This window comes from Podospora pseudoanserina, chromosome 4 (genome assembly GCF_035222485.1).
Source record: "Podospora pseudoanserina strain CBS 124.78 chromosome 4, whole genome shotgun sequence".
NCBI lineage: Eukaryota > Fungi > Ascomycota > Sordariomycetes > Sordariales > Podosporaceae > Podospora > Podospora pseudoanserina.
In genome coordinates, this window is record NC_085923.1 from 3,211,301 (window position 1) to 3,326,738 (window position 115,438).

The 115,438-nt window shown below is 51.7% G+C and overlaps 31 protein-coding genes and 3 non-coding genes across 34 annotated transcripts; 16 read left to right on the forward strand and 18 right to left on the reverse strand.

Moving 5' to 3' along the window:
• Nucleotides 1–5,414: 5,414 nt before the first annotated feature.
• On the reverse strand, nucleotides 5,415–6,620 carry PCL1 (PHO85 cyclin-1; the record flags this gene model as incomplete). Its single annotated transcript, XM_062946897.1, has 1 exon — nucleotides 5,415–6,620. The coding sequence occupies one exon, from the start codon at nucleotides 6,618–6,620 to the stop codon at nucleotides 5,415–5,417; it is 1,206 nt and encodes a 401-aa protein (XP_062800828.1).
• Nucleotides 6,621–15,073: 8,453 nt separating this feature from the next.
• CDC28 (Cyclin-dependent kinase catalytic subunit) lies at nucleotides 15,074–17,537 on the reverse strand. Its single transcript, XM_062946896.1, has 3 exons — nucleotides 16,749–17,537; nucleotides 16,009–16,684; nucleotides 15,074–15,954 (listed from the first exon to the last, which is right to left on the reverse strand). Exons 1-3 carry the CDS (start codon nucleotides 16,783–16,785, stop codon nucleotides 15,711–15,713), a joined length of 957 nt encoding a protein of 318 aa, XP_062800829.1. The 5' UTR covers nucleotides 16,786–17,537; the 3' UTR covers nucleotides 15,074–15,710.
• On the forward strand, nucleotides 17,079–20,034 carry QC764_406060 (uncharacterized protein). The gene is made up of 2 exons (XM_062946895.1): nucleotides 17,079–17,931; nucleotides 17,987–20,034. Exons 1-2 carry the CDS (start codon nucleotides 17,655–17,657, stop codon nucleotides 18,778–18,780), a joined length of 1,071 nt encoding a protein of 356 aa, XP_062800830.1. The 5' UTR covers nucleotides 17,079–17,654; the 3' UTR covers nucleotides 18,781–20,034.
• Nucleotides 20,035–22,837: 2,803 nt separating this feature from the next.
• Nucleotides 22,838–22,930, forward strand: QC764_0069990. Its single transcript has one exon. It is a non-coding gene; the product is annotated as a tRNA-Thr (tRNA).
• Nucleotides 22,931–24,871: 1,941 nt separating this feature from the next.
• On the reverse strand, nucleotides 24,872–27,509 carry QC764_406040 (uncharacterized protein). The gene is made up of 3 exons (XM_062946894.1): nucleotides 26,130–27,509; nucleotides 25,512–26,070; nucleotides 24,872–25,451 (listed from the first exon to the last, which is right to left on the reverse strand). Exons 1-3 carry the CDS (start codon nucleotides 26,427–26,429, stop codon nucleotides 25,420–25,422), a joined length of 891 nt encoding a protein of 296 aa, XP_062800831.1. The 5' UTR covers nucleotides 26,430–27,509; the 3' UTR covers nucleotides 24,872–25,419.
• QC764_406030 (uncharacterized protein) lies at nucleotides 26,803–28,116 on the forward strand (the record flags this gene model as incomplete). Its single annotated transcript, XM_062946893.1, has 2 exons — nucleotides 26,803–27,451; nucleotides 27,556–28,116. Exons 1-2 carry the CDS (start codon nucleotides 26,870–26,872, stop codon nucleotides 28,114–28,116), a joined length of 1,143 nt encoding a protein of 380 aa, XP_062800832.1. The 5' UTR covers nucleotides 26,803–26,869.
• Nucleotides 28,117–29,006: 890 nt separating this feature from the next.
• On the forward strand, nucleotides 29,007–30,051 carry QC764_406020 (uncharacterized protein; the record flags this gene model as incomplete). Its single annotated transcript, XM_062946892.1, has 3 exons — nucleotides 29,007–29,443; nucleotides 29,517–29,740; nucleotides 29,805–30,051. 3 exons carry the CDS (start codon nucleotides 29,007–29,009, stop codon nucleotides 29,882–29,884), a joined length of 741 nt encoding a protein of 246 aa, XP_062800833.1. The 3' UTR covers nucleotides 29,885–30,051.
• On the reverse strand, nucleotides 29,970–30,723 carry QC764_0070030 (uncharacterized protein; the record flags this gene model as incomplete). The annotated part of the gene is made up of 2 exons (XM_062940631.1): nucleotides 29,970–30,202; nucleotides 30,262–30,723. 2 exons carry the CDS (start codon nucleotides 30,721–30,723, stop codon nucleotides 30,200–30,202), a joined length of 465 nt encoding a protein of 154 aa, XP_062800834.1. The 3' UTR covers nucleotides 29,970–30,199.
• Nucleotides 30,724–31,059: 336 nt separating this feature from the next.
• QC764_406010 (uncharacterized protein) lies at nucleotides 31,060–31,926 on the reverse strand (the record flags this gene model as incomplete). The annotated part of the gene is made up of 1 exon (XM_062946891.1): nucleotides 31,060–31,926. The coding sequence occupies one exon, from the start codon at nucleotides 31,924–31,926 to the stop codon at nucleotides 31,060–31,062; it is 867 nt and encodes a 288-aa protein (XP_062800835.1).
• Nucleotides 31,927–33,031: 1,105 nt separating this feature from the next.
• QC764_406000 (uncharacterized protein) lies at nucleotides 33,032–33,671 on the forward strand. The gene is made up of 2 exons (XM_062946890.1): nucleotides 33,032–33,282; nucleotides 33,347–33,671. Exons 1-2 carry the CDS (start codon nucleotides 33,225–33,227, stop codon nucleotides 33,538–33,540), a joined length of 252 nt encoding a protein of 83 aa, XP_062800836.1. The 5' UTR covers nucleotides 33,032–33,224; the 3' UTR covers nucleotides 33,541–33,671.
• A 1,832-nt stretch (nucleotides 33,672–35,503) lies between these two features.
• Nucleotides 35,504–36,065, forward strand: QC764_0070060 (uncharacterized protein; the record flags this gene model as incomplete). Its single annotated transcript, XM_062940632.1, has 2 exons — nucleotides 35,504–35,593; nucleotides 35,973–36,065. The coding sequence occupies 2 exons, from the start codon at nucleotides 35,504–35,506 to the stop codon at nucleotides 36,063–36,065; spliced, it is 183 nt and encodes a 60-aa protein (XP_062800837.1).
• A 109-nt stretch (nucleotides 36,066–36,174) lies between these two features.
• BLM3 (Proteasome activator BLM10) lies at nucleotides 36,175–42,712 on the forward strand (the record flags this gene model as incomplete). The annotated part of the gene is made up of 3 exons (XM_062946889.1): nucleotides 36,175–36,641; nucleotides 36,701–42,041; nucleotides 42,113–42,712. 3 exons carry the CDS (start codon nucleotides 36,175–36,177, stop codon nucleotides 42,173–42,175), a joined length of 5,871 nt encoding a protein of 1,956 aa, XP_062800838.1. The 3' UTR covers nucleotides 42,176–42,712.
• On the forward strand, nucleotides 42,705–42,777 carry QC764_0070080. Its single transcript has one exon. It is a non-coding gene; the product is annotated as a tRNA-Val (tRNA).
• A 183-nt stretch (nucleotides 42,778–42,960) lies between these two features.
• On the reverse strand, nucleotides 42,961–45,254 carry QC764_405980 (uncharacterized protein; the record flags this gene model as incomplete). The annotated part of the gene is made up of 2 exons (XM_062946888.1): nucleotides 42,961–43,788; nucleotides 43,847–45,254. The coding sequence occupies 2 exons, from the start codon at nucleotides 45,252–45,254 to the stop codon at nucleotides 43,256–43,258; spliced, it is 1,941 nt and encodes a 646-aa protein (XP_062800839.1). The 3' UTR covers nucleotides 42,961–43,255.
• An 804-nt stretch (nucleotides 45,255–46,058) lies between these two features.
• On the reverse strand, nucleotides 46,059–47,497 carry QC764_405970 (uncharacterized protein; the record flags this gene model as incomplete). Its single annotated transcript, XM_062946887.1, has 2 exons — nucleotides 46,187–47,497; nucleotides 46,059–46,128 (listed from the first exon to the last, which is right to left on the reverse strand). Exons 1-2 carry the CDS (start codon nucleotides 47,461–47,463, stop codon nucleotides 46,059–46,061), a joined length of 1,347 nt encoding a protein of 448 aa, XP_062800840.1. The 5' UTR covers nucleotides 47,464–47,497.
• Nucleotides 47,498–47,691: 194 nt separating this feature from the next.
• Nucleotides 47,692–50,993, reverse strand: QC764_405960 (uncharacterized protein). Its single transcript, XM_062946886.1, has 2 exons — nucleotides 50,148–50,993; nucleotides 47,692–50,075 (listed from the first exon to the last, which is right to left on the reverse strand). The coding sequence occupies exons 1-2, from the start codon at nucleotides 50,297–50,299 to the stop codon at nucleotides 47,792–47,794; spliced, it is 2,436 nt and encodes an 811-aa protein (XP_062800841.1). The 5' UTR covers nucleotides 50,300–50,993; the 3' UTR covers nucleotides 47,692–47,791.
• QC764_405950 (uncharacterized protein) lies at nucleotides 50,729–53,903 on the forward strand. The gene is made up of 3 exons (XM_062946885.1): nucleotides 50,729–52,061; nucleotides 52,115–53,642; nucleotides 53,705–53,903. The coding sequence occupies exons 1-3, from the start codon at nucleotides 51,777–51,779 to the stop codon at nucleotides 53,794–53,796; spliced, it is 1,905 nt and encodes a 634-aa protein (XP_062800842.1). The 5' UTR covers nucleotides 50,729–51,776; the 3' UTR covers nucleotides 53,797–53,903.
• Nucleotides 53,904–53,914: 11 nt separating this feature from the next.
• QC764_405940 (uncharacterized protein) lies at nucleotides 53,915–55,113 on the reverse strand (the record flags this gene model as incomplete). The annotated part of the gene is made up of 2 exons (XM_062946884.1): nucleotides 53,915–55,008; nucleotides 55,065–55,113. 2 exons carry the CDS (start codon nucleotides 55,111–55,113, stop codon nucleotides 53,915–53,917), a joined length of 1,143 nt encoding a protein of 380 aa, XP_062800843.1.
• A 420-nt stretch (nucleotides 55,114–55,533) lies between these two features.
• MMS2 (E2 ubiquitin-conjugating protein mms2) lies at nucleotides 55,534–56,434 on the reverse strand (the record flags this gene model as incomplete). Its single annotated transcript, XM_062946883.1, has 4 exons — nucleotides 56,131–56,434; nucleotides 55,986–56,065; nucleotides 55,668–55,915; nucleotides 55,534–55,600 (listed from the first exon to the last, which is right to left on the reverse strand). The coding sequence occupies exons 1-4, from the start codon at nucleotides 56,204–56,206 to the stop codon at nucleotides 55,534–55,536; spliced, it is 471 nt and encodes a 156-aa protein (XP_062800844.1). The 5' UTR covers nucleotides 56,207–56,434.
• An 89-nt stretch (nucleotides 56,435–56,523) lies between these two features.
• Nucleotides 56,524–62,536, forward strand: MON2 (Endocytosis and vacuole integrity protein). The gene is made up of 7 exons (XM_062946882.1): nucleotides 56,524–56,771; nucleotides 56,828–56,894; nucleotides 56,964–57,344; nucleotides 57,399–57,490; nucleotides 57,538–60,018; nucleotides 60,070–62,186; nucleotides 62,268–62,536. Exons 1-6 carry the CDS (start codon nucleotides 56,694–56,696, stop codon nucleotides 62,146–62,148), a joined length of 5,178 nt encoding a protein of 1,725 aa, XP_062800845.1. The 5' UTR covers nucleotides 56,524–56,693; the 3' UTR covers nucleotides 62,149–62,186; nucleotides 62,268–62,536.
• On the reverse strand, nucleotides 62,220–63,963 carry SLP2 (Synaptotagmin-like protein 2). The gene is made up of 2 exons (XM_062946881.1): nucleotides 63,328–63,963; nucleotides 62,220–63,268 (listed from the first exon to the last, which is right to left on the reverse strand). Exons 1-2 carry the CDS (start codon nucleotides 63,819–63,821, stop codon nucleotides 62,575–62,577), a joined length of 1,188 nt encoding a protein of 395 aa, XP_062800846.1. The 5' UTR covers nucleotides 63,822–63,963; the 3' UTR covers nucleotides 62,220–62,574.
• Nucleotides 63,964–69,232: 5,269 nt separating this feature from the next.
• QC764_0070170 (uncharacterized protein) lies at nucleotides 69,233–73,173 on the forward strand (the record flags this gene model as incomplete). Its single annotated transcript, XM_062940633.1, has 4 exons — nucleotides 69,233–70,321; nucleotides 70,378–71,223; nucleotides 71,272–72,116; nucleotides 72,711–73,173. 4 exons carry the CDS (start codon nucleotides 69,233–69,235, stop codon nucleotides 73,171–73,173), a joined length of 3,243 nt encoding a protein of 1,080 aa, XP_062800847.1.
• A 6,976-nt stretch (nucleotides 73,174–80,149) lies between these two features.
• Nucleotides 80,150–81,189, reverse strand: QC764_405740 (uncharacterized protein). Its single transcript, XM_062946866.1, has 2 exons — nucleotides 80,938–81,189; nucleotides 80,150–80,876 (listed from the first exon to the last, which is right to left on the reverse strand). The coding sequence occupies exons 1-2, from the start codon at nucleotides 81,102–81,104 to the stop codon at nucleotides 80,450–80,452; spliced, it is 594 nt and encodes a 197-aa protein (XP_062800848.1). The 5' UTR covers nucleotides 81,105–81,189; the 3' UTR covers nucleotides 80,150–80,449.
• A 1,412-nt stretch (nucleotides 81,190–82,601) lies between these two features.
• Nucleotides 82,602–83,714, forward strand: QC764_405735 (uncharacterized protein). The gene is made up of 2 exons (XM_062946865.1): nucleotides 82,602–83,377; nucleotides 83,441–83,714. Exons 1-2 carry the CDS (start codon nucleotides 83,050–83,052, stop codon nucleotides 83,554–83,556), a joined length of 444 nt encoding a protein of 147 aa, XP_062800849.1. The 5' UTR covers nucleotides 82,602–83,049; the 3' UTR covers nucleotides 83,557–83,714.
• Nucleotides 83,715–83,923: 209 nt separating this feature from the next.
• On the forward strand, nucleotides 83,924–87,354 carry QC764_405730 (uncharacterized protein). The gene is made up of 3 exons (XM_062946864.1): nucleotides 83,924–84,868; nucleotides 84,953–86,905; nucleotides 86,967–87,354. Exons 2-3 carry the CDS (start codon nucleotides 84,959–84,961, stop codon nucleotides 86,973–86,975), a joined length of 1,956 nt encoding a protein of 651 aa, XP_062800850.1. The 5' UTR covers nucleotides 83,924–84,868; nucleotides 84,953–84,958; the 3' UTR covers nucleotides 86,976–87,354.
• A 2,826-nt stretch (nucleotides 87,355–90,180) lies between these two features.
• On the reverse strand, nucleotides 90,181–90,828 carry QC764_405720 (uncharacterized protein; the record flags this gene model as incomplete). Its single annotated transcript, XM_062946863.1, has 1 exon — nucleotides 90,181–90,828. One exon carries the CDS (start codon nucleotides 90,826–90,828, stop codon nucleotides 90,181–90,183), a length of 648 nt encoding a protein of 215 aa, XP_062800851.1.
• A 490-nt stretch (nucleotides 90,829–91,318) lies between these two features.
• On the forward strand, nucleotides 91,319–91,411 carry QC764_0070220. The gene has a single exon. It is a non-coding gene; the product is annotated as a tRNA-Glu (tRNA).
• Nucleotides 91,412–91,505: 94 nt separating this feature from the next.
• QC764_405710 (uncharacterized protein) lies at nucleotides 91,506–94,351 on the reverse strand (the record flags this gene model as incomplete). Its single annotated transcript, XM_062946861.1, has 9 exons — nucleotides 91,506–92,408; nucleotides 92,468–92,579; nucleotides 92,636–92,671; nucleotides 92,729–92,824; nucleotides 92,881–93,303; nucleotides 93,370–93,593; nucleotides 93,650–93,968; nucleotides 94,029–94,256; nucleotides 94,313–94,351. 9 exons carry the CDS (start codon nucleotides 94,349–94,351, stop codon nucleotides 91,555–91,557), a joined length of 2,331 nt encoding a protein of 776 aa, XP_062800852.1. The 3' UTR covers nucleotides 91,506–91,554.
• A 197-nt stretch (nucleotides 94,352–94,548) lies between these two features.
• On the reverse strand, nucleotides 94,549–97,302 carry QC764_405715 (uncharacterized protein; the record flags this gene model as incomplete). Its single annotated transcript, XM_062946862.1, has 3 exons — nucleotides 97,139–97,302; nucleotides 95,520–97,088; nucleotides 94,549–95,466 (listed from the first exon to the last, which is right to left on the reverse strand). The coding sequence occupies exons 2-3, from the start codon at nucleotides 96,501–96,503 to the stop codon at nucleotides 94,549–94,551; spliced, it is 1,902 nt and encodes a 633-aa protein (XP_062800853.1). The 5' UTR covers nucleotides 96,504–97,088; nucleotides 97,139–97,302.
• Nucleotides 97,303–97,577: 275 nt separating this feature from the next.
• On the reverse strand, nucleotides 97,578–98,033 carry QC764_0070250 (uncharacterized protein; the record flags this gene model as incomplete). Its single annotated transcript, XM_062940634.1, has 2 exons — nucleotides 97,578–97,804; nucleotides 97,921–98,033. The coding sequence occupies 2 exons, from the start codon at nucleotides 98,031–98,033 to the stop codon at nucleotides 97,726–97,728; spliced, it is 192 nt and encodes a 63-aa protein (XP_062800854.1). The 3' UTR covers nucleotides 97,578–97,725.
• On the forward strand, nucleotides 97,660–98,454 carry QC764_0070260 (uncharacterized protein; the record flags this gene model as incomplete). Its single annotated transcript, XM_062940635.1, has 1 exon — nucleotides 97,660–98,454. One exon carries the CDS (start codon nucleotides 97,660–97,662, stop codon nucleotides 98,452–98,454), a length of 795 nt encoding a protein of 264 aa, XP_062800855.1.
• Nucleotides 98,455–98,863: 409 nt separating this feature from the next.
• On the reverse strand, nucleotides 98,864–99,469 carry QC764_405690 (uncharacterized protein; the record flags this gene model as incomplete). Its single annotated transcript, XM_062946860.1, has 1 exon — nucleotides 98,864–99,469. One exon carries the CDS (start codon nucleotides 99,467–99,469, stop codon nucleotides 98,864–98,866), a length of 606 nt encoding a protein of 201 aa, XP_062800856.1.
• A 629-nt stretch (nucleotides 99,470–100,098) lies between these two features.
• QC764_405680 (uncharacterized protein) lies at nucleotides 100,099–101,643 on the forward strand (the record flags this gene model as incomplete). The annotated part of the gene is made up of 1 exon (XM_062946859.1): nucleotides 100,099–101,643. The coding sequence occupies one exon, from the start codon at nucleotides 100,099–100,101 to the stop codon at nucleotides 101,641–101,643; it is 1,545 nt and encodes a 514-aa protein (XP_062800857.1).
• Nucleotides 101,644–103,811: 2,168 nt separating this feature from the next.
• Nucleotides 103,812–108,409, reverse strand: QC764_405870 (uncharacterized protein; the record flags this gene model as incomplete). The annotated part of the gene is made up of 5 exons (XM_062946880.1): nucleotides 107,199–108,409; nucleotides 107,010–107,130; nucleotides 106,763–106,931; nucleotides 104,206–106,692; nucleotides 103,812–104,153 (listed from the first exon to the last, which is right to left on the reverse strand). The coding sequence occupies exons 2-5, from the start codon at nucleotides 107,063–107,065 to the stop codon at nucleotides 103,812–103,814; spliced, it is 3,054 nt and encodes a 1,017-aa protein (XP_062800858.1). The 5' UTR covers nucleotides 107,066–107,130; nucleotides 107,199–108,409.
• Between the last annotated feature and the right edge of the window lie 7,029 nt (nucleotides 108,410–115,438).

The window sequence follows — 115,438 nt, forward strand, 5'->3', positions numbered from 1 at the left end:
TATTATATAAAAGATTATATAGTAAATTAGGGTAATAGTACTTACGTTAGTTTATAGTACTTATTTTAGGTACGGAATTTAAATATAGATCTAAGACTTTATCGCCTTACTTTTAATTATCTCTACCTATCAGTAATATACCAACTTTATTAGAATGAAGGCGCTTTTAGTAGAAAGGCCGTATAGTAAGGTTATTATGGCGATACAGAAGTGCCGGTTTTAAGTCTAGATGGATTTATTAAGGACTCGTTCCCTCTGCACATTAAAAGCCTAGGCATGCTCCCTGACCCGACTGAAGATTTTGTGGTCGATTACCGTTGGCTTCACCGTCGAAAGCTTTGGAATTTAAACAACTGAAAATAACCTTGGAAAGTCAAGAGAGCATTGGCGGTTGGAGGCGGGGGTGCCGCTTGTTCCTTAACGACCCTCCCTGTAAGCGAGTCCGAAAACGGCAAAACATTTCCCTCGACCGGAAAGAACACTCAGTCCGCGCTACGAGGTAACCGTGGTTTTAGGCGCCTTCGAGCGCGCGAGCCCGACTTTGCGGAGCAACTCGCGAGGAATATTGTGTGGACAAGGCTGATGGTGTCTTCTTATGGGTGTGTCTTGTTGTGAAATCGCTTTTGACCGGACTGAACAATGACGACCGAATCAGCGATCTCCAAGGAAGGCTGGATGCCCTGCCTCCTGACTTGGAAGATCTCTATGACGCAATCATCAAAACATGGGATACCTTTTACTTTAAACATGCCGCTCAATATTTTGAATTGAAAAAGGCACACATAGGCGTGTTAGAAGCGCGAATCCTGTTTCTCGCAGACACAGAAAATATTTCTCATGCCATCGAGATGGACAATCAACTAATCTCACAGGAGGAATATGATTCGCAGCTTTCTACAATCGGGCGGCGCCTCAACAGCCGTTGTATGGGCCTGCTCGAGGTAACCAGTACTGGAGATGCTTTGCAGCCACATCCAGTTGAATACCTTCATCGAACTGCCAAGGGCTATCTTAGGAGACACGATGTCCAAGCTCGGCTGCAGGCCGCCACGGAACTGTTCGATCCATTTCTGCAACTGTGCGCAGCATACTTGCTATCTATAAAATCAATGCCCTCCTACATCACCGGGCAAGATCGGAAGATTGATATCACGTTGCGGGCCCTCTGGGCTATGGTGTCCACCCGGTGGGTTGCGACAGGAAATACTGAAATCATGGTAGAGATTCTCGACAGGGTGGCACATCCTTTGGAGAAAGAGGGTGTTCTTCACAATCAGGAACGATCTCCTTGGTGGCCAAACGCTACCTTACCCTGGTTCAATCACTTCTTGAGCCACCAAAGTTTTCTATCTCATGTCACAAGGGAAAATGTGACAGAATACGTCAGAGTTCGCGCTGGGAGATCTCCACAAGCCCCGTCCCTTCTTCTCATCGACGCAGCCTACAGCCGCCCAGACCCCAGCGTCAACAGGTTTCAGTTGCTGTTGGATTTAGGCGCGGACATTAACTTCGAGCTCTTGTCGCAAGGCACTAATACCGGATCGGAAACTAGGTGTACAGTGTGGTCTGAAATTCTAGTAGGGTTTGTCTCGCGACAATTCCCAACCATGGAAACAATGAATGTAGAGAAGATATGTAGGGTATGGATTCCTGTTCTCCGGCTTTTGTTAGAAATGGGGGCGCCTGTTGAGGAACAAGTTCGGGATTCCTTACAATCAAGGTGTGCTCTTCTGTTTTCACCACATTACAATATGGAACGACTGTTCATAGGACTGCGACTGCTTCAGGTAGGTAACGAGGAGGACGCATTCAAGTTGCCTTGCAGGGAGCTACAGAGCATGCAGGAAGCAATTTCGTCAAACATCTCGTCAGAGGGAGAAGAAGGTGGATAATACTTAGGTTGTCTTCACACTGGCATCTTAACAACTGCGCTATCTAGTTACCAATGTATCGGCTTAATATCAGGTATCTCTAGCAACAGATCTACGTGTGTTCAATACTCGGAAGCTTCCGATAAATGTTATGAAAGCACATTACCCAAGTTTTTAGCAATACCAGTTCTGTGTTGCAACCCACCTCACACATGTGTGACTTAGGTACCCCATGTAGAGATTATTCATCTATCTGTAACTATAGATTGGGCAGCATAAATGAGGGAAATGGTAACTCTAGCCATGGCGAGTCACCGAAGACACTCGACCAAGAACAGTGCAGGATAAACCGACAGACACCTATGTTGGTTCATCTCGTTGACCACCCTGATCATAACAAAAACACCGACCCAGTTCTCAAATACCGTTGGAAATCTCCAACCTTGTCATCGACATCGATATGTTACCTCGGAACCTTGAGTAGGTACCCTAACTATTCCCTCTGGAAACCATCGCTCAATCCTTTAGTCTCTAAGTGCTGGCGAATCTCATGCTCATACGACTTTGCATGACCCGAGTAGTCAGAAACTCTTCATTGTTGGACTTGGCCACACAAACAAGCCTCATAAGCAGCCCCCAATGTCTGCAAAAAGACCTCATGTGGCGTAGAGCACAATCGAACCAATTTGTCGGACCGATGAGGCAAATTGGTTCCTCTTCCTCAACTACAGCGCGATGGAATGATGGCTGGCGGCACAAACCTTCTAGAAAAGACGCCGAACAAACAAACCTTCCGACCATATGTCGTTAGGCTGGGCCGCGGTCGTAGGATCGCAGTTGGGCAGTCTTCAAGTGCTTAACCGACCCCGAAGGACGTAGGATGGCGTGCATAACTCCAGCAAACATGTGAAAATAGTGTCTGTATGAACAAAAATAAGAATCATGAGATATTATCCATTCCTCAGGAGGAGCAACTGAAACAAACCTCGCCAGTTGTGTGACCTGTCCACTCATCATGAGCCATTTCATCTTCGTCGCATGATGTCCTCTGCTGTCGTTCGGAAGGATGACTCAGCCAGGCCTGCCAAGCCTTTAACCCCTCTGCACGAGCCACACAGTGCACGCTGTTCCACAGTGACTTCCAGCATCCAACTCTTGGCACCACTCCAGCACTCTGATGCCCCGAGCATCACGAGAACACGGAACAGCCCACGCCCGCATCAAAGACGATATCGCCTCTGTCCCCAACAAAAAAAAAAACCAGGCTCATATTGCTGCGGCATTGTTGACACATCAATTACGAAGTTATCGCCTCCACTTCGTCGTCATTATCAAATCCAAGACCCAAGCGATACGAAATCGATATCTCCGTCCATTCCGTTCCGGCTGCAAATCCAGATCTGTGGCAGTGCTTCGCCTCCCACCTGCACACTTGCGCGTTTTCCTACCAGTTCGCCCTTGTGGCTCATATCGAATTTCTTCCCCCTGATCGGATGAACAGGGTAGAAATGCAAGGCACATCAAGTTGAGGCCACCAATCGCTGTTATTCCATCCAGTCTCCCTCCCCCAAAAAAACTGCCTGTCATCCTTATCGGTATCACTATCACCCATACCCCGCGTTGATAGGCCCCTCGGTGGGTAGGTAGGTTGACAGAGTCATCGCCGTTAGCTATCAACTTGCGCAAGTGAGAAAGCCACCAAAAGCCACTTACCAACGCGATTGTTGGAGGTTATCATACCGAGATCCTGTTGTCATGTTTCCGCTAGTCTACGGCAAGGTGAAACGGCTGCACAGAGAGGAAAGTTGAAGAGAGAGAGAGAAGGGGGTTTCGGCGGTATGCATTCCCGAAACGGAAGCCCCCCCTGGTGTAAGTGGCTTCAGGGGCTCAGGGGGTGGGTGCGCAACACCACAACAAAGATGATGCCCATGGTATTGTATCCAAGCGCACTTGCGAGGGAGAGCACGCCGCATTTTCATCAGCCGTCTGATGAGTATGGGACATTCACCGGGGCAGGCATTTCTGACTCTACCCCAAAAGTGCAGATTGCCTGCCTGAAGCCCCAGGTCCAGTAGAAAATAAGATGCTGACCACCAGCAATACCACAATGTCATGCATCGCTTACATGCCCACTCGACAGTACAATGGGTGCGTAGAGCCTATCTGCCTCAGGGGCTTTTTTTTGCAAAAGTGACTGATGCCAACTACCTTGTTCAGTACGATATGCCCAGTCAGTCACGACGACAACTACTGAAGCCACTGCAGAGAACTTGAGCCTCAAATGTCCATTTCCATTGTTACTCCCCCATCCCGGAGGCTGACGTGAGGCTCTTTTCTTTCTGCACATCCCTCAGACTGGAGTTTTGACACTTCACTGTAAGACAAGCACCCCCAGCCCCCGGGCCGGGCAACAAGGCTTCTTTCATCATAGGCCCAGTCTCGCAGCCAGGGACCGAAAAAGTGTAAATGCCGGAGTTTGTGTTGTCGTGGCCAGCATGCTGGTCTGGGGGGCCCAGGCAGGCCGGCCGGCTCATCACACAATTGACTTTTTCGGATGCGCAAACGATCAATAACAAATGGTTCGGGCAAACGGGTCATTACCCGCAACAATTACGACAAATGCATCTTTGGCAAGGTAGGGATCTGAACTTTGCGGTCGCGGTGTCGTGTCGTGTGGTGTGCGGGGTAACAACATTAACAACAGCAACACCAGCGATATTCTGACGTGGCATCTCTAACTTACCTACTGACCGGATAAGTAAACAACCCAATCAATCATCCACCCACCCCCATCCATCCCTGCATTCGTTAGCACAGCTCAAGGGCAGAAAGCTTCAAGATGAATGACCCCCAACCAACCCAACCACCTGATTTCCCGACTGTCTGGCCCGGCGGTCAGCATGATAGGTCTGGAGACCTCCAACCTGATGCCCAATAGACGAAGCGGAGTTGGAGTGTGGGAGTTTATGCACAATTGCGAGGGAGGGTGACCGCCCTTCCCCAAGTGATCCATCCATCCCCTCACTTTCACTCCTCCCGAACCCGAAAACAAGCAAGTGTGTGTGAATTATCTCTTTGCCATTATTCTCTTCTTTGTATGTACCAATTCAGCAGACATGGACAAAAATTATCTTTCGTTGTGATGTAGTTCTCGGTATTAATCCCTCCCCCACCGCCCCTTGGTACCTATTTGCCCTCTTTATGCTGGAAATGCGAGAGAGAAAAAAAAAAGGCCAGGCTGTATATGTAGTTTCCGATGAGACACAACGACAAAAAGAACAAAGAAACACCCCTCCTGTACCAATGCAAAGATATAATTCCCGCCTGCCCCGTTCCCAAGTTGTGAACGCCAATGTGCTTGCTTCCTTTCCCGTTCATGCCTGCCACCCAAAATAAACACCCTCGCGTTCTTTTCTCCCAAAGCGGGGGGAAAAAAAAAAAGAAAAGGAAAGACTCCGCCTTTTAATGCTGGTTTTAAGTAGAGAAAAAAAAATGAAAAAGTCATCGCGGTCATGATTGTGTTGTGTTGGCGAGGGAAAGTGCTCATCGCACACTAACCCCATTAAACATCCTCCCAAACATCTGCTTCATCCCCCCCTTCTTCACCCTCCCCTCCCCAACCACATGATGACCCGAGCTCGGAACCTCATACGGCAACAGCTTCTTGGCAGCGACCTTGCGTGTATACTGCTGGTGCGAGTGGACAGTATACATCGCATCCTTCTCCGGCACGCAAGGCAAAACCTCCACCTCGGAACCATACAACCCATCCTGCTGTCCCGAGTAAATATACGGCTCCCCTCCCCTCGGCACACCCAAATCATGCTCCTCCTCATCATCATCACCCTCGGGCGTAGTCGCCCTCGAAGAGCTCACACTACCGGCATACGACGAGCCTGACGAGTACAACCCCGGAGGCGACGGCTCCCTCGAATACCCCCTCGACCTCGAACTCCCCCTGCTCGAAGAAGGAGTAGCAGCATAAACCTGCTCGGCAGAAACGGCAATCGACGTCTCCCTCGCAACCCGGATCCACTCCTCTTCCTCTTCCTCAATCTCCATCCTCCTCTGCCTCTCCATCTCCCTCTTCGCAGCGTGGCGCACCTCCCTCGCGTGGCGGGCCTCAATGTCATACTTGATCGGCGCAAGGAAGTGGTCTAATTCCCTGTATAAATCCTCCTCGGTGATCCTCAAATCCCAATCGAGCAAAAACAAGAGCTGCTTCTCCATCAGGTTGACCTCGGTTCTCGAAAAGCCAAAGTTGTACACCTGGGTGGTGATGTAGCTGTAGCTAGCCCAGTGCTTGTTCTTGGGGGAGCTGTCGTTGAGGTACTTGGCCGCGAGGATGAGAGCAGCAAGGAAGATGCGGTGAGTGGTGCAGCGGAGTCCCTTGGCCATGGGTTGGAGCCGGGACCGGAGCCGGTTGAGGTAGACGAGGGTGGACATGAGGGTCGGCACCTGGACGTTGGAGGTGATGACGAGCTGGGTGATGAACTCCTCCAGGGTGGGCAAGGTGCTGTCTTCGCTGCGGACCGCTCTTGGCGGTGGTGTCCTGGGTGGGGAGGGGTATCTGGTTCTGGTTTCTTGGACGGGTGGTACCATCATGGTTGGGTCGCACGTGATGACGCCGGAAGCGGCGCTGGCGAGGTACCTGATCATTTCCTTGTCGACTCTCTTGTAGATAAAGGTCTCGAGGGCGGCAGCGTTGAGCTCAGCAGTGCCGAGGTAGGTTGATGGTATCGACTCCATGGCGGTGATGTGAAGATGTGTGTGTGTGTGTGTGTGTGTGTGTGAGAGAGAGAGAGAGAGAGAGAGAGAGAGAGGTGTGACGTCGATGTGGTGTGTGTTGGCGTGTGTTGGCGACAGTTGACGAAAGAGAAACAAAGTACCCGACTGTGTCTCTCTTTGACTGTCTTGTTGTTGATGGGGATAGTGAAATGCAATGAAAGAGATAGGATGACGAAATGGAGATGTCCCTGGAGTTAAGTATAAACTCAACAGAGGCGGACCCGGAGGGAAGACTCCACACAGGGGTCTGTTTAGGGAAAAACAACAAAGTACACAAATGTTGGGGTAGCGGCCGTGGTGTTCCAGTAAAGGCCGGCTTCTACAGGGGTGCCTGTAGCTGGGGTGTGCTGGGGTGTCTCAGTGGCTTTGTTGCCCAAGTGCTCAGTGACGAGGCTGAGCTCCAGGCGGACAAGGATGGCAGGGGTTGCAGCGGCACAGGGGGGTGCGTGGGCACTCTGGGATGTTGTGGTGGCCCGCTGTATCGGTCGGGACCGGGGATGGGCGCGCGATCAGCGGCTTCTGGGCTTCTGGGGCCTCTAGGCTCGTCTGGATTGCTCTGCGATCTGATTGCTGAGGCCAAGAAAAGCCGTCGACCAATCAGGACTGCAGTGGGGGAACCCCGTTGTTGACCAAGAGTCGAGGCAGGCGGACAAGTCCGTATCGCAAGCAAAAAAATAAAATCGAAACGCCTCGGAGGCAAAAGGAAACCAGAAGAGACAAGTCTTCCTTCGGTTTTCTTAAACACGAACAAGCTGGAAATGACAAGTCGCAGCTTGACTGGCGCGGTGGCGATCCCGGAATAAGTGGGGAAAGCTGCCGAGGTTTGGGGCCGGGTCTCGGAGGCCGGCTTCTGCTGGTTTGCGTGGTAGCAGGTGCTGGAAATCCCAAGGGAATCAATCCACTAGAGAATTAGCAGAACAGGCGGTCGGGGTGCACGATCGGCAGCCGATTGAGTCAGCGGATGTTGACAGGGCCTATCCGTGCTCACGTCGTGGGGTTTTCGAGTCGAGCGTTTGCTGCGGTCTGATGTCGGGGTCGAGACTGGTCGATGATGCCGAGCAATGCCGGTGGAGTATTGATTATGTGTTAAATGAGAAATGCAAATGCAATCGATATGGATGCTCCGAGCCGGCGGATGCGTGACCAAATTGGGAAATGCACAAAAATAAGAAAAGGGCACCGGGAGGAGAGCACTGCTGCACACGTCTGGCTGGATATTCTGAACTTCGTCCTCGTGGGCTCCGAACAGGTTTTAATATCCTGTCGACGGAATTAAAGGATTGCGGGTCTGCGCGGTAAGGCGGTAGAGCGGTAAACTAGATGGCTGGCTGGACCAGGGGGTGTCAACAGTCGCGCGCCAAAAGGCTAGGTAGGTAGCTGTCCGTCTGTCTGTCTGTCTGCCTGTCTCTGCTGCCGCTTGTCGCTGCGTTCGAGCTGTCGCCCAGTACCACTTGTCAATCGGCGCTCTGGGGGCCATTGATTCGTGCTCGTCGCTCCTCTGCTCCTGTCGCAACAGTCGCAGCGGCAAGCGGGGGGCGAAGCCGGTGGGGTCTTGGCCAAACAAATACCACAGTACAGAATAAAAAAAGACAAGCGACTCACTCACCATCAATGTGCGATAGGTCCAACGGGACGGGCTGGACTGCCAAACACTCCAAGGGTTTGTTGGCAAAGGATGGGCACTCGGCGGGCTTCCTAGTGAGAGGCAGAGGAGAAATAAGCTTCTTGTTTGATCGGTAGTATGATGACAAGATAAATAGGTGGCCAAGCGGCAGCCTTGGCACTGGATTTCGGGTAGATGCACTGTTGGGGTCTGGTCGATGCAGTTTGGTGGCTGGTGGACCATATAAGATTATCGTGTTACGGCCTGGTGTTGATGATGATGCCCATGATGACGGGCGCTGTCATGGGAGTTTTTGTAGGCTGCAAAGATGGCACCATGCACGCATCCAGGCTCCAGTGTCCTCGCTCACTCAGGGAGAGGGGAAATGATGGACTGGCACAACTTACAGAAGGGAGCGTGTGATAAGGGAGTGGTGGCAAAGAGTTCCAGTTTCCCCCTTCTTTGGTCAATGGAACCGGGTTGAAGCACGAAAGGGAGGGGAAACAGCCGAGTAGGTCGTCAATATAACTCTCCAAAAGATGGACGGGACAAAAGATGGGATTGTGGATTCCAGAGCCGAAGCAAAAGGGATGACAGGTGACACTTTATTAGGCACAAGGAACATTCAACGTGGCCGTCACCGGCATCCAAGCACCCGACCCAGGGAGATGCGTGGGACCGAGTCATAGGGATAGGAGATATCTGCAGCTCAGTTGGCGAGCATTTCCCCTGTGCCCTTCCACCCTTCCGCCCTGAAAAAGGCTGGTGCCACCCAGCTTTGGCTGGCTGTAGGTGTGCATTTGATCCATGCCTATATCCACGCGATGCATAACTCCTGAGATGAATGGTTGGCCAGCTCTTGGATGCCAGACTTTCGAGTTTGCCAGCGATCCGGGTTGCGGCCGATGTGATTGGCCCGTTGCATCCTCAACGCCCGGACATGAAACAAGAGGGGTTGTGTTTCTTCTTCCACATGGGAGGCGATTTCAGGAGACGGAACTGTTCGAAGATGCTGATAGACATAGGATATTCCCTTGTAGCGATTGGGCTTGGGTTCCTGCCGTTGTGCTGATCTGCCTCTCAACTGCACTTTACATGGCGAACACTGTGTCGTGCGTTGAGGAGTCGCAGAGCATAGCTGTTCCAGCCCAATCAGACCGCATTTGCGCCGTCAACCCGAGATATTGGACCAGACTGCAGCCGCAGAATAGCCTCACCGGCCTCTGCTGGCACTGGGCATCCACGCAGGCACTCTGTGGCGATTCTTGACATGCTGCCGCTCTTGCTTGATCCATGACCGGTCTTGAACCTGTAAATTGCTCGTAACCATTCTTCCCGGCGATCGGCAGCAGGGCGGGCGGTGAGCCGATGCCGGAATGCTGTCAAGGGCTACGCACGAGATGATGAGATGATCTGTAGCACCAGCACGCCAATATTTCATCGATTTTGCTTGCATGCTCGTGTGAGGCAATGGCAAGGGGAAAGAAGCTGTTAAGACCGGGTGACGTTGATCCGGAGAAACAGGCGGGGAAAATAAGGTTTGCTAACAGTGGGGCAGGGAACAGGGGGGATTGCAACGGGTGGTGTCTTCATCGAGTCCCTCGTTTCGGCGCAGGGAGCCCCTGAAGAAAAAAAAAACCCTCAGACGGTGATGCCAAGCCGTCTCCCACTCCCCGCATCGCCGTGAAACGAAACGATGTAGGTGATGGGCAGCAAGTTAAAACATCACATCCTTCGCATCAAAACGAAGTTGGTCATCGCGTCTTTTTGCCAGGGGTCGATCTTATCGCTATCACCGTGAGATTTTTGAGGGGTATCACCAGCACCGGACGGTCAACCCCGCCTGAATCATGTGGGAGGGACAACAGTGCAGTACACGAGCACCCAAGGTCTCAGACGATGGAAACCGCGTGTCTATTTCGCCGGGGCCACATGAGCTTTGACTGGATAGTTACACGCAAAAAAGCAAAGAGATTGTGCAAGAGGGACAAAACGGGTTGGTGAGGTGCAACGACGGGAAAAGCGGTGATGACAAAAGCGACAGCATCGACCGGATCAAGGCCCAATACCCCTGAGCCTCGCATCTGATATTCTGTTGTTTGCTCCCAATGTTTTGTTTCAGCCCTTTGAAGCCGTCATTACAAGGTCGCAATTGTAGCAAGCACTCAGGGGCAGCATCCCACCCTGTCCGCTTCCCCGGAGATGCTGTGCCTCTTTGTTGCCTGAGGTATGAGCCCTTCCAATCTGATGTGCATAGAAAGTTAATAGCTCCTTTGGGCTGCCGAGCCGAGCTTTTGATGGCACCGATTGGGCTGCCGCATCGCCGTTGCTGACACACCATCAGAAAATGAAAAACAGAGCACTGCCAGCTTTCACATGAACATGCTCATCGCGGCAGTCGGTAACGGCGATGTCGACGATGTAGTCATCAGTAGACTTTTCATCCGATATCGAGATGTACCAGCCTGCCAGAACACTGTTCGTTTTGGCTCACCAGTCACCAGCCCCCCAAGATGACCAAAATCCGGGGTAAGTGTCATCCATCCGAACAGTCACTAGCTCTAGTCCGAACTCTCGTTTCAAGTGACCTGCCACCCTCAGATCACGGAAGGCAGGTATCATTTGTATCAGGAGCCACATCAGATTGTCAGTGCGCTTCTCAGATATCACTACTCACCAAAAATAAACCTTGGCTATTGTTCGTATCGGCCATCGGTGAGAAAATAGCTGGTTGCATTTCATAGGTATTGTTCCATCCACCAAAAGGAAAGTGAAAAAAAGTCTTCATGTGAAATTTGACCTCTGCGTCTCAGCAATAGGCTTTTCCCGTGGCCAACCACCGGGCACAAACGGCCGACTGGGCGACGCCTCCCGAGGTCAACCTGCCAGCTTCTGACGCCGAGCTCTCTCCAGGCCAGTGTGCCGCATACACCGCCTCCTTTCTGTTGTTTTTGACATGTTGAGGGTGTTGAGTATGGCTTCAACTCCCGAGGCGCATCTAGACCCCCAAATAACATCTTCCAAGTGCCGCATTTTCCTTGGTGTCGGTGTCTCTTCCAAGCAAGTCAACAGCGCACGCCGTGATTGGACACCCGAAGGCAGATCCAAAAGGCAGGCCAGAGAAGCCGGGGTGAGCTACTGTCCAACCAAATCGGTAGCTCCCAGCTTGCTTGACACCACCCACCACAAGCTGCCCCTCCAAAAGCTCTCGCAGCTGACAAGGAGTGGCTGTGACGGAGATGCCATCTCTTCTCGCGGCCAACTCCTGTGAGTGTAGGACAGGCCAGTCAAAGTCTTGGTCTAGACAGCTTACAACGCAAAGCTGTGTAATGCATGTCTCACGCAACGTTTTCTTGTGCTTCCCACCGGGACTGGCTACCGGGATGGTAGAGGGAAGGTGAGACTTTCAGCATGGAACCACACTGCGGTACGCCGGGGTCTAAGGCGATAGTTCAGCTGGTGGAAATTTTTGATGCTTCGTGATCATGGTCTGTGAGGGGCATCGACGGTCAGTTGGTGTTGAGGGTCCTGATGCAACATGACCACAACATTAGAATGTCCGATGGTAGCCATGCTTTGTATCACCTACTTCAGTCAGAAACCGTTCTCCTGTGTAATTTAGATCGGCATCGAAATGCCATGTCGATGTCGTTGAACAAGTTGAAGCTTGTGATAGCAACAACAAGGGTTAATCCTAGGGGTAGGGTTACGCCAGGGTTTCTCGGCTCTCCGCTGGGAGAGGTCCAGTTGACACTAAATCGTTAGCGGCAGGCCCCACCCCCACATTTCGCAAGCTGCCATGGCTGCCTCACGATCGACAGTCCATCGTGAATTTCATCATCCGGCATCAGCCACACCTCCCTCGCTGAGCTCAGTTTCCCGATGCCGGTCATGTTCGCAATGCTTTCGGCATGCAACCGCCAAGAATGCACATCTGAGCAGCTCATTTCGCGGAGAAGACCATCTCGCAATGCCCTCCCCCACCCGATCGTTAGAGGCCTACGATAATACGATGCGGTGGAGCTCTTGCGCAATTCAATCTCAGATGCTAGCGCCGGGCAATGGCAGTTGATTCCCCTTTCCGCTCCTTGACATCTTGACATGTGCTCCACCAACAACGACAACTACAACAACTGTTGTACCAACCTCCAACGATGACTGACTGAGTGACTGTCCGCTCATCGACGGCCTTGACACTAACCACCCTGCAAACCCAAACACCATGTCCAATCCCCGCCCAAGCTTCTCAACATCGCTGATGCGTCGAGTTGCTTTTGGGGTCCAGACTTCCAAAAACCCAATCCCACCAGAGACAGCTCCCATTTTCGAGGCCCATTTTCGGGTTGCCCACGAAAGCCCGAAACACCACCGGCAGCTTACCGAATAGAACTGCGGGGATGGCTTACACCCCGTCGCTTCATCCCATTTGATTCTATGGGTGGTCTGTCCAGGTCTGGAGGTCGCGCCGCGTTGCACCAGTCTAGAGGGGCAGGTTATCAAATGCCGATGAATAGGCCTGGGGTGACGTTATACCAGAGCTGCTAGGGGCGTCTGTCTAACCTGCGCACAACACAGCTCGATGCTCACTTTTGGTCCGATGATCCGATTTGATCAACCACCGACTCACCCCGTCTATCGATGGAAGTCGTATCTGATCTCCTCGGCGTTCAAACAAACACAAGCCCGCAAGGGATGAGGCTGGGGTCTCGAACGGCGTGTATCTCAAACTACGGAGTACTGCACAGCAACGTTGACTGCGCAAGCAAAGCAGTCTCAGCCGCGCGTCTGTTCATCAGCCTCGTCGCAGTTTGACTCTGACTTCTGCAACGTGCAAAGGCGAGGCGTCCCGTTTATTCCGTGTAGGTAGGTAGGTTATTTACACAAGCGCTCAGAGCACCTCTGCAATGCCATGCTATGCCAGCGGCCGACCTGTCCTCTCGTTCTCTGTTGTAGTAGTTCCCAAGCGCAAGCGCCGCCGCGGGCGGCTATTCTCATTCCGCGGTGGGACACCAGATCTCGTTGAGATCTGGTCCAGCCAATGACAATTTTTAGCACCTCAATTTTTTCTCTCCCGTCTGCCGCGGTTAGGAGAGCCAATAAGAAGCATGCGCCCGGACGGCTGCAGCGGTTGTTTGAGCTTCCGACCCGCTGTGATACCACATGTGAGCACTCTTCCAAGCGATGGGCATAGCTGGCGGTGGCTTATTCGCGGGTAAAGAGCGGGACGGGGCGGGAAAGGCGTTTGTGTCGGCTGGGTTGGCCAATGAGGCGGTTGGATTGTTTACTTTTGTGTTACACTGATTTGGGGAGTTCAAGTCGAAGGAGTTTGTTTGATGGTCTTCAGCTGGGGTGCGGGATTGGCGGTGGGAATGGATCATGGGACGTGGCATGTTGGTGTGGTTTTTGGGAGGGCCAGAATAGCTCATTGAAAGCGAGATCTTGAGAGGTTGGGTTTGAGATGGGATTAGGTGGCCAAGGAGCTGTACGCATGGCCGTTGAGAGAGAGCGGGTGAAGCGGGTTCGGGGCTGGCATAACCACTTTTGCGCGGGTTGATGTTGGCGGTTACCTTACACAAGATCCACCCCATTTGTCCCATGGCCAGAGGGGAGGAGAGGAGCACGAGAGTTTGGTGCGGTGGTGTTGAGGCTCAGGAAAGCAAACAAGTGTGCAAACTCCTCGTACTGGGCTTGAGGTGTCGGCAGTCGATCAGAGAGGTTGGTTGATACTGGAAAACAAAGAATCTCTAACCATCCGGGCTCCAAGATCGGAAATAGCCCGTGGCTTTGCCTGCCTTTGCGCCTACATTTTCTGAAGTGCATAGATGTCGTGAACCATACTCTCCGCATGCTGCGTCGCTGCCTGTCAGATACTGCCACATGCAGTACCACTTTTCAGTTCTGCAACTTCACTAAGCCAGCGACACATCTTCTTTGGCCATGATGTTGGCTTTGGGCAAGGTGAACACCAACCTGGCTCACCAACCCCCGAAGTGCACCTGCAATGGGTGCAACTCCAGCGGCCGCCCGGTATACTCTGCATCATCTCGACCTCCATCCACCACATCACAAAAAAAACCGCCGACCACCCTCGCGTTCAACCCGGTGTTTCAAGATGCTATCACACCACGACCAGATGACCATCCCCAGCCTCCCTCCCCTCCAAAAGTGAGTAAAACACCCACGCCGCCGCCGGAGCTATCCCTCCCGCATCCGCCCATCGGTGAAGACGACTCCACGCCGCCCGAACGCATGCCAGTAATATGCGGCCCGAAGCTCGACCTCCTCGGTCCACGAGGCCTTCCATGCTCACCGCTACTCATGACGCTCATGACTTTAACCTCGGACTTTCTTTGTCTGGTTGATGTGCTTTAACATACCCGCCGCAGAGGGGCATACTGATGGGGAGATGGGTTGCGGGATAAGCGGGTTAGGCGCGTCGGCGCCACATCAAAGCTGAACTGTGGTGGTGACTGGGGGACAGCGTTGATGAGTCTGGAATGTTGAGTGCTTCGGGTAGATATCTTGGCGGATTTGCACGACGGGGAAGGCCACTGGTGGTGGTGGGGAGGTGGGTTGCCTCAGTACGAGAGAAATGGGAGTATCAAAATGACAAACAAGCCCCAACAGGGGACATTAGGCAGCTCTGTGCCGCTTGGTTGCAGGTAAACAGCGCTGGCCTGGGTATTGAGGTCATCATGTTGGAGCTATCTCGAGGGCATGCAGCTACCGCCCCGAGCAAAGCTCACAACGTGGAGTCTAGAAATGCTAGACGAGGGAAGCTCCGTCGTTTCCTATCCATCCAGAACAACAAGGCACACCTTCACCACCACCGACGACAGCACAACGTGTTTCGACAGAAGCAATGCTCTGCCTACTCAGGATTCATCGCCTACTCCATACACTAGCAGTGCTGCGACAAAGGGAAAAATGATCCCATCCGTACGTCCATCTCTGATGGAAACAACAATATGTCCAGGGATACTGCCTGCTTCTCCCCCCTTGGTATCCTCTTCCATGGTGCTCTTATACTTTTTGATTAATACAAAAATCCATCACAGCCTCTCTAATCACTCCATGCCTCTCCACCAACCAGAAACCCGTGCTAATGCGCAACCCATATCATTCCGCAATCTCCTTGGGACCGCAATCTCCTCCAAACGCCGTCTAAAGCCAGACAATATGAATTCCTCAAGTATACTATCTGTATGATCGACAGGTATCCTGAAAGCAGACGTCAAATTATGCCTCGGGATCAACAAGTTATGTTGTGCACAGAAACGGCCGGGGTGTGAGGCTGACTCCAACTAGTCCCTCCATCATGCTCTTTACATGTGATAATGAGACCGCTGAACGCCACGAGCAGTGATGTTGTCGCCGGGGGCAGTGTGGGGACCAACACGGGGACAACGAAGGGTACTATTGCCCTGCAAAGTCATTGGATGGTGTTCCTAGCGGTATCCAGCACTCTGGCGGGGAAAGTCCTCGAAATAGGGGTGGTTGCAGGCTTGCTTGGCAGAGATACGACCAGCGGGATCGTACACCAGCATCATTTCCAAAAGGTCAAGACCTGTGTCGTCGAGGTTGTCGCACAGGGGCTTGCTGTAATCGCGAACCCATTTGGGGAAAGAGGCCTTAAAGTCGGGATACGAGGTCACGCCGGGCCAAACATCTTCGGTGGGGGTACCGAGCAAGCTAGGATAGTCAGTCAGTCAAGTTCCTCTTCTGTTGCTCAGCAGCATAACTTACCGGAAGATCTTGAAGATCTCGTCAATCTCCGAATCACCAGGAAACAAAGGCTTGCGCGTGCACATCTCGGCAAAGATGCAGCCTACCGACCACATGTCGACACCAGTGGAATACTGGCGGCCACCAAGCAGAATTTCTGGAGCGCGGTACCAAAGAGTGACAACCTCGTGGGTGTAGGTACGCAGAGGAACACCAAAGGCGCGGGCCAGACCGAAATCAGCAAGCTTCAGGTTACCGTCGCGGTCAATCAACAAGTTCTGCGGCTTGAGATCGCGGTGCAAGATGCGGTGACTGTGGCAGTAACGAACACCCTCGCACAACTGGCTCATGAACTTCTTGATGATCGAATCGCCCAATCCCAAACGGTGGAGCTCAGCACTTGTGCCCTCGGGCAGAGCCTTCCCCTTGCCTCCATCACTAGTGGGCAGCGACTCCATGTACTTCTTCAAGTCGAGATCGAGGAACTCAAAAACGAGGTAGAGCTTGTGGCCGTCGGCGTGCACAATGTTGAACAGGCGCACAATGTTGGGGTCGCGCATCTCCTTGAGCAGCGAGATCTCGCGGATGGCGGTCGACGGGACACCCTCATCTTCGGCTTCGAGACGGATCTTCTTCAGGGCCACTATGCGCCCGCCGTTGTTCAGGTCACGAGCCTTGTAGACGACACCGTATGTTCCTGTGTGTCAGATGGGTGTTAGTTGAAGAGCCAGCAATCAAGGGAGATGCCGACCACAACATACCCTCGCCAATCTTTTCCAGTTTCTGGTAGTTGTCCATGGTGGTTAGAAATCGTTCCTTTTTCCGGTATTATGAGGTGTTCTCCTTTCTCTTGTTCAAAACTGGTCGGGTATCGGCGGCCAAGCGGAGGCTCAAATCGAATACAAAGTGGGGGAAGTGGTCGCTTTCGTGGTGGTGGTGGTGGTGGTGGTGGTGCAACGGCTGAGAACGAGGGGCAGAGACGATGCCGAGACAAAACAGATAGCGGCCCAAACTGAGAACCGAAGACGATGTCGAAGTCAAAGTCAAAGTCGAAAGTCGAGAAAATGAAAGGGACCGTTGGAGGGGTGGGAGAAGGCGTCAGATATCCTGAGCCATCGAAGGGCTAACTTACTTGGTCGTGGGTTGTGGGTCGTGGGTTGTCGATGTCGATGTCGAGCGGTGGTGGTGGTGGTGGTGGTGGGCGTTGTTGGTTTTCTCCAAATTTCAAAGTTGATCAACAAGCTGGGGGTGGCAGCCGTGGAAACGGGAGCTCGGCGACGCGCCCAAACAAAAGATCGCGTCGAGGCTTGTCGCACAGCGAGTGGCCCGGCCCTGCGTGGCGCAAAGGGATCCACTTTTTAACCACTGCCAGCGAGCTTCTGCGCCCTGCAGGTCTGGCCACCCGCTGGGAAGAGGGGCACAAGGACCCCGCGCCGAATATTTTTGATAGGAGCCAGCTATCGATCGGGAAAAGAACAAGAGGTACTGTATTTTTGTGCAACATCCACGACCACGGGCAGCAGAAAACAGTCTGGAATATCTGAGTCTTGAGTCTTAGTCATCGACAGGCAGACCGTTGACTGCGACCATCTCCTGCGGCAAAAGCTTATCCCACACCAAGTTTAAGAGCTTGCATATAAGCTCCATTCCAATTCACATCGTTGACAATGACGGTGGACATCAAAGAGCTCGATGCTCATGAGCAGCCTTCAGATCAGCTAAGGGCAAAATGGAAGGCCTTTTCCAGAACAGAACAAAAGGATGTTCTAGAGGGAAATGATATCGACGATCTTCTATCGCCAGAAAAGGCTGCCGAGTTTGTCATTGCAAGCACCATCTCTGCAGAGACCTTGAATCAGTCCTTCAAGCACGTCTGCCCACCTGGCAGTCCCGAGATCACAGTGGATAAGGATGTGCCAGTATATTATCACCCCCTCTTGCCAGGTGCGTCGACAGTTCTGACATGTCCTGATGATACCTGACTAACCACCGCCCGCAGGTCTTCTCATTCTGCCCTCTCTCGTCCCCCCAGAAGTCCAAAAGATCCTCCTGCGGAAAATGGTACATCGAGACCTCAGCCACCCTACCCATCAGACCAACCTCCATCTCCATTATGAGCTTCCATACCCCGATCAAGGGTCAGAAGGCCCCGAGCACAAACATGCCTCGTTCTTTACTCTGCCCCAAGACTCTCCCACTACCTTTACGCCAAAAGATCCCTCAGTACACAAGCCCCTGACCATCAAACAAGTCCTCCAGCGAAGACTGTCTTGGGTGACCCTCGGCGGTCAGTATGATTGGACCAACAGAATTTACCCCGGCGAGCTGCCTCCTCAGTTCCCACCTGATATTGCCGGATTTCTGGAGACACTGTTTCCGGAGACTCTTGCCCAGGCAGCCATTGTCAACTTTTACACACCAGGAGACACAATGATGATGCACAGGGATGTATCAGAGGAGACTGACAAAGGGTTGATCTCTCTCAGCTTTGGGTGTGACTCCCTCTTCATGATCGCGCCCAACGATGTCGGGAAGATGAGCGACGAGGAGAAAAAGGCCGCAGGCTTTGGAGATGGACAAAAAGAGTATCTGCTGCTGAGACTGAGATCGGGAGATGCCATCTACATGACCAAGGACTCGAGGTTTGCGTGGCATGGTGTACCCAAGGTTCTGAAGGGGACATGCCCGGACTATTTGGAGGACTGGCCGGCAGAAGATGGAAAGTACGAAGAGTGGAGGGGGTGGATGAAGAACAAGCGGATTAACCTCAATGTGAGGCAGATGCGGGATTAACTGTTGAGCTCATCAACAGGACATTTGGTTATACAATTTGAGGTGTTTGCCAACAGAACCCGATTAATTGATGACTACTCCTCGGCTTGATAACAAGATCACTTGAGTGTCTGAGTTGCTCCGATACCTTTGACACCATCTAAACCAGCTGCATAATAGGTATTCGGGGAAATTGATGCACCGCGTTCGGCCACTTTTCCTGTGGCGCTGGTGTAGGACCGACCAACGCACGACGTTGACCACCAACACACACTTACCACCAGACCTTGGACGTACCTGCTTTGGCCAACGTTGCAGCCGGCCATCACATGACAATGTCGAGGACAGTGGAGATGTCTCGGGTTTGCCTCTGGGTCTGAGACGGATAGAAAAGGTTAATTGTCTCGAGTGGTACCAACGTTGCGGTTTGCGGATCCTGCCTTCGGAGCGCGCCACGAGGCGAGAGGTATGATGGAATGTGAAGGCGCGCCGTTGGGTCGGAGATTGGAAGCCGTGATATAAGGTTTCGGACTCACTTCTGTTGACATTTTCCAGCCGATTGACCCTTCATCTCATACCGCACGGCAAGTCCATCCCCATTCCTCCGTCTTGTGGCAATCTCAGGAACACGCAAGTCATACGCCGCATTGCGAACGCAAAAGCCAACACAACAGCGGAGACCTCAAACTTAAATCTCACCGCCGGCAACCGGCTCCCGGACATCTCTCACTTCGATCCTCTTGCAACTGTCACCTTAACCCACCGCAACAATGTGCCAACTCCAACACTACAAGCAGATCCGCTGCGGCCGCCCCCTCCCCGGGCTCCCCACCCCACCTCTCTCCAAATCCCGCCGCACCAGCGCCGAGTTTCCTCTCTCACAACCTCCCCTTATTGACAGCTCAGAGCCCCCCAAGATCTGCCTCGCAACCCTCACCCCCCCACCAACCCTCATCAAGTGCGACTGGGCCAACCTCCAGACAACGCCCCACTTCAACATCTGCTGGGAGCCCACCCCCGTCCCCGGCGGCGCAATCGAAGCACCCGATGAGATCAAGGAGCACGCTAGGGACAAGTGCCGGAGCTGTCACTACACTGCTGTGCCTACCAGGTTGAGCTTGGATGAGATGAAACGGGGGCTGTCGTGTAAGATTCCCAAGAGGGATGAGTTGAAAAGGTCAAAGAGTGGGATGGGGAGGTTGATGGAGCGGGTGAGGAGTCATAGTTATCATCATCATGGGAAGGAGAAGGAGAAGGAGAAGGAGAAGGAGAAGGGAAAGGGTAAGGAGAATGATAAAGGGAAGGCGAACGGGGGGGGGGATGGGGAGTTGGAGGGGTTTTTGGAGGTTAATGCTGGGAGGTGGTGAGGGAAGTGGTGAAGGAACGAGCTGGAGGATCGTGGGGTTGTAATGGTAATGTACAATTATGTGCATAAAGGTGACAGTACGCTAAATAGAAGGCCAGTTCGATCGTTATCAGGGTCTGTCTTTCACATACGAGTATTTTCGGCGTCAGCTTAGGTCATCCAACCGTCGGCGCCCATGAATTTCAAGAGTCTCTCCAGGCCATTCCATCGCTTAAATGGGCCTTAGAGAACCAAACCTTGCAGATTTATTTTATCTATATCCACCTCTGAGAGAGCATCAGCCTTATGGAATCGCGGATACATGGAAACCAGCTCCCCAAGTCCAGCACACTTGTTTTTATGTTGGTTGGGTGGGGTACCGCAATCCGACAATAGTTCGACAGGACAGGCCTGGTTGAGGAAGATGTAATGTCAACTGGGGAGCTCACGCTCTTGCTCTCCAACGGCCCACTTGCAAATAGTGGTGAATGGCAACCTCGACCAAAAAGACGAGTCCAGATGCTATCACGGCCAAAAGTCACAAAACCGCAAACGAAATCTCAACCAAAAAGTTCAAAACACCAAAATTCGAGATCACGACCGAGTTTCAAGGTTCGACATTTTTAAGCTTTGCAACACCCCCAAGCCCCGATCTCTCAAGGTTCAACACAGAGAATCATACTTTCAGCCACAGTTATCCTCACATGTCAAGAGCACATCATATTTTCTCTGACCAAATTCACTTGCACCAAATTCTTCACGAACTCACTACCTTACTTTAAAGGCATCACGGGTTAAAAGGTTCGACATTATTAATACTCCTTTTCCAATCCAACACTCGCATCATCCGCTAACGCACCGCCTGACCCAGCTTGCTCACCATCTCCCCGCGCGAACTTCCACCACCTCACGATAACACCTGCCCGCGCGCGGCTATAACTAAATCCCATCTGCGCCCTCGCGTGAACTACCTGTTACTTTCAGGCACTACCAACTCGCATTCACAAGCGCAAACAAAAAGGGAAAAGAAAAAAAAAATGCCCTGCACCCGCCTCTTCCACCTCCCCTACCTCTGCCCAGCCTGCAACAAAAGACCAGGTCCAGATCCCGAGCCGGATTACAACTGGGACACCGAGTCACCTTTCCAGCCTTATGTGGGATGTTGCCGGAGGATCATGACTGGGGATTGCGCGTGTGTATTTGATAAATGGGGGCCGGTGATGGTTACGAGTGTGGAGGTTGAGGAAAGGGATAGGAGGGTTTGTGGGGAGTGTGAGGAGGCGGGAAGGAAGAGGACGGAGGTTTTGAGGGGGAGTGATTGTCAGTTGGGGAAGGGGAGGGGGGCGTTGGCGGGGAGGGATCCTGTGGGGGGGAGGGCGTTTTGGGATGTGGTTGCTGATTACAGATGAGGAGAGGACCGGGGAAGGGGAGGGATGGGGGGAAATGGTAGGGGGGAAGGGAGAGGCGATGGGGTTGTCTAAGCAGGGCTGAGGAGGCGATTGCGAGGAGGGAGGGGTGGGGGGTTGGTGGGTGTTGGACATTGTGATGGCCACCTACCTAGAGAGTTGATTAAGAGCGGTTTGAGGATAAGGATGATGGCTTGGGTGCAGTCGATATGTCAGGTCATTTATTCACACACTAACGTCGGTTGAACTACTGCATCCAGGGCCCGTCGCTATCGGTTTTGAACTGGAATTTCAATATTAAATGCTAGGTTCCATACACCTCGATCTCTGGAAAAGTCCAGCTATCCTTTCCCTGTCGTGCCTATCCTTCTCCATGATTCTCCGCTTTTTTGGTGGTACTGGGAAATAACCCCCTTACGACATTGGTGTTAGCCGTCCGAAGTAAGGGTCGCGGGCGGAGTCTCCGGTTCAGGAGGGGACGTGGGGGGACGGCTGCCAGTCATGCTGGTAGAGGTGACCAAGTTGGTTTGATAAACGGCGCACAAAAGCTTTTATCGTCTGAGCAGAGCTATACATAAGGCCTGGGTCAGCTGTGTTTGACTTCATGACGACTTATGAAATCACACACCCTTTGCTGTTTATGAATCGGTAGTTGAAGCTATATCCGGTTGCTGATGATGGGTAAAGGAAGGTGTCTCTCTTTGCAAGGTAGCGGTGCTCTTATATATGGATGGGACATCGTCCAGGCAGTGAATCCGAACCTGATATTGGCAGCCCCGTCAGTCGCACAAGGCGGACAAAAAGTATCCTGTCATGGCGTTGTTCAGGAGGGTTATAAGGTGATGTTTCATAAGGGGAGATGGAAAGAGAGGAAGGCCAGAAGGGTAGGTGGGTGAGAGAACGGCGTTGTTTGGTAGGTTTGACGTGGTCGAGGCTCCGAGTCTGTAGCAGTTGATCCTCATCTGAAAAGACTGACCACCTCACTCAAGCCACGGCAGTGACAATCCTCCACGTCAGTTTCACACTGAGCGTTTGATCAAGGCAAACCAATAGATACATGAGGCCCGGGTTTCAGCTCTGGTTCTCAGAGAAAACCTCATGCTCTCATCCATCTTCAAGCATTTTTCCACACCTACACTACGATATTTTGTTGGCTAAAGATGTGCAGTTGGTATAAGCACAAGTCAAGAAACTGGGAAAGCAAAGCATAACCCAAATCACAACACCTGCCACTGGCAGAACCCACATTCGTGCCCCACCATGTCCACTCATCTCTTAAGCCCATTGACGCCATACTGGAAATAACCTCACATCACATGAGAAAACAGCCTGCTTGGCGCAGTGGTAACGCGTTCCACTTGTATGGCTCTTGCAGCCTCAGTCAATGGAAAGATCATTGGTTCGATTCCAGTAGTAGGCATTGAAGTGTTCTATCTTTTGGGCCATCATTGCTTTTTTACTTTGCATAAGTACTTTTTGGATTCGGTTCCTCTTTTGTCATTAATGATCTTCTACATCGCTTTTTCCATACTCCAGATCACGGACTGAACCCCGGCTTCGATTACGCATGATTACTTACCTACCTCCAAGCTCTTGAAGCCAAGCTACTTTGAATGCAATTTCTGTGCAGCTCCAACCGTCGTCTTGTTCGTCTTGCCAGCCTGGCGCAGGAAATACAGACTCAACGTAGTCATGACCACCATCAACGTCCAACGCTCGCCCAGCTCCCCTGTGCGACCAGCCTGTTTCAACTCCAACGTGAATGGATGTTTCCAGTTCAGCACGTTGCTAAAAACCACCTCGGCGACAGTCTGAACTTTACTCTCAGCCGCGGGCAGCCATGAGGCGGAGACTGCTGAGCGTGACGACCCCGCCTCGGATAAGGGTCGGCTAGCGTGACCAGGTGTAAGACGCTACAACGTGTACACAGTTCCCGTTCAGCGTGCTCCTCCGCTTGGCCACTCTTGTTCTGGTTGTCGTTGCTGCTAACTCTGCTAGTCTTCCGCCACTCAAACGCCTCCCTCATCATCCTCTTCACGCCGACCTCAATCTCGAACCCAAAGGCCACGCCATGCTCCTTGCTCGTGGTGGAGTGCACCACCTCGGTGATCATGTCGCGGGGATTCTTCTCCTGATCTAGCGGGGGAAGCTTTACCGCCGTCTTTTGGCCTGAAATGCTGGACGAGAAGCGGCAGCGGAAACTCATCCCCCGTGGCAGCGAGTATGGGGCTCTTGGGGCTGGTTCCGTTGCGGAGGTAGTAACCGGGTCCGAAGTGAAGGGGGCCGCGGGGAGTGAAGCCGAAGTGTGCCTCGACGAGGTAGAGAAAGCCGTCTTCGGTGGCACCGCAGAGCTTGAATGTCTTTAGCGCGTTGACTACTCCTAAGAAATTGCTGTGGAGGTTCATTATGGATGGAAAGGGGCGGTATCCGATGAAGGCGGCACCGGTAGGGAGAAACGTCTATGCCTGGTCGGAGTCAGCGCTCTCAAATGAGCGTTTTCCATTATCTGTGCTGGCCATGATGCTTGTGGCCGCCGAAGTGACCGCGTAACAAGAAATATCAGATGATTAGGTGTTTTGCCGAGTGACCGGAATGTTAGGGCACACGGTCTCGGGAAGAGGAACTTGAAGTGAGCGATATAGCAGAGAAACAGCTTACGACGCCATAGCGAGAAGAATTGTTAGGGAAGCCATTGAGCAAAAGAAGCTGCCTAGACAACGGGGGAAAGGTTGACCGAAGTGTGATAAACTAGCTTACCTAGGTAGGTAGGTATGTATTGTGCCCCTGCCTGGAATGGCCTGACCTAGGATTTAGACGAGTAATTTGCTGCAGCTGGGAAGCCAACTGCATTATAAAGTAACCATTAGGTGTTCCAACCAGGTCTGAAGAATGCGGTGAAACGGCGGGAAAGGAACGGCCTTACCCGGACATACGCACTGTGTCGGAGGCATATTGTTATGGTATAGTGTTAATTGACAAAGTGCTGCACAGGAATAAAACCACTACGGCCCTGCAGGCCCAGAATACAACCACCATGGAGCAACCAGAATGATAGCCCCACATCTCTTTAGGCACAGTATATACTGTGACACATATTACATATCAACTGGGCGATGTGACTTATGTCCAGGTAACTACCTGCCTATAATCACTCTGGGCTGGATGGGAAAAAGGTTTAGGAAAGGTCCTGTCCCCTTGTACGATTGACCGAGCCAGGTTAGGTTTCCCGAGCCCAATAGGTAGGTACCTATCCAGCTGGTACCTAGCTCTTCGATCGAGTCTTTGCTACGGTGTGCCGGACCATTGTCAGGGTGCGCGCGAAATCCAGAGCTTGCGAAATGCTACCTAGGTGACTAAGGTAGGCATATTGATCGGTAGGCCATCATGTCGACTTGACTTCAACGCTGACTGAATAACTAACCGAAGCAGAGAGGGGTGTTTAATACCAATTCATGGGTGATTTGAACTTGGCATGTAACTTAATATTGTCGTCTAGACAGAAGAGAAATACCCAAAAGAGCTTACCAGTGAGATATCACGAAGAACACATAATCCATCTGCGCCACTCACAAAAGCTTTGCCCTGGACAACCCCAACGCCACATACACCACCCACCAGTTGCCAACCCAAGCCACTCAACCATACACTCAGCCCAGCCCAACCCCACTATACGATTCCAAGTCCCAAGTTAGCATTCCGTGGGCGCGGTAGTATAGCGGTTAGTGCATTCCCGAGTTCGAGCGAAGACCCAGGTTGACTCCTGGCCCGGCCACATAACGTCTGCTTGTTCTTCCAGCGTTGCATTTTTGTATTTTTCTTTTGCCCTAACACCACCTTGTCTGACTGTAACCATCTAATCTTATCCTATTCATTTGCTCTGTTCAGCCCTGCTTCAAGAAAAAGCTCCACTTAGTCTTTGACAGCGAAGATCTTATAAGATCCTGTAAATCTTGTCAGCTACCGTGCTCTGGTCTCCTCTATACGCAAGAATGCTAACTTACCAACGAACTCATTGAGATCTGTCCTCCCCATATCACTGCTATCGGTAGTGGCAGAAGAACAAGATGGCGTCGCTTTCTTGGCCTCATCCCCACCATCGCAAGCAGAAACAGCGGCAACAGGTCCACAACAATCCCCAGACTTTTTGGTCCCATCCTCGTTGGTGTCCAAATAGACATTCAGATCGGCCTGTGTATCCGTGATGACCGAGTCTTTGAACCCCGCCTCCCTGAACCAGTTCTGATAATCGGCAACCTCGGCAGCACCGGCAATACATCCAACGTACATGGCAACATCCTTTCTCAGCTGATCCGGTAGGGGCTTCTTGGCAAGAATGTCCGACACGGCAACCCTTCCACCGGGCTTCAGAAGACGGTACATCTCCTTGAAGACAAGATTCTTCTCTTCGTATGGGACCAGGTTGATCACGCAGTTTGAGATGATGAGGTCGGCAGTAACGTCTGGGAGAGGGACAGAGGTGATATTGCCTTTGATGAAAGTGACGTTGGAGACCGAGCTGCCGCGGGAGGCCTTGATCTTTTCGGCGCGGGCGAGCATTTCCTAGCAACCTTGTCAGTGGTGTGTTCAGAGAACGCGGAAGTTGCCGGGTAAGAACGGACATCATTGATGTCTACGCCAATGGCTCTTCCACTGGAACCAATCTTTGTCGAGGCGAGGAAGATGTCGAAGCCCGCACCGCTGCCTAGGTCGATGACCGTCTCGCCCTCTTTGAGGCTGGTAATGGCAAGTGGATTGCCGCAACTGAGACCCAGGTTGGCGTCTTCGGGGATGTTGGATAACTCGTCCTCGCTGTATCCGAATGACTTGGCCACACTCTCTCCGTACTTTGGGGCCGCCGTTCGAGAGGCACTGCTGTAGTGCTCCCGGACTTGGGCGTAGATCTGCTCGGTTGAATCCATGCTTGGATGTTCAATAGAAGTTCATAAAAGGCAGGTCGTGTAGGACAATCCAACAATATAGAGGCCGCTGTGAAGGCCAGACTACCTGGTGGTTCTGAGAAGTTGTTGTGCGAAACCTAAAGCTAGGATCAAAACCGGAGTCCTAGAAAAGGGTATTTATCTTTGTTGATCCCCACTCTTTACTAAGGCTGATTCTCGTGAGGTGCATCTGATGTGCTGCGTGTTGTCGAGGTTTGAGTGGTATGTCATTGAAAGTGGACCAGATCTGGTTAGCGCGAGGTCCACTAGATGACGCGCCAGCCCAATATGGAAAAGATTTGGTTTGTCACCAGAATCTTGCCCAGTGCTCTCCCGTCCTCACCAATTCCCTTCATCTGCCTCGTCTAGATCTGTACCAGCCTGGCTTCGCTCCCGATATTTGACCCTGATTGCCTGCAAACATGCCACGCCAGCCTACGTTTCAAAGCAGTATCACCAAATTTTCAGCCAAACCTCCAGGTCACGACGCGGCGCGCCAGCGAGAGAACCAGCGACGTCATCGTGCCAGAGTCAAAGGGCGTATATGTGATTTGGAGGCCACATTGGCCAGTACCCAAAGCAAACTAGACGATGCGCTGAAGCAGATCGAGGAGCTCCATGCCGAAATCTCCCGACTACGTGCTCTCCAGCCTCCCACCCTCCAAGCCAACGAAACGTCAAGCTTGGTCACCTGGCACGCTGGCGTCGATTCATCAGACATCCAAGAGAGCCTTAATGATATCGACGATGTCCCAGAGCCGATGCCGGACAGTCCTATGCCGGCGTCACCCCAATCTACCGCCGCCATTGAAGATTCGAATAACGATGGCCCTCTTCTTCCCCCAACACATCCTGATGAATCAACCATTACCTGTCGTGACGCCTATGCTATAATAACGGACCGGAACATATCAGACTTAGACTCGGAGACGATGAACCAATGGCTTAAACCCGGATTTCGGCGAGCTGCAGTCCCTGGATCTGGCTGTCGGATCGAAACACATGTCTTGTTTGCCTTTATTGACCACATCACATCAACCTGAGACACGACTACAAAAGAATGGTGTCAGTTCGAATCTCATAATTATGCACGACAATCACATGCCAGCCTGCAATTGGCCAACGAGCAGAAGCACCTGGGGTGGGGCTCAACATCAACCTTCAGAATTTACCTCGCGTGATCTTCCCGGTTGCACCGCATACAACAACTACCAGAATGACACACTTCAACCCTCTAGGTCACATCTCTATCGGGGTGCGTGACTACGTTGTCTCCCGGGCCTTTTACACGGCGGTTCTGGCGCCTCTCGGCCTCCGACTCGTGTACGACAGCGGACCTGTTTCCGACCCATCCACCGGCAAAGTCCGAACACTTGGGTACGGCCCGGACGAAGAGCATGAGCTTCTCAACATCTTCGAGCACCGGGATGCCGCCACCCCGGGACCGGGGTTCCACATCGCCTTCAATGCGCCGACCAGACAAGCTGTCGTCGATTTTCATGCGAAAGCAATCGAGTTTGGGGGCACTGACAATGGGACACCTGGAGTGAGAGAGCACTATGGGAGGAATTATTTCGCTGCCTTTGTCGTTGATCCAGATGGTTGGAGGCTGGAAGCCGTTTGCAAGGTTCCCCGTGAGCAAGAAGAGCCTTCTGAGACAAGACGTTAGATGGGGTGGAAACACACCAGTCGTGCGATGCAGGACGGCGGATTACTAGTAGAAATGGCCATAACTGGGGCCAACACTGCTACTTGTTGTGTGTTCTACAGGTCACGTTTCTCCCACCTACCAGTCAGCCATCACGTCACCATCTGAACATTTGGTCCAGCTCTTCGCTTTCGGGCTTAATGGTATCATTCAGGGGTTCCTATAAGCGACCGTTTAACCCGGACCGCCGGTATACGATCACTCGGTAGGCTGTTCCGAATTTTGCGGGAATCTGGGGTGAAGCGGATGGATTTCATTGGGGCGGATATCTGCCATGATTGCCGGACTGAGAAACCCACGATGCTACCACCCAAGACCCTGACGACGGTCCGATTAAGCTTTTTACAATCAGCCACCAAAAGTACAATTGTTACCTTTTCCCGGTCGTTGACTTGTCATAATTGGACTCGGCAAATGGAAGCGGCTCTTGGAGCTATCACATTGGGAATGTGCGGATGATAGCAAGCGTACAAAAACGTACTGACAAGGATCAATTGGTGGAAATTCAGTTAACATCGTACTATCAAATCATATAGGACACTGGAGCACACGTTACCCGCGCTAATAGCATCATATGTGTCATATCTTGGATCTCGTAGGGCCGACTGGAATGTATCGAGCCGCAAGACCAGCATCCACAACGGCCCGGAACCATTCCGTGGCTAAGTAGATTGGGGCCGTGGTCCGAGAAAATCAACATCACGCCTCTCTCGAGGCGGGATGTTCAAAACTCTCGTCACGATGGCCCTTGTCAAGGTTATAAAACCAACGGCTTGTCTCCTAGCCCCAACACCTGTCCAGCAGGCAAGATCATCATCGCCACCGGCCCAAACCCCTCCCCAACCGCAACCATGAAGGTCTCCACCCTCCTCTTCGCCGCGGCCAGCATGGCCCAAGCCTCCAGCCTCATCCCCCGCCAGCGAGCCTCCCTCTGCGAGCTCTACGCCTACTGGTCCGGCAACGGCTACGAGCTCCTCAACAACCTCTGGGGCAAAGACGCGGCCACCTCTGGCTCCCAGTGCACCTACCTCAACGGTGCCTCCAACAACGGCATCTCGTGGTCCACAACCTGGACTTGGCAGGGCGCCCCCGACAACGTCAAGAGCTACCCTTACTCGGGCAGGCAGGTTGCCAAGGGGAGGAAGATCAGCTCCATCAACAGGATGCCGACGAGCGTCACGTGGAGGTACGACAATGAGAATGTGAGGGCGAATGTGGCATATGATGTCTTCACGGCGGCGGATCCGGATCATCCTAATTACGGGGGGGATTATGAGTTGATGATTTGGTGAGTGCTTCTTCCCTGGACAGCTAATTGTTGGTGGGATCATGCTGACAAGAGGCGGGGGGCGATTGCGTAGGTTGGCGAGATATGGGAATGTTTATCCCATTGGTACCAAGGAGCGGACCGTCACCCTTGCTGGGAGGTCTTGGGACTTGTGGGTGGGGTGGAACGGGGCTATGAGGGTGTACAGCTTTGTTGTTCCCTCGGGGACGGTCAAGAGCTTTAGCGCTGATGTGAAGGAGTTCTTCCGGTATTTGGAGAGCAATTACCAGTACCCGTCCAGTCAGCAGAACTTGATTGGTGAGTCCTGCACTATCTCCACGGCGAGGGGTGATGATTGGTTTACTGACTTTTGCTTGTGTAGTGTACCAAGTCGGCACTGAGGCCTTTACTGGTGGTCCGGCGACTTTTACTGTCGATAACTTCTCTGCTGACTTGCAGTAGCGTGACAGAGACATGTTCGGGGATTGATCGATTGCCGTAATGTCTCTTGTGGTGGTCATGTTTCTGGTTGGACAATGAAGGAATTATCATGATGCAAGGACATGTAGATATTGTATCTAGGATAACATACTGTTTTATACGCACATATGGCGGGTTTATCTTGCAAATCAGAGCAGCCCATGTCAACCCAGACATACTCATAATCGTGGCCCGGCGGTGGACCAGCGATTCTTCCCATAAACAGCAAGCAGGAGAATGCCCAACAGGACCCAGATCCACCAAGGCCTTGACTTCTTTTCCTCTTGCTCAGGTGCCTCACTGGCTTCCGGTCAATGTTTAGTGCTTGTTGTTGATAATGATGGATGATGGACTCTAACCTTTCGGACTCTTTGGCGGTTGCCTGGCCTGCCTTGTGTAGCTCGTGGCTTGAGCTCTCGCACTCGCTGTTCGAGTGTTTGCCAGTGAAGTCGCCGGTTGCTGCGGTCATGGCCTGCACTGCTGGGGTGCACACTACTGAAGGGCTCGGGGCTGGTCTGCTCGCTATTGTCGTCTTTTTTCGGCTGCATCTCTCCCATCACGTACTCCATTTTATCCATCCCAAACATGATGTCCCCTTTCTCTGGCACCACAACGTTGATGGACGGTGCGCCGAACATGATCGAAGTCGTAACGTCTGGCTTCTCGATAAACACGGCGACGCTTGCTGCTGCGGTTGCTGTACCAGTAGCTGTCACCATTGCTGTACGGTGTGTGTTGGTGCCATCAGGTTGGCGCGCAGCGCTCCTCAATCGTGCATAATATCGACAGAACCTTGCAGTACGGGCACACTTGATTTGCATGGGGTAAGCACGTGAACGTCGCCGAGGCAAGACCTGCCAAGGCGAGAAGGTGATGGAGCCGCATCGTTTGCTTGTGAGTTGCGTTGTGCTGGAAGACGAGGGTCGGATGAAGTGGTTTGGGGAGCCGGAGTTGTTTGGTGGTGGGTGAAGACAGAGATCCGGATTTCCATTGTTTAGGTGGGCCACATCCTGCTGTGGAAAAAACGCTTTACCTTAGCAACAGCCTCGTGTGGCTTGAGGCTGTAACAGACAGCACGTTTGCTCCGCATTCTGCGAGATTGAAGTTCTGTGGCTATCTTTCAAGGTACGCGTGGCTGGCAGCTCGTGGACCGCCATTCAGACCTCCACAACCCTCTCAGGGTCGAAGCCTGGCGACATGCCTTTACTGGCAACGAAACCGTACCCCTTTTGGTTCGTACACACTCTCTTCCCATCTACCGAAAAATCACAGTTAAAATGCGTATGCCCAAACGCCCAGAGCTTCACCCTGTCACTCCTCCAACACTTCTCACGGCTCAGGTCCGTCCTAAACGCACTCGCCACTGCCTCCCATCCCTTCACACGCTCATGCTGAGCATCATTAGCCCTCCGATCCGTCGTTGGGCTGTGATGAGTGAAAATAACCACCTTCCTTTTCTTCCCCTCCTTCGCGTCCTCCTTCTCAATCTTCTTCACCTCTTTATTAAGCCAGTCTTTATCTGCCTCGTGCGCTTTATTATGGTCCTTCACGGTCCACCCTTTGATCCTATAAAAGTCATTCAACTTTCTCGTCACCTCGTCCTTGTACTTGGATGCCACATAAGAGTGGAGGGTACACCCCAGCACAGTCACAACCTCCCCTTCCTCACCCTTGATATCATATCTCGTCCTATCAAGCGGGACAAAGTCTCCCAGCTTCTCCCCTTCTTTCCTCCTCTGCTCCACCAAAACCGACATCTCCTCCAAAAACAAATTAACCTCCTCCCAAGAGGAGGAATATGGCTCGTGATTTCCCGCAACAAAAAACACAACTTTGAACTTGCCAAGTTGGATAAGAAGGAACTTCCTCAAAGCATCGCGTTGGGTTATCAGGCCGATGTCGCCGAGCAGGGCGAGGTAAGGCGCGCGGGGTTCAACGTGGAAGGCAGAATAGCCATGCTCTGCGAATTGCTCGGCGGGTGAGACCTCCAGGTGCAAGTCGGACAGGATTTGGAATTTGGCCATGTTGATGTTGATGGGGGGTTGTTGGGCACTGGAGGAGGATGATGAGAGCTGCGGTGGTTGGAAGACCTCTCTTGGCTAAAGCAGACTGCCCCGCCCCACGTGGACGGGACGCCAAGAGCTGTGCTTGCACGGTATGGCCTGTCTCCACAGGGACCTTGTCGCCGTGGAAAAGGAGGTCATGATGTTGGGTTGGTTTATCCGTTATTGCGATGTTAGTGGGGGTTGTTTTCAGCGGTGTATGAATGAGAGAGGAAGGAAAATAGAAACTCTCATGGTGGGTTCAAATTCTTTTGGGTTGCGAACAAATCGATCGATCCAATGTTGGTACCTACCTGACAAGAGAGACTGTTGGCTCAACCATTACCCACTTCTCAATCAAACCGTGAAGTGCGTTACATAAAAGAGGAAAGAAGCATCTTCCATGAAACCCTGGAATTTGAATTTTCATATCAAAATTGTGATACTTGCGCCACAGAAGCCCACGGTCAAGTTCCCCACCGTAACTTCCACAATACCTTACTTCTCGTTCGGTCCCAAACGCTCACTCATCACACCCATCTCATTATCTAGGCGATTGAACCCCTCGGATCCTCACAATGGCTCGGCACTCCTGACTCAAGATTCATATCCCGGAGTCGGATTGGAACCGACCACCTATTCGTCCGTGTGTCCTATCGGAATACCACTAGCAATTACCCCCCTTTCTTCAGTGGGCCCCTGTCACCATTGTTATTGAAAATCGATCTAAACCTTGTATTGACTCTGGCAGGGCTTTATGGAACAAGCATGGTACTCTTTAATGGCAATTGCATCTTCCTTTGTGTTGGAGCGGGTGGTGAAAGTCTGTCGACAGTACGGGGCATGGAAGGCGAAGATGCAAAGGAGGACGTGAGACATCAATCAAGGCACATGAATGCCATGCAAGCAGACCATTTCTAGGGTATTTACCTTATCAAATAACTTAAGGTACCAGTGAACTCTTATTTTCCGAATCTGCCTGGTGAGGATGGCCGTCTCCGTGCCTGCATCGAATCAGACAATGGCGCTGTCTCAGAAAATGATGTAATGCATCACCCAAATTGATCGCTACAGCTCCCAAGCTAACGGGAGATCGGATTGACGCACAGCTTTGTCAGAGACATGTGCATCAAAGATCAAAGATCACTATTTATCACATTAAAATCCCACTCCTCCCGCGTGTCGGTCGACGGGGTCTAGCAATCACCATATCTCAACAGCTTCCTTCAGTTTGTCTTCAACCAACAACATCGGAACCAATAATCATCTCTACACAAATCATGCCAAGCAGCAAAGGAAAACCCACAGACCCACAGCTTCGAGAGGAACTCAAGGAAGGTGGGTACTGGTCCAATCAATGCACCAACACTCTTAAAGAAGAAATGCTGACCATTATCCACAGAAATCAAGCAAGAACCCAATAAATCCGGCGATGGAAAGGGACAGTGGGCAGCATGGAAAGGGATGAAACTGGCTAAAGAGTACGAAAAGGCAGGCGGTGGGTATGAAAATGAGCCTGGCTCCAAAAATGAGCCCAAGTCTGGGACGCCAGTTGCGAAAAGTGAGAAGAAGAAGAACGAAGAGATGGAAGAGTAATGTGCGTCTGGAGAGATATTTATTTTTCCTGCTGGCAAGGCCGGTGGTGATTGACGCAATCGGGGCCATCAGTTGTTGAGAGATAAGCGTTTACGCCATCTGCTCGTGTTCTTTGAGCACACTCGGACGACCATGTTTCAGTTACGGCTTCATTCAGCCACACAAAAGGTTACCACAACCATGTGAACCATTCATGCTCAAAAATGCTCGTGCCTTGTTACACTGTCCAGCCAAATACGGCGACAGTGGCAGTTGAACCCTCTCGGGCCCGAATCTGACAGGACTGCACACTTTGTCTTTGACAGCTGTTTTCAAGCCACCATCAAAGTATATAATCAACAATTTCCTTCCACTATCAATTTATCTTCTCGAAAAAACAGGACCGGCTATCTAGATGCAACAAATAGTCACGGCACAAACAGTGATGTCTTTTGAGTCTGCTGCCACCTAAACCCATTAGTTCCTTCTAGTACCTAGGTATGCATCTCCAACACCGCATTTCAGATACAAGAACCCCCCATTCCCATTCCCAACTCCAAAGTCCGATCTTCCCATGCATCTCAAACCCCAATGTCCCTCCGTCACCTCCTCACGCGCCTGATCAACCATCTCCCTCCCAACCGCCGCCGTGCAAAGTGTGTTGCGAATTGGTGAGAGGGCAGGGCGGGGAAATGGATACGGTGCAAGGAAATGGGTACGGAGAGGGAAGGGCAAACATGTGATGAAAGGGGAGGGGAAATGTAGTTCCTTCGACAACATGACGCATGACATGGAAAGGTCAGGTCCAAAACTATGCTAACGGAACGCAACCACGAAGTGGTGACCGCTTTGATCCAGGATTTACGGCTCCATGGACCTTCTCTCACGCACAACGGCATTGTGGGTGTGACCACCGCACTCGGTGACGCAATAAGACAATGATGAAAACATAGCAGCTGAAGGAGGGCTTTTAACCCCCTAAGTCTGAAAGCTGGCTCTCAGTCTGAAGAAGAAGAAGAAGAGAAGAGAGTGATAAATGGAGAGATCGGCCTGGATTTATACACAAGATTTCTGGGACCATGGGTGGGAGATGAGTTCGGTCCCAATCTTGTCTGATGAACCGTGTCTCGAGGGTGGATGGGAATGGGAAGGGACGAGGTGGCAAGTGGCCTCATTGTGAACGTTGCTTCAAATTGAATGGGACAATGTTGTCCGTCAGTTGATGTCTATGAAAGGAGCCCATATTTTCAAGTGGTATCGGGGTATGAACGGTCATTAGGTCTACAAGGCCAGAGACTGGCTGCATGGATCGTCATGTGCAACTGTTTATGCATCTGTTTGGAGCTTCATTTGAAGTCTGGTCATTCTCTGTACACAGCAGCTACATATCATAATATCAAGACACTGTATAGATGCGGCTCCGAATATCTACCCGCAGACAGTCGTCATATTGAGAGTGGACCAGTGCTGTCCGCGATGTCTCGAGAGTCACTCTATACCTCAAGGTGCCATATGATGTTATGGATGTGATGAATGTATAGACATAATGCTACTTTTGATTACAACTAAGCTTCTTCTGATATTTCAGCTTTGAGTTGGCACCTTCATTGTTCGGTGATCCTTAGACCGTCGAATTCCAGAGAGCCCAAGCATGAATTTCCAGCCGACAAACTTAGATCTCAGTCTCACTCATACTACGTTTCATAGGTATTTAAGTGTCTTGTTTCTTCAGAATTGGTGTGCATGTTAAGAGAACGCACCATCTAGACAAATTCGTCCACCTCAAGATAGCTTACTACATCTGAGCTATGAGCTGTGAGCTATGAGCTATGAGCTATGAGCTGTGAGTTGTGAGCTCTGGTTGTGGAGTGGTCGCGGCAGTTGAGACCCGCTTCCGAGCAACGTCCCCGCCATTCCAAGTCGACGCCAAGGTGCCAGATGGCCTGTGCGCCGAGGCTTGGCGGGGCGGATGAGATAAGCGTGCATGGATGCAAGCCACCCTGGTACCCTTGGACCAAGCTTCCGTCCTGTTGGAGAGACAAGCCCGGCGCCTTCACCTAGCGACAAGAGTGCCGTCCGGTTGACAATGCGCAAGGGCAACCGACAGACAGCCTGACCTCACCAACCTCGACCGAGACACATGGAAGCGCGCCTTGCACTTTCGAATTTGCCCGGCAGATAGGGGGGAAATTCTAAAGCTCGGGGTCCAAGAAGGTACGCATCTCCAACCTATTCCTGCTGTCCCGCACGGCGAAAGCGGTTGCGTCAGGTTGCGCTGCCTGGGGGGGTTCTGGGGAAGGTTCACTCACTCACCTCCAGCTCTTTTGCTTTGCTCTGCTTTGCTTTGCTCTCTGCTAAGCTCCCCAATCTCGAAATCAACTCAACAGCTGGCTGGCTTCTTTAGTCAATGGCATCTGGTATTTAGCTAATGATAATACTTTACGTCTTTTCAGATTACCGTCTTCTCCACGGCCCCGAAACACGACGACTCCCGTCCCGAGACCGGCCATTTGCTCTGTGTCGCCGCCGCACATCGCCGCGTTTGACAAAGCTTCGCTGTCCACCTTTTTCTCTTGAGGCTGGGACAGTTGACCTCGAGTACGTCGAATCGTGCAGTCTGCTTGCCCGCCAAATCAAGACCCAAGTCTAGCTGCAATGGACGACTCGTTGGGGCCACCCCCTGGTGCTTCCTCAGCTTTCCCTGCCTCTGGCGGGGGAGCAGGAGCAGCCTCTCTCGGTTTCGCCGCATTCGACACCATATCGCGTGCGACATCCCCTGGAGTACCTTGTGCCGACGGCCAGGAAGATGACAAGAAAAGATACCGGCCCCGCACCTTCCAATATTTCCGGCTGCTGCCGTTCGATGTTGAGGACGACGCACACAGAGATGCTGCGCTTCAGGGTATCTTGAAGAACCTCTACATCTCTATCATGGCTGAGGACTTCTCCCCCGGCGCGCTGCACTGGACTCGCGAGCTGCAAGGGTGGCTGAATCTCAAATTCGAGATGACAAGGGAGCTTCGTGCCAAGCTTACACATCTGTATTATCACCTGGCCCTCGCCCCAGGCCTTGACAGTAATACCGCCGACAGATTTGCGAGAATGGTAGTCACGTTAACTAGGTACGTTCTATCCTCTTGTCACGATGCGGAGACCAAAGCTAATACGGCCGTGATGGTAGGAAAAAACATTACCTGAAGCCTGGTCAAGATTTGACTCTGGATTGGCGGCCGCTTTGGAAAGAGCTCAAGGCTATGGTCCTCCCTTCTGAAGTTCCACACCATCAGGGACAACGCAGACGATCTCACAAACATATCCTGAAGCTCTGCCTCCACGTCAACTCGTATTTCGACCCCAAGGAGCGCGGTGCCATATTGGAAGAGTTGCTGCCTTTCTTCAGTACATCGGCCATGAGCAATGCCTACATTGTTGTTGGAGCCCTCAACATTCTTGTTCCCACCGGGCCAGCACCGCCGACGGACCGGAACTCGCAGCCATCGGACTACGCGCCAACCTTTTTCCACCTCTGGCAGCTTATGACGCGGTCCAAGGCGTTTGACGTGTGCTTCATCGACATCTTCTCCCGCATGGCGAGAGACTATTTGGGCTGTCGGCATGTTCCATTTACAGAGCACGGCATCTTCACCCGCGAGCAATCAGATGCCATTTTCACGGCTATTTTGAGGTTAACAGAAATCCCCGTGGGTCAGGCTAATAGTCCATACTCATCACTGGACTACGCCTCAGGTCTCGGCGTGTATCTGGAAAAAGACAAAAAGAAATACCCTGTGCCATACATGATTGCGAGATGGATCACCCACTCGCTGTCACCCACGTGCCTCAACCAGGAACCATCCATCTTGACCAACCTGGAAGGCTTGATGGAGTCCATCGACACTTTCTTCCACCCCTCCAATCAGGGATCGTGGACTAGTTTCCTCGCGCAGCTTACGTTTTTTCTTACCGACATATTTGTCTCTCGTTGGAACCGTGAGCAGAGTGGGGAGTTGGACATTCCGGAGGATCGCCGCATCAACGATGCTCTCAAGAAGCGGTTTGTTCTTGCTTTGAAGGAAGTCACCTTTATGGGTCTTTTCGGTAAGAGCTCCAAGGTAGTGAATTACTACTATTCGACTCTTCAAGGACTGGCATACCTGGAGCCTGACTTGATCTTGCCAGGCGCGCTACAACGCTTCTACCCGAGCTTACAGGGCCTGGTGGAAGTGCACCGAACTACATCGAGTTTGTGTGGCCTTCAGATGATTGCCAACATCATGTCCAAGCACAAAGGTTATCGCTGTCACCTCACGGCTTTGTTGGCACTCGCTCTGCCCGGTATTGATGCCAACGACCTCGGGAAGACACAATACACACTGAACTTCATTCAGAGTGTCGCCTACAGCATACCATTTGTTCCGTTAGTGAAGGAGGGAGGTATCCGTGACACCAACCTCGCCCAGAGTTGGGTGCAAGGCCAGATGGAAAGAATGGAGGCCGAGGGACAAGACGTCAAGATCAACTACAACGAGGAGTTGAGTGATGAGGATGAGGCCGAAATTCTGCGCTCTTCTACGGCGGGGTTGGGCGAGTTTGTGTTGGCACTTTTGGGCAAGGTCTTTGCACTGCTCGAGAATCTACCGGACTCGAGCCACCTACGCACCGGGTCACCTGAGGACAATGTGATCAACACGCTACCTGCCGCTCTGACGCCCCTTTTCGCCTCTTTGTCGCCCGAGCTATTCGACATGGCTCTGGAGAAACTCGCCAACTTCGTGTCCAGTCATGTTGTTCACCAAGCGCGGGATGCCATGGCCTGGATTTGCAATGCGCTCTGCAAGGTCAGCGCCGAAAAGACTTTGAAGGTGTTCATCCCAATGTTGATCGTCAACATTCGCAACGAGATTGACTACAACGGCGCTGCTTCTGACCGGAGTAGCGGGACTGAGGTCCTCCCCCGCGACCGGGCTCTCGTCTGGCATGTCAGCATGCTTTCAATGTGCGTTGTGCATGTCGGCGGCGAGGTGCTGAAGTACAAGGACGATCTCTTTGGCATTGCAGAGTACATGCAGGAAAAGTGCCGTGGGCTCCCCACGATACACATTTCCAACTACATTCATCATCTGCTGCTCAACCTGACCCACACCTACCCCATCGACAATGCGCTTTATGAACCTGATCGCGTTGCCCACGGCTTGGATGTCGAAGATTGGGGCAGGCCAACCAAACCCTCGGAGCTTACCATCAGGTGGCATCGGCCTTCTCACGATGAGATCTTGTTCGCCGTTGAGTTGTTCGAGAGTCAAACACGAAGCGCGGCGCAACGGCTCGAGCAGCTCATGAGCGATGACCCCCCTGTCAGCAGAAAGGGAAAGAACAAGGAATGGTCCGACGAGCTATCCCGAAGCCTGACTGCTCTTAGGCTGATCATATCAGGCGTTTCGACCCTGTTTGATCCACAAAGGGCCTCTGGCGAGACCAGCACCCAGTCTAACGGCAATGGGACCGCAGAGGCTGATGGGGACGCCATGATGGAGGAAGATGACGATCCCCTTGCCGAGGTTGCGGACGACGAGGAGCTCAAGAGGCAATTCCATTATCCCGCTGGGTATATTTTGAAGCCCGAGGATCCCATCTACAACCGCATCCACGAACTACGCGAAGATGTTGGGAGGCTGCTCTCCCGGACACACTATTTTCTGAACGCCAACCAGCAGGATGATGTTGCATGCTTCACGTCCCTCTACGCAACCTATAGAACATGGATCACCGACGTTGGGATCGAAAGATCAGCACATCCGCTGGAGCGGCTCGTGCGCTTGTACAAGGCCGATATCTCACCTTTCAAGATCAGCGGTCTGCGCAAAGTGTATCCTCGACCGCTCCTTATCAAGCGTGCGGATGCCTATCAGTTGCAGCGTGTCAAGTACAACTCGGCCTACCGCAAGAAGAGCGAGCTTGACAAGCAACTGCTGCTTGATCTTGCCGAGTCTTGCACATCGTCGTATGCGGATGTTCGAAGAGTGGCCCAAGGTGCCCAGGACTCGTCCCTCAAAGTCTTGATTGGCGGTCGACCCTTGGTCATCCCCGTCATCATGGCGCGACTTCGCAAGGCCCTTGACGAAAACGATCACGACCGGATCAAGGGTGCCATGTACACACTCTTGTTTACCACGCTTCTCAAGACACTGATGCGGGACTGGAGGTTTGCCCCGGATCTTATGCGCATGTACATCGAAACAGCTGCCGTCGACAAGACCTCTATTCAGAACCTGGGGTCCACTGCACTCTACCCTCTGCTTGACTTTGGTAAGCCGTTTGAGCGTTTGATCATATTCGACCGCGAGGTTGTGCAGACCATTCGGCCACAGGAGGATTGTTCAGCAGTCATCAAGCGACGCCACGACTTCATTACAGAGCGTCGCACCAAGGTGGAAGGGAAGAAGGAAGCCCTGGGATTGGAGCTCACGGAAAAGGCCAAGACCACCCACTGGAAGATTGCGAGCCGGTGTGCCATCTTTGCGCTCAACTGCTGCCTCCGCTTCGAGACGCTGGCCACCCGGGAGCTGATCGAGCTTGTCGCCAATGGTACCAACGACCCTCATCCAGGGTTGCGCTCCAACTACCTGTCAGCCTTCTCGGCTATCTTTACCGCCATCGATATCCGAGCAGTTTACAGCCACGAGTATCGCAACTATTTGATCGAGGAGGAGCACGAGGAAAACAGATATCAGATCCCCGTGCCGACAGATGACCCCAACCTGACAGACAACTTTCTCTCCCAATTTGAGAAGTTTGATGGCACCGATTACTTTGTCGACTGTGACTATCCTGGTTGGCTGGTTTGGGGAAAGCAGTTCCCTGTGTCGCGTGCCAACCCCAAGCCGTTCTTGGCCTATGATGAGGTGGAGGACCGTGTGCGCGTTCAGATCGGCCAGATTATCACCAGGGACTGGTTCAAGAAGTGCTTCGAGTATCTCAAGCAAGAGCCCAGGGATGCTGGTGTAGATCGGTTCAGGATGCAAAATCTGCTACTGCTCATGAATGTGTTTGACCTGATGCACTACGGCAAGACGGCAGCGACATTCGATGACATTGTGGAGCTGGTGAAGGACGTGTATGGTGATGGCACCGATAAGCACCAACACCGCGCTACGGCTGAAATTCTCGGGGCTTTGCTGTCGGGCAGCGCTGATGATCCTCGTGAATTTCGGGACCGGGTTTGGAACTTTGCCGCCCCCCTCATGCTCAAGATCATCGCTGATGACTTGACGCCCGATAACCTCCAGTACTGGATGACCTGTCTTCACATAATTATTGACGGCAAGGATCCACGACGATGCAGGGAGCTGACAGAAGCGCTGTCTTCCTTCCGACTCGACAAGAACTCCAATGCAGCCTTCAAGGAGTCGAGTAAGGTTCAGCTTGTCGAGTTCATCATCAATGATGCTGGCTGGCACTTCAGGCATGAGAAGCCCATCTTGGAGGACTTTTTGGCACACATTGACCACCCGTACAAGTCTGTGCGAGAGTCCATTGGCCGTGTCATCGCGACCATCTACCGCACACGGTACCACGAGTCGTTCAAGAATGTCACCGAGCTTCTCGAGAAGAACAAGGCTGCGTCCTCGATCGGTCTCCGGGCGTACCAACCTACCGAGGAATTCTCGGCCACCATCAAGGACGTCTTTGCTCGCCTGGAGAAATGGCGCCACGAGCGGACGGCCGGTCAGCAAACCCCCTCCAGCTACACTTCGGGCTCCAAGACGGTTCTCATTTGGCTTGACAGCATGCTTTCGTCCCAAGAGTGCATCCAACTCGTCCCATTCTTTCCCGACCCGTTCATTGACCAGCTGCTGCACATGATGGATGTCAAGGAAGATCCTGAGCTGATGAAGCTCGCTTACCACGTCTATCGCCACCTGCCCAACATCCCTTTCCGATCGGGTGAGGACGACGCGTTCATCGCTGCGCTCATCAGAGTCGGCAAGACGGCCGTCTCCTGGCATCAACGTTTACGAGCCTTGGTCAACATGCAAGTCGTCTACTTCCGCCGACTCTTTCTCACGCAGCCCGCCCAACGCCAAATGCTCTTTGACGCAGTGGGGGACATGCTCTCTGACCCCCAGCTCGAAGTCCGGGATTGTGCTTCGGCCACCTTGGCGGGCATGATTCGCTGCTCGCCCGCCCCGATCCGCAGCCCGATTATTATCCAGCTCAAGGATCGGTTCGAGCTAGAGCTCCAGCTGAATCCTATGCCGAAGAAGAAGACCAAGGTGCCTGGGACGGACACACCGGTGGACACGCAGAAACAGATTGTCAGGAGACATGCGGCCGTGCTTGGGTTGGGGGCGCTGGTTGAGGCTTTCCCTTACGCGACGCCGGTGCCCAAGTGGATGCCCGAGGTGTTGGCTCACTTGGCGACAAGGGCGGCCAACGACCCGGGAGTTGTGGGCAAGGCGACCAAGGCGATCTTGGCGGAGTTCAAGAAGACAAGGCAGGATAGTTGGAGTGTGGACCAGAAGGTAAGCTTATTTTCTTTTCAGTGTTGTTTTGCGTGTGAGAGAAGGATAGCATGGCTGATGGTTGGAAACAGTACTTCACTCCCGAGCAACTCGAAGATTTGGAGGGGGTGTTGTGGAAGAGTTATTTTGCTTAGAGACAAGACAAAATAGTGAAGGGCAAGAAAACTCGAACCATGGCTAAGCTGTGAAATAGTACCGAAAGAAGTTGGGTGCATTGCTTGTGAGTTTTTGAGATGTAGGTACTGCTTAGATGAGATATTTGGGAATTGTGAGAGATGGGTTTTGTTGTCAGCGATGTAGTGGTTAGAGTTGATTTGGAAGTTTAGAGGAGATGGTATGGATTACAGGGGAGGGATCAGCTGTGCATCAGATGTGGTACTAGCGAAAATGGAAGACAGATCTTATTATGAGGTGTATCACGAAGAATAGGGTATCTGGTTGTTGTGCGGTGTGTTCCTTTGGGAAATGTGGCAGAAAAGTGAAGATACTTGGTGTGATGTTGTTAGGTTACCTAGGGAAAAGAAGCCTAGACGGCGGCCGGTTCTACTTTGTGGTTATTTGTAAAGGGGGTGGTATGTATGGTGATGGGGATTGTGATGATGGAGCTAGAGGCGAAATCAGGGGGTATAAAAAGAGAGAGGCAACCAAAAATCATCAAAAGAATGATCGACCCAGGGATCGAACCTGGCACCTTTTGTGTGTGAGACAAACGTGATAACCACTACACCAGCCGACCTTTCATGCTGTTGGGGGGCGAAAGTTAGGTTCATAATGAGATGCTAAGTGGGTTACATTACCTAGGTACACAGCTGAAGGCAAACTCGGGTCAAATTGGATCAAAAATCTAGCTTAGAAGAAGTAGTGGGACTAGAACAGTATTCTACAGGTACCACATCTGCATGAGTCTCAGTCATGATTATGTTGAGGCAACCCATGCATTGCTGTGCAATAATAAACTATTTCTGAGCTATCAAGTTCATCCGTACATATAAAGCTTGTTAGGTCGCTGATTACTGCATATCGGTTCTCTTAGACGATCGGTGATCTCGCTACGGGTTACTCTTATTATATAAACAAATATGGACTCAATTTTCCCCAATATCTCACCGCTCTAAATCAAGCATGCCCCGAATCAGAGCTTTCTTTTTTTTTCTTTTCTCTACACCGAACAGTCCTCAAAAAAGGGCAATTCACACTCAAAACTCCAAAATTGATCACCAACCTCTAAAATCCGCCATCCCCCCCTCCACCTCCCCATCACCATCCCCCTCAAGATTACAAATCACCGACGACCCACAGCTCCCATACCCCGAGTCCCTATCACTCAGAAGCCGCCCCTGCCCCTTCCCCACCCGGAGCCTATCCCCAGCACTAACATCCCGCTCATACGCCCCCCTAACCACCCCATCCAATTTCATCTCTTTTCCCCTCTCCCTCTCAGCACAATCCGCCAGGGCCATCGCCCACGCTGGCGTCTCGCTGATCACAGACCCTGGCTCTGCCCTTGCTGAACCGGCCACAGCTGAGTCGAGATACCGAGAATAGGAGCGGAGAGAATGTTCTACTAAATCTGCCATTGCGACTAGACAAACAGACGCCAGGCCGGGAATAGTGGCGGTAATTTCGGAGAGGGTGGAATGTAAAGGGATGATGTACCCGTCGCCGGTGAAGTCTGTCGAGACGAGGTGGCCGTAGACGGTTTTGGAGATGGGGTTTATCACCCAGGCGCCCGAGTCGCCGTTGTCAACTTGCTGAAGTTCAGTTATACTGACACAAGATGGGGAAAAACCGAAAAAGGGGCTTACCTTGGTAGGTCTCGTCTAGTGTTAGAGTGTAAGCTTGTACAAATCCGTGGTCGGGGGACAGCATCAGGCCTGCGGGGAGGTGTGATAGAGACCCGTGTTTTACTCCTGTCTGGCTGAGGAGTTCGACTTCTATGGAGGCCATGTCTGGGAAGGTGGATGGTTCGGCCAGGGCGAGCTCGTCGGCTCGGGCTTTGAAGTGAGAGCGGGCCGATGATTGGAGGCGGAGGTTGGGTTTGAGGTTGGATTTGGTGATTTCGAAGAGGGCCCAGTCGCGGGGTGGGATTTTGAGGTCTGAGCTACAGGTATTAATGGGCAAAGAAGGGTGGATGAGCTGTCCAAGGAGTGGCTTTTGCGGTTGGGGCTGTTGGGGGGGTCCTTCTTCCGTCTCGTCTCCTTCCGAGTCCGAGCCGTCATCATCATCCAGCAAACCTTCCAGAGCATGCGCAGCGGTCATCCCCACAATTTGAACCTCCCCGTCGTGATTCGTCAGTTTGATCAGTCCCCCGATAGTAGACGCAACAGATTTGCCCCCCGCCGCCCCAAGCCGTATCCCCTCCCCACACCAAGTCGGCAGCCCCTTATCGTTCACGCTCAGAGCTGACCCCCCCTCCCAAGTCACCCCCACCATCTGTAAAAACCTCTTCTTCGCCGCCTCCCCCACAATCACCACCTCAAAGTTCGTCACGAACCCATCACCAGGGGAATACAGCTCCCTCACCCCCCGCTCCCTCATCACCCCCTCCAACCCCGCAGTCTGATCAGTCGACACAAAAATCACAATCGACGGCCTGGCTGTCTCTGCCGTTTTGCCCACCATCATCAACCTCATCGTCAGGACCACCTCCTCCCCGTCCCTTTTCTTTCTCCTCATCCCACTAGACAGCAAGGAAGACCACTTTTGGGAGCTGGCGACATGTTTCTGCAGCACTCGCTGAATTTCAGGCATGATCTCCCTGAAGCGGGAAACTGCCTGAAACGAGGGCTCCATGCCCGTGCCACGGAAGATGAGGATGTCATCTCTTCCTGGCAGGGGGCTGCTTTTGATATCTGATGGCTTGCTTGGCTTGTTGTTGAGGAGGGCACTGAGGAGGGATTTGGGGGGGTGGGAGTCTAGGGAGTCAACAGATTGGAGGCTGGATTGGGTGCCGTAGCCTGAGTCGGGGAGTTGTTGGTCTTCGGGTTCTAGCTCGAGCTTTTCTGAGTCTGAGTCTGAGGAGTAGTCCGGGTTGTGCCGGCGAGGACGCTGGCGTGGGCAGTGGTGTGGATGATGACGCTTTTTGGTGCGTGGTGGGGGACAAGCTATTGGTTGGTAGAGGGAGTTTGGTGAGATTTCATGGCGGGAGGCAATGTGAATTGGGGAGGGCTGGTGCCCTGGGGCAGGTTGGATGGGGACTGGATTCCGCGACATGGTCTTTGGTCCTGAAAATACAGGAAAATTGGAGTTTGTTAAGAATTATTTCCGAAATTTGAGGCGCGATGTTTTGGGATTAAACACTTTCGAGTTGTTGACCGCTGGAAAAGGGGAGGCCACCTGAGCTCAGGGGCTGAGGTGTAAGGCATCGAGGCGCAGCTAGTGACCTGCATGGGAGGGTCAGTCTTATGACAGCTTCGCAGCCAATTGAACAACTGGTTCCCTTCAAGCTTTTTAGACAGCAATCTATCCGGCAGATGCACAAATATGTTTCACGTTGAGTTGTCAACGTCATCTGGAGGGCCACGGCACTTTATTGGGCTCGTTGATGTGTTTGATCAGCCCACCTTTCGTTGCACTGGGTTGTGGTTGACGAATCCACTTGAACTGCAATCGACTGTGAGAATTATCGCCAAGGGCGGGCATGGGAACATGAAAAATGGCGCTATTGATGGTCGCTTTGAACGGCTTCGAATTCATCGACAACCAGACTATGACGAGTGGACAACATCTTGCTATATTTTCGTGCTGTAAATCCCATTGCCTGTGTATTAGCGCAGGATATCAAGTGCGTGAAACATACCTTAGTCATTAGTGTTTCCTCATGTCTATTCAAGCCATTCGACTCCGTTGAAGGTCTCTTTACTGTATCTAAACTCCCACACTCTCGCAGAGCATATGCCCAGAAACCCCCCAAATACTTCGGTGAATAGGTAAACCCTTCACAGAGAGCATATATCAAGTTTAGGTAACTTCCTCCCCAGACAGCATAGCATGCCTCGTCGCGATCCAAAGCGTGACCTAACCTCCCCTCTCCAACTGTTCCCTCTCCAACTGTTCCCTCTCCAACCCCAATGTCTGCCACGAAATCCTAGCTTCTATTAGCCCCCTCCTCTCCCCTCATCAGGTCATCACTGGAAGTAACTCACCAAGCCTGAAAAACCCCCACCCCCAACCCCAAAACCCCCAACACCACCGCCGCCATAACCCCCGCAATAGTAGCCATCATCACATGCCTGCTCTTGCTCCTCCTCTCAAGCCAAACATCCAGCCCCGACCTCGGCTTCGGGTTCTCAATCTCGTCGTACAGATCCATCAACCTCGACCCCCAGACACCAAATTTCATCACTTTTTCCCTTTCTTCCGGCCCGAGTTCAAATGCTGAGAGGCCGGATGTTTTGAACCGGAGGATATCCGGGTCGAAGCCCGATTTGGAGATTAGGGATCGGAGAAGGGATTGGGATTTGGGGGAGGAGGGGGGGAAGAGGAGGTGGAGCGTGTGGAGGGTTTCGAGGGCTAGGGGCCGGGGGAGAGGAGGGGGGGCGCAGGTGTTATCTTGTCTGTCGTGGGCGGTGAAGGGGAGGAGGAGGTTTTCTTTGAGGAGTGAGCTCCAGGAAAAGATCTTCACCACGCCTTGTAATTCATCCAGTTTGAGGTGCTCGCGCAGGTCATCAGTCTTTTCCAACTTCAAACCCGCTTTCTGGACCAAATTGTGAGCCTGCAGCCCCCTTTTGACAGCATGCGCGTGCTGGTCGGTTTCCTGAAGGGAGGGGTGGACCCGAACCGGAAAAGTCTCCTCAATCTTAAACGGGTCGGATCTTAAGTCGGTATGATTATGAACCCTGCTGTGAAGCTCGTCCTCCATCGAGGGTTGCGGACTGGTCATCGTCATGATGCGCAACGCGAGATCAATAGCCCTATCCTGATCTCCCCTCGGCACACCCCTCTCCTCGAAAACAAACTTCCGAAAGGCCTCCCTGCTGGTATCCCGCCCGTAGATGCGCAGTTTCGTGATCAGCTCGAATAGATCCTCATGACAAGACAACGCCGCCGCTTGGCTGTCCTGTTCAAAGTCCTCGGGTACGTAACCCCGTGTAAGCCGTCGGTAGATGTCGAAAAATGGCATTAACCTATCGCTTCGCTGAGACCAGGGGCATGATGTCGGGTTTTGGCAGGTTGTGTCCTCAAAACAGCCAGGGCACATATCCCAGTCCCAGAGCGCAGCACATAACCCTTTGAAATTCTCCCGAGTTACAGTTCGAAGCGGGAAAACGTGTAAACTGGTGACGGAAGCTTTGGATCGCTGAGAGGCGGCTCTGTTGACTACCCTCATGATGTCTTCGTTCTGGTCGTCGTTATCGTTTGATTGGGAGGACAGGGTTGTGAGTTGGATGGCTGTCTCTTCGTCGCGTGAAGTATACCCCATTTATGTAGCATTTGCACAATCCTTGGTTGTTACTAATTCAGAACAAGATGATAAGCGGTGGCGATGGCATGCGGTGATCCAGGAGTCTTAAAAGCTGTTTGTTCCCCGCAGGTGCAATGCGATGAGGCCAATGGATGACTGACAGGGGTGCCGACCTAAGCATGCACCGCCTGCACGCTGCTGTGCGACAATGGCAAGGCACAGCCGCAATAGTGAACAGCAGATGATTCCAACATGAACAAGAGATCTTCAATATTTTTGTGTATCCAAATCCACGCTATGCTAGATTCCAAGATTTGTACAGAGATTTCCCGCCCCCCCTCCCCCGCTATCTTCTCTCCTTTCTCGCGATATCGGCCCAGCTTTGATGTGTTGGCATCGAAGGCACCTTGAACATCGAAGACCTGTGGCCCTCAAGATGCGCGTGCGCCGCCCGCGGCGATGAGAGAGCCGAACTGCTGGGGTGAGGGCTACCCATGCTCGCGGTAGCAGCAATATTGGAGCTGGCAACACTGGCACTGTCCAGGATGCTATTCCTCCTGGTACTAACACTCTCCCTCCGCACCATACCAGTGATACCAAGACCATACCTCATTTCTACTGTTTGGTCCTCTTCCGAGCCACCATGGTCAACATGCTCGTATGACTCTGCGGTGTGCGAGTTCTTTCTCTCCTGATTCAGGGCCGGAGTACCGATGGCTGGGGTTCCTGCAGCACTCGTCTCGGCGAGTGAATGCTTGGAGCTTTCGAGGCGACTGAAGACCGAACTGTTCATGCTGTATGTTGTGCTGTCTGTCGATGACGGGTCACGGTTGAGGATGGGGGTTCCGGCACGGATGGGTGTGGCAGGGTTGACAGGCTGGGGTAGACGAGAGCCAGAATTCCGAGAACGAAGGGTGTAGCCTGCAAGGTCTGGGTTCGGACTACCGGGAGTGGCCGCGCCAGGCAAAGGTGTGTTTGCGAGGCGATTCATCGAATCACGACGGGGTATCATGGTGGGATTGAGAGAATCTCGTCGGGGCAGTAGATGAGGAGACATTTCCTTTGGGACAGCGGCAGCTACCAAATGGGGAGATGCAGGCTTGGAAGAGACGGCGCCTGCGGCCGTCTGCGAGTAGGTGAGCTTGGATCCAGGGACAGCAGTTGGTGCTGCAAGCTTTGTCTGCGTTTTAACCGGAGGCGACAAAGGTGCTGCAGGATCATTGGGAATGGGATGTGTACGTGGTCGCATTCGCATCATGAGGCCACCGTGAGCTGGATCTGAGGCAGGTCGGGGGAGGGTTGGTCGCGGTTGGCGTTTGTACGTTTGCTGGAATTCTGCAAGTTGTGCTGTGAGGCGCTTGCATTCACTTTGTTCCTTCTTGAGAAGATCCTGGAGCCGGGCAACGTTCTCGGCCTGGGCGTTTCGCTCTTTCAGAATCCGGGACTCGTAGGTATCGTCCTTGGCCTCCAGAACCTCCAAGCGCTTGGCCATATTCATGTGATCAGCTTTCAGGCGATCGCGTTCGTCAACAAGAGCCCTGATCTTGGTGTTGATCCGATCAGTCACAAAGCGGGCACTCTTCTTGCAGCAATGCGAATGGTAGACTTGTTCCACGCCGCCCAGGTCAATAAGTTCAGCATCCACCTGGAAAATGGATGGTCGGCGTTCGGCATCGAGATGGAGCATTTGTGACACCAAGTGCAGAGTGTGCTTTGGTGCAAAGGTGAAGGCGTTGACATCTTGGACCTCCTGAGTCGCCAGAGCCAAACGTTCCAGTCTGGGAAGGTAGGCGTTGATCTTGTCATCGCGACCTCGAAGCGTTAGATCAGCAATAATTTCGTCAAAATCAGCCAGGTCCCCTCCATGGATAACGGTGGCGATGTTCAGCAAGACAAGGCCGAGCGAGTAAACTTCAGCCGCCTGCATGGACCAGTCGCACTGCACTTGGTTGAGTTCAGGGGCTCTCCATTTTGGGGTTCCGGCAGGTCCTCGCGTCATTGTGTGATCTCGTTCGCCCACATCTTTTGCGATACCAAAGTCGGCGATGTAGACACGTCCGGGGTTCAACAGGATGTTGGAAGGTTTTAGGTCGAGGTGGCGGATCTTTTCCTGGTGGCAGTATGCGACGGCTCGCGCAACGCATCCCATCGCTTGTTGTAGGTATTTCAGAGGGCATGTTCCTGTGTTTGGCTGGCTTCTCTTATCCACCGCGCTCAAATTATGTAGGTCAAGGGTATGCAGGCGTTTGATGATATCTTCGCGGTCGCCTTCGCCCGACTTGAGATGGTCAATGTCGTTGAACAGGCAATCCAGGTTGCACACGGCGACGGGCCAGAGTAGCAGGTAGAGATTGCTAGAAATGCAGTAGGTGCCAACCAGCTTGACGATGTGATCATGGTCCAGCTTTTCCATCACACTGGCCTCCTCCCGCAGCAGTGATATTGGGAAGCGCCGATGTGGCGGCCTCACTTGTTTCCTCGCCAGGCATATCGTGCGACCGTTGTTGGCGTAGACGACCTTTTGCACCACTCCAAAGCTCCCGGTTCCCAGCGGCGTATCGTTGGCGAGTTTGAATCGAGTGTGTAGTCTCTTGGCTTCGGCATGGTCGTCCAAAGGTGTGTGTTTGCCACTGTTGGCTTGATATTAGTGATGCCTGGCGCAAGTGGTACCAAGGGCCGTAGGGATATGACTGCTGCCTTACATTCCAGACCAATGTGTATGTGTTCTCTCCCACTCGTTGAGAATCTGTCGTTCGCATGCTTCTAGCTCGGCCCAGGCGTCGCGGGAAAGGCGCTGTATACTCGAGTGGGTGGTGGGCATCACCGTTTGCCAGCCATTGCCAGAATCACCCATGCTTGTTAATGGTTCTGACAGCGGCAAACAGCGGAGACGGTGGAGAGAACGGATGAACTGGTGGGTTTCGACGGTAAACAAACTGGTTATATAGCGTATCTCAAACAAGCAGAGACACCATGACGAGGTTCAAGAAATACAAGGCAGAGGAGAGGACTGTTGATATGAGAATTCAGGCCAGAACTTGTAACAGGAGAAATCGCCAAAAAGAGCCGGCCGGTGTCCCTCTGGCGCTGCTGCAGGTGAGGGCGGTGGAAGAAACGTTTTTGGTGCCGAGCACTGCCCCTGCAAACTCTACTGGGGAGCGGCGGAGCAAGCGGGGGAGGTGGAGCCAATGAAGATCTGATTCGACATGGATGCCATTGGCCAATTTGTCTTGGAGTCCGTAGGGCTGGGTCAACCTTTTTTCTGCCATCGTTTCTTTTGGGATTATCTCCAATCTGAAAAGATGCAAACAAGCTTTTCGTTGATCATGATTTTTCCTTCCTCCCGACACTGAGTTCGAAGGATGAGCCGGGCATAACTGACGACCCCCATGGCTCCTAGCTCACCTCAGGCATAAGGTATCGTGAGGGAGGGGTTTGGTGACATTGACGTCGGGAACATGGACTGTTGTTAATTTGGGAGTTCTCATTTGAGAAAAGTCTTCTAATGAAACGACAGGGCAAAGAAACAACATCGCCGGGAGGATGAGGGCATTCATAACCAGCTGGTAACCATTAAGAAAGTTCACCAAGACGGGCATGGCCTTAGTCCCCCGCTTGGGACGACTAGCTCCCACTGACTGCTGGGTTAGCTCAGTATCTTAGACTAACATCGGTTCCAATTGAGATTACCCAAAATTGCTAAGATATGTTAGTCGGCCACGAGCTCACTTGACGTTGAGTAATCACCAAATGCTCTTTGCGACTTCAGATCAGTGAGGACAGCATAGGACTCCTGTCCGTTTGTCATCCTTGGACTATGTCATCTCAGTCGCCGATAACACGTACTGTCGCACTGGCATTACTCAGCACGTCCGGCAGCGAGGCTTGATGGACACAGAGAAAGGTCCATGCCACAGAAGCAACTCATATACTAAGCACCCCTGGCCCGAACCCCAACAACTGCAAAGAGACCCTTGTAAGGACACTGCCGGCTGACCAACGCCCACTTCCGATCGTTGGGACGAGATTGTCGCCAGCTCTTGACCTGGACAGAGCTGTTGCCTCTTTTAGCATTGTGGTTTTGGAAGGGCGGTACTACGAATTTTCAGGGAACTGATCACTTCCCCGAGGCTGGTTTTAACCTGTTCTGCGACAACGCAGTGAATATCTCACATATTGAACACCACTTATAAGTCACCAGGCAGCAAAGAAACTTCTCGTTACACCGTGGGTCAAGGCTACACGTCCACGGACAACTGGTCCCAAGACAGCTGGGGTCCTGGACACAGACGTTTATTGTGTCCTGATGCGCCGAGGACACGGCCGAACATATGTCTGATACGGCTACCGAGGAAGACGAAGAGGTCCACCCAATGCGTTACTCGCAAGGCGACCTCGCCATCCTCAGCGCCGAGGTCTACAACCCGGGCTTTTCCTACAACACATCTACCAAGTCACAAGTGTCAAAGAAGGGACGCCCTGCGGCATCAAATTCTGATACCGGTCCGAGGAAACGTGCAAAGACCCAGGCAACCGAGACCGAGAATGAACCAGAAGAAAAGAAGCGGTCAAGAGGGCGACCGCGCCTGGACGTGAAGGATGTGTCACCCAAAGACGTGAGTGCGACGGTTATGCTTCAGACTGATAGCTGGTTTTGACATTGGGACAGCGCCGAAGAACACAGGTGCGCCTCGCTCAGCGGGCCTATCGCAACCGAAAGGAAGAGGCTATTCAGACTCTCGAAAAGCAAGTCCAGGAGCTCAAGGAGAAGAACCAGGAGATGAACAATGCCTTTCTACGGCTGTCCGATTTCGCAACGAGTATGGGCTTCTTGGAGCAGTTACCAGAACTTGGACACCAGCTGCGCCTGACAACCGAGAGATTCCTGTCGCTGACCAAGAGTAATACTGGTCAAGAAGGGAACAGCGGCCAACAAGCTTCTACTTCTAGTGACGGCTCGTCATCCCGGGACAGGTTGGAAAGCGCACCAGCCGACCCCCAGATCCCATCAACAGTCGCCGATAAGCCACCACAACAACAAACACAACTGTATGGGGGGCTCATGGTCAGCCATGAATCGGCTAGCCAGCCGACCAGCATTGTGTCCGCTCTCCCCCATGACTTTGGACAGTCCATGCCGTCAACGGCTCTTGGCTACGAAATTGTCACGCACCCAACCCTCACCAACGCTAGCTTTCCGTTCCAGACAACTCCAGACTTGACCTTCCTAGACCAGTTCACCACACCAGGTCTCCACAGCTCTCTCCCAGCGCCCCGGTCTTACGCCCCTCACGAGATCACATTCGGCCGAAGACTCCAACGATTCGCCATCGAGAAAGCTCTCGTCCTCATCTCCATGCCGGACCCCCCCGAGAACCGGATCACCCGTGTCTTTGGCTTTTGTCTCCTCTTCGAAACACCCGACCTCATCAAGCGCCGTCTCGCCAGACAAGTAGCCCGCAACGCGCAAGACACCCTTCACAACTGGCAGTTTCCCTTCCACCACCTCGGCGGCGCCGGCACACACTACGATGTCACCACGGGAATCACCTCGCAGCGAATCGGCAACCAGGGCACAAGCGATGTTCTCAAACCAGCCAACACATCCGGCTTCGCGACCGGTCCATTCAGCCCAGAAGTGAACCGGATACGAGACAATGCCTTGGACAAAAACATGCGGATAGAAACCCCTGGATTCGGAGGGGACTTGCTCGACCCGGATGAGGTGGAGATTTATCTCCAGGAAAGGGGCGTTATTATTCCTGCCGGGACAGACTTCATCACGGCAGAGGTTGACCCAACAGCATTTGACACCCCAGAGTCGGGGAAGTATCCGTTCAAGAGTGCGCCGGGTGCACACCAGGAGTTTTCGTCACTTTCGAGTCCTTTAACGGCAGGGCGTGCTTCCCGACCGCCGATGCCGAGTAGTAATACCTTTGGAGATCAGTCGCGAGAGTCAGGCTGGGGGAATCACATGACTAGCGGGGGAAACGTCAAGATTGATTCGCTGGGAAGCTTCTCACAGGCCCGTTCATACACAATGGGCGTGCCGTCAACATCTCATGATGCTGAGTTGAGAAATTTGTTTGCTTTTTCGGGGGGTATGGAGAGCAATGGTGGTTTTGGGGAGGGGTCACAGCACCAACAGTCACCGCCGAGACAGAGGGTAACGGTTGATGTTCATCAGTTTATTAAGGGTAAGTTCTGATGGGATGTTTTGCTTATGAAATCGTTTGTGTGCTGATATTCTGCATCATAGGAATGGTAAGCAATGCCACCTGTTTAGGTCGAACACCTGGGTTCAGGCAGGAGCACATAAATGCAGCGTTTTGGCTGGCAGTGCAGAGTTAGTTGATAAGCATGTTTGTATCATAGTATGGAACAGGCAACCATGAACCCATGGTATATCTTCTGTTGTTATATACAACAATGGGGCAATCCAATTTGTCCTCTTCATATTTGTTTTCCCTCACTTCTTCTGGTCTTCTACTACCACATCCTCCGGCAGCGGAGCCCTATCACTCCCCTCCGCAAACCTCCCCTTCCTCACCCCCTCCAAATACCTCTTCTTACTAACCGGCAACCCCCTCTTCTTCCTCTCCTCCTCATGATAATACCTCCCCGCCTCCCTCCCCTTCTTATTCCTCCTCCAGCTCGTCCTCATCTTGAACACCTCCTCCTCCGTCACCTCCCCCCTCTCCACCCGCTCCCTATCCTCCTTTTTCATCTGCTCCTCCTCCACCCGTTCAATCTCCAAAAACGCCTCCGCCCTAGCAATCATATCCTCCCTCTCCCTATTCAACTCCCTCCCCAACCAGCCAACAACCTCATCCAACTCCCTCACATACCCCCCCGACCCGCCCGCCTTCCCCAACGGAAGCAGCTGGTGCATCTTCCCATCCCACTCATCCTCCAACTCAGCCCTCAACCTCCGCTCATCATCCTCCCGGTAAAGCTCAGACAACGCAATGGTATTAACAGCCCTGTTCCTATTCTTAATCCTCACAATCCTCTCGATAACCCTAGATTGCGGTTTCTGCATCCTAAGAAACGGCACCGTCCCCGCGGCGTCCAACCGTGGCGGTTTCCGTATCCCGTTTGGAATTTGCTCTATCGGTCGTGGTAACGGACGGGCAGGGTTGGGGATGTATCTAGGTGGCTCCCCCTCTTTCGACACCTTCACCACAACTGGAACCGTCCCCGGGATCGGCGTATTACTCGGCTCCAGATCAAGGAGACGTTCCCTCCTGTCGCGGAGGGATTCCACCCGTTTTTTGTTTTCTCTCAGAAAGTCCACAATTTGGGTATACGGGGAAGACAAAGGGTCGGCAGCGGAGGAGAGCAGAGTCAGGGCGTTGTACCCGTTTTTAAGGGCCGAGGTGATCAGCCGGGGGGAGACATCGTGCTTGTTACGTCTGAAAGCGTTGCGGATTATGGTCTTTATCGGGGGAGGTGTGGGCTTGGTTGGTTTTGCTGGGGGGATGTACAGCGACGGGTCGTCAGTGATGGAGGGGAGGGGGACGAGGGAGGCGGTGCGGAGGAGGGCTTTGTAGAGGGCGAGGCCTGTCGATTGTCAGTAATTATCTGGTCGAGGGGCATGGGGAGAAAAGAGGACAGACATGCTATCCTATGCCGCGACGAGCGGGCGGGTTGAAAAAACAACGGCATTCATGTATCCATCGCCGCCAAGGTTGGCGATCACCGTTTGATGCGACTTTGAGAAATGGCAGCCTCGGAACTTTTTTGGAGAGAGCTCAAAGCGTCAAAATTACTTGGCGCACGCGCGTGGCACCGCGCAGGGACCCGCGCGGTCACGTGTGCCCATTAAACACCTGGGACGTCATCGCACTGAGCCTTGAATGGAGTGAAGAGATCCAAAGGGATTGTCATTTTTTGAAGTGTTCGTATTTGCTTTCTCATTGTGTCCGGCCATCCCATCACATCAACGCCTACAAGACCTTTCCGTTCGCTAATCAAACCCCCAGCCGACGCCCTCCTGGATCCCGCTGCGTTTGCCCATTCCCTCGGGAACAATCTAGAAGTCGCTCTAAAAAACGTCTGTGGCATGTCATGTTGCGCCTCTTTCACCTATTTGTAGACGGCATACTTGGAGCCCTCAGGGGGCTGGGGAAGCTTCTTATGTTCGTCCATATATCTGCGAAAGACGGAGGTCAGCAACATGTTGTCCCAGTCTCTCGTCCCATGTCCACATATCTACTCACTTCCTGATCGCAATAAGAGCAGCCTCCAAACTCAAAGGGTCTTCCTTGGGCCTTGGGTTCTTGGCCAACTCGGTAGCAATGCGGGTCCAGTCGCGGAGAATAGCCACGGCGTTGGGGTCGACCTTGCCGTCTGTTGGGCTGACACCGGGCAGGTTGATCTGGCTGACGAAGTGGATGACGGGTGGCTCCTTTGGGTAGTTTGGACCGCACTCCATCTTAAGTTCGTAGATGCGGTTCTCGTGGTGTCCCTGTGGGTGGTCCGTCAGCTTGCCATGATACGATGGCGGGGTGGTACAGCTTGTCGCAGGGCAAACATACATGAGGAGGGCCCCAGATGGTACCTCTCCAATGGGTCATGAAGATATCTTCGGGGTCTTCAAGGCCATATGAGCAAGCACCTGCAGAAGACATCTGGGTTAGTTACTGCTTGAACTCTTCAGTCAACCGCATAGCTTGGACCTACCCGCGCCCATGCCCTTCTCGCCCTTCTCCAGCTCGGCGAGGAGCTTAAAGTTCCTGGGAACTTGAGCTACCGCCATGGTGGTGTGTGTGGTTATTTGCCGGTGCCAATGTGTGTGTGCAGAGGAGGAGCGAGCAATGCTTCCCAAGTTCGTTTGTCGGATTGGGCGCGGGGGGTTCAAAGACAGACCGATGGCGGGAAGCCTGGACCACCAGCGCTATGCGGGACTGCGGGGACTTCCAGGTTGCCAAGGCGTCCTGCCAAATGGTGGGGTTCAAACACCTGCAGCTCAAAGGCGGTGAGTCTTAGCAGCCTGCTTAGTCAGGCCAGCTCCTGTCTTGGCATGTCCCTTGCACCTCCACCGTTGGAGATGGCTGGTTGGCTGTCCATTCCTCTGGCTGCTATGAGTGGGCATTGGACAGTGGACAACGAATGCATCTCACATCAAAGACGACCCGAAGACCACCGCCAGGAATTCCCCACGGTTAACCCTGGACTGTCAACATATACCGTCGTTTTTCTGCCTATGAAGCCTTGAAAATCCCTTGTCTTTACGAAATGCCATCATGACATCCCAGCTATTGGCGTCAGAGCTCGCCAATCTCATCCAGGAGAGCAAGCGCAAACACAATGACTTGCGCCAGGTATGCGCTCTGCTCAATGTCCTTATTGACGCACATGGCGCTTACACCGTCACAAGGCCGCCGAAAAATCACTTGAAGAACTCAAGAGTATAAGAGCTGGCTCTGAAGCTCAAATATCGGATGGTGTGTTAACATCCTGTCCCCACATTGGGCATTGTTCATGTTGATGGCGCCAGACTTACACGATACCAGAACTCACTCAACGGCCAAACTTTGTCAACCCCTTCATCATTGCTTGCGGGACCAAAAACGTCAAGTTCACCGGCATTGCGATCGTTTGTTTACAGCGCCTCATCGTTTCAAGAGCCTTACCAAGATCTAGATTGAGCCAGGTGCTGGAAGCCTTGCAACAGGCCACGTCAGCCGGCCTCGACGTCCAACTCAAGATTCTCCAGGCCCTGCCCTCATTATTATCCAATTATGCCGCCGATGTGAAGGGGGAACTTCTCGTCACGGCACTTAATGTTTGCTTTATCCTACAGTCGAGCAAGAATGCCATTGTCAACAACACATCTGCAGCCACCCTGCAACAGCTGGTCGTTTCCGTCTTTGACAAGGTAGTAGCCGAGGATAGTCAGTATTTCATTTGCAATCATCAACTCGAGTGAAAACTAATATGTCATCCAGAAAACGGTCAGGACTCACAAATTGTGGGCGAGGTGCCGCTTCAAGATGGCACGACCCTTCCTCTTCGCGCTGCGGCCATGGATGCCTGGAGGGTATGTTATTCTCTCGACTCGTTCTTCGTACGCTGCTGACGTACCAGGTGTTTAATGATATCTGTCTCCTAACCGAAGGCCAGCGACCCGAGTACCTTCGCTTCTCTGGCCTGCCACAGACCTTCGGTCTGGAGCTGATTGAGTCTGTGCTCACCAACCATGCCGCCATCTTCACCTCACATCCAGAACAGGCCGATATCTTACGAGCCCGAGTGATGCCCTTTATCATCAGCGCACTTCGGGGCCGACCAAATTTCGCTACCAGCGTGCGTCTTGTGAGAATATTATACACCCTGCTACGTCGGCATCTGTCCATCCTCCCAGAAGAGAGTGGTGACGCCCTTGAAATTTTGACCCATCTCTTGGACATGGACACAGCGCTGTGGAAGCGATCACTGTGCATGGAGGTATTCAGAGGTGTCTTTGCCGACCACGCTCTTCTGAGGCGTATCTTTGGCATGTTTGATGCCCAAGAGGGAGGCAAGAAGATTCTGAGGAACCTAACAGCCACGTTCGTGCGTGTGAGCACAGAGAAGCCCACTGCTATTGGACTCGGACACCAGTCGACCATCCCAGTTGCCAACCCCTATGGCAGCTCAGCTGCTTCAGCCGATCAAGCAATGTTGGAAGCTAGTGGCGCTGGCATCATTACAAGCTCGGTAGGTTCCGATGGCCACAACACTGGTATCAGTAGTCAGTGGAGCACCATGCGGGTTCCATGCATCGACCAGCTCGACAAGACGGACCCCCCAGGCATTCCGGAGTCGTACATTTACAGCCTGACACTGGCATGTATCACCTCACTATCCGAAGGCCTTGCCAAGTTCATCCTCCCGCTCACTGTCCCCAGCGACGGGAGGAAGAAACGAGGCACCAAAACAGACATAGGCCGAGACTCCCCTGCGCCGTCAACTGACGAAAAGCTCGACCCAGGAGATAAGAGCTCGCTGGAGCGGTCTTCTTCGTTCAAGCGCAACCCTGTTCCGGTCAACCCCCTTACGCTGGAGAACCACCCACTCTATTCCGAAGTCAAGATATGTGCCGCCTTTATTGACGAGTGTTGGCCAGCCATTCTTGCAACATGCTCGACCTTCCTGTATGCCGCGCTTGACTCGGAGTACTACCATGGTCTTGTCCGGTCATTTCAAAAGTTTACACATGTGGCTGGCCTCCTGCAGCTCACTACCCCACGGGATGCCTTTCTTACCACACTGGGCAAGGCAGCTGTGCCACCGAATGTTCTCACAGCATGCCTTAATGCTGGCGCCCCTCGGAACCCAGTCACCCCTTCTGAGCCTACCAACGGCATCTTCGGCAATGCACGTGGCCTTCTTAGTGTCGAGAGTCTCGTGTCGCCGACTGTGGAGAAGCAGCGACAGGTTTCTGTTGATCCTAGTGCCGGCACGCTAAACACACGGAACATGCTATGTTTGAGAGCATTGCTAAATCTCGGGATAGCACTTGGTCCAACACTTTCGGCATCTTGGAACATCATCCTAGAAACACTCCAGCAAGCCGACTTTGTATTGTTTTGCTCCGGTAAGGCTGCAGGCAGAACACCTCTGGCGGCCAAGGGTCCTGATCACCAAGCCGAGCAAGAGGCTAGCACTCTCCTTACCAATTTCAGCACTGAAATCCGTGCGGTTGAAACGGCCGCCTCACGGTTGTTTGAGAGTACCATCGATTTCCCCAATCCCGCCTTCGTCGAGGTGGTCGGGGCTGTCTGCAGCCTGTTGGAAAAGCATGGTGAAGCCCCCTCGGCACCAGGGAGCAGGCCGCAATCACCGCCATCTGGCGGAGGACTCAAAACACCATCGGTCCCGCACAAGCGCCAACTAAGTGTTTCAACTCCGGCCCTGACTGGCCCCAATCAAGAGGATCAATTTGCCCTGGCTAAGCTGGGTGATCTCGCCTCTATCAATATTGAGAGGCTACTTATATACGATCCTGAAGTCTCCGGCTGGGCACCACTGATCTCTGAGCTCATCACTGCGTTGAGTTCAACCTTGAACACAGCACCAGTCAGAGCACGGGCAGCAGAGACGCTGGTTCGGATTCTGTTGGAAGCTGCCGCTGCCGTGTCATCTCAGCCCGAAGAGCCCCGTGGGGACATACAGCAACGACTGCTGGAGGCATTCCGTGACTCCCTCCTCCCTCTGCAAACCCCTAACCGAGAAGTGTCTGTCACCAGTTATGTCGTCGACGTGGACATTCACAAGATCATCCTCGAAGGTCTCAAGAGCCTTCTCGAAAACTGCGGAGAGTCCTTGGTTCGGGGCTGGGAAATCACGTTCCAGATTATCGATACCATCTTCGTTGACAAAACGTTTACCCCCGAGAAGCAGGAGGCTGACAAGCGGTCCGTCCTTCTCACCCGCTCTGTCAAACTGATTCGTCCCTCTTTTGCCTCGTTGCAGTTGATCTGCTCGGACTTTCTGCCTTCTCTCCCTAATGCCTGCTTTCTTAACCTCGTCGATACCCTGTACAAATTCTGCACTCAGGATGATGAACTTAATGTGGCCTTGACGGTATGTATGCCTACGTCTCTTGACCCGAACGCAGTAGCTGACGAGTAGCAGACTGTGACTTTTTTCTGGGCCATCTCGGACTTTCTTTCTGGTAAAGGCAGATCCATGTCCATCACCGAAGACATGATTGGGGAGTCTGGCGACGAAGCACTCACCAAGCTGGCAGCAGACTCCTCCCACAACGGATCAGGGGCAGCCTTGTGGATGTTGCTTCTCCTGCGACTCACCTCCGTTGCGACAGATCAGAGACTGGAGCTGCGAAACAGCGCCATCCAGACTCTTATGCGCATCATGTCGGCTTACGGCGATAGTCTAAGCCCGGAAGCCTGGTCCATCTGCATGAAGTCTGTCATCTTCCGGCTCATGGCTTCAATAGAAAAAGAGCTCCAGGTTCTTTCTGGAGTCTCAGCAAAAGACAAGAGTCAAGAGGAGTGGAAAGACACGGCCATTGTGGTTGTGCAGGGTGTTTCAAGCCTGTTCGCCTCATATCTCACTGTATTGACGGCTCACAACAGTTTCATCAAGATTTGGGAAGACCTTTTGGATCATTTCCGGATCCTGCTGGATCTGAACGTGTTGGACATCAACGCTGCCACATACAGTGCCGTCCGGGACATTCTTCACAGGTGCGCAGAGCAAGACAGACCTCGCGTGGGCAAAGAAAGCCTCGACCTTGCCTGGGATCTATGGTCTCGAGGAATTCCAGTTCCCAAAGATGGCAAGGACGACAAATCTTCGGACAACCAGAAATGCCTGTTGGTGTGGGTAGAGGCATTGCTGGAGCTTTACGGCCTCATCCAGAAAGACTTTAGTGTCGAAAGAGTCCGCCGCATGCTCACTCTGCTCCGCAATGCCATGCAACATGCCACCCCAGGAGCCTACGCCAGCGACGTCGAGTATGTCACCCCATTGCAGGGCAAGATTCTGGAAGTGTTCCGCATGGTTCGCACGGACCTGAGCGGCGTCCCGTCTGCTATGATCACCCAGGTTGCCGAGTTTGTGTCTCTGGCATTTGCCCAGGAAGACGCTGCCAAGGCGGCGGCAGAGAAGCGCACATATGTCGCCATGTCTAAGGAAAGCATGTCTATCCTACAGGCACTCATCATCAAGAACTCTTCTGGACGGGATATCTACGAGACCGAGGCCTTCGCCACTGCCATGTCTGCGCTGGCGAAGCCCGTGGTCCTAAAGTATTCGTTCAAAACCATCACTAGATCCAACCAACCATGGAAGGAGGCTACCAAAACCTCACTTGCAGTTCTGGAAGCTTGCCTTCCATACATCCGCACTGCTGACCTCCCTCGCCCCATCATACAACACATCTGGGAGACCATCATCTCCATCGCCAACGGCATCATCAGCGCCGACTACCCCGACGCCCCTCCCGGCACCGACATCCTCGCCGACCAAACCTTTGACATTTCCTCCTTCCGCAAACTCCGCGAGCTCATCATCCCCGCCCTCGGCGCAGAAGTCATCCTCGACGCCACACGCAAGTCCTACGCGGAAGGTCTCTTCAGGACATCCATCATCCACGCCCCCGCTCCCGCCGAGGCCTCCATCATCTACGGCAACAGCAACGAAGGCCTGACCACGCTCTACAGGTCCCGCCCAGGCCGCACCATTGACCCCCCACCAACGAAACGGACCCTCATGGCGGAGGTTTGTTTGGATGAGTTGTTCTCCCTAGTGGAACAACACGACGAAACTTCCCCGCCAGAGATCAGCACCGAACCCCCCACCTTTCCATCTTCTGACACCGCCTCACCGGAAACATCCCACGATTTATCCGTCCGACTCTCCCAGACCGTCTCGCCCTATCTCATCTTGAGGTGCGCGCTAAGCATAAGGGCTTACATAGCCGACCAGCCCCTCCGGGGGCGCATGCCGCAGCCCCTGTCGCAGAGAAAGGAACTTGGTCGTATCCTCCGGGCGTTGGTCGACCTCAAGTCTGAGCCGGACGCGATTCCCGACACCCCCAACGTGGACTCGGAGACGAGGAAACATTTGCTGAGGTTGTACCCCCTTTTGGTGAGCGCCATTCAAGTTGCCGGTACGGCAGGTGATGAAAAGGTTTTGAAGCTAGTCAGAGAGGCGCTGGATGTTGTTGGTGGAGAGCTGGGTGTCTAATTCTTTTCTCTTTCTAGTTGGCAAATGTAGACAAAATGGTAATTCTCACTTTTCTCATCGTTTCTTGTGATTCATAATTCTCTATTTTTGTCTCTTCCTACACCTCTAATACTGAGTAGAAAGTTGTGCGTCCTTACTTTGTACAACTAAACAAAACGTCAACCCTATCATACCATCATTTCACCATGCCTTTTTTTCGCTGTGGAAAACCATCCCATCCTATCCGCTTCGATGTGGCCCATCACCGCCTACAAGAAACAATTAAGCCCCATACTCATACACCAGTGCCCTCAACGTTGCCCTCAACCTCGCCGCCTCCTCCTTGGGATCCTTGGGGGGCGGCTGCTCCAGAAATTTCTTCACCTCTTGCATCAACTTCTTATCCGCATTCAGTTCCTTAAACTTCCCCTTCTTGCCATGGCCATCCTAGGCCTTAACCTCCTGCTGCTCCTGCAACAACTTCCTCGCCTGCGCCGCCTCCAACCCCTTCTGCTGCCCCTCACTAACCTTCCCATACACCCCCATGGCAGTAGCAATCATGCCCCCCAAATCCCCCACATTCCCCGGCACCACCACCGCGGTCCCCTCCTTGGCCAGCTTCCCAAACGCATCCACATACTTCTCCGCCACACTCAAACTAACCGCATTCTGCGCCGCCCCTTGTCCGTCCTGAATCGCCTTGGCCACCGCCTCAATCCCTGCGGCCGTGGCCTTTGCCCTCAGCAAGATCGCCTCAGCCTCACCCATAGCCCTGTTGATCTTCTCCGCCTTGAGAGCCTCCGACGCAAGAATAGCAGATTGTTTCTGACCCTCGGCAATGTTGATAGCCGATTGCCTCTGACCTTCGGAATCAAGAATTTCGGCGCGCTTGGAACGCTCGGCGGTCACCTGGCGGTGCATGGCTTCCACGACGGGCTTAGGGGCGTGGATGTCGCGGATTTCGTAGCGGAGGCAGGTGACGCCCCAGGCTTGGGCAGCCTCGTTAATGGCGGCCGTGATGTTGATGTTGAGGGCGGCGCGCTCCTTGAGGACGTGGTCGAGGGTGAGCTGGCCGATTTCGGAACGCATTGTTGTTTGGGCTAGTTGGGAGATCGCGTACTCGGCGTCTTCTACTCCATAGCTTTTGGGGGAGGGGGGTTAGTGATGAGAGTAAAAAGGAGGGAGGGGAGGGAGACATACCTGGCCTTGTATGCGTCAAAGACTCTGGTGTACAAGACACCGTCGAGCTCGAGGGTGACATTGTCGGCTGTGATGGCGGATTGGGAGGGGATCTCGATGGCGACTTCCTTGAGGGACTTGACGTAGGCGATCCGGTCGATAAACGGTATCAGGATTGCCAGGCCGGGTTGAAGGATTCTATTGAACTTGCCCATGCGCTCGACGATCCAGGCGGTTTGCTGGGGGACGAAGCGGATGATTGTGTTCATTGGGAGGGAAGCTCGCTGCTGGAAGTATGTTGGGGGAAAGCCGCCGCCGAGGCCGCTGCTCACTGGGAGGCGGCTTGGAGATGTGTTTCGGAGGGCATTTCGGGGGCTTGCCGAGAGTGGTCGGGACTGGTGCTGGGAGCTGAGAACTGGTGATGAGGAGTGTACGAGCGCTTGGCGAGCGATGAGGGGGAGAGCTCGTGGGACTGTTGGGGCCGCGAGGGCACGGCGTGCTAGTGTGAGTGACATGTTTACGGTGTGCCCGATCTAATTACATATGCTGGTGGATAACAAAGAGAAAAAGAGAGAACTGATGATCTGGTGTTCGTCTGCTTCGGTGGATGGAGTTGGGAACTGGTGGGACGTGAGAGAAGCTCCAGAAGATGCGAATGGCAAGACGTCAGTCGCTTGCTGTCATTGGTCACAAGGGAGCTGCATCCTGGTTACTTTGGTGGGGTCGCTTTTCGGGCGGCAAGCACAGACCATGTTGCGATAATCAGGCCGGCAGGGGTTGCCAGCCTCAAGATCTTATCTCAATTGAACAAAATAGGTACACAAATCCATCAGCTGATGGTTGCTGGATGTTTCCAGGCCTGCCAGGCGATAAACGACTGGAATACTGCGAGCATGAGACTGAGCACTCCGACGACTGCCGGGATTATCAACGCCAAACCAGCCACCAAGAAAAAGTTCCTCTCTGTCGTCTGCCACTTGATCCATTTCTCAAACTTGGTTCAAGGAGGTCGATTACGAACCAGATCATGCAGAAGGGTAAGCCTGTCGCCCCAATAGCTGTACACGAAGTCCTCGGTGCCATCCTTGAGCATTTTGTAGCCTTCGTGAATTGCACTTGAAGGATCAAAATCCTTTTTTCTTGACAAGCTGCTCCAAGATTGCCATTGACCTCGCATCATTGTAACGGAACAGTATCGACTGTATAGAATGTAGCGTTTCAGCAAGCAGCCGTGGGCTCAGCGTTCCCCTAGTTGTGTTAGTAAATAGTCTATTCCTGTTTTCCTTCAAGGGACCATACTTCTTAAGAGCACTTCCAATTCCTGCCTCTTTAGGGCTGTTAGTAGGTCCCCACATATCCAAATGGGCCTTTGATGTAGGAAACGTGATGAAACAAATAAACGATCCGATGTTCAGGATCAAAGAAAAGCTGGTTTGCCAGATTTTCTGTTGGTCGAAACTCGATTCCCAGGCGATCTCGCAACTTCCATGTTTCCAGGGCTTTCTTCTCCCTGAGAACCTCTTCCATGAGTCCTTTCCTTTCCGCAGGCGCCTGTGGAAAACATTTGATGCCGAAATCAAGGATGCTTTTGTCAGCTAGCCTCGAGGGCTGCTCATATCAGCCGATAGTGTAATTAGGTCTCTCAGAGTCGGTGGTGTTGGAGTCAATCATCAACAATGCTTGAACCGCAAACCTAACAGCATCTTCTAATTACCGCGGGGAGTAATGGTGCGGCAAACAGTCTTGCATTATGATTTCCTTGGTTGCATTTAACGTAAGTTTATTGTCCGTTTCAAGGCTCCGGATGGTTGACAAAATCGAACCATGAGTGATCAGTTGTCTCAACAAGTGTGAAGGATTATCAATCTCCACGATGTGGCTTCCGGTTGCGGTACTGAACAGTCTATCGTAGACCCCGAAGTAGGCCGGAAAGTCGCCATGTTTTTCGAGCACACTACCGGCAATCTGGTTTTTATAGCTATCAGTCGACATTTGGTGGTTTGTTAAGTTTCTGGTAAAAAAGGGGGGGAGTATGGAATATGACAAAACAGACCTACGGTTTACCACTTTCCAAGCATGCATGCACAGCCACGCCCTGGGGTTCTTCCCATGACAGACTACAAGGCTCACCACAAAACAATTGGCACAGTTAACCCATATCAGATTGTTGTGAACAATGCCGTAGAGTATAATCATGAGGCCTCTCAGGATAGGTACAGAATAGGCCTTTAGAAATACTCAAAAGGCCGATTAATTTGCTTTTAATGTATGGTTGATAAACCGGAATATAGTAGGGGTTGACTTCCTTTTGGTGTGCTAATTTTTTTTGTGGTGAGGGTGACTACCCAAAGCACTTTGTCTCTTCCAAACCCCTCATTTTCCCCCAACTGATTTTCTTTTCAATTCAACCCAGCTTTCATCGAATCCCTACCCCTCCATTGTAACCACCGCTTTCTGAGAACACATGATTTTCACAGTTTTCGTGTCGAATCGAGAACAAGTTCTTCTCCGCGCGGAGTGGCCCCTTATGGCGGATGTTGATGTCGCACAGGCACTGCCCAATTTTGCACACATGGGTATCAATTCATTGGATGATCCATCCCAAATTCGATACCTGTAGCTCGACCTGATAATAGTACTGCGTCAAGACCATACGGCCTCAATGCTCCGATTGCACATCTATACTCAGGTCAAGAGCAGGACCACAATTGTTTCGCTGACGCACTAGCAACACGTCCTGTTGTACCAAATCCACCAGCAAGCAATACCGTCACGTCCCACGACGGCCCAGCGACTGCCCCGCATATCAGCGACTGACATTCTCCAGTAACAGACAATTCCTACGACCTTACTTACCCTATACCCGGACTGAAAGGCGAACTGCGATACCCCAAAGCTAAAGTTGAATGTGGCAGGTGGACTGCAGCGCAGTACAATGAAAGGTTCAAGTTCGTCACCGAAGAAATGAATCGAGCAGTCAACTCCCACCCCGATCTCCGAGATCATGCCAGGTCCATCAGTTACACACACGAGATGGTGGGAAGCTCGCCAGCAGCCGCTCGACCCTGTATAATAATTGTGTTTAGCTCCATGGAACACTTCAAACCCTTTAGGCAGCTCTTCAACGATCGCCTCAAAAGTCCCCTCTACTGCAACAAACCACCTCTGGCAACCCGACTCCGCGGCCAAAAGGGCAGCGTAGCACCGGTGCCACCGTTCGAACTTATATACTACCGCTACCCGGTTAAAGCAAAGGTGCGAGCACCGGTAACAGTCCCAGTCCAATTACGGCAGCAACATGGTCTGGAGCCAGAGTTCAGTCTGGGTCACAAGCGGCGACATTGGGTTTGACTGTCGGAGTTGGCAATCTGATCGGTGTGATAACGGTTGACCACATCTTCCCACGTGATTCACAATGCGTCGAGCTGGACGACATGGAGGACGAGATGGACGAAATCGCGTCTTTCAACATCCCTGATGATTCTGACAACAACTCGGAAAATAAATCAATAGATGGTTCAAATTCTTCATCCGTTGATAGCGAGGACGCGGCTGAGATCGGGGCGCTTTGGACTGATACTGACGCCGAGTATCTGGACGACTATGACGATGACGATCTTCATAGCGAAGATGTCTCTGTTGTCGTCGTCGAGAATTACGAAAGTCATGATTTGACCTGGGAGAGGATCTCACCACCACATCTGCTCTCATGCCGGGAGGCATACTTGGACTGGTCACTGTCAAAGCCTTCGAATCACCCAATGTCCCCACGTCCCAACCTCTACCGACCCCCAATATCAGGGGGCCACAAGGTCAGCCTGCATGCACTGGCAGCGGCTCCTCGATTTCATGGCGTCCTTGTATACATGGTGTCTTGCATCCGAGGAGTCCTTTCTGGAAGACTCTTGGACAAGGTGGCCATGATTGGTTCCGGACCTGGGCGAGATCTGTGTGAGGCTTGGACGATCATGCTGGATTCGAAAAACCGTAAGCTACACATCTCAACGAACCCGTACATTCGTGCTGTTTTCTTCCCATAGAAGCCTTAGATGGGGAGTCTAGTTCGCTCATCATCGATCAAGAAACTCATCAGATTTACGGCCATCTCGTCGGCTTCGATCCTTGTGGTAGCGGATAGATCGCGCCGATGGTCAAGATCTTTTCTCGAATCTAGACTCGGTTTGGGGTGGATGTAGTCCATTTGTATGAGCCACCCGCTGACCTGCCTACTGACATGAAGCCATCCACACCAATCCAAAGCCGCGAAACAGGCGAAGTTTTACTTGACGCCATTGAAATAACGCTACCGGGGGTGTCATTTTTGCCGCAGATCTCAGCTTCCACTCGAGATCTTGAAGTCAATGAGAAGGAGCCAGCCCGTGAGCAAGACGAAGCGCAGGTCCCAAGCCCAGCGGCAATCAATTTTATGGAGGAGACCTCCGGAATGATGTCCATGGCCCACACTACACTGCAGCAACATGCACGGATAACCCCTACTCCTCAAGTGTCGGCAGTGTCCCATAAACCCACTTCCGCCTTCACTGATGCACCAATACAGTTGTCAGACGCCCTGATGAAATCTATGGTTGAAACCTGGGGTGGAAGCTGGTTTTTGTCAAAAAGCAGATTGCCAGCTATCCTGAACATCCCGACTGTCATTTCCAGGGAAATTGGGTTCTGGTTTTGGAAGATATACTGCCAAAAACTGAGCAATATTTCTTTCCCTATCTTCTACATTCACTCCCCTCAGTCTTCCAATGAACATCAAGCATCCAAGCGCAGACAGAAAATAGAAATCGAAAATAAAACGGGCGGTAAAAATAAAGGTACTTTGGTACTTGGCGAAGTAGCTACATCGAACTTGTATTTCCAGGCTCTCAAGCGGAATGATCATGAAGCATAACTCTTTGCATGTCTGGGCATACAAAGCCGAAATCATGATTATATGTACTATCGGAAGGAATGCGTTTTGCTGAGGATTTAGCTGAACGACTGGATAACGCTTGGATGTCCGTGTACGTTTGTACCACCACCAATAACGATGTTTCGAACATGCGCAACTAGCGCCAGCCGTTAAGGCGCCAACCCCATCAAATGCCTAACATGCGAGGTTAATGATCTAGGCATCGAAACCGCCTTCAAGGGTCAGCATCACATCAAGCCCACAGGGACTCTCGCTAATCGCCTCGATAATTGCTTATAATAGGTGTCAAACAACAGTATGGGGTTCAAACTTAGTCAATTGGTTGGTTGTCTTGGGGAGAGAGGTGCAGGTGGCTGGCCAACCAAGGCAGGTTCTCAAGTAGAGGGTTAGGGTCTGCCTTTCTCCAGCCGGTGATTCAATTTTTTAACAAGAGCAGTAAGATATAGACAGCTACAGTCGCATACAAAGCAGGTTACGACAAGATTAGTTGCAGGGTCCACATGGGGTTTTTTTTTTGCGCAAGTTGGGTGAAGTTGGCTTGCGCAACGATACATGACATTGGGTTTTACTTTTATTCATAACCACATTAGATAGCGGACAGGCCAGGAGCGCCAATAACCCCCTTTTTTACCTGCGCTAAGCAAGGCGGATCGGAAGGAACTTCCCCTGTAATTATGAGAAGGTCAGAGAAACTTTCGGCTCGAGCTTCCAGTTTCGACGTGAGCTATATTAAAACCTGAACGGTTCGGCAACGACGGTTGGACCTGATCGGGTTCCAATTGGAGGACCATCCGACATCGCGACCAATCGCCAACGGTGGCTTCGCTGTAGAAATGTGCCTACCCCGCTCAATCAAGCTCGGAAGCTGAGTTGCTGCGTGCTCTCATTATTTCTTCTTCCATCATCCCCGCTCCCAGTATTTCTGACGACGAGCTAAACTCTACCTCAGAGCGCCATACTCAACTCTATATCGGAACTGCCATTTCAGAGCTACCTTAGATGATGTCCAAGCGACCATTAAGTACGGAAAACAGTGGCAATACTACGGCCGAAAGTAGAAAGAGGGGGAGAATAGCTTCTGATGGTTTGGAGACATCGGGAGCCAATATCTCTCGACAAGGAGCGAATTCGGAGTATACAGTCGGCTGGATTTGCGCTCTAACTACGGAATCTGTAGCAGCCCGAGCCTTCCTCGATGAAGAATACGGCGGCCTTGAAGCAGTCGCCCAGCACGACAACAATAGCTATATCTTGGGCAAGATCGGCAGTCACAATGTCGTAATTGCCGTCCTGCCTGATGCAGAATATGGCACAACGTCCGCGGCGGCAGTAGCCCGAGACATGCTTCACAGCTTTCCGAACGTACGCATTGGATTGATGGTCGGCATCGGAGGTGGTGCGCCTAGTCGGAAGCGTGATATCCGACTCGGGGATGTAATAGTCAGCAGTCCCGGTGGCGGGAAAGGCGGCGTATTCCAGTACGACTTTGGCAAGACCATTCAGGATCAGACGTTCCAAGAGACTGCATTCTTGGACCAACCACCCACGGTGCTGCGGGCGGCTGTAAGCACGCTCAAAGGCACATACGATATGAAGGGCCACCAGCTTGTGGCCGATGTGGAAATGGCATTGAAGAAGATCAAGAAGCGGAAAAATTACAGAAAACCTACTCCAGCAAGCGATAGATTATACAGATCCGACGTTGTACATCCTTCGCACTCGTCTGAAAGCTGCGAGATCACATGCGGTAATGACGAGGCCAACTTGGTGGTCCGAGATAAACGAGATGAAGAGGACGACGATCCCGCAATTCACTACGGCTTAATTGCCAGTGGAAACCAACTGATGAAGGATGCGCGTATCCGGGACAAGTTAGCGGATGAAAAGGGGGTTCTTTGCTTCGAGATGGAGGCGGCCGGTTTAATGAACCATTTCCCGTGCCTAGTGATCCGCGGGATATGCGACTACTCCGACTCGCACAAGAACAAGGATTGGCAAGGATATGCGGCAATGATGGCAGCGGCCTATGCGAAGGATCTTCTGCGTCAGATCCCGTCTAATAAGGTCGAGGAAGAGAGGAGGATTGGCGAAGTGGTTAATTCACGTTAGTAGTGCAGCTCCAATTATAGAATGTCATCTAACTATGAGCAGTCCAAGAGGGCCTGGGATGCCTACACCAGACGACGAATGAGACCAAAGCTGAGGTCGAAACTATGAGACGCAATCATCACCTCGCTGAAGTTGAGAGATGGCTCTGCCCACCCGACGCATCGACTAACTTCAAAGAAGCGAGAAGAAAATGGCACGAAGGGTCTGGGCTATGGTTCCTCGATAGCCCTGCCTTCAATGAGTGGAAGTGTGGATCACATCATCTGTGGCTTCACGGCTTAGCAGGATGTGGCAAAACTGTCCTTAGTGCGACGATAGTGGATCATCTCCAGAAGAGGAACGATTGCATAGTCCTGCAATTCTACTTCGATTTCAACGACACTTCGAAACAGAAGGTGGACGGCGTGTTGCGCTCTCTTGTCTTTCAGCTCTACAAATTAGGATCTAGTTCTAATGAGCTTAACAGCCTATACCAATCCCACTTCGACTACCAGAGACAGCCAGACAATCCAAGTTTAACAAAAACACTCCATGCAATGATGAAGGACTCGAAAAATATTTATCTAGTCATGGATGCACTAGACGAGTGCACAGAGAGAGGGGAACTGCTCCAATGGATGATGGAATTCTTCAACGCGCCCGACCTAGGCCATGTTCGTATGATCGCCACTGGCCGGCCAGATGAAGAGTTTCTGAGACGTATTCCCGGTTGGATAGGTAAAAACAACTGTTTGCAACTCGATAAAGAGGCTGTCAACGCCGACATACGCTCCTATGTCACGGCAAAGCTTGAGCAGAGTCCCGATTTCTTGGAAAAGGAACTGTCTCAGGATCTTCGCGAACGGATTCGGAATGAAGTCGGAGATAGGGCTGACGGGATGTGGGTTTCCTCCCCGGCTGTCCATATAGCTAAACGAATATCTAACATTTAGCATAGGTTCAGATGGGCAGCATGTCAATTGGCTAGCCTTGCAAAATGTATGAGTCCCAGGGATATCGAAACAGCTCTGAAGACTTTGCCCCGGGATCTCAATGAGACATATCAGCGCATGCTCCAAAACATACCAGCAAACCTTAAGAAGGATGCTATACGTCTCCTACAGTTCCTTGTCCACGGCAAGCGGCCGTTGACGCTACATGAGGCCGTAGAGGTAATAGCCACACAGACGGATGAGGAGCCACGAGGCTTCGACCTAAAGCGCAGGCTTTTTCGCGGTGACGATATTCTACAGTACTGCCCCAGTCTAGTGTCGGTTATTGATGTCTTAGCTTATAACGGGGCTAGAAAAGAGCTCCACCTTGCCCATTTCTCAGTCAAAGAGTATCTTCTGAAGGAAGGGCAGTTTGGTCTACCTCTTGCTAGCATTGTCATTACCAGGACTTGTTTGACATACCTTACTGATATTGAGGGTAGATGGTGGGAAATTAAGAAGAGATTTGCGATGGCGCAATATGCGGCGATGTATTGGATGGACTATGCCGCTTTGGCGGAAAGATCAGAAGACGTTGTTCAAATAAGTATCAAGTTTTTACAGGACGAGTCGACTTTTCAGCGGTGGATTCAGCTGTACCAGGCGGACAATATGCTGACCAGAGCACCGGGTTCTCGACAAGAATTAAGACTCTATTATGCTTGCCTGGGTGGACTTGCAGCAGTCTCAAGAGCCTTGATAGACGGAGACGCCGATGTCAACGCGCAGGGCGGCCTTTACGGTAACGCTCTCCAGGCTGCTGCAAATGGAGACCACCGAGATGTTGTTCAACTTTTGCTGGATAGGGGTGGCGATGTCAACATACAGGGCGGCCTTTACGACAATGCTCTTTACGCTGCTGTAAATGGAGGCCACCGAGATATTGTTCAACTTTTGCTAGACAGAGGTGCCGATATCAACGCACAGGGCGGCTATGACGGCAATGCTCTTTACGCTGCTATAAATGGAGGCCACCGAGATATTGTTCAACTTTTGCTGGACAGGGGTGCCGATGTCAACATACAGGGCCGCCTTTACAACAATGCTCTTTACGCTGCTGTAAATGGAGGCCACCGAGATATTATTCAACTTTTGCTGGACAGGGGTGCCGATGTCAACGCACAGGGTGGCGATTACGGTAACGCTCTTCAGGCTGCTGTAAATGGAGGCCACCGAGATACTGTTCAACTTTTGCTGGACAGGGGTGCCGATGTCAACGTACAGGGTGGCTGGTACGGCAACGTTCTTTACGCTGCTGTAAATGGAGGCCACCGAGATATTATTCAACTTTTGCTGGACAGGGGTGCCGATGTCAACGTACAGGGTGGCTGGTACGCCAACGCTCTTTACGCTGCTGTAAATGGAGGCCACCGAGATATTATTCAACTTTTGCTGGACAGGGGTGCCGATGTCAACGCACAGGGCGGCGATTACGGTAACGCTCTTCAGGCTGCTGTAAATGGAGGCCACCGAGATATTATTCAACTTTTGCTGGATAGGGGTGCCGATGTCAACGCACAGGGCGGACGTTACGGTAACGCTCTCCAGGCTGCTTCAAAGGGAGGCCACCGAGATATTGTTCAACTTTTGCTGGACAGGGGTGCCGATGTCAACGCACAGGGCGGCGATTACGGTAACGCTCTTCCGGCTGCTTCAAATAGAGGCTACCGAGATATTGTTCAACTTTTGCTGGACAGGGGTGCCGATGTCAACGGAAAGGGTGGCTGGTACGGTAACGCTCTCCAGGCTGCTTCAAATAGAGGCTACCGAGATATTGTTCAACTTTTGCTGGACAGGGGTGCCGATATTACAGCTCTCGATAAAAATGTAAGGTACGTCTCATGGATGGACGACCTCTATTAGAGGATATACCGACGTAGTTAAGCTTCTTCTGCATCACTGTGAAGCTAATGCTATTTGAAAGGACGACGATGGCCGGGCGGCATTGTTTCATGTTACACGGCAGGGTCGTTATATGTTAGTGCAATTCTGTTTAACTAAGTTTCCATCGGAGCTACACACCAAAGACCACTACGATGCAACGCTGTTGTTCGGAGCTTTAAGAAATGGGCATAATAAAGTTATAGAATTCATATTAGGGATATTATTAGCATTAACTTTAGGGATGTTACTTGTCGGACACTAATGCAATAGGCAGGGAAGAGTCGTAGTTATCAACTTATCTAGCTCTTTTCCCGCTATGCCGAAGAGGTTATTGACTTGCAAGTTGACTCGGCAGATACATGTATGGAAAGCAGACCAGTCCCGTTCAGTTAGTCGTTGGCTTGGTGTGACATTTGTATATTGTGTGTCGCAGACGGCAGCGATTACTAGCAGTGTAACATCTATAACGTTAGCAGTGGCGACTTTATATATATGCCTCGAGTGTTTCGAGTTTGGGGTTAAATGTCGAAATGCGTCACATAATTAGGAACTTAAGCAATTAGGAAATACCTCTTGTCAGCGATATCGCATACAACTTAGACTAGCCTTTGCTAGAAGTTGATATCCCGAACTAAATAAATAACCTTTTAACTAGGGCCGCATTATTGCGCTCGAGGAATAGGATAACGCTAGTTCAGTATAAGCCGTCGCTTTTTTTACTGATAGCGCTGCTCCACCATTCAATTAACTAGTCTAAGGAGATAATGTAATTTCTTCGCTTCCAAACTAAGAAAAGGCTGATGTTGTGCCGTACGATCCACTGAGATATTATACAGCCTTTTCTAGGTAGGAGCGCCGATATCAACGTACAGGGCGGTCATATACGGCAATGCTCTCCAGGCCGCTTCAAGTGGAGGCCACGAGATATTGCCCACTTCTTCTGGACAGAGGCGCCGATATTAACGCTCTTCGGGTTACTTTGCGTATTGATAAGTCTTTGTCTCCTGCATACTTGGATCGTCCGGTATATGCTTAAGGTCTTTAAAGTTACTATCGGAGAATCCGGACTGAAACAAAATACTAGATATTACCGCCAAAATCTTATAGCAGGGAAACTAGAGAACTAGTTTGCAAGCTACTATAGAAAACTAACTATGCTAATTGTAATAGCTCTAGGAGTCACTATATATATAAGACTTTATCGGGGCACACCCTCCCAATTAGGGTTAGAGTTTTCTATAGGCCCTGAATTTTCAGCCGAACTGCTCCCAACGGCTACACTATTCCCAAAGACCCACTTAATTGCAAGTCAACCTCTGGCACTTTGATTTTACAACTGTAATTTCTGCCTCTTACAACTTCTCTCAATTACGGTCTTCTCCCACGAATTCCATCGCCAGCCAGCCAGAAATACGCGCGCATGAGCGTTTCAAGATGTTTAGACGTAGAAAAAAGCCCTTGAAAAATGGGATCTGGGCGCTAAAGGCTTAGAAACGCGTTTTCTAAGCTCTTTGGCTGAGGCAGCAATATGGGTGTGTGTTACAGTTAACCTAACGGCAGGTCGCGCAGTATGTGGGGCGCAGGACGTCCCCAGCTAATCATTAGGGAAGTTAGGAGATAGCCAATTGAGGCTGGCCAGAGAGTGCTATGGCGCCAAGGCCCACGAGCACTCTGCAGGATGCAATGTGCTAGGAGTGATCGAGGGCATAGCACGACGAGCACTTCAGGGTCTTAAGGTCTATATATACGGAGGAACTGGCTAGTGTAGATAGACAGTTCCGCAGTATGCAATACAAGTCACAATCGTTGGTATTCAGACTATTGTGATTGAGACAAGCTATTGTTGTACACTGTTTAGCTGTACCGAACCAGGATTGTTCAGAAGTGCCTTCAACCAGTATCCCTTTCAGAGGTTCTGGATAGAGATTCGTCACATTTACACCACGCAATTTTAGTAAAAAAGCTCGCTTATATAGTTTAATAACGTATTAAACACTAGTATCCTTTTTAGATTAAGTAAGCTTTTTCGATTTGGGCGTAATATCGCGTTGTGCAGGCCGGCCGGCGCGTCGGTTACGGAGGGTTAAGAATGGTATATTGTATAGCTTTGCTGCGGCTCGGAGGCTTAATTTCGGAGTGTTTTGAATAGCTTTAACGTATATTATAAGCGAGCCGTAGATATAAGCGAGTCGTACAGTCTCTACCACGACGCGTCCTCCTTATACCTAACATTAATTTTTTCCATAACCTAATATACCTCCTACTTTAAAGGAAGCCAAGATACTTTTAGCCCTTAAGGCTCTTCGAATTAATAAAAAATTAAGCCTCCGAGCTGCAGCTAAGTTCTATAACGTACTAGCTATAACTCTTTCTAACCGACGCGCCGGCCGGCCTACACGACGCGATATAATACTTAATTTAAAAAAGCTAACTTAATCGGAAGAGGAAGTTATTATCCGATATATTATTAAGCTATATATATAAGCTTTTCTATTAAGATTACGTAGCGTAGAAGATATAGCTAACTAACTATTACGCGTACGCGACGCGCCCCCTATTAGTAAGCTCTAGGCATATAACTTCGTTAAACGCTAGCTATAGCTCCGTACGCGTTTTACGCGTAAATACAACTATTAAAGGGCTAAATACGAAGATCCGAAGGTTATTACCGAATAGTTTACGCTCGTTGTCACGGTTCTGGAAGACAGTGGGGCCACGAGGGACCAATCAAGACTGGACCGCGCCGTCGAGCGGGGCTCACGGTCCAGAAGGGCAACGGACCAATAAGATGGGGACCGGGGACCGCGGTGGGGCTCACGGTCCACGGTCCGGCATCGGCCAATCAGGAGCGGACCGAGGACCGTCTGTAAGTCAACGGTCCACAGTCCACGGGTCTATATATAGGGAGGAACTGGCCGGCGTAGATAGACAGTTCCGTAGTATGCAATATAAGTCACAATCATTGGTATTCAGACTATTGTGATAGAGACAAGCCATTGTTGTACACTATTTAGCTGTACCGGACTAAGATTGTTCAGAAGTGCCTTTAACTAGTGTCCCTTTTAGAGGTTCTGGATAGGGGTTCGTCACACTCGTACGGAATACTAAAGCTAAGTACGGTATTATAAATAACGATATTTATAACTTCGACGAAATTAGGTTTATAATAAATATTATTTTCGCAGGTATAGTAATTACGACCTCGGACGGCTTTAGTAAAGCGAAACTAGCTTAGCTTAATAACCGCGAATAGGTAACGGTAATCTAAAGAGTTAATACTTTTAATTAAGCTATCTCTCTTTTTATTATTTTAACCGCGTAATACTACTTTATTAATTAATATACTGTTGAAATAGGTGCTATTGAGGCCTGTAAATATAGGCTCAAATAGCTATCGGCGCAGTACACTGAGAGCGAAGAAGACTTTGACTGCAGCATTCGACAGTTGCCGTGGCACTGAAGGAAGGAGGATTACAGGGCGGTGCCCTGTAATATATAGAAGAGAATCACTGTAACATAGGCTTGTGAGGCACTGATGAGTGTGGTGAACCAGTATATTGATTGAACCTTGTAGACTAAAAAATACCACAGTGGATAGGGTGTGAGGCAGAGGTCTTATAGGCCATCGGCCTATTACTTGCTCCCCGAGGGTGATTCCGTTCCCGGCCTGAACGCGCGTTTCCCGGCCCGAACGCCCGCTAAGTGCGCTATCCAAATATAAGGTTACAGGCCACGTTGCCGCTACCGTTTGACCACTGCAGGCCACGTTGCTGCTACCGTTTGACCACTGTAGGCCACGTTGCCGCTACCGTTTGACCACTGCAGGGCACCGGCCTTAGCGCTCGGCCTTCCGGGACCTCGGATTGCTTCCGGAGGCCGAGCCTCCGCTCCGGCAACCGCAGTCCCTAAACACTGCTGATTCAAGCTATCGTATTGCCTCTGAGGCCCTGTAATATACAGGGCTCAGATACACTGTAAAATCCACAAACAGAAGCTGTATTTTAACATATACCGAGTATAATCTACCGTCTACCTAGCGTATCGTAATTACCGATAATAGCTAGACTATTAATCCTGTAAGCCTAAATTAAATTAAGTATTTCGATTACTATACGGCGCCCCGAATAAAAAATAAATACCCGTTATTAATCCTCGACGGCCACGAGAGCTATTACTCGACCGAATTCAAGCGCTATTACTAGCAAAATAATATTATTACGCTTTATATACCTCCATATTCTTTATACTACCTCCAACCACTCGATATCGGCTACTTTAGACCATTAAAGCAGGCGTATAGCCGCTAGATCGAGGACTTAATATATATATATATTAACTATATAAATAAGCTCGAGTTCCTCTATGCCTTCCGCGAAGCTTTCTTCGCCTTTATAACGGAAAAGAATATATAGGGTAGCTTTGCGGGTACTAACCTTATATTATACGATTTAGAGAGGGTATTTTCTAAGCTAAATATAAAGCTTTATATACTAATACCCCTATCCTTAAGGCCGGGCACAGTACTCCCTTAGCTCTCCCCAATACTATATAACCCTCGAGAAGCTACCTTACAGTTAAAGCTTATTAAAATTCGGATATTAAACCACTAGGATAGCTCTCTAATATCTATATTAGCTGCTGTAGATCGATTAGTTAAAGGTACGATAACTGTAATATACGAGGTGGCTCTTCTACGTATAGAGCTCTCGGCACTGCGAAAGGCCAATAAGGCACTTAGTAAGAGACGGAGAGCCAAAAAAACACGTGTAAGGCTTAGAGGGTTACTTACCGTATAAGAGGCATAGGATCTACTGGATTAGAAGGCTGTGAGCGAGCAGGTAATCCAGGAAAATCGACAAAGTGGTGGTGGTACAGGGGGGTCTCGTACGAAGACTCAGTGCTGTGATATATGCGGCAAGCTTGGCCATAATGCGCGCACTTGCCAGGATGCTGAAGAAGCCTCAGATTCAGCTGCTTCTGATGTAATTATAGTCGGTTCCTAGTGTTATGGTCTAGCAATTGAGGATAGCTGTTGTAGGGTGGTGGAGACTGTACGACTCGCTTATATGTACGACTCGCTTATAATATACGTTATGTGACGAACCCCTGTACAGAACCTCTGAAAGGGATACGGGTTGAAGGTAACTTCTGACAATTGGTTCGGTGCAGCTAAACAGTGCACAACAAGATGTCTCAATGTAAACACAAGATACCGTGAATACAAGTGTGAATTGCATACTGCGGAACTATCTACGAGCTATCTAGTTCCTCCGTATATATAGACTTATGATTCTCCTCGATCATGGTGATCATTCCGCTCTTTCCTAATGATCACAATGATTGCTATGATCCTTCTCTGGTTCTTTATTGGTCGTACTTCCGTGATCACTGTACTTCCCAGTCTTATTACCCATGATCGCCCAAATCGCTGCGACCTTGTTCTGATTGGTTGGTGACCTTGCACTGCTCCACCCGTTCCCGATGTTAAGGTTGTGACACTTTAAGGGCTAAGATTATCCTGGCTTTATTTAAGGTAGGAGGTATGTTGGGTTGTAGAGAAAGTTGATGTTAAGTGTAGGAGGACGCGTCGCGGTCGAAAAGTGACCGGCCCACTTATATGACCGACTCACTTACAAAGTACGTTATACTGGTTCACTACACTCTCTTCCAGGGCATAGATCCCTGTAGTTCAGTGCCTACTATCTTATTTACAGGGCATAGTTCCCTATACTTACCTTCCTTCGGTGCCACCTCAAACCGTCGTACCTCGCAGTTCAGGGACCCCAGTCTTCACGGTAATTGCTTCCATTTACTGGCAGGGCCCAATCAACTGGCCGCCGGAGACGTATCTTAGCAATAGATATATCTTAACTTATTCATAGTTTGCTTCTCTTGAAAACTATAAGCTAATTTCAAACGCCGCAATGATAGTTATTTTCGGATAATGCTGAAAATAACATGACCAGTAAGGAGGGTGGAGTGCGACTTGTTATTGCGACACCCCATGAGCGAGTCCGGAAACGGCAAAAGGTTTCCCTCGACCGTGAAGAACATAACTGATCACCTTACGCAACAGAGAATGCAGTATAAAACCGGCCACCCCTGATTTGTAGCCATCATGCAACGTAGCACATCAAGCCTTGGTAGAATCAAAGACGGTTACATGATGAAAAGCCAAGAGTCCATGAGCATCTTTATATTACTTCCATGCTTCGTGGTATTCCGTCCTTGAAATCCCCGTCGCCATTGCTACGGAGCCCTGACCGCAGTGTGGTTGGTGGGATACGAGGGAAGAGTGATAGGAATAATGAAATCCACTCCAGGTAACCTTCCTACATGTATATATAGCGGAGTCTGACATCCTGCACCAGACTCGTTCCTCTCTTCATCTATCAACATATATGCTATGATCTACATTCCTTTCTCTTGGTGGGCCAAGTCCCCACATCGATCATCCAGTGTGCCGTACTTACATCTTGAAGCAACGAGGGCATGTTGATTCAGGCATTGGGGGTTCCTCTTGAAGCTGGTCACTAATATGACACAAGAGATAGCTAGGATGCCAGCATGGATTGGTACCTAGCTACCTACATGGCAGCTTCAATCCCAGAGTTGCAATTCGTCCACAGTCAAAGTGATCTTGAAGATCCCAACAGTATAGAAGTCCATTCCTCTATGTTTTTCCAAGTCATTACCTTCAAACCTACCATCAAATATTTTTATCGCTTATCTGCCCCAAGCACGATCCTTACCTACATCATTTCTGAAGCACGCATGTCCACTTCCATGCCCTTGGCTGGATATTACCAAGCCCCCTCAGGCGCAGCTGGACGTGGCAACCGAAAGATCAGAGGTAGCAGAGGGGGCAATCGACATCTTGAAGTGAAGATTGGAACATGTCACGAAAAGGGCGGAGGAGACGGGGGCCGAAGCTGCTAGGATCAGACTCCTTTTGGCGGAGACTGGTTTAAACCCCTCCGATGCGATTATGGACAATTTGTTGCGGAAGATGTTGACACAATGAAGGAAGGAGAAAGGCTCCAGCGCGAAGCGGGTAGATGGACACTAAGTACATCGACCAGTCGCAGATCACACTGAAGACTGGACACCACCCAGGTACTGACCGCAAAGAAAGGCTTGCCCCTGACTAAAATAACAACAGCAAGTTGATTTTCGAATATTGGTTACAGTGACTTGCAACTAGGGAGATGTACTCTTCACAGCCAGATCCCTCGTTCAGCTAGACATCATCCATCTACCCCTTAACAATCCTCTTCCACCAAATCTCGGATCTGGCCCCCGCCAGAGTCGTTATCACAGAGATTGTCAAGTACACCTCCCCATCTTGCTCAATGACAGTGTAATTTCGCCTTTGAATTTGTCCCACGAAACGCGGTATGCTTGCCGTTGTCACTGGGCCATGCAAGACCTGTCCACGGAACTTCGTCAATGGTACCGAGGTGTTGAGACTAAACGGCCCCGCATATGATAACGAGGTCTTGCCGATCAAAGCCCAGTCATCAATACTCCCGCCGGTATTTGGTGGCCATTGGATGTCGGGAGGACGCATGTCTGGCTCCATCGAGTTCATGACCGCGGACATGTAACCGTAGCGGGTGTATGTGATCAGGCCGGCTGGCTTCTCACCCCACGGGTCGGACACTTGAGTGCCGTTTCGCCATCTGAGTGGATTAGTGTTGTGTTTTAGTTACACAGGGATTCGGTCGTGGAGCGGGGGCTTACTGGGTATTGTTGAGGAGGGAATAGGTTCCCGCGAGAAAGTTCATAATTGCCTGTGTTTTCATTTCGATGGTGGGTTGGGAGTAACAAGACCACAACAAGATATATCCAGGCACCGTTCGGGGATAGATATAAAACATCACTCGGGATCTCGGTCTTTCCCTTGACATCTGCCGTTCCACTCCCCTTTTTGTTGCCGACCCCCTCTCCGCATTTGCCGTTGTGAATTGCGCATGGCTGCGGCGAGAAGCACGGATTGGGTTTAGACCCACCGGCCGGAGGATTGGGAAATCTCACCTGGCGTTGCTGTGGGCAGGTCAGCTACCCACTGGAGCAGCCCCTTACACTCTGCAAATCTTTGGTTGTGTGTTGCAGTATCTCATTCTCTCACGTTACACATGGTGTGTTGGGAAGAGATATAACTGGCTGAACCGCGAAGATGACATTTTAATGGACGGGAATCAACGTGCCGGATTGCTAGCTTTTCTTTGGGTCCGGTGCGACCGCGTACCCTTCCGAACACACCGGACACTCTGCGAGGTCCTCTTGACGCCTGAGCCTTATGACCGCGCCCCTCTTTGTTGACTATTAGTCCAAGTAAACCACCACTGGTAAGGAAGTTCAGACTTCAGTCTGCGACAACACAGAACTCTGTGGTCGTGGATCGTTTGACTGAAGTTTGAGGAGGACGGCGGCTTGAGAACCTCACAGTAGGTAAGAGAAAGTTCTGTGCAGAAACTTGAAACTGAGGCATCTCCGAGCTTGCCCAGAAGAATGAATTCGAGGTCCGAACCATTCCGGATAGTGACTGGACACACAAAGCCTTCTCTTGGAGCCAATACAAACACGCAGCAGCAGAATATTTGCTTACCTTACTTCCAATTCTTTCGTTCTTGTGGTAGGATGATGTTTGCAATTTATCGCTTGGGTTCTCCCAACAGGCGGAGCGTCACGAATTACTTAACACATCCATGATGTACCTTGTGTCAACAGATAAGCCAAACAATACAAAGTTTTCTCACCAAAGGCTAGGTAACCAAAGCTACTGCGTTCTCCACAAGAGTTTTAAGCCGTGTGCTTGAGGAATAGACCACGCGTAGTTCCGGTAGAAGCTTAAGGGGAATCTGTTCACCTTGGTTCAATCTTTGGGAAGTTAGGCCGAGGTGACCGGTGTATCCGCTACTCACTGACATGTCGGCGGCGAGAGGTAAATAAGACAGCTACCGGGCTGTTCTCGTGAAAAGTAGATATATATATTGTCTCTTCATTGAAAACCATATTCCTTCCTTTCTTGTATTTGATATCCGTCGTTTATCTCCGGCAGCTTCGAAAACAGTTTTGTGTCAACAATTGCCCTATCGTTTACCTCTCACCGCCTTATCATTAAATTCTTCTCAGGACAACCCAAAAATGACCAACAAGTCATCGAGAACCATGACCTCACCATCTACCTCGTGGCCGCGCGGACGTGCTCTCCGTTGAAAGAGAGCTGATCGGAAAATCAGATATCATCGGTATTTACCTGAGTTGGCAGTGAGCCTCTGGGGGCCGGTGAGTGAAGATCAGGGTGCTGCCAAGCGGCAAAGTGGGAATTCATCAGAGAACTGCCGCTAGCTTTGTAGCACTGCGGCGTGGTTGTGACACCACGGTCAGCTGGCTCACGGTATGTTCTTTTTCGCAGTCAACTCGTCTGAATTCGAGGTGGAGTGGATGCCCAGGTAGCTCCGTTGCGGCCGTTGCGCTGGAGCCGGCCGACTGTGCGGATCAACCAACAAGCAACATGACCCATCATTCCCGCTACTTCAACTCCGGTCGGTTGCTCCGTGGAATGGGGGAGATTGGCCAGCCTGAGAGCCTCACTTGCTCCAGCCCAGGCTATGATATCATCGCAATACCATGAGTCCCACGGCACGATATTCACTGATGGGAACGCCCGGGCCACCGCATCAAGACTGCTCCTGCCCATGTTCACGCTCAGGTACTTAATTCCCATCTGTCCCTGGCCGAAGACCTGAATCTTCTCTTCCTCTACCAACCACTCCCTCCCCCGACGCCAGACTAACTTCACATCATCCCTCAATCAACACCACAACATACCATCCAACAATCATCAACATGAAGGTCTTTGCCATCATCGCCCTCTTCCTAGGCGTCATCAGCGCTGGTGTGGCTGCCCCAGCCGAGCCCACCACGACCATTGACCTCCCGCCCCCCGCAGGCGAAACCAATATCATCTGGAACCCCAACGCGACTGACGAAAACAACATCACGGCCAGCAGCGGCGACGCGCCCAAGTGGTTCTTCGAGATGTTTGAGGCTACTGGCATCAACTGCAATGATAAGAAGTGGATGACTGTCAGACTCAACCGATATGGCACCTTCTGCTTCAGGACCGAGATTGATGTTCGCCGCGTGCGCGTCGTCAACTCCGGCGGCTGCTCTAGTATGTCAAATATCTTGAACGAAACCTCACCATCCATGTTTTGAACTGACATGTGTGTGATAGCCACTTACTTCTCTGATGAGAACTGCACCAATGATCCCCAGCACGTCGAGGTGCCTCTTCACTGTGTCGGTTATAGTGGCGGGAATTTGATCAAGTCTGTCGTTGTTGCTTGCTAAATGGGCATGGCGCCAGACAACACCACGGCGACATCACCCACAAGGGGAAAGAGCGCAGAGAACTGGTGGGATGCGAAATTCTAGTTGAGGGAAGGCCTGTAGTCTGCGAACCCTGCTGGCAGAGCTATCTTGGGGAGGAGCAACCGGCAAAAAGACACAAGCATTCATCTCAAATTGGTCTCGTGGTAACCTTATTGCTTCCGTTGTTGCGTGATGTTTCGAGTTGTCATCGCAATGCATATGTTTTGTGAAGACGTTGATTTAAGGTTATCCGCAGTCAGGACTATCCTTGTTTCGTGTCGAGTGCCGGACAATCCTGGTAACTAAGTGGTCGTCCTTAACAATGAGGTTGACTACAGCTCCCGGCGATGATGTAAAAGGGGGTAGGCTGTCAGTCAAGTCCGCGTCAGCTATCAAGAGCAGGTGACATATCATTATGACTCACAACAACAACTTTGGAGTTGATGTTAAAAACCTAGGAAACAGCACAAGCTGAGGTGTGGTGTACGTAGTCTCACCCTGGCATTTTGACCAGGTGATGTTGTCACCCGGAAGGCTACGGAGCAGCACACACCACAGAAGGCTATGGAATGGGAGGATGCCGAAGGAGCCCAGAAGGGGAGCAGAAGGCTACGGAAGCTTGCGGAGGGATTTTGCAGGGCTTGGACGAATTAAGGACTCAGACAAAAGGTAGTCACCGCCGGTGCCTGGTTATTCGGGCTCTCCGGCCGGCGACTCGGCGCCGGTGCCTGGTTTTTAGGGCCATCCGGCCAACAACCACTCGACCTTGCCGTGCCAACTTTTTTTTTGTAATTTACCTCTCCGACTAAGCTTCTCCTCCGCCTCTGTTCTTCCTCTCTGGATTTACTCGACCGAGAAGAATCATCTGTTCCTCTGTCTTAACGTCATCGTTACCAGTTCTTCCTCTCTTCCTTCGGTTCCCTGGAGTATCAAGACCTCGCAAGGCGCAATTGCCTCAGTTCTTCCCTTCTGCGTCTATCTTTATCGTTCACGCTAAGCAGCAGCTCTCTTCCTCTTCATTTCCGCGTCGCGTCAGAGTTCTCTTTCGCGTCGTCCCTCTCCCATTGTCTCTTTCCCCCTTCGTTTTCGCCAATCGTCAGCCAATTTCCCGCCATCAGTCTTCTCCCGCTTCATTTCCGGCAGCCCTCGCGCTACACTGGACCATCAGCTGCGGTATTCTTACCAACTCATCAATATTCGTCTCTGGCACGGCTAGCTACCCCGACACACCGACGCTTGTACGCTTGAGGAATCATCAGAACATATATCTTGATCTTCATATCGAATCACGGTATGTTGAGCATGCTTGCTTACTCCAAGCTCAGCCATGTTTCTGAATTCCCATTGTCTTGATACTGACTTTCAGCTCAACCAGGGCAAAATGAGTGACGTTTACGACGAGTACATCATCAACAAGAATGTCCCCTACTACGACGAACGGACTGAGGAGGACGAACTTTTCGATGAGCACAGAATGAGGAAGGGCCTCAAGCCTGTTCAAGACCGTCCATGGTGGTTTGATGAGATCCGCTGCCAGGCCACTTCTCGCTCTGATGGCGAGGTCATCGCCGAACTCTGCGCTGTCTTGATTAATCTGGACGACGCCAGGGAATGTCTCGAGTATTTGAAAAATGATGAGCGGAAGAGGTATGATGATCTGAGGGATTATGTCATGGAGGATGTGGATCTGGAGGATTTGTTGAGCGAGGCGGATTTGAGCTGTCGCAATCGTTACAGCACGGTTACTTCGTTGGTGGGAGGTCTTCTCACTCATGACGGGGGGATGCGAATCAAGTGGTACAGGTCGGACTTTCCTGAGACAAGAGGCACGGGTGTGTGGGGAGAGGAGCTCAGCAGCATGAAGAACGTGCTCCTGCTTGAGGACTTTCATGTCGAGCCGGATTGGCGTGGACAGGGTCTCGGCACGAAAATTGTGCGCTATGTCCTCAACCTCAACGAGACCTACTGCGGGAAGGAGGAGCTTTATCTGTTTGTTCGTCCCAGACCAGACCCTCGCGAATATTCACGCCTCCTGGGTCTCCTCAGGGGGGCTGATGTACCGGTTTACCACCAAATCACGCGCAGAGCTGAGGCATTTTGGAGAGCTCAAGGGTTCCGCCGGGTGGCAAAGTCGGACTGGTTCGCCTACACGACAAACGCAGACCATCCCTCACGGAAGCTCACCATTGCTGATGACGAAGCAATCGACCACGACCTGAAAGAGTTTGGGGTGCGTCCCGCCTGGCTCACCGTTGTGCCGGCCCACATGGCCAGACTTGTCCAAGACCTGGGCAAACAGCACACCACCGACGAGGAGTGCACTGCACTCCTCAGGGAGCAGATGCCAGAGGACCCCAACCACGAAGACTGGGGCGTGCGCGGGGAGTGTGGCAACACACTCCTCCACCTGGCCGCCGTCTCGTCTAAGGTCGAGGCGATCAGGTTCGTTCTAGAGCGCCAGCCGCGCTTGGCCGAGGTCAAGAATATGGGCGGGCGCACACCCCTGGAAGCGCTCGAGCACCAGCTCGGAAAGGCGAGGGAGCGCGACTACTCGCGTGAGCGCTTCTTGGCGATTTGCGCGTGGGAGAGGAAGAACTGGAGATTCTTTGAGGATTTCCCGGGCCTCAACGACAAGGCCATCCGGTCTTGGTGCCTTCTGAGCGGCACCCCCTACATGGACGTGAGCGGCCTGGCCGTGAAGTCTGCGTCGGAGCTTGGGGAAGACCGGGAGGTTGTGCAGGAGCTCCTCGAGCTCAAGTACTGCTGCGGATGTGGGTCTTGCCTTGGTGGTTGGTTCAGCCAACGCAGTCAAGTGGTCCTAGCATTTGCGGCCAGGGAGATGCATAGTCGTCGGGTGGAGGGTTTGGAGCAGATGGGGTTCTTGCAGTGGTACGATTTGTATATCAAGGACTCGTGCGACTTCATCACCAGAGAGGAAACCACGGACAACGAGCAGGCCGCATTGTGGGTGGTGGAGGTGTTTCAACATCTGGAGTTGTGCATCGCCGGAACCGACGATACAGCCCCCATGATTCCGAATCTCAGGAACATCATGGCCAGCATAGAGGCTGCCCAAAACGAAACCCCTCAGCCTGCCGATCTTCACGGGCGGATTGATGCCGTCATTGAAGCTACCTGCTGGTTGATTGGAAAGGCAGAGGGTACGTGGGACAACATGCATGAAGACCGGTATATAGAAGACGGCGAAGAGTTGACAGAGGAGCTGAAGGAACTGTCGCACTGCGACAACGACGGTTACTATTGGCCTCTTTACACTTACTGGAAGTCCCTTCGGGGCCACGAAAGCGCCTCCCGGCGAGCAGAATTAGTGAGTCTCTCCAGAAGTGAGAAAGGAAATTGTCCAAAGGCTGACATGAGGTTCGTCACAGCTTGCATAGCTCCCTTGCATACCGGAGCAAGCCCAGCCTATTCAACCCGTCATGGTGCTCCATTTTCAGTGTTGCGGAGAGGAAAGCTGAGATTCCAGCCTCGTGGGCTTTGAGGAATTGGCGCCACTTACCTGACTCTGTGAGATGCTGATCTCAGAGGTCAGTCTTGAATGTAAATACTGTAGAACCCACATGCTTGTATAATCACTAGCCCTATTGTGCGCTCCGTAACAAGATTCAGATACTTTCCATTGCAATGTTGTCCTATCATGCCGGATCTGCTTCTATAAACCTCTCACGCCATCACCATGAAAGCTGGGAGAAATCCTGGGTTTCCTTGATGTTGTGAGGCAAGTTGTATTGATTAGAAAAGTGCGGGCAGTTGCTTGGAATCATGTTATTGACCTTGGATTATTGTCTAATCCAGAAAAGCTATCCAAATCAGTGTGCCATGCCGATGCCTCGCGACAATCTACCTACCAAGTGCTTTCAACTCTGTGCCAAACCAGCCTGACGAAAACCTGATGGCTATTTGTCAGCCAATGCGACCATCTTCTTCGCCGCACCGCTATCCGACTATTTTAATGCCGCCTCTCGCAATGGTCAAACTTGTCGAAAAAGCTATCATATCACCGACCGTGACCTCACCAAATAGCTCCAGCGCCTTGCGGTCTGGCACACTCCCAACATATTTGGTCCACAAAGCCTTGGGTGATCTGAGCTGAGCCGGCCCTAGGTAAGCTCGGCTTTGGCTGAGGACTTCCATGAATAGGTCTAACTTAATGGTGTTACGGCTTGATTTGGCGCACAAAGCTCACCAAATCTACCGAAGCGGTTATATATTCCAGCCCGGGTTAGAGCCTGAGGGTAGGTTCAGGGATGGGTTCAGCGGGTGTCTCTACCGACCACCTCGCACCCCTCCCGACGAAATAGGTGATTGGCACACTAAAGTACCTTGGATTAATAGATACCCGCCATATCGTAAACCACACCTAGAGGATTAGTCATAAAGCCTTTGAAGTGCTTAATAGGTCTTCAAATACAACTAGCTACAAAGGCCTTTAAGGATAACTAATAGGCCTCAGAAGATAATGGGAAGACCTAGCAATTTGCTTTGAAGGTACGATTCACACTATAATATGTCTTGATTTACACTTGCTGTGTGTATTGCCTGTATTTTGTGGGAGGGTGTCTCACCACCACACCAGACATCACGACCTTGTGGGGATGGTACCTCGGGATCACTAATCAACCTATTTTGCGCTTGACGACTATCTGAAACTCTAGCTGGGTACCCATGTCACAAAACTACCAAAGTACACACTGCTACTTCATTCTCGCCAACAAACAAGACACGAAAAGCCACACAAGCGTGCGACACAGCGGACAATGCCGGAGCCAGCCTTATTAATGTGTGGGTGCAGGATTTCGCCAAAAGAGCATCTAGTCTTCCTTCAACTCTGCCAAATGTAGCGGATACAAAGTCATAAAATAGCGCATCCTACGTATTTTCCGCACTCTTGAATATCCTGTACACAATATCGTTGAGATCGAACTCGACCCTTGGATAGTGATCTGCCCTGGAGGGGTCTCTCGTTGCGCGCCTCAATATGTTGAACTTGTTGGGAATCCCGGGGGAAGTCATCGTGGAATTCCAAAAGCAATGAACCGTGATACCTTGACGAACCTGGTCAAGTTCTTCCTTGGTCAGCTTGTTTTCATGGTCCAGCCACACACTGTACCCGTCAATGTTGCGAGTGAGAAGGCCTATACAAACGACAGTTTGAGGGGTCAGAGTTCTCGAATGTTCAGTGTAGATCGTCGAGCCCGGGTTGTTGATGGCGTCTCGGAAAGCTTGTAAGGGATTATTTCCCTCGCCATTTTGCTTTTTGCGCAGATCCGCTTTTTTGGACGACAGGAATTGGGCTGCTTGGACCTCACATCTCGTGACAGCCAAATGGAGCAGTGTGTGTTCCCCGAGTCCGTCGTGTAACTCCAGTCAGGATGGTCAACATTTGCCGGCACGTGATACATTAGAGCTTTAAAGGTCTCATCGTCAGAAAGTTGGCTTTGGCGACTATCGTGTTCGCCAGTTTCTCGATTGTCATCCCGCCGGCGTGTTCGCTCGTGATTGACAGGTGCGCGGCCTGACCTAGCATGTATCTGCGGATGACTCTCAGGCTAGACAATACTGGGGCCGTGGGGATATGGGTCGCTTACCTACCTGGTGATGCTGATGGGACGAAAGATAGCAATGGTGCCTAATCAAAACGATAACGAGTGTGCGACGTGTTATTTGTTGGGTTCTGCAGAAATATGATGCGGAAAACTGGAGTGTTTCATGGAACAAACGGAATGCCACGCAGACGCAAGAGGCTTCCAGTGGAACGACCGCGCTGGGCCTGCCTCCGGCCGCGCTCCAAGGGTAGGTACCTCCCGTCAAAAGGAATATCACACACCGTGGCATGAGCACTCAGGTGGTGGACCCACGCCCGGCGTCTAAGGGAACGACGAAAAGGCCTCTTGCAATTGCTTCTTATTGCCATCCGTCACGGAGACCAAACTCAGCTGGGTCGTAGGTACCCTTGGTGGGCCTTCGAACCTGTTACTCGGTAGGTACATCATGGCTCCGAACAACGCAAAGGACGTCGAATCAAAGCAACACAAAGCAACGCAAATCGGTCCAAAACAGGGTCAAATATAGCTTTTTCCTAGCTTTCTCTGATTTGACGGGTTTACCAAGGCCCTAGACATTGTTTTAAACCATATATATAACCCTCACCCTACTACATAACCCGAGAAAAGAAACTAGAAAAAGCTGGGGACCGAATACACGGCATATACCAACGTCAACCTTTACCTATATAAGCATAAATATAGCCGAAAATATAGGAAGTTACCACCAAAACACGAAGGAAATTCGCCTGAGTAGTATTTTGGAATGTCAGGATAGACAATAGGATATATGTAGCTAGTTGGCTTAGCGGCTAGTATTGGCGGGTCAAATAGGTCAAATCAAAGCAAATCAAGGCAAATTGACATTTCCCAGTTCAAATCGACGCAAATATCGGCCCGGATTTGATTGATTTGCTTTGTTCAGAGCCATGGGGTACATTTCTTGATGTTGGCGGCGACAACAATGTGCCTGTCGTCCCTACAACCCCAAGGTACCTACCTATCCATCATGACTTCCACCCTCCCCATCCCTCCCCCCTCAAAACCTACCCCTCCTCCTCCCCCCACCAGGCCCATGATAGTAACCCCCAAACAACCCCCTCCCCGCCACCCTCAACTCATCCAACACCAACACAAACAAATAAGCCCTTGCCTGCTCCCACATCCAGTCCTTCACGCTCCTAGGCGTAGCAGCCCAACCAACCAACCAAATCCCCGCCACCACAACACAAACCACCACCCTCCTCAAGTTCTCACTGCCGGCGAACTCTCCCAAAAGCAAAACCCCCGCTTCGGCGAGGGCGAAATGCCAGTAGTCGCTTGTCTTGTACAGGAACAAGTCTGCGCTACTGCTGTGGACGGTCTCGAGGCGACCATTGCGGACGGCGGTGGTTGACCCGCCTAGAGGCAGGGTGACTGGCACGCTGGCGCGGAGGGAGGCGATGCGCCATTGGAAGTAGAAGGCGGAGAAGAGAACCAGGCCGGAGAAGATCCTGTCGAGGAAATACGTGCCCGAAAGGTGGAGGGTGTCGCTGCCCAAAGCCCAGGAGATGGGGGTGAAGGGGGAGGCGGTGGTGTAGAGGAGGATGATCAAGATGACGGAAAAGAATTGGCGGGGGAGGATGGAGGGGGGAGTCTCGGTATGGTGGCCCGTTGGCCGGGGGGTGGTGTCTGGGAATGTTGCCATTGTGACTGGTGTTTAGACAAAAAGACAAAACATGAGAGACAGAGAGAAACGAGCGACGATGAACTGAGGTCAGGAAAGAAAGTCACGATGGAGGGAAACAAGCTCATTTAACCACAACCCACCAATCTTTCCCGCTCTCCTCGGACCGAACAAACGGGCTGAAGAGGCGCGGTCTATTGGAAATGAGAGGGCTGAATAGTCTACACTATGCAAAGGCCTTGTGCCAAGCGGCACAGGCAGCGAAATCGCCAAGTGTTTTTACCCCTGAAGCCTCTGAGCACGGATCATGCTGTGGTCTTGGCGGGGTTTGTTGCCTGGAGTGCTTAAAAATGGCGGGGTTGCATTTGAGGGATTTCGTGCCGGGACGCGTCAAAAGTTCTGGACGCGAAATGAAGCCGTGTGGAAGGAAAATGTCGGATATGCTGGAGCTGATACGGTGTGCCAGGCACGGATTGTTCTGCTGAAAATGCAAAAAAGAAGATGGTTGTGACTCGGATACCGGGAGTCGAACCCGGGGCTGTTGAGAAAGGCAATCACTCCTGAGAAGTGAGAGTCAACGATGTTACCGCTACACCATACCCGATAGCATGGTTCCGATTGGACTTGTATGGATAGTCGAGTCAGAGCGTGGGTCTATGATCAGGGATATCCTGTGGTGGAGTGTGGACTTTAACGATTTGCGATTGCATATGGTCTGGGTACCTCAAGCGGTAAGGTATCCAACAATCACGCCGGTCTCGCCGTGCCCATCTCCTCATCCCACCTCTCCTCCCGATTACCCCTCCTCCTAAATAACCTCCCCAAACCCTTCTCACTCCTCATGCTGGGCGCTGCACCACCCTCATCACCATCATCCTCAGGCTCATCCCCACTCTCCCTCCCCTTCCTCCTCCCCCACGACAGTCCCAACCACCCCCTCAACCAATCCTTCCTCTCATCAACCCTCTCCCGATGTTCCAACTCCTCTGTCTGGCTCCTATGCCTCTCATCCTCCGAAAAGCACTCATCCTCATCCGGGTGATTATGCCTCGATCCATGTCCCTTCTTTTGCAGCTGATTAGCCTTCCACGACGCAACATAAACCGCCATCTTCTCCCTCGTAACATCTCTCCACCTCCTCAAAGGATAATCCCACTCAAAGTCCTCCTGAGCCTTGCTCAAATGATGATGAGCCGGAGGTTGCGAAACAGGATACAACTTCCACAGCCAGAGCTTGCGCAAGCCAGGGACATGCGTATGGAACCGAAAGCGGCGAAAGATCGGGGCGTAGTCGTTGTCGTCGTCGATGCTCAAGTCGTCTGATTCCTCGTCGCTCGAATCGTCGTCGTTGCGACGCCGCCGAGTGCTGTATCCGTCGGAAATGTCCGAAGTGCAGTCCGAGAGATACGACTCGTCATCGTCTTGCTTGTGCTTGTGCTTGTGGCTATACTTTCTGGTTTGGGATTGCTTTAGAGCTTGCCATTTGCTTGGTGGTGGCCGTTGCGCGCTGTCCATGCGCCTCTTGGCTTTGCTCGCCATGCGGTAGAACACGATGCCGATGCCGAGGAGAATGACAGCAGAAACACCGACGGAGATGGGAACTGTTTGCTATATCAGCTATGGCAGATGATATCAAAAAAGCCTGCTCACGATGACTTACACAGATATTTTGACACTTCGTTGACTGGCCAGTCAACTTCGCCGGTTTCCTCGTTCTTGGGGAACTCTACAATGCCGATGGTAAAAAAGCTTGCAATGAAGGACAACGGCAGCTGTGATACAGTATCAGCTCAGTTTCCTGGCAGATGTGATTGTTACGGCAACTCACAAAGATGACTGTGACGATGGTGAACACCACCATGATCTACCGAATAGTGTGTCAGTACTTGTGGATCGATGAGGTGCGCTTCGGGAACCCCACAGTATTTTGCCGCGAGCCCTGTTCTGAGAGCTTCATTGCATATCGTGTATCCCAACCGGATGCCTGTTGTTGCTTGAATTGCAACAATTGTTTCAACTATTACGCTGTCAGTCACTGTCGCTCATAAATGATCCCTGCTTACAGAAGCATACCTCAGCCTCGACTCGTTTGGCAGACTCGTCCATCTCTTGAACTCGGATGAGGTTGTCTTCCACGATCCGAATGGCTTCATCGACCACTCTGGCGTTCTTAAGCCCAGTTCCGTGATGGCTCTTTTTATGGACTTCATCATGTTGGTCTCCATCTTCGTCATAGTGCTCCTTGGTACCACCTGACCGTTTCCGAGGCCGAAGGTGACCCTGGAATTCCTCCAGAACCTTGAGTTGTGTGGTAAGAATGGACTTGATGATGCCAAGCTCATCCTGGATATCAATAATTTCCACAAGCTGCCGGGATTCGTCTGATATCCGTGAGAAGCTGTCAATGTCGGATGTGTATTTGAAGGGGTCTTTAGCATTAGCGAGCTTGTCGACGGTCTTGAGGAGCTTCTTCATCTTGACAGCTTCATCTTCAGCCTATTCAGTTGAGCTAGGGTGAGTATTCAGCTAAGTTATCAACAGAGTGCTGGAACGTGCACTTACAATGGTGTTGATGGAGGATTGGAAGGCCTCCTGCAGCTTGACACCACCAGGGCCTTGCCTTGTCATAATGTTCAGACATATCTTGAGAATCATTTCGACAAGGCTGTCGGGCGATTGGATTGCTTGTCGCGCCTTGTTTGTCTCTATCTCCCGGCTTAGGAGTTTCTTGATGTTGTACTGCTCGGAAGGCTTTTGGGTGTTTGGCATGCAGGTAATTACAGTCCCTGGATCCTGTCAATATGTCATTCCATTTGCGGCGGTGTATCCGATCACAACTCACCATCGGGCAATACCCATAGCCACAACTGGTCAACCATCAGAATAGGAGCTGTGTTCTTGGGCTTCCCGTGCTTGGTGGCCCATCGGTACACGACCTGGTCTTTGTCTCTCCGCTCCGTGGTTTCGAGCATGTAGTAAGAGTACTGATCCAATGTGCGCCGGCAATGTAGTGGTAGAACATCGTGAGCATGGATGTATCCATCGATCAATGCCGACTCCCTGCGGCTCAGGGGCGCGTTGGTTCGATTGTCGTTCACGCGATTGATCATGGCCGCCATCTTTTTGCGACCATCGTGGCTCTCGTAGGCAAGGTATGGCATCTTCCATTTGTTAGCAAGTCCCCATCAATAGCATGCTAGAAAGAGACCAGAGAAACTCACAAAAAGCGCGAGCGTTTTGTCACCACCGGCGTGCCCGAGATTGACGGGTGGCAACATCGCCCATGTTATGCTGGACAGATTCTGACTCGAACGCTTTGCGGGCTGCAACGGTGGCCGAGAGGTTGACCCGGCTATGCTGTCTGAAGACCCGGACGGCTCTTCTATCACTGTCTGCAAGCGGCTAGAGTGATTTCCCGGTGATTCTGAAACCTCGGATACATCTACACTCTGTTCTGCGTTAGTTACTGTTGGTCAACCCTTCCAAGCTGTCGTGGTGCATTTACAAATCTCGTGAATTGGTACTTCTTGGCTCTCGGGTTCATATACCGGTTGAAGATAGTAAGACCGTCATGCCTTTGGTCCGCAATGGATGAATCGCGGACTCCAATGGAGAGAAAAAGGTCCTGGAAAGGGGTATTGTCAGTACCTAGGCATCTTCCGTCTCGATGCGCGCGGCAGGAAACTCAACATACAGATAGCCATTGCTCCTAAAACATCGCAGGATTATTAGTTTAGTTTTCTACGGGGGGGTGAGAAGAGAACTTGCATTGTTTGCGGGCAGCAAAATCCATCTGCAACGGAAATCCTTGTCTTTCCCCTTCCTTCGGGACGATTCAAGAGTCCGAGCACAGCGCTTGTTGGCATCATAAACCATGTCATAAACGCTTGTCGTCTTGAGATTGATCTGTTCCTCCACTCGTTTTGTCTTCTTATTAGTCGTATGGTAGAACTCGCTAACAGTCCCTTCTGCAACGAAGCTAGCGATGTATTGTGAAGAGTCAGGCGTCGGAGGTGTGGGCTCTGTGGGCAAGTCATAATCTTGAGTGATTGCAGGGCCTCTGATGGGTTCCAGGTTCTCTCTCAACTCGCGAATCCAAGTCGCAGCACACTCGGATCCGTTACAGCCGCAATAGTATTCCGTGCTGTCTTCGCAGATCCAGTCCCAAGGCGAGCGGCCCTCGTTATCATGAAGGTCGAGATCTTCTCGTTGCATGTTACGCATCAAGTAACGAATGACGCCGCTGTACTCTGACCGTTCCCTGCCTTCTTCTGGCTCGTTGTACCATGCCTTGAAGACCGCGTGGTGCAGTGGAGTTGAACCTCCGTCGTCAGGCTCGGTGGTATCATCAGGCCTCTCGTTGATCAGGAGCGTCACAATTGTATCGCTTGGAGGTTCCATCACGCATGCAATGTGCAGTGGATTACGCCCACTTTCCGTCTTGTATATCAAGCGTGGCTTGCTGTCCAGGATGTTTTCGACGAGTTCGACATTCCGGGACTTGATGGCCTGGTAGAGAATTGTTGATTGCATCTTGGCAAGAATAGTCTGGTAGATGTAATCTTGCGTATCACCCATCCGTGCCAGTCGCCGATGTCGATATATGGCAACTGACGTGAAGGTGACACCTTTGATCGAAGCGCGATATTCGTCCTCGTCCTACGCACGCGTCAGTTTTGCATCTGTAACTGCCATCCTCGTGGCTCACCTACCTTGCACAGTGACATATTATCAGAATCACCCTGTTGGACGCGAGCTTGTGAGTACAGCCAAGTTGTCTCCAATCCACGAGCCAACTCCTTTTGAGATCCCTGGTATTCATTCCAAACATCCTCCACCAGCTCAGACTCCTTGTCGCGGGTTTCGATCTCTAGGAGGATACGGGACATCCTGACGTTTGTGTTTTTGGGAAACCAGCTCTTGAACCTGTCCGGGGTCAGAGGCTCATCGGGCTCTGGGAAGGGTGTATCCAAAAAGATAACCTGGAAGATGTCATCCAAAGATAACGAAGCGGTGTCGTTTTGTTTGGCAGCTAGGGCAATCGCCTTTTGAATGACGATACCGCCGAAGCCAGACCCAATGAAAACTATTGGGACCCCTCGCTGGAAGAATAGCTGCCTTGAGCCTACAATGCGTTCCAGGAGGGTTTTTGATGCGTTTTCCACATATTCCGCCCAACTTCCGGTCTTCTTGACAAACGTAGGTGATGAGTAACTGAAAGATAGCACTCTGGAGTCGGTGATATCGTTGGGTATAAAGTCACGAATCCAGTTGACTGCGCGTGGCCGCCCGCGCACGTCGAATTCAGATGATGAGCGCATCGAAGGTTCCAAAGATCTCCCTCTCCCCTTGAAGTCTTTGCCAGGTGGCCGCAGTTTCGCGTCTAATTTCGGGTTTCCGTCAGATGGATTCACCAACTCGGGCCCTTTGCCCTTTTTGTCAATCAGCTTTATACGTTGAGGTCCAGGCGAAGCGGTCCTGTCGCGTTCGCCATCCGGTCTCCCAGGGCTCAGGAGACGTTCGACAGGCATCACCCAAGCATCCTCTGGCGTCTCGTCAAAGTCATGGACGGCAATGATGTCGACCGAAGTTCTAGGGCGAATTCCTTCTGGGTAAATAGCCAACGTATAGGTGGCCTGGAGCATGCCCCAGTGCATTAGCAGACGCGCGACGAGTTTATGATGACCGAAACTCATACCTGGCTGGATGCAGGTGGTTCATCTACCTGGTTGCCGCCTCCGATGGTCCCAGTTTCCACCTCAACGGCTGTCTTCTCTTCGAAATCCCCGCCAGGTTGTATCTCCCCGTGTCGAGATGGCGTGGGCGACGATTCTTCATGTTGCAATATCGATGAAGGTCTTGGGACGGAAGCGGCTGCAACAGATGGCCTCCTTGTGAGGCGATTCCAACCAGAAAGCAATGTAGTCCTCCTTCCAGATCCACTCTCGCCCGTATCGACCCTCGAATCCTGGGTCAAGTTTGGAAATTCTGTGTCATTATCTGCCGCTGTAAGCGCGACGCTGGGGGTTGCTGGGACAACCTCGGCATGAGGACTGCTTGGATGATGGGTCGTCTCTGGGTTAGCGGTGGATAGACTATCTGGCGGTAGAGATGATGCCATGTTGAACTTGAGAGCCCAAATTCCGTCGACGACAGGTGGACTAAAGTCGGAGAAGAGGGTGATCTCGAGATGAAAAGTTGAATCCGTGTTTGGCGTCGCGATGAATTGTGCAGCCTCGTTATGGTTACATCGTGCATTAATATTCCGGGCGATGCTGCGCCTGTGATTGGGTTAGCGAGGGAATATCCCCACCTGCGAACTGTCACTTGCTAGCAGGGCTGTCGCACGACATATCCCACGCCTAAACAAGGGTCATGCCTGGCGATCAGGGGGGCGCTATTGGGCTATGCCGAGCCCTTGGAGGAGGGCATGGTGGGGTAAAGATCCCAATTTGGTCGCCATATGATTGTGGCTGGCTGCTCGTGAAGAGGTTGCGACAATTTGATTTCCAATCCGTGAGCTCGACATTGTGCTTTGCTGGCGAGAGGCGTGCCGTGTTCCGGTTTTCCAGTTGTTGCATCGGAGGAACTGCCCCACCTTTCACAGGACACGACCACGCAGCCACCACTGGTTCTTCAACATCGATCTCGGGATGTATTGATAATGATCACTGCATGGTTACACTGCGTTGCACGGGGGATTGGCTAATGTCAAAGTGCGCCCGGCTTCCACTATAGTTATGTTATATAGACACCTGATAAAAAGATTACCCCGCTGATTTCCCTCCAGATGCTCAGTGTTCGTATCGACCATACATCATTGTCGCCAAAACAAAACTCCAAGATTCCGCCATGCAGCCCGACACGCTAAGCAGCACGGAACAGACGCTTTTCGTCACTCTAAAGGCTCGACAACTTCTAGGTGACAGCTTGGCAGCAGCTGTCGTCGAGCAGATCGATTACGACTTCGATAGACTTCAAGTTGGTTCCCTTGTTGCTGGCGTCATAGGCCTTCGGTCAGCGCTGTTTGACAAATGGATACGCGACTTTCTCACCCGACACTCTCATGCCAACGTCATCCACTTAGCTTGCGGGCTCGACACTCGCCCACACCGGATTTCATGGGGCGACAGCGTTCGTTGGATTGACGTCGATCTCCCAGATGTTGTAGATTTACGGCGGGAGTTCATGCCAGAACCGGCGAGGGCCAACCAATACAGCCTCATGGCAGGCTCTGCCCTCGATTCGGCCTTTATACAATCCCTCCAAAATGACCGGCCAACCATTATTGTCATCGAGGGTCTCGTGCCGTATCTCACCACCTCAGAGGGCGAGGCCATGATTGCCGATTTGTGTCGCCATTTCAAGACGGGAGAGCTGATATTTGACATTACCAACTGGTACACAACCCTTATCGAGAGACTCGTCGGCTCCATCAAGCACACAAAGGCGAAGCTGAGGTGGATGTCTGACAAGCCGAAGAATCTGGAGAAGGTTCATCCGGGCTTAACATTGCTCGAGGCCCATCCCTTGTGCACCCTCGATGGTGTCAGGAATCTGCCATTGGGTGGTCGGATTTTCTTGTGGTTGCAATCTCTGATTCCTTTCACCAGATACAGCGCTCAGTATTTGCGACTCGCATTTTAAGGCTCAGTGTCCGAGCTTCACTGTCCAGCTCTCCCTTCATGCTCTCGACGTTTCTGGGGGAATACCTATTAGACCGATATGCGCAAGCTGTGCCGGGTACGTGGAAGCACGATCTTTCCAGCATGAGGCGTCTTGCAGCGCGGTTTCTTGCTGTCGATCGAACATTAGTTAGAAGGCAGTAGATGAAATCGCCAGTGGCTGTCTTTGTGCATGGTTCTGAACTCTGGCATCAAAAGGTGCTTTAGGGAGGGCCACTGCAATATTGACGGGACCATCCGGATGGGGACAGCTGAGTCTGTTTATAATGATTTCTCGGGGAAGCTTTGAAAGTCAAATTTATCATTGCTGTAGCCCCCTGTCAACGTCATGATTTGCCTGGATATCCCCGCCTACTCGTTGAGCCTTCAGGCTAATTGTTACTCGGCGGCAACCCCGAGTTCGTCCCCAAATCCTCCCCCATCTTCTTCCCGCCCACAACAAGCGGCTCACAATCCTGCAATACAAACATCATCCTCGCCCACTTGGTATCACTTTTATTGACCCACTGATGCTGCGTAGCCCGCTGGATCGCCACATCTCCCCTCTTCAAGCTGTACCGCTCCCCACTATCCAGCACCATGTCCACCTCCCCTTCCATCACGATGCCATAATCCAAGCTCTGGGTGCGATGCATACCGCAGGCATAACCAGGGGCAAAGTCGACACACCGGAGGACAGTGCCCTTGGGGTTCACCAACCCGAGCTTATCAGGGGTTGAGATCAATGACTGGTGGAGCTTGAGATCAGCGTCATTGTTCAGATCGGGAGGGCAGCGGGAGGTAGTGTAGGGGACCGCAAAGGCGAGGTTGTTGTCGTCGTAGGGGCGCCATTGGAAGGGGTTGTGGGATTGGACAATGGCTTGACCGGAGGAGTTGTGGCCGGTGATGAAGGTGGTTGGTTGGTGGAGGTCGGAGAGCTTGCCGTTGTCTTTGCCGTTGGACTGGGCGGAGGTGTTGGTGGATGTGGCGTCACCCATTTTGAAGAAGGTTTTTGATATGCAAGCACAAGTGCCACTCGTGGGGAGGGAGCGGAAAAGGAGGCGTCAAAGTGCTGGGAGGTGGAGGTTATGTACCAAGAGATCACTTGGTGTAACGGATCATCCCCACGTTGGGGTCCGCGCTGATTCCGGTCCGCTAGGATCTGCTGTGTCAGCCACCATGGCGCCGATTTATGGAGAAGCTACTACATTGGCTTCCGTCTCAAGGCCGGCCTATCTGCTTTCCCGGTTATGTCGTAGCCTTCACGAACTGAGCGACAGGGCCAGGGTCTGCCGCTCCAGCGGGTTGAAAACCGACCCGAACCCCACCCGATAAAGCTTGTTTTAACGTCACCCGTCAAGGGTACGCGAACACGTTCAACGCGTTCTGCGAGCTACCTTATTATATTAATGTCTGCTCCGTGACAGCTCTGACCAATACCAAGATTGGAGTTTGTGGCTGAAATTCATGCATCGCGATAAAGATAAGGACCGGGTTGGTTATCGGCGATGCCAAGCCACTGCGGCTGACGTCATCTTATGCTGCTCAAACTTCACAACCTCAACTCACTCCAAGTCTCTCTTCACCGTTTAACCCGTCGCCACGCTAACATCATAGCTCACATAAGATGCTCGATATCAGCCCCATAACCAGCCTCCCCGGGCTAGAAAAACCGCCAAAACACCACATCCTCGCCCCAATACTCAACCCGGCCAAAAGCCCAGGCTCAACATGGTCCTCATTCTTCCCCTCACTCTCCTTCGGCGGCCCATCCCAGGAAGAGGTCAGCCACAAAGGCCACATCTCAACTCTCGACAAAAAGAAACAAGTCGACCAAAAGCGCGAGATCATCGGCTTCCAAAACCCCTGGCCCTCGTGGCACAAGCCCACCAAGTCGGAGATGCTCGCCAGTTTTCAGTGGGGTCCTGACACAGATCCTTGCATCCCTCTCGCGGCTTCGTACGCTCTTCCCGCCAGACAAATCCCGCCGATATCACAGCCGAGCTATAGTGATCTCTCCAACCCTGAGTCTGCCGCGTCAAAGGCTGCAAGACTGCTTACGGTGCAGAAGCCTGATTTTACGCCTTGTCCGGTTGGGAAGAAGGCAAAGGTTACTTGGTTGGGACACGCCTCGATGCTGCTACAGCTTTCATCTGGTGTTAGCGTCGTGTTTGATCCCATTTTTTCCCAGCGGTGTTCCCCAAGCGAGTACTTTGGGCCGATTCGGACGTACCAACCGCCGTGTCAAGTGGGGGATTTACCTCGGATTGATGCAGTATTGATTAGTCATAACCACTATGACCATCTTGATCAAGAGTCTGTCATGGGGATTTGGGAAAATAACAAGGACAGGGTGAGGTTTTTTGTGCCGTTGGGGATAGGAAAGATGATGGTTGATTTATGGGGTTTGCCGAAGGAGAGGGTGGTGGAGATGGATTGGTGGGATAATGTCGCGTTGACGGGACTGACGCAAGAGAGTGTGAAGGTCTGGTGCACACCCGCACAGCACAACTGTTGGAGATCAGGGAGCGGCAAGTCTGGGGAACCGAATGGGAGCTTGTGGGCTAGTTGGATGGTGGAGGACCTCCAATCTGGAGACGGGGAGGAGCTGTATAGGGTGTTCTTTGGGGGTGATACCGGGTATCAGTTCCACACCGATCCTGCATGGCCACCTTTGCCACCGACGAATTGGAAGAGGGGTGATCCGCTACCGCCAGCAGAAAAGGAAAAACCAGAGGATTACCCACCATGTCCAGCGTTCAAAGAGATCAGCGATAACATCGGCCCGCCAGACCTTCTACTCTTGCCGATCAGTGTTGGCGCATCGTTTGCTTATCTGAGAAGCTTTACAACGTGGATGCCGGACTGGGGCAATCCTATGCCGAGGCATACACAGGGTGTGACTGGGGCAAACCATATGCCTCCTTGGGATGCTGTACGGGTATTCAAGGAGATGACTGAAGGCGGGAAAGGGAAAGCGGTGGCGGTGGGATTGCATTGGGGGACGTTTGCTACCGAGCCAGAGGAGGTGTTGAAGACTCTGGGCGGCTTGGAATGGGCGTGTGAGAGGCAGGGAGTTGGGTTTGGGAGAGGGTGGGATGGCAAACATGATGAAGGCGTTGAGGACAAGGTGTTTCTAGCGGTGAATCAGGGGGAGAGTATTTTGGTTTGAGTTGGAGTCAGGTCATGTTTTCCTGTGATTGTTATGTAATACCATGAGCTCGCAGTCGACTTTGAACATGACTGAACTTCTACATAGTAGCTTGATCAGACCAGGCACGCAATTAAGAGAAGTCTTCGTTGATTGAGTGAGGTGTGACATATTCCCTGCCACTGAGGTATAGCGGTCCCGAAAGTCATGGCTCGACGCCGCAGGTGCCCTCACCAGAGTCACCAGGAGGCCCGCTGACCATGTGAGACTGAAAGAGAGCACCGCCGCGAGGTCGCGAGGCTTGAAGCCAACAGTGAAACTTGGTTCTCTTTTTATCTCATACAAAAATAACTCGAAGGCCATAGCGTTGACTCTCATCTTCATCTACAGTTGAAAGCCTTCCCTCTACCCATCCTCCTGACGACGCTGGCCATCTCGGGCTTTACAGCACATTTGGAAGCTTGTCCCTCGAAGCTATTTCACTACAGCTCGATGAGTCAAATCCGTACAACCTGCGTCAGGCAGCCCGTAACTTCCTCGCAACTCGAGACTTTGCCCGTCGCTGGTGTTGGGCCTCGAAAGCCGGCCATGGTGCGGTTTTACGAGGTGTGCCTTGTTTCTCTGCAGGGTTGGTTCTCGCGATGGTTACCTATATTAAGCCTTTGTGCTCGATGCTTACACTTCTCATCTTAGGTCCAGTTGTCCAACGTATTGATGTGAAGACCATCGACCATATTCGCCACGAGGTCGAGATGGTGGTGTTGGGACGGGAACTGCCAAGGGCGTTGGCGGAAGAGGAGTGTGGGTCTGGTCAACGGTCGGGTTGAGGAGCAAACCTTTGTTGAGCAGAACAAAGTTCCACCGACTCAGGTGAACAGGCGTGCTCGATTCTGGATCCGTCAACGAGTAGGATTTGCTGTGGCTTTCTGCTGGCTGTTATGGGATGATATCCGGGTCAGGGTTATTTGGCGTTTGACGTGGCTTGCGATTAACGTGGGAGGCAGGAGTATGAAGGAGATAGGAGGAAATACGAGGAGGTTCGGATAGTTTTAGTGGATATTTCGTGCGCTTTGCAGAGGAAGTTCGCAAGCCTTGGGAGGGATGAGAAGAGATTGTGAGGTGGGTGATATATTTCATCGGCCTTTTCTTCCGTCTCTTCTTCATCCGACAGTTTAATCTTTTACTTGCAACCTACGCCTCTACCCAGACGTAGGCCCTTAACAATAGTACACAGATACTTATATTGAATGGGGTGAAGGAAGGAATCAAAGGTACAACAGGAATAAATTGCTAGGATCAGCTTTATGCACCACGAAGCTTTTAACACCAGTCGTAATCTTTGACGTGACATGGAAGATCTTCCAACTTGTTTTAGGTTTCAAACAACAGTTGATGGGAGGAAGTGTAACATGAACCTGGAGGCAGGGTTAGGGTTGGCAAGGCGGTCCACATTACCCCTGAAAGCCCCTTGGGAAAGTAGGAAAGTAAACAATAGCTGTCTGTGCGCAGGATTGCCGAGAGGCGACTTCGACGCCGAAACCACTGTCGTCATTGACAATGAGCACCTGCGTTATCAAAACGGCGGGGAGGGAGTGAAAGACTGGGAGAAACAATTTATGGATCTAAATACGTAGATAATTGCTAGAGAAACCCCGAAATTCCAAGCAGACCCTATCGGAAGTCCCTTATCCAATCCTGTTTCCAAATCCTGTCAAACAGCATTCCGACAATACCAACCCAGAAAACTACCTAACCAGCGCCATTTTTTTGCCAAAGGCATGTGCCCTCAACTGACCGCAAAATTTGTCAGGAACATCACCCCGCTCAACGACGCGGCGGTCGGATGATGAAGCTCGAATTATTTTAATCTACGCCCGTCATAACCACGTCCTGATCTCCCTGCTGCTGCTGACCCCCTTGCTGCTGCTGACGTTGCCGACGCTGCTGCCGCTGCAGCGATACCCATAGTACGGGCGATAGTCTCGCCGTCCGGGTGCGTGATTCAATCCGAGGCAGTGCATCGATATCTACACCTAGATTCCGCCCTGGCGCTCCCGAGTCCCTCCGCCGCCGCGATGGGCTCCCAGTCTCGTTGGAAGTTCTGCCCGGGTTCCTCGACCATCTATCAATTGCGCCGATTACACCCCAACGTCCGGGCCGAGGCGCGGACGTGATGGCCGTGCTGAAGTCTACCAAGCGCGAGAGCAGGGATCTGCGTTCGGGTTGGGGCCTGACTCGACCAGCGAGCACCCTGTCGCCTTGCCTTCTGGCATCCAGAGCCCGTTCTTGTTGTTGCCTTCGTCGAAACCAGCCTGGGGATCTGAGGATGGTGTTGTCATGCTCGTCGGACGAGCTAGATTGCATCCAGTTGCGGCCTCCCTGATTGTATGGAGATCTGGTATGCCACCAGCGCTCTCTTCTCGGCGGTGGAGGCCGGCCCTCCATATCACTGTCGGGATCGTGTTAAACGCGGTCTTGACCAACAGGCCCGAACCGTCCAGCCCTTTGTGATGGTGGTGAATTTGGGCTCCCTTGCAGGGGGGTGACCGGACGAGGAGGGGGTAACTGTGGGGGAGGACCAACCTTGGTTCGGTCGATGTTCGCGGGGTCATGGTCACGCTCCATCTCCAATCTCCATTGTGCATCCGCTATCGTGGCCCTTCGTTCTGCTGCCGCCTGCGCTCTGTCGGCACGTCGTTGTAAAACCTCTCGTAATCTTCTCTGGAAATCCAACGCGTCAGGTGAGTTGGGCGGCGGGGGCGGAGGCGGTTCTTCCATTCGTCTTTCCCTCTCAATCTCCCTCCCTCGCTCCAGGACCCTCTCCCTTCTCGCGTCCTGTACTCTTTCCGCCCGCTTGTTCTTCTTTTTCCAGACTCTGAAGGCTTGTAGTGACCTAGGTGAAATCTCGCCTTCGCCTTCATCCGGAGGCTGGTAATCTTGGTTCTGTCTCTGCCTCTCCCTCAAGCGTTGTTGATGTCTAGCCTGCATGACATCCCTTTGCTCTTCACGTGCTTTTTTCTCCTTCTCCCTTCGCGCACCCTCTTCCCTGACCTTGTCTGCCTCTTCCCTTCTCTGCTTCCGGTACTGATCGTACTTCGTCTTGGGTGTCGGCGGTTGTCCATTCACAATCAGAGCGACGTAGTCCCTAGGGTACACATAATCCAGCCAAGGTGAGTCCCAGTTTGGGAAGGGGGGCAAAACCATTCCAGGCGGCGGCGGGGGAGGCGTAGGCGGGCGAGGTCGGAGCTTAGGATCTCTCCAGACATAAGGGGGTGTTGTCTGTGAATCATGGAACCAATTTCCCCAACGGTCAACGCGCCCTCCATCTGGAAGTGGCATGGAGTTTCTGACAGGTTCGGGTTTAAATGGTGGACGTCGTCCTCGGGGGCGGCCTTGCTGACCAGGTGCTGAAGGACCAGGTACCGAAGAACCAGCTACTGGAGGACCACCATAAGCGCCTTGGGGAGGGTTGCCGTATGGGAATGGCGCGGGAGGAAGAGGCTGTTTCTGGGCAAGATGTCGATACTGTAGCGGAACTGGAACGCCCGGCGGCAGGGGCCCAGCGAATCGAGCTGGAGCTGCGTCCGGGTCCCACAGCGATAGTCCCGTTTCTTGTTGTCCGATGGGCGGCAGCATGGGTGCTCCGAATCTGGGGTTCTCCAACTCCGGCATAGGAAGGATTGGATTTCCAAAATGGGGCGCCTGGAAGTGCTGAGGTGGTGGTGCTGCTGGCCCTGCCAAACCCATTTCTTGCATCCGCTCCTGAATAATGGCAACCGCAGGGCTAGCAGCTAGAGGAGCTGTAGGACTAGAGGCTGTTATGGTGATAGCCGGAGGGACCGCTGGAGAAACGGTACTAGGCCCAACACCTGGATCAGAAACGCGATCGAGATTTCGGTTGTTTGCCCGCCGCGCTCTCCTGGCGTCCTTGACATCGTTCTGTCCAATCTGGGTGGTGACCACACGCTTAGGGACAACTGGGCCTGGCGTACCAAGCGCAGGAAAGACGACTTCGTAAGGGTCGACCTCCGGTGGAGGCGGGGGTGGAGGCGCGGAGGGAGCTGGGCGATCGGTCGGAGATGGAGCACGGCGACCGCCACGGCGACCAGTCGGAGGTGGAGCCACTCTCGGACCAGGGTAGAAGACAGGAGCACCTGGGTTGAAGACTGGAGCATTTGGGTTGAATCTTGACACTGGTCCCTGAGGCTGTGGTGCCGGAGCAGGGCCACCCATACCAACATCATCGTCACCATCATCGTCGTTACTAACAGAGGGTGGAGGAGCTCCTCCTCTTCCACCGCCTCCGCTTGCGCTAGGACCACTGGCGCCAGCTGCACCACCAGCTCCGCCATCACCACCATCATCACTATCGTCGTCGTCGTCGACTTCTTCTTGCTCAGTTGGAGGTCTTGTTTTGAGCCATCGTTTCCATTCCTTTTGCCGTGTGTACGTCTCTGTCTTTTCCAGGGCTGGGTTCCACCATCTCTCGTACATGTTCATGGTTTGGGCCTCCTGCATGGCATCCAGCCTATCCTTAAACGCCTGGCTCTTCTTGTCAGCCCACTTGTCAAATAGTTCTTCCCGCTGAGACTCGCTCAACTCTTGTTGCACGTCTTTAACTTGAGCATCCTTCATTTGTGCTGGACTTAGTCCCCCGTCGTCTGCCTGAGGGGGGACATCAGGGGCCGGCGCCGATGCGGGTTGGTAAAGAGCTTCATCTACCCATGCATGCAAATGTCTATCTGTCCATGGTGTCTGCTCCTCATATGGAGCTTTGTGCCAGTTCCTTGGCCAGTCCGTCTCGTCCGGGTTACCTTCTTGCTGCCCGAGATGTCGATAATGTCCCAATATGGCGACCATTTCGCCTTGCAGCTCGCCGATATCAGGTCGGTGATCCGGGTTCTCCATCATGCAGCGCGCCAGGATGTTTGTGAGGCGAGGGTCAACGTATGGCTTCAACCCTTCCAAGACGTAGGCACCGTAGCCCCATCCCTCCACCTGACCGAATTCCATCCATGTGGGAATGGGTGGTGACTCTGGGTACATTCCCGTCAGAAGCGTAACCATAGACTGAATGTTGTTGAACTTGGTTAGTCACAGTAACAACCGGTAGGTAATCAATGCTGAGATGGTTGCTTACCTGAGCCGCCTGCCAGAGATTGAGTTTCCAGGAATATTTTCCCGCAACAACGTGGTCTGGAGGTAATATATCGTGTGGCAGTGCCTCGACATAATCCCACTCTTCTGAGAACTGTTCAGGGGCCCAGTACGAGAACTTGCCACGGACTCGATATCCCCACATCTTGAACCTAAGGACAGGGAGGGAGGCGCGGTCAGATACCCCCTACCTGAATCTCATCGTTTGAACACCAGGGTCGCATACTTACGGATTCTTGAGCAAAACGTCCTGTTCGATAGTCTCAGAGGCGCCAAAGTCGGCCATTTTGAGAACGGGCGCGATGTAGTGTTGATCATCGGTCCAGCCGACCCCACGGTCACCAAATATGTCTAAATCACATTAGCCTTTTCATGGTTGAGGGAAACCTTGTTTTGGCTGCAGGAGACAGCTAACTCACAGTTGGCAGGATCAAGGTCAAAATGAATGTTGTCTTTTTTTCCCGATATTACATCGTCAAATGTGATGAATACTGGGAAGCCGTCGCCCGGATCATATTTGTTCTCTTGCGGGCTGTACTTGAATTCCACGAGCGATCTCACCACTAATATGCAAGGTAAGTGCCCTTGGGTCTACCGTGGAACGAGAAATTCACTTACTGCAGAGCCAGATGTTCCAGGCAAAGTAGTTGGGCACCGGCTTGAGATGCGGCTTCAGATTCAAAGCGTTGATCAGCTTGGCAAGACTTCCACTCGGGAGGAATTCCGACAGCATCACCGCCGAGGCGACCTCAACATCTGGCGGGTGAGGATTGTCGAGATCAAGCTGTGGTGGCAGTTCCATTCCAAGATCCTCTAAATCAGGGTGTAAAAACCATTCCCGTGGCGCAAGCTGAACGATATGCTGAGCACCCGTGAACTTGCGCTGAAAAGCCTCCTCCCGCTTCAGACCATCCCATCCCTCCTGGTCGATAGGGGCCTTGGCGACAAAGTACCACGTCCCATTCTCTCCTGAGTGTACGAAAAGAATCGCAATGCCCTCACCTCCCCAGCCGAGTACCTTGACAAACTTGAGCCGGTAGTAATTCTCGAGGAAGGTAGCGATTTCTCGTGGGGCCTGTGCCACAAAAGTCGAATCTGTCAGCGGTTGTGGGGGCTCTGTGAGTTTTTCAAACTTGTTCGCCTTGAAAAAGTCCTCAGCCGGTGCCTCCCCGTCGTTCCCGCCAGGGGCGGGTTTGTATCCTGTCGGGACTCTCGGGCCCTTGTACTTGCCGGGGGACGGGATGAACGGGGGGAAGTCTGCTGCCCACCAAGGAAACTGGAAGGTGCTGAGATTCATATGCTCGCCGGTTTCACGGAAGCGCCACATGCCCCATCGGACCATCCGCCTCCACTCGGTCCTTGGTGGATTCTCCACCCAGTGAGGTTGCGGGATCGCCTCGGGCCATTCCCTGGGTTCACTGGGGGTGACATTTTGTGAGAGTACCAGCTGACCAGCTGAGGGTTCTCGGGAGGCTGCTGCGCAGGATCTTGCGCCATTGTGAGAGAAGTTGAAGACTCGACGCAATTGACTTGAACACCTTGGTCTACGGGACGGGGAAGGTGGTCGGAGCAGCTTACACCGTATTTTCCACTTTACGTGGGGTATAGCTACTTCTAATGTTGACGTTTCATTGATGTTTCTCGCCAAGTCTCACAAAGAACGTCTGCTGTTTAAAGGGGTTTGTCGTGACCAGCCGCGATGCATCCGGAAAGCTCAACAAAGAACAATCCAATCATGACAATACCTATTGTCATCGACGGAGAATGCTCAATGAGATTTGCAGGACATAAAATCTGAGACCATCGTTCTACGCTTCCATCAATTGCTCGGTATGCGTTTATTTGATCGTTGTCTTGGTCCAGCTGCACCGACAGCCCCAAACTCCCCGGGACAAGGTCGGCCCCACTTCCCCCTTTTACCAACCCTACCCACAGCCGCTCCTGGGTTAGGGTTATACCCCATCTTCCAAAATCAGCACGATGGGTTTGTCTGCTTTTGAATACTGCACATTATGTACCTAAAGATTGACAAGGGTGCACCCATGTGCATTCAATTTCCGCAGCCTGACACCCATGGGCACCATCTTTCATAAGATTCCACCCGTTCCATCCCTCTCATACTCGCTGCATTCCCCTTTCTCTCAAGAATATTGAGGTCCACCTGAGCAGCTTTCAGATGGGACTTTTTCAATGTCTTACTGCCTGAATGTAGAGTGTTCTAAAGTGGTGGGCTTTTCCTCGAGGAAGCGAGATCATGGCAGCCAGAATCGTTTAGCCCTAATGTCTTTGTAGCGTCCAATAACAGCCCTGGTTTTGACTGGTGGCTTACTCCGTCCTCCTCATACCATGCTTTAGCATAATGAACTCGCTAAATGGTCTGGTTTGATCAGGTTACCATGTAATTATGGCTAGAGCCTGTTAGGTACAAGTTACAATCACAAAAAGCGCCTTATTGGGCCAGTGGCTATGACCAGGGTGGTTTGATAGACAAATTTGCTGCAGTCATTTGACTACAACAGGCGGTTTTGGTGGATGCTTCAAACTCACGGTAGAAACACAGGCGTCGACAGCAAGGAAGGCGGCTAGAAGAGAGAAACGTGACTTAATGTCACACCCACTTGTTCCTGTCGATGGTCAGAGATAGTTATGAAGCCCAAACGATAATCACGCTTGTCACTGACTTGCAGCTTGAAGCCCGTGTTGGGAAAGTCGGGCATTGTTTGATTGATGTGGAAGGTTTGACATCGAGACCTCCGCAAACTTCCCCAGTTGGCTTCAGCAAGCGGCGCCCCTTTATGCAGACAAACAGTCCCTTTTGCTCTGTTGCAAGGCTTACTCCGTAGCAGGAATGATGGGGAAAGAAGCAATTGGGTCAACATTTACCTATACAAGCACGAAATTGAAATGCATCATCGTTAGGTGCAATAATTGATTCACCCCCCCTGAATTTCTACCTAAATGCATCCCTTTTGTTTACTTTCCCATTGCCGCTTATTCGCTCCCTCTTTGGAAGGGCCAAGCAGGCGTTGGTGTCTGATACAGTGAGATTGTGGACAAGATATCATCTCTCACCGCGTTGCAGACTTTTGAAGCTATTGTCGATATTCACTTCCAGTGGGTCTGTCATTCATTCACTTACGCTGTGGCCCTGCCTCACCAGCTCCTGTTTAATTATAAAATATCGTCCCTCCTCCCAGATAATCCTTCTTCTATGCTCTCTCGTTTCATCACAGCCACATCAGACAACCACATTTCTGATCACTTCATTCTACTCAGCCTTCACTCAACCTTCTCTTAACATTCACTCACCTCCACACTCAACACCAACCCACAAGCATTCCACCATGATTTCCCATACTTCGATCAACAAGGCCTTCGAGCAACGCAACTCGCGTGCTTTGTCCAATGGGCAGAAGCCTTCTTGTATGTTGCCAGCCTTTCTTGACTGACTATCGGTGACGCGTGATAACCGGCCCTCTTTAGCCTTCGGTGCCGGGCGCAAGCGCGGGGTTGTGCTCGATGAGGATGACCGTAAACTTCCTCCTCCTACCAAACCTTTTGACGAAACAAACTGCTAACACCCATAAGGCCAGTGGATGACTGAGGAATTCAACCCGATCGTTGGCCCTAACGACGAGTTCGCCAAGAATGTTCATATCACGACCTACATCCCCATCCATGAGCTGTTGCGAGACAACCAATGCCTCTCGCTCCGGAACCTCCTCACCGATGTTCTTCGAACCTATGATGAGAACCGCTCCGACGGTGACATCATTCTCCTTCTTTTCGTCGCTGCATCCCTGCGAATCCTCGAGGGTACGTTTCACACTTCTCCAACCACTGTGCATTGATGCTGATTGAGGTGTAGATATTTGGATCAGCTTCGGCCGCACTCGCGAGCACTTTCTGGCTACAGAGCGTCAGATCCTGCTCAGATCAGAGAGAAGTAAGCAGTTTTTGGTCGCGGCTGGTCAGTATCAGGAGGTAGCTAGCAGGATTCCTTGGTGGAACTCCATGGGGCTATTTGTGTTTCTGGGCGAACGGACGGAAGGCCTCATGAATTGACAATATTCTTTACATTTCTGGTCCCTTGTGTGAAGTCCTTCATGCGCGTTTCTTGTCTCGTTTTTTGGAAGGCTCGTGTTCTTGATATCCTACGATAGGTACGATACGAGTATACCTAGGTTTACTTTATATAGTTCCCGAAGTAAGGGGCAATGCGACGGGCGACGTTGAGGTTGCCCAGTCAATGGAGTGAAGATAGTGGCCACATGCACTGGTTGGAGCTGACTAGGAGGCTTTGGGAAGATCTCGAGGATGGATGCCATGTGATCAGCGCTTGAATCCTAGCCCTTTCGTTACATGTATCCGCATGCTTGAACATCTTGCCTCACGGCGTGGCTGATGTACCGGACATCATAGCACGTTACCAACCGATCTTTTCTACATACGTCAACAGGCAAACATCAGTGTATATCTATATACACTCGCAGGGCCCTTATAAGTAGAGCAGGTCGCGGGTTGAAACACACCAAGTTAACATGCAAAACAACACCTGGTTTTTACTCTTAGCATCGTCCTCCGTTCCGATACAGGTATCTTGTATTTTCTCTTTTTCTGACCGAATAGGTAGATACTTGACTCCCTTGCTAAAAGCTTTTCAAAGTGTTTGGACGCATGATTCTTCGGCTTGAAAAACGAGCCCATATCATGTGGAAGAGTGTGGTTCGACATTCCTCCCGAACCATGACATTGAATATCGCCCCGCAGTCAGATATTGTGGTCTCCCAGTTCACCTAAGGTGGGCCCTGCGTTTGTCCATCCCACCCGCCTGCTGCTCCCAGCGCAGCTCTGCAGAGATAAAATATCATCCTCTCCTCTCATTTCTCCTCTTCCTTCTCCCCACCCAACCCGCAACAGATTAACCTCTCACCTTTGCCAGTATTGCAACCATTCGACTAACCTTTGCTATCATGGAGTCTGCATAAATCGTGCTTCCGTCTATCAAAAAAGATCAAACATGGCTTGTAAGTGCGCTCCTCACTTTAACAATGCCCTTGACGGAGTCGTCGTCGTCTGGCGTTCCACGAGATGTATGCTAATCAAACCAAACGGCTGCCTCCATCTCTCGCAAGCGTTTGGTTGTCCTGACCGACGAAGATTGTATGTCTGATTCATCCGATCCGCCCTCGTGCGTGCGGCTGACATTGCTTGTAGACGAGTATCTCCTCGGCGCTTGGAACCCGGTTCTGGGCCCTGTTTGCGCGAAGTTCGCCTCCGAGATTTTGAAGCTCGCCTATCAGAAGATCAATCAAATCTTCGATCGCAATCAGTGCATGTTCACTCATACCACCATAATAAGGGCAATACTACGCTCATCCGCGCTCTCTTCTACTCTGCCTACTTCCGGGCCTTCTATGGTAAGATGGCTTGAATCTCAGCCAAGTCCTAGCTTTTCTACCATACTAATGAGCTTCGCAAACATCTACATGAAAAATGGTTGGACTTGCGAGGAGCTGCTCAATACCATTCATCAAGGCCCCGCCAATATTTGATCAGAGGGCATCATTTGGAGATGTTTCTGCAACAGGGTTGGAAACCAGACAAGAAAGTAGCTTTAAAGATAAGAGGGGGCTGGGACAATCAATTGGGGAGTTTGGACCATAACTTTATCTGTCGCTTGTGTTTCTTATTTAAACTCTTCTTCATCGCTTGGTTTTAGTCCTTGCCAATGATCCAGTCGCCAGCCTGAACCCCGAGCAACGCCACCCTTTTACTACCTATTGTTCTGAGGGTATTCACTCCTAGCGCTACTCAAGTTTATGGACCCGCTGCCGCTCTACTTGCTCCTGGTTGTTCTCAGGCAGGGGTATAAAGTCTTGTCCCTCCACCCATCTGCCTCCTCCTCTCTTTCTTCCAGTAGCCAGTCAAACCCAGCAGCCGTTGTCACTTTTACTTTCACACATTCCACACACTCTCGACTTCTTCCATCCTTTCCAGACATCCATGTTTCCAGCAACCAGAACCAATCATCAAGCTGATTTGCACCATCGAGACCAAGACGGCTATGCCTCGTCAGGTTGAGCAACTCGCCATCCGCCTCAAGGCCAGCGTGGATACCTGCCGCCAGCCGACCATCGGCATGGCCAAGAAGCAGTGCAGTCGCAACATTCACCACTGTTATTCCCCTCACGTCGGTCTTCGCGAGATTCTTCGTAAGTCCCCTTCCCACGCGCGTCCGACTCAATAGCTGGGCGCTTCCTCGCCTCTAGAAATTCCCTTCAAGCGAGTTTTCCTAGCTTGCTGACCACTCTTCCATCTTGACAGTCGCCAAGACTGGCCGCAAGTGCTTGATCCAGATGTCCACCCATGACTGTGAGTTCAAACCTCACACTTCTCCACGCTTCCAGTGGGCGAGCGCGGCCAGCTGCTAACACGTCGCGATCCAGATCTCGAGCTTGTGGGCCTGCTTCCCAACGCTGCTGAGTCTATAGCGAGGCCTATCACCTCGCCTATGAGGCCGTCTCGCAGATGCTGGAGTACAACGAGTGGGTGTCGCGCGGGATGCTGTTGAAGGATATCATTATCACTCTCAACTTCCTCGAGGACACGGAAGCCGACAGCCTAGCCATCTCAACGTTCCTTTCTTATGCCCTTATCGTCATCAAGAGTGAGTGAGCCATACTTTAACAGCGGTTTGATGTTCGTTTGTCAATGAAACTTGTAGCCATTTGGATGGGCACCTACAAGAGGATGGAGAAGGAGTTCTTTGCTGCTTGTGACGAGATTGAGGGTCAGATCTGAGCAGGCTCCTTGAGTATGCGGTTGAACTGGCCAAAGGGATGCAACGGAACAAGGGCTACATGCATCTGATAGAAGGTTGGCAACAGAGCGAAAGGAATCTTTGGTAACAGGGTCGCGCGAATTGGTGGGAAGAGCTGAGGTCAATCCATAGCATGAATTAACTAGTGGGCTTTTCTATCCTCTTGTCTTATGCTCACCTCATGCCCCATTTCTTGACCAATAACAGATAAAGCCATATTTCATAGCTACCTTTACTTACACTCTAGAGTGCCTATTTCAGCCCCGACGTTATTCCATCCTTATGGTATTCTCATATATAATGAGGACGTATCTTCCCGATCAAATTTTCACCTCAACAAAACTTTACCAAAATGCCCCCAAATTTGGCCTGCAAGTGCTCATCACCGTGCCCGAAGTCCAGCGAGAAGATTTCTTGTGCAGTGCCCCTGGGGGATCCGATCGTTACTTATTCTCATTGCTCTTGTCACGTCTTCTTCGGGTTATTCTTCACACCGGATGTTAATTTTCTTAAGGGTGAGCACAGGCAGGGCGGCAGGGATCTATTTCCCTCAATCCTATGGCTGAAACAACTGTGGAGGTCTGTATAGAAACACATGCAGAAGAACTGAGGAGGACTCCCGGAGTACTTGCAACAAGATATCCACCGTACTGATACGTCTTTACATCAGGTCACCGTGAAAGATCCCGCAAATGGGCAATCCAGATCACAATGTATAACATAGGATGGAGGTGAATGACTTTGTCAGTTGATGTGGAGGCGTACAGTCGAGCTCAACTTCAAAAGAGTCGTCTGGCTGAGGCTCAGCTGCACTACCTACCTTTCCCGAGATAAATAAATATAAAGAGGGGAGCCAACGTGCTCTCACGAGGATAGGGGTGTCATGAACCCTCGGGGTCTGTCCTTTTCGGCTCATATGCTTGGGATCTTAGTGTTATGCTGAGTGGGCTGTTATGATACATTCATCATTCATAATCTTTTACAGCCTGTGTGATTGTACTGTTAGGTGTTACTAAGTACTAACCGTTCTCGTGCCTCCGTATAAATTGCCGTGAAACCAGCTGAGAACCCTTATGCAACCATTCCATCTGCCCACGCGACCTTGCTCGACATCGTATCGCAGCTTTCGTTAACGTAGGAACTCGGTCTTGTCCTTCTCCGCCACCTCCATTATATTACTTTTTTGATACTTCGTTCACCCTGCTAGGTAAGCACCATATTAATCTCCCTGCGTCTCCATCGCTTGCATTTTTATTTCCCCTTAGATTTTCCCTTTCCTTCGTCTTCATCAAGCGCGTTGGGCTATCGACAAATCTTTTAATTTTCCCATGATACGACAGGATCCAGATGTTGTGAACTGTTCGACGGATCGTCATCCGATGCTGAATCATTATTCGATATTGCATCCTCACCCAGTTCTGCATCCTCGGCCGATACGGCATCTGTGAAGTCTGTCGCGATGCTGGAACGGCTGAAGCCCGTCCATGTTCTCTTGTGATGAACTTTGATGGCCGTCAGTCGAGGTCCCCCCATCTGGTAGCGAATTCCAGATCTGAGAGCAAACTGTCTCTCTGGGTCCACCATTCCGCAGTACAGGTTGTTCATCTCACATTTGTTCCTCAATCTACCTAGCAGTCTTGACAGTTCTGGATATTATATGCGCTCCGAGGGGCGAAACCTGAGTATCCGGAGCTCAATGATGTCAAGAAGATCATGTATCACTGGTGATACCAAGGGCGAAGAGTGGAGCTATCGAAGCCTCTGCATGATGCTATTAGCGAAACAACGATACATAATTGCAAAGCCAGGGTTTCACTTACAACAGTCACTTCTGGG

Coding starts and splice junctions, on each gene's coding strand:
- CDC28 (XM_062946896.1), bottom strand. CDS start 16,785: ATGGACAACTACCAGAAACTGGAAAAGATTGGCGAGG. Junction 16,685..16,748: donor ACTGGAAAAGATTGGCGAGG/GTATGTTGTGGT, acceptor TCTGACACACAG/GAACATACGGTGTCGTCTAC. Junction 15,955..16,008: donor GAGATCTTCAAGATCTTCCG/GTAAGTTATGCT, acceptor TGACTATCCTAG/CTTGCTCGGTACCCCCACCG.
- QC764_406040 (XM_062946894.1), bottom strand. CDS start 26,429: ATGGATTCAACCGAGCAGATCTACGCCCAAGTCCGGGAGCACTACAGC. Junction 26,071..26,129: donor TTGGCGTAGACATCAATGAT/GTCCGTTCTTAC, acceptor CAAGGTTGCTAG/GAAATGCTCGCCCGCGCCGA. Junction 25,452..25,511: donor AGATCTCAATGAGTTCGTTG/GTAAGTTAGCAT, acceptor CAAGATTTACAG/GATCTTATAAGATCTTCGCT.
- QC764_406000 (XM_062946890.1), top strand. CDS start 33,225: ATGCCAAGCAGCAAAGGAAAACCCACAGACCCACAGCTTCGAGAGGAA. Junction 33,283..33,346: donor TCGAGAGGAACTCAAGGAAG/GTGGGTACTGGT, acceptor CATTATCCACAG/AAATCAAGCAAGAACCCAAT.
- MON2 (XM_062946882.1), top strand. CDS start 56,694: ATGACATCCCAGCTATTGGCGTCAGAGCTCGCCAATCTCATCCAGGAG. Junction 56,772..56,827: donor AACACAATGACTTGCGCCAG/GTATGCGCTCTG, acceptor CACCGTCACAAG/GCCGCCGAAAAATCACTTGA. Junction 60,019..60,069: donor AACTTAATGTGGCCTTGACG/GTATGTATGCCT, acceptor GACGAGTAGCAG/ACTGTGACTTTTTTCTGGGC.
- QC764_405730 (XM_062946864.1), top strand. CDS start 84,959: ATGAGTGACGTTTACGACGAGTACATCATCAACAAGAATGTCCCCTAC.
- QC764_405740 (XM_062946866.1), bottom strand. CDS start 81,104: ATGTCAAGGGAAAGACCGAGATCCCGAGTGATGTTTTATATCTATCCC. Junction 80,877..80,937: donor TCCCTCCTCAACAATACCCA/GTAAGCCCCCGC, acceptor TAATCCACTCAG/ATGGCGAAACGGCACTCAAG.
- QC764_405735 (XM_062946865.1), top strand. CDS start 83,050: ATGAAGGTCTTTGCCATCATCGCCCTCTTCCTAGGCGTCATCAGCGCT. Junction 83,378..83,440: donor CAACTCCGGCGGCTGCTCTA/GTATGTCAAATA, acceptor TGTGTGTGATAG/CCACTTACTTCTCTGATGAG.
- SLP2 (XM_062946881.1), bottom strand. CDS start 63,821: ATGTCACTCACACTAGCACGCCGTGCCCTCGCGGCCCCAACAGTCCCA. Junction 63,269..63,327: donor TTTGACGCATACAAGGCCAG/GTATGTCTCCCT, acceptor CTCCCCCAAAAG/CTATGGAGTAGAAGACGCCG.
- QC764_405950 (XM_062946885.1), top strand. CDS start 51,777: ATGTCTGATACGGCTACCGAGGAAGACGAAGAGGTCCACCCAATGCGT. Junction 52,062..52,114: donor AGGATGTGTCACCCAAAGAC/GTGAGTGCGACG, acceptor ACATTGGGACAG/CGCCGAAGAACACAGGTGCG. Junction 53,643..53,704: donor TGTTCATCAGTTTATTAAGG/GTAAGTTCTGAT, acceptor TCTGCATCATAG/GAATGGTAAGCAATGCCACC.
- QC764_405960 (XM_062946886.1), bottom strand. CDS start 50,299: ATGGGTGATTCTGGCAATGGCTGGCAAACGGTGATGCCCACCACCCAC. Junction 50,076..50,147: donor CATACACATTGGTCTGGAAT/GTAAGGCAGCAG, acceptor TCAAGCCAACAG/TGGCAAACACACACCTTTGG.
- QC764_406060 (XM_062946895.1), top strand. CDS start 17,655: ATGACGGTGGACATCAAAGAGCTCGATGCTCATGAGCAGCCTTCAGAT. Junction 17,932..17,986: donor TTATCACCCCCTCTTGCCAG/GTGCGTCGACAG, acceptor CACCGCCCGCAG/GTCTTCTCATTCTGCCCTCT.